The sequence below is a fragment of the Sinohyriopsis cumingii genome, chromosome 17 (assembly GCF_028554795.1).
Source record: "Sinohyriopsis cumingii isolate HCF-2022 chromosome 17, ASM2855479v2, whole genome shotgun sequence".
In the NCBI taxonomy this organism is placed as follows: domain Eukaryota; kingdom Metazoa; phylum Mollusca; class Bivalvia; order Unionida; family Unionidae; genus Sinohyriopsis; species Sinohyriopsis cumingii.
This window is the reverse complement of record NC_142977.1, coordinates 31,598,466-31,723,603: the sequence shown is the minus strand read 5'-3', so window position 1 is coordinate 31,723,603 and position 125,138 is coordinate 31,598,466. Positions and strand designations below refer to the sequence as shown.

The 125,138-nt window shown below is 35.0% G+C and overlaps 1 protein-coding gene across 2 annotated transcripts; it reads right to left on the bottom strand.

The window, feature by feature from the left end:
* Positions 1 to 26,610: 26,610 nt before the first annotated feature.
* Positions 26,611 to 105,340, bottom strand: LOC149778358 (uncharacterized). 2 transcript variants are annotated; one of them, XM_089939180.1, is made up of 7 exons: positions 105,123 to 105,340; positions 102,784 to 103,934; positions 79,469 to 79,549; positions 78,390 to 78,461; positions 50,590 to 50,624; positions 43,463 to 43,540; positions 26,611 to 30,249 (listed from the first exon to the last, which is right to left on the bottom strand). In XM_089939180.1, exons 2-7 carry the CDS (start codon positions 103,925 to 103,927, stop codon positions 29,821 to 29,823), a joined length of 1,839 nt encoding a protein of 612 aa, XP_089795306.1. In that variant the 5' UTR covers positions 103,928 to 103,934; positions 105,123 to 105,340; the 3' UTR covers positions 26,611 to 29,820. The 2 variants fall into 2 exon arrangements, with proteins under 2 accessions (XP_089795306.1, XP_089795307.1); XM_089939181.1 differs by lacking the exons at positions 43,463 to 43,540; positions 105,123 to 105,340 and having other exon boundaries at positions 102,784 to 104,159.
* Positions 105,341 to 125,138: the final 19,798 nt, after the last annotated feature.

The following is a 125,138-nucleotide window of genomic DNA, read 5'->3' as shown; positions in this document are numbered from 1 at the left end:
TTAAAATGTTTGATAAGTCTCGCATACAGATCTCAGAAGAAATGTCAAAATGTCAGATCCCTATAGCACTATACAAATTCACGCCTTTTTTTTTTATTTAATTCTGTACACATAATATGTGGAATAATAGCATTTACATCAGCGATCATAACATTCTCACCAGGAACCAAAGCAATTAAAGGCATTTTCTACCAGTAGTCAAAATCATTCCTAAGTTATTTTAAATTCTGTGTCCATGGTCAATCTAGGAACTTCACGAAGGGATTTTACTCTGTCATGTAGCGCCTACTAAAATGGGATATATAATATCACTCGAATATTTCCATCCGTGCTGTAAACCAGCCTCTAGATTCGTGCTTCACTACAATACAATAAAAGCCTGAGTCATATATATTTCGTTTCTTACACATCTGTACAAGTCACATTATCTCCATGTATATAATTTCACATTTCTTCAACTTTAGGTATTTCAATTTAGCAGCTTTATTCTTAAATCGTTGCTCACAAGACCAGTTTCCTATCTACGGTACCTAAACTCGTTTCTTTCAAGTGATACAGCTGCGATCAGAACCACGACCTTCTTACCACTACCTACCACAGCACAAGTTGATGCATAAATAAAAATCAGTATTAATTAATACATTTCTTTTACAACAGTTGAATCAGATACAGTTCCTCGCTGACATCAAAGTCATCACTGTATAATGTGTCATTGTATTAAATAAACAATGAGTCCAGGACTTGAAGAAAATATTCGATATATATTTTGATACTGATATGTCATACTATATCAATTAGATGGGGAAGTGAAGCAAATATAAAACATGGTTCTCACCACGGATGCTAAAATTCGTACTAACTTTCATTTTCATTACCACTAACAGTTTCTGACATAATGTTTCTTAATTGTCTTATGCGAGTATTGATTGTCTGTTTTGCTTCGTATTCACGATACAACTCTGATCTAATTATTTATATCGAGCGAGAGAGAGAGGGACGAATTCTCTCACTTCACTTTCTTTTACTGTAGCCAATGATTGAAACATGGAATTTTGAATTCGTTTTAAGAACATGTATTCCGATGGTAGTGTGTATCCGCCGTCATATTTACGTTCTTGTAATGTTTAAAAATCAGACATAATTTTTTCCTGATTTAGTTCATCAGATATTTTTATGCCGTCTTTTTCTAATTTTTCTATTGCAGAACTAATATCATTGATATTTTCAATGTTCATTATACAGTATGTGATATATCTTTAAATTCTCTTTCTCAACCGTGTGATATAATACAGTTGTGTAAAAGACAACCTCTAGATTATTGAAGGAAATATTTCACTTACCTCCGTAAACTTCAGTCCAGACTGACTAGAAAGTCGCCGATTCTCTATTTTTATAGTTATACATACAATGTAAGTGAAAACGATAACGGGAGATTTTATACGAATCAAAGAATAAATCGAGAGGAGCCCCAATTGAAATTATTGATCACATTGCGCACGCGTGGACTAGCGCAGTAATAGTATTTCCACGAGATCGGACTGTAAGATTTTACCCCCAAGACCCTGGGAAAAACATGTTTGATTTTATTCACGAAATAAGTAAGAACGATCCATTATCAGTATGGCTATTTAAGAGTTCAGATGATGAAAACTATGATCAACGTGTACGACCTAACGGCGAAATATATCGTAAGAATCTCCTCATGAAGAAATGAAAAATCTTGCGCAGAAATTTTCAACGGAGAATATTTATCAATTGTTGAATCATTGTTTTACAGTTCTATCTGTTGCAGCTCACTTTGCAAGAGAGAAAAATTCGTGGAAGCCAACACGATTTGAATTTCTCGAAGACGTGCAGCTTAGTTTCTGTGAATACGGACACGGTGGATTGTGGAATACTAAGTATAATTACAACGACGTTGTCTCGGTTGATATGGTCGCGTGTTATCCGGGAAGCACGAATGGCTAAAGAATTTTGTGGATTGTTATGAAGAAGTAACTGATGATCATAGATCTCTTGATGTAGAATTAAGGGAGTTTAAGAAATTAATCAGACTGCAACCGGATAAAATTGAATGTGAAATAATGCGTAAAATAATTTCAGAAACTTCTATGAACGACTTTCTGCAAGTGTGGAGACCAAATGATTTAATAGTGGCAAGTAGAAAGATAATTCGTGATACACTTCAACAGCGATTATTTCAGTTACATAAAGAAAAGTTTTTAGATCTACGTGTACCATTGTATTATAGACACCAAGACAGAATATCGACGTTGATATACCAGGACAGACTGAGAAATAGAATCTAACATTAAATGATGATGTTTTGGTTGATGTCAGTGTTGTTGAGGATGCGCTGAGTGCGGATAAGACTCCATGGACATTGGAATGCGTGATGACAATTTACTCATCTCATGGGTTTACCATCTCTTATTTATCGTAGCGCTAAAACAGCAGCAGAATAATCATTGTACAAGATGTAATTGTATAATATTGAGACGATATTCAAATAAGACGATATTTAAATAATGATCCAAGACAATTTACTGTCGATATAAAAGATAGTCTTGGTCATACACGCGAAAATGTGATGCTAACCTGTTTTGAATGTAATCGGTGCAGAGGTGCTAGTTAAGTGATCGAGGTGGTAATTGTGTGTCTTCAGGAATTACTTGTAATTGTTCACGTGTAAATCCACGTTGAGGAGCAGTTGAATCTAGTCTGTAGATTGCAGGTCTACCCGCGGATCTTACCACGCTGAAAATGTTATGTGTCGTAATACTCAAGATAGGATCAGTCGCTTTCTTTTAAAAACCACCTTCAAGTTCACCGGGTTCATATAAATATCTTACAGTCACATTACCTAATACTGGTTGTTTTGAAAAATCCCGTCGTTGTACGGGTATACGTTTTTTGTGTAATTGCTCTAATGGGTTTTATAGAAGTTGCACGAGTAATTTCATTATTTAATGCAGCTATCGCACTTGGTAAACTTGCAACCCATTCGCGAGATCTTTTTTCCTGAATTATTTCCTTCGCATACTGATATCCAAAATAAATGCTCAGCAAGTGTTCGATTAAATCATTCAACAATTGCCTGATCAAGATGAATAGCAGTATGTCCTCTTCGTATTTTGACGTTATATTGCTGCAACAGCTTTGATACTAAACCCTGAAATTCTTTGCCAGGATCAACCTGTAGTAGCTGTGGCCATCATAGACCACCACGTCGATAAATTCGTTCAAACGCAGAGGCTACTTCAGTTGCTGTCTTTGTTGATAACAGCTCTGCTTCTTTATATCTACTTGCAACGTCAACGACAGTCAACGCTTATTTATGTTACACGAACGACGTCTTCCAATCTTAGTAATACCGTTTGGTAAAAATAAAATATCAGCCTGATGAACTTCATTAGGAACGCTAAATCAAAATGTGCGTACTGAATTGTTTTAGGCGGTGGTATATAATTTTCCATATTGCCTGTCGTGCTAACCATTTTTCAGCAGTTGAACGTTCGACACCTGCTGCTTCTGCGAGTTTACTAATTGCTGCTCTACCCTTCCAATATTCCATTGGACTATAATAAATCGACTTCATTGTAATAATAATCTGTCGATTAATTACCAGCTCTTAATGCTAGTTTACCTTTCATCGCAGATCTTACCAACTAATTAGCTAATGATTCTTTGAAAGATTTAGTTTTTTATGGAATTTAACGCACGAAATAGTTTTACATCTGCAATATGTCTATCTTGCAGGTTTTTACTTTTATAAGCTACATCATGAGCGTGACACGCTTTATCAATAGCATTTACTGGATATTTACCTGGTTTTTGCTGATCTTAGTTATCAAGCCTGATGTCAGGTTGAGTTCCAGGAGCACAATAATTATATCCTGGAATATGGTTTTCTCCTGGATGTTTCGCCCATGGGGTTCCTGGTAACTTTTTTAACTGGGCGGCAATATCACCTCCTTTTTTATATAACTCCGCCTGTTGAAATAAACTTAAATTTTGTTGTACTACATCGTTCACATTTACCTATAACTGCTGATCTGTTATTTTTTGTTGTAATAGTTGTTAGTCCATTTGTGGAAGTACGCGTCCTGCATTTCACACAATATAAATCCACATTATTTACTATATTTCTACATCATGGATGTAGTTGATTTTTCGGCGACACGAAAGCAAGAGTCGGTCAAGCATCCTGCTGCACTACCAAATTCTGTCCGAATGATCATAATAGGTCCATCTGGGTCTGGTAAAACGCAACTACTGCTTAATTTGATAATGAGATGGCTCAGATGGGACAAGTTGTATTTAGTAGCTACGTCTGTAGATGATCAGTGATGCTATGAAGTACTTAAAGACTTTAATGAAAACGCAAAGTTGTTGGATGAAAACGGTGATGATGTTATTGAATGTATTACTGATATTAATGAAGCGCCATCTGTAGATGATATTGATGGATTTATTAATAATTTAGTTGTATACGACGATGGAATGCTGGATAAGCAATCAAATCCTGCTAGAATATTTTCACGCGGTAGACATAAAAACACAGATGTAATCTATGTAATCCAGCGATATAAACAAATACCAAAGTGATCAGAGATAACTGCAATATTTTAGCTGCATTTAACAGAGTTGATACACATACTCTGCGAAATATTCATCAGACTTGGTGCAACGGAGATATGGACAAAATTAAGTTTAGAAATTTATTTAGTCAGGCTCAGTTATATCGCATGGATTTATAATAATAAATTTACATGACCCAAGCTCGAGATACCGAATCGGTCTTGATGCAATTTTTGGATAGTAGCAGCAACGAGTGCTGTCTCGGCACCCCAGTCACCGCCGCGATTTTTTGCTGATGTTGCGATTTTCAGAAAGGCTTTTTGTTTTTGATTCCAGAGTAAGTCAGTTAGAGTTTTTGCGATTTTCAAAGGAAGGCTTATTTTGCGATTTGACGGATAAGTTAATTAGAGTCTGTTCACCCTCTCTGCTGGTAAGTAAATGTCCGTATTCTACATGTTATCAGCACATGATTGGGAAAAGGACGTGAATATATATATATATATATATATATATATATATATATATATATATATATATATATATATATATATGCGGTAATCAATATCTTATTCTTATTGTCACTTGTTCTGAGAGATGTTTGAGTATCGGAACTCTACTTTTTTGTAATTTTCTTTGAACAGGAAATCTTGGTTCTATGCACGGATGTTACAAGTGAACTTGTTGTAATGAACATACTTTGGTCGACTGTTACCAATATATATCCCGTGATACAATTTTGTCTAAAATAAGGAATAGTTCTTTGATTTAATGGTGATTATTAACAGCTAGTTATTGTAAGAAATAGTTATGCTCATGTTTATTTTGGCATCAACTTGTGCTGTGGCAGGTAGTAGTTGGTAAGAAGGTCATGGCGTTGAGCGCAGGTTTATCGCTTCAAAGAAGCGAGTTTAGGTACATTAGATAGGAAACTGGTCTTGTGAGCAAGGATTTAGGAAATAAAGCTGCTGAGCAGCAGAGAGGGTGAACGGACCACTTTTTAGAAAGGTACAAATGCCGAAATAAGCCTTCGTAAAAAAATCCTCTGAAATCACAATCAGCGCTTTGCACATATGATTATCGTGTTGATCTCACCAACGAGGTCACACCCTCTCTGCTGCAATTGCTTATCAATCGCCTCAAGCAAATAATTTATCAAGACCCACACGATATCTTGTTCTGGGATCATGTATATTTATCGCTATAAATCCGTACTGAGCTGATTGCGCTTTTGAATTTTTTTCTAAATTTATTATAATCCATATCTCCACTACACCAAGTCTGATGAATATTTCTCAGAGTATGTGTATCAGCGGAGTTAAATACAGCTAAAATATTAGTTATTTATGATCACTTTAGGTACTTGTGTATACCGCTGAGTGACTTAAATCACGTCTGTGTGTTTATGCCTGCCTCGACAAAATATCCGAGCAGGGTTTGCCTGTTTATCCAACATCACACCATCGTATACAACTAAATTGTTAATAAATCCGTCTAAATCATCCACTGACGGTGCTTCACTGATGTCAGTTATAAATTCAATGATGTTGCTATTTTCATTCATTTAATAATTGTGCATTTTCATTAAAATGTTTAAGTACTTCATAACACCGCTGATCATCAACTGACGGAGACACCAAATACAACTTATCCCACTTTAACCATCTCATTATCAAATTAAGCAATAGCTGTGTTTTACCAGACCCAGATGGACCTATGATAATCATTCTGACAGAATTTAGTAGTGCTGGATGATGCTTGATCGGTTCTTGTTTTCTTGTAGCTGAAAAATCAATTACATCCATATAATTATAATATGGATGTATCTTGTGTGAAATGTAAATCACGTACCCATACAGGTGATCTAACAATTATTACAACAAAAAATAACAGGTCAGCAGTTACAAGTAAGTGTGAACGAAGTTTATTCCCGTGCAGTTTTAAAAAGAGCGAGGAGGTGATATTCCCGCCAAGTTATCTAAATTACCAGGAACTCCATCAGCTAAATATCGAGGAGAAAAACACCTCCCAGGATATAATCACTCTGGTCCTGGTACCAGACTTGATATTATACTTGATGACCAGGACCAACCAAAACCCGGTGAGTATCCAATAAACACTATAGATCGAGCTTGTCATGCTCATGATGTAGCTTATAAAAGTTTAGATTTACAGCAGTGACACCTCGGAGATGTGAAATTAATTCACGCGTTAAATTCTATAAAAGATAAATATTTCAAAGAAAAAATAGCTAGTTGGTTAGTAAAATCCACGATGAAAGGTAAACTGCTGTTAGGTGCTGGTAATTAATTAATCATTTATTATAAATGGAGTAAATTTATTATTCCACGATCGGATATTGGAGAGGTAGAGCAGCAATTAGTAAACTCGCTGACGCAGCAAATGTCACACATTCCGTTACAGCAGCGTGGTTAGCCCGACAAGCAATATGGCAAATGTATCTACCATACCTAAAACAATCGAGTACGCGCATTTTGATATCAGCGTCCCTAATGAAGTTCATCAGGCTGATATTTTATTTTTACCACATGATACTGTCAAAATACGAAGACGTCAAATGACATACAAATACGCGTAATTAACTGTTGTTGACGTTGCAAGTAGATACAAAGATGCAGAACCATTATCAACTAAAACATCAACTAAAGTTGCTTCTGCGTTTAAACGAATTTATCAACGAGGTGGTCTAAGATGGCCACAGCTGCTACAGGTTGATCCTGGCAAGGAATTTCTGGGCGCAGTATCATCGCTGATGAAGCAAAGACGCGTTAAGATACGAGGAGGGCATATTGCAATTCATCGTGATCAGGCAATTGTTGAGCGATTTAATCAACGCTTGCTGAGCGGTTATTTGGATATAAATACGAGAAGGAAATAATTCAGGACAAGAGATCTCGTGAACGGGTTGCAAGATTACCAAGTATCATAACTGCGTTAAATAATGAGATTACTCGAACAATCAAAATGAAACCTATTGATGCAGTTACAAAACAAAATATATACCAGTACAACGACGTGATTATACACAACATTCATTATTAGGTAATGTGACTGTTAGGTATTTATATGAACCTGGTGAACCTGAAGGTGGTAAAAAAAGAGCTACTGGTCCTATTTGGAGTATTACAACACACAAGATATCTAGCATTAGGATTTACACGTGAACAATTACAGGGAATTCCCGAGGATACACAATTACCACCTCAATTACTTAACTAGCGCCGTTACGCCGATTACACTAAAGACAGGTCAACATCGTGTTTTCGCATGTATGACCGAGACTATTATCTTTTCTGTCTACGTTACTGCCACAGCATTATACAATTACAACTTGCGCAGTGATTCTTTTGTTGTTGCTTCAGCGTCATGATAAATTCAACATCTCTATTAAAATCTCGATTATTTTTTTATCACATTGTTTATAACTGGCTATTTTTTCTTTATTATGGTATCATCGGTAACATCATCGATAATTTCCGTGTCATCGATTACAACTCTTCGTAGTTGTTTTATTCTTCTGACCCTAGATACTGCGAGATAAACTTAATTTGACCACCCGATACGATTATCGATAATCCAAACACGAGTATCAGAAATAGTTAATTCCTAAGAATGAATAGTCATTGCGTATCCTAACGTCCATGGGAATTTATTCATGTTTAATGCATATTCGACAACATTAATATCAACCTCGACAATATCATTTAGTACTAGATTTTGCTTCACAGTTAGCCATGGTATATCAACGTCGATGTTTTGTTTTCGTGTATCAATTGGTCTATAACACAATGGTACTGGCAACGTCGAAAATCTTTCCTTGTGTAACTGAAATAACCGCCGCTGAAGTGTATCACGAACTATCTTTCTACTTGCTGCTTTTAAATCGTTTGGAGTCCGCATTTGTAACTAATAGTCCATTGAAGTTTCTTTTATTACTGTTCGTAATACCCTACACTGGTTTTTATTTGGCTCCAGTCTGATTAATTTCTTGAGTTGTTTTCAATAATCATCGAGCGATCCGTGATCAATATCAATCTCTCCATGGTAATCAACAAAATTTCTCAGCCAATCGTGGGATATTTACCAGTAAACGGTGGCTGTTGACCGTGATCTCCACACATAATCACAGCTGTGTTTTATGATAATAACCAATCAAGAAACATTTCCAATATATTTAGTGGCACCGTGCATATTTCATCCCAAATAATAACCCCGTCAATAAATTTATTAACCATTCTGTCTTGAGTCCACGTATCAGCGCTATATCTAAAATAGAACTGTGATAAGTGGAAGAATTAACTCCACGGTTTTTCATTTCTCTGGAAAGTCTATGTGTTGGTGTCAATAAAATCATATCCTAGCGGCGATTTTTAAATAATTCAATTACTCGAGTTGTTTTGCCACAACTACCAGGACCATTCAAATACACTTTAATATCTAGATACCGGATCATGCACGGATGCTGCTTGAGATATTTCTGATATTGTATCGTATTTATAACAATCTAATATTTTCACATCAGCAGAACTGCAATAATCGCGTAGATATTCTTGTTTTATTCTCCATGACCCCAATGATTCGTTCTCGTTAATAAACCGACTAACTATCGATTTGTATTTTCCATCGACGTAAAATGAATCTGTTGAAACTCTGACAGCGTACTCAGGAAATCTGTTTATCATTGACAATACATTTATAGACACATAGGCTAACATTGAAGATCTTAAATGAGTATACTGAGGCGATTCACCAATCATATAACTAACAAGTGTACCCAACTTTGTTCCATCAGATAAATAAGAGTCTTCTCGAATCACAAATATATTTCTTGTTGTTGCTTCAGCGATTATAAAATCGTATTCAGCATAATCTATAATTAATCGTGAATAATTTCGTTTATGATCATATGATCCACCTTGAGTGAATTTACCTATTATTCTTCTGCCAAGATCTTTTGCGGTACATTCTTCAATGATATTTTTGTTAAAACATCATATCGCGCATCTGCGTCAGGATAAATTTTTGGACGCGGTAACCAAATATTGGTTTGTTTTCGATATGATATAATTGCTTCGCTGATCGTCAACGATGTTAACATTTTACAATCAATCATATATCCTAATAATACTATCGGTACCCATTTTTTTCTGAATTTTTTTTACCAAACCAGCAATATCAGATCGGATGAAGATTCTCAACAAATTCAAATGATATCACACGAGCAAATCCGGTAAATAAAAGTCAGGCAGTGATCCATTAACGGCCGCTCGTGTCATCTCGTGTCCAAACGTTCCAAAATATTCAGCGCATTCACCCATTCCAAGAAAACTTCCAGGATAACATGCGGACATATCAAGTGATATCATATCGTCGCGGTTATACTTGGTATCCCACAATCCACTGTGTCCATATTCACAACAATTTGCTTGTATGTCCGGAAGAAACTCATTTCGTTTTGGTTTCCATGAATTCTTTTCTCGGGTAATATGAGCTGCAACTGGCGGAATAGTGAAACAGTTACGCAGCATCTCGTCGATATCTGTTGAAAATTTCTGCGCAAGATTTTTCATCGGTTCATGAAGAGATTCTTTAAGATATAATTCACCGTTAGGTCGTACAAATTGATCATATTTTCCATCATATGAACTCGAAAACAATCATACTGACAGAATCCGTTTTACCTTTTTTTTGTAAATAAAATCAAATATATTATTTCCAGAGCTCTCCGGATAAAATCTTACAATTCGATCTCGTGGAAATACCGTTACCGCGTCAGTTCACGCATGCGAATTATGATCGATTATATTTATTGGAGCTCTCTTATTTACACTGTAGTTTTTTTAATCATATAAAGCCTCTCCAGTTATCGCTGTTACCTTCTTCTCCAACCTAGAAACATCTTTTATTGCAGCTCCTCCATTGACAGATTCGGCCCATTTAGTTCCTATTTCACGTCGTTTATTTGTTAATTTATTACCACGTATCGCATTTGTGAAATGCTCAATTATTCGCTCAGCTACACAATATATTTTTTCGGATAATTTCATTGGTGTTAATTTATCAATATCAGTTTTGTTATTAGATAAATTCCATAAATGACAACACTTTCTTGATATCCACGATCATAAAAAATCTTGTCTATGCCGACCAATAATCCTGGTTTAGTTTTTGCGCTGATAATTACACGATCACCATGCTCGGTTTTTACAGGATCGCGTCTGTGAAATCTACCGCGGCGATAATTTCATTTGCTCGCTCATTATTCATTAACGCGTTCGTGTCTTTTACAATATATGTTGACAAAGTATACGCAGCGCCATCAAGATAAAACTCGTATTTTGCCTGTCTTATACTGTTTCGTATCCTTGATTTTTTCACCGCGCGAGATCAAGATCAAATGCTCTCCGCTGCCTCCGTGGAGTTATATCGGTAATTTTGGAAAATCTTCCATCTATATTTTAAACAAATTTATATTCAAATTAAATATATTCACATAATTAGTATAGTAACGACGCAACATTATTGTTCATGGAAGATTATCGTGTCAAATGAATTTTGCTCACGTAGAATTCAAGACAAATATTGTTCCTCTCATAAACAACATATCAAACAAGGATCTGAAGGTCCTGTTTCCTGCATCTGTTGCAATAAATGTGTTAGAGGAAAAACAAAATTGTGTAGTAATTGTGGCTAAGAGATACAGAGAATTGTCAAGATACTACACGAACAAACACAAATTTGTATTAACCGAGCAGGATTATATTGCTCGTAATTATCCAGACAAACAATTAGAAATAATTTGTTTGTATAATGGAGTGTGAATTTGTTTCACATCCTGTTTTCGTTAATTATGAAGCATCCATTGATGGATTTATTAGACACCGCAAGCGAAAGATACAAATTGACCGTATTTCTAATTCTGGTTATATGTTGGTTCATGTCAAAGGTAAAACGCATCTTACTCATCGGATTATTTATGAGTGTTTGAATGGTCCAATTGAGCCTAATCATGTTATTGATTATATTAATTAAGATCATCTAGACAGTCGTGTGTGTAATTTACGAGCAGTCACTCAGTGTGAAAATTGCCGTAACGGAGAAGTAAAACAACAACAACAACAACAACAACCAATTATTGTTTCATCGACGAAAATGATAATAAATTTCCTTCGATGTATTCCGCGGGTAAATATTTTGGCATTAAACGTGTATCGGTGAAACGTGTCGCTGATAATATAATTATCTCAACATATTCAGGTAAATATAATACAAGAATCTCATTCATATACAAATAATTCTCATTAGTTTTCTTGATATAATTGTATTTTTACAAAATTATTATTTTTGTTTCAATTTGACATTGATTTAAACAAATGATATCATTGTAGTATACCGAAGCACTAAATACTATAAAAAAAAATACAAGCAGTGGGTTCAACAAGAGAAGGGGGGGGGGGGTAAGAGGGTCAGTCTCAGCTAGAACTAGCACAATTTGGAATGTAAAATTAAACTACGAAAATCATAAGAAAAGAACATTTCGAGAAACTGAATCCCACAGAGAGAATGCCGAGTCAGTCAATGAGAAATACAACCATTACTAGTACTGCTGTTTATACTGATACTATTATTTGCTTTAGTTTCCTTCCAATATACAGCTTTTATTTATTCAACTTTTAAAACGTTCAGTACTCTTATCCCAAAAATGAATCCAATTAAAACCTTGAAGTAATTGTAGATTTTGAAAAATATCACTTTTCTCAGAGATATAAGTATAAACACTTTACTTATAACTATTTTTGTTAAACTGCAGTACGCATATAGAGATAAGAACTAGGAAAAGAAAGCATTAAAATATTGGATCAAATGAGACATAAATTATCTCATATAAATGCCAACCCAGTCACCAATCTTATGAAGGATTTATATGGAGATTAACAAATAAAATAAAATATACATGAAGACACAGCATGAAGTAATAAATTACTGCCATATTGGGTTTTGTTGTTGCTATTGTTGTTGTCGTTCCTGTCATTGTTGTTGTTGTTGTTGTTGTTGATGATGATGATGATGATGATGATGATGACATTCTGCTATATTGTGATAAGCGAGAAGATGAAAGACATTGTAACTTTAAAAGTAATTTGAAAAGAAAACATTATAAATCTTCAAGGTTGTCGTCAATTTCAATTAAATTATGTATTCACTTCTCATTGAGATAATTAGTAGATCTTCTGTTAGTTTTACCCAGATTTTGATCTAATTGCAGCTGAGCTGATGTAAGTTTATCAGACAATTTTCAATTCTGTTAAGGAAAGTCAGTAAAGAAGTAAAGGGTATTTTCTTAAATGTTAAATATGATATCTTTAAGTATGATTAAAGGGCCTACATCAATAACAAGCTCCCAATAGTTATGCTATATCAATAATTGGGCAATGATAATATTTTAAACTTTAATGTGGTAATGAACACCACCACCACCACCACCAGCAACAACAATAATAATATACTACTACTGCTACTGCTAATAATAATAATAATAATAAAAATGTAGGTTTAATCAGGAAAAATGCCATAAGTACCGGACTCAATATTGCTTCGAGGCGCGTTTTAGGTATGGCTGTTGGTTCCCACCGCATATGTTAAGTGGTGTGTGTGTGAGAGAGAGAGAGAGAGAGAGAGAGAGAGAGAGATATGTGGCGGATAAAATCAATACGCAATACGATACATTACAATTAATGACATTGCGAGAGAGAGCAAAATGATCTTTTGTCATTGTAAGAAAGAAAGTTTTATTTTGTTCAATGTCACCGTATAGAAATGGTGGTTGCTCCATCTGACTGTTCTCACTGACATAATGTTCTTCGACAGCAAGTAATTTCGTATTTGATGGTAGTTTTGACGACATTCTTCTTTTTATGACCTTTGCGCGCTGTTTGTAAATATCATTGGCAAGTCTAATGCTATAAAAAGTTTGCTTTCGGCAGAAAATCTCTACTATTGGATTTGACTTGGGTTCACATATCTACTTTTCATCATGAAAGATGCTGTTTTTATGATATTCAGCAAAATTAAAAGGTTTTTTCCTGACAAACATGTATTCGTACACGTTATCGTGTACATGTGCTAATAAGGACTAAACATACAAAGATGCCTGACGTTCTTCCGATTGTGCTGCATAACCTCCGCGGTTATGATTCACACGTGATCGTAAAACACTTTGGAAAATATAACCAGGACATCAGCTGCATTCCAAATAACATGGAGCGCAATATTTAATATGTACTTGGATATCTGATAGTTATAGATAGTTACTAGTTTATGCAGAATTAGCCAAATGATCTAGTCAAAAATACACAATCGTTTATAAATACCGCATAGCAATTTAGTACAAACATTGATTTGGTCACGAGAAATAGAAATCTATCCGTATGCTTGCATGTCATATTTGGACAAATTTGATGAAACCAGTTTAGCGCAGGGAAAAAAAAGATTTCTTTAACCAACCTTACAACTCTGATGTTTCCGATGTGTCTTTAACGTCTGGAACAAATTCAGCAAAAAGAATACTGCAGCGAATTATGACCTGTATCTGTAAACGGACGCGCTTATGACATGTCTTATTGTTGGTCATATCCTGCTTGTTACTACTCTGATCATGGTTTGTCTTGAGACGCCTCGCTCAAGTGTCTTTGGTGCAACTGGAACTGATTACGGACCTCGACATATATCTTTTCATCAAGAAGGGTCATCGTGGTAGAATTTCAATGATCTCCAACAGATATTGTGTGGCGATATAACAAATTTCTACCAGATTATGATATCATAAAGCCATTCGAGTACATTGCCTACTTAGATTACAAGAAATCTCTATGAATGGTCTCAATCACAGAAGTTGACCACTGTCTAATTTTCATGCATGTCACCAGAACGTATTACAGAAGAAATGCTGTGGTGCGATGATGATAATGGTTACAAAATCAATTGGGTGTTGGTAATCTTTAATGTTCCAAATCTGATTAAAGATTTTGTCGATAAGTCGTGGTATGCCATTCACTACAGAAGTCGAAGATTTCATTGGTTGTGGGTGGGATGACGGAATTGGCCAGTAAAATGACGCTATCTCTGACTCGACCATAACAAAGTGACTCATCGCGTATGCAACGAGTTTCTGCTTTCGTAAAATTGTTTCTATCCTATGCCGTATAACTCATTATTTGCTGCGGAAGCTGTGCTTACATATCTTACTTCACCAAGCAGACTGTGTATGAAATGATACGACTTTTGTGGCTTGTTTAGGTGTCATTGGTACGGACCAACTTGTACATGTACGCTCAGAGATTGTACTCTTGATAAACTCTAGTAAAACAAACTTCTGGGTTTTTGTCACAGACATCAACAGAAAGAGTGAGTGCTGCAAATGGGCACAAAAAAAAAAATAAGAGGGTTCTTGATTTTTTGACTCCCCATTCAAAGGCTAGAATATTGCCTTTGCTTGGCATCACATCCGATGTAGTATAAATACAATCTAGACCATGCTGCTCGAGCAGGTTTTCCCGTAAAAAAACCACGGAAGACATCTACGCAGTTATACATTTTGTCATTGTGCTTGGTGTATTGTACTTTCACCAGTCTGTTAAAATTCATTATCTAAAAACATTGGCGTCTATTATCTCGTGATGGATGTAAAGCAGGACCACAGTTTTGTCGCACCTTACGAACTACAACTGCAGCTGATAAACCATATCGTCATCCACATCAAAAATTTTCATATATATATTGTTTTTGACGGTCAGACTTTGGAACGTCACCGATCTGAGCAGGATAGCTAATGCCAGTAAAATTTGACTGGTTTTAGTATGCTGTGTAACTGCTCACTCGCTCAGAGTTTTATTTGGCGCATGAAACAATGCGGAAAATTCACCCCACACATGAAACGCTTGCTGTCGTTATTTTCGACGTTGACACCACAATACATCCAAGAGGTCCGTCGACGAAGCATATTATTCTTAGATGAGCTTATGACGCATCATAACCTTCTCTTGAAAATCTTTTCTAAGGCCTTCGAAAACGCTTCTGGTGCCTAACCCTTATTATACTCATGAATATTAGGACAACGTTTATTATACTAAAAACAGGCCAACCCCAGATGGCTGATGATATTCATATAACGGCCTTACGCTATCATATAACATATAACGTTGTCTGTAAACTCGACACAATCTTGTTAAAAACTCCTTAATTCTTGTATGCTATCCGTTAGGCAAATCATTAATATATTTTTGTTATCTCCGTACGTTGTCCCAGAAGATAATAAAATTACATCATCTAGAGATGAATCTATAGAAATACAATTTATTGTTTTCTTTTCATTAAGAATACCCGACCAAAATTTACCCCCTTTATTGTCTTGTCGCACATGAATGTGAGGTAAATTTACGAAAAGGGGCTGGGTGAGCATGTTGTACCATGAGTTTAATCTTCTAAACTTCGATTCTATAGTAAGTTTGGTATATAATTTAAAATAAAATCTTTTTTTTCCTACGTTACTACCAGATACATTTCATTCGCCACTTGTTAAAATGTTTTTATACCGCTAACTTTGTGCATTCTCATATCAGTGGCTTTAGTCACAATAGAGTGTAGCCATTTGGAGATATCCTTGGTGTATCGAAATGTTCGTTACCCGTTCGCGTATTTTGTACAACAATACAATATTTTGAAATTAAATTATCTGCACAAAGATTCTAAGATGACAATCATATATTCGGGATGGTTTGTCACAACTGATTATAGCTTCTAATATTATGTGAGTTTAGAGGAATTTAAGCTAGGACATCAGACTGAAACCGATATAATCAATATATTAAATGAGGGTCGAAACCTGTACTGATGAGGGCCATAAGCTAGTCCATCTCTTTATCTATCAACAAAATAACGTAGGGACTGTCCTACTGGGTGGGGTTTGGTGCATCTGGGATTTTATTTCCAGCCAGGGGGCCCCGAGTGGCCGAGTGGTCTAAAGCGCTCAACGTTCCGGATCACTGCCATCTCACCTCTGTCTGCGTGGGTTCGAGTCCAAGGCTCGGCTAGCGTGAGTACGTGGGAAAGCCTGCCAGTAGCTTCTCGTGGGTCGGTGGTTCTTCCTTTGGTTTTTCAGGATTCTTCCTCCACCAGTTATACTGGCCGCCATGTATAGCCTATCTTGTTCTGAAAATGGCGTTAAACCCTAGAACAACAACAACAACAAAAATTCCAGCCAGCTCCAACATTTGTTTTTTTAAACTAAAATTATGGGTAAAATTTAGCATTGCTGGGTATTCCCGGGATAGTGGTTTACCACGGTATGTTTTACCATGTGGTACGTATCACGGCACTTTTTCACTGTACCAGTCAGTAAGTAGTGTCCGTCGGTAAGAAATGTAAGGAAATTTACAAAGAAGCTTGTCATGACATTGATGATATCAACAGCATGATTCAGCTAATCAGAACAAAATAGTTTTAAAACGTATATATTTTATAATAAAACAAATTAATGGTGAGTGTTGCAAGTATAATTATATTTATGATCCCATAATCAAATGTTTGCCACGTGTCACGTATGTCAACGCGGTGACCAAATAAAATAGCATGAATCGTATTGGGGACAAATTCAACTTTCAGAAATATTTCAAATTAAAAAACAACAAAAGACACCCTATGTCATATTTCACTAGTGCACTTGTTTTTTTACATCAACTTTACGTAAATTCTTAAGTCAGCTAAAAAGTTTCATGTTAGTTAAGTGTTCGTTATGTTTACAGGCCGTGTCTCATACATATCTTGCCCGGGTATTGGCATCCCACTTAAAGCAAAGTTTGCCTGCCTGTTATATCAATAGTATAGGTAGTAAATTGTAGGCTTCAGTCTCAACACTTCATATTTTATCTATAGTTCTCTACTATAAGCACGATGTCTGTCAAGGTATCAGCTAGAGTGCAAGCTTAATCATCCCATCTTTGTTACAGTTTTTACATAACAAATTATAGAACAGTTAACACACACATAACACATTCGTCTGCTATAGGGTACTCTCCATTTAATTTTCGGGAGCGGGATGTGATTTTCTTTTGAGCTGAAATATTTTCTTTTCTTTTATCTCAAAATAAATAATATTTGTAAAATAATTTTTTCCGAAGTAGTAACATGGATATAATGTTATTTTGCTATAAATTAGAGGAAGGGTTTTTTTTTATAGCAGCTATTTATGGACGGAAATTATGCAGTGTAGTGTCAGGTCTCTGACCCAGAATATTACGTTTGTGGGTCCTTAGTATAACTGCGCTATATCGTACTAAGAATCGCGGTACGATCGAAAATACCTTGGTACAATATGTTTCGTGCTTCCTAGTTCAAGTTTTAAAAAGACACAATTGAAGAAAGGTTAAAATACTTTGCATGCTCGTCAGTAACATTGACAATGTAAGTAATGGTATATACTATGTATGAGATTAGTCTTACTAAGGGCACAGTTCGACTGTCATAACCAGAGACTGGAAACTCCCGCCAGATTTAGCCTCTGGTAGACGTGGTTATGCATAGAAAATCAGTACTTTATTACTGTAGTGAGCGTAATACAACACCTAAATGATACAGATAATGAAAGAGTGCGATGCATGGAGCGATTGGTCTGTTACAGCTACTTTATAGCAAATATACCAGTAAAAACCATTCACTAAATTTAGTGACCTAATAAAATGTAAATGGAAAATTTCTTTGCAGTCTTGAAATACAGGGATGCAAAATTTATTAAATCATTTTTATTTCTGTTTCTTACCTATATTCTGTGACACTTGTCTCTGAGTACACGTCCAACATTGTTTCCTGTCTTCCATCTGCAGATTTAAAGATACTTTTGTTCTCTGTTTGTTTGTTGCATTGTTTGTGTAAAAAGCAATGATTGTCCATTCTGAGCATAAATGAACCCGCATTGAAAAAATACTCGATGATACGCGCCCGAAAGTACAGCCTAAGAAATGTCAGAATCTGTTAAATTTCAGCTGGAACACTATCATCAGGATAACCAAACCGATCAACACTTTGGATGAAATAGGAAAATAATCATCTGGTTGCCGGTTAGTGGATCACGGACCATAAAGTAATACGGTTTATTCACGAGTGATTGGACTAGTCATTCAAGGAAGATGATCTGTGTTCCTGTATCAACATACTGATCTCTTTGCCACGGCATCCTGAAGCATGAAGCATACGCGTGAATAATTTCGATATTCTACTCTAAAATCACATTAGAGTTCGCGCTCAAGATATTGTTTACTATTTATTCTAACGGCAATACGAGTCAGCCCAAAGTCATAAAATATCTAGCTGCTTTGTTCCTAGTCTTCATGTTGTACTGCGCGTTGAAATAATGCAAATAGTTGCAAGGCAGTTCGCTGCCAAACTAGGTATGTAGTCTCCATGTCACTGACAAATGCGCTGCTAATTAAAAAAAAGTTGAAAACAAACAGTTTTGATAACATAGACTAAAGGCGATCCAGTTCTAGCAAATGAATATAGAGGGTGGTAATTGTGACATTTAAAGGGATAACTTCGTAACAATCAATTGGCTGTCATTAACAGCATCTTGCTGATGCATTATAGCATTAGGGTCAGCTCTTTCCAAAAGTAGTTTGCACTCGACTCCTCTAAAAACGATATAAAATTCACAGCGAGGACCATACAGAGAGATTAGTGGTAAAACATACATAATTCATGGTGAATTTAAGTGATCCGGCTCGTTACTGCAGAACCTAAATTATAATTTTTATTTTCTTGATTAGCAACGGCGTTTCCAATATGTCGTATATTCTGGGCTCCACCATAATAAGCAGCAAAAATGTTATCATCAGAAATCAGGTTATCTCCTTGATTATAGGTGTTGATAATTGCACGATTATTCGTGTCCATCAATCAAAATGTTTGTATTTATGAGCTTCCATTGTGATCCTCGACCACCAACATCAGGCTCATGATGGTGCTGTCAGCAGGCAGACAATTGTCGATGTCTTCCGCTTTCTGATTATTAAGTTGAAACTGAGCTCTCATAAATATGCTGAAACCATAGGCTGATACTGTGCACCAGCAGCATAGTTTCCAGGTGGTGCAGCATTCATCTGTAGAAATCCTGACTTCAAGAAAAGTGTTGTGTGTCAGCAGATAAACGTCCTCGTCACGCGTATACTTAATTGGTGTGCCAGGCTTCTTCATCTGATGCGAGACATTGACCAGGCGCTTAACATTCTCGTATTCCGTAGTGGACTCTTCGATAGGCTCCTCACCAAAACCTTGAATTATTCTGCTGTAAATCGTGACAACAAGTTTATACATCACTGCTAATCAACATTATTTTGAGACCGGATCCGGCCGCAATATTTGACACAGTGCTATTGTGTTGGCGTTCGTTGTACGCCCACCATTCACCGTGCTTAGACGATATGATGTGTGATACTTGTCATCATATGCTATAATTCTTTTGTTGATGCAATCGCTTGATAATTTCTTTGACAGCAGCACAGCAGGAGGGTCTAGTGTAGCTTGTTAATGTGCAGGTGTTCCCCAAATTTGTCAGCAACCTTTGTAATCAGTTGTTCCTTTGGCTAAAGCTTTATTTTCTGCGGTGTGAAGTACAAGTGGAGCAATTCGTTTCACTATGCCAGGTGCTGCCTGAGCAATGTTTGAGAACAGCATTTATAAAGATCCCCCAATATTCCTTATGCTCTTATCTACTGTTTTCCTCATTTATACAACCCTCTTACATCTTTTTTTCTTGCTCTCGCATATGCAGATAAAATATCATCCGCTCATTGTTAAGGTTGGTATTATTTTCAATTTGATAGACTAGACATCGTAACCTTTGCTATGCTAAATATATTGTTGATCGGACAATAAATCGACTGTGGTGGTTTTAATGTCATGAACGATCATGGTGGCACATTTGGAATAAATCTGTAGATCACATTGCTGTGATCACATTTTGCATTGTATGATCCTTGATCGATGGAACAGTTTATGAGCTGGCCACAAATATCGCTAAATTTACCGGAAAATTGCCATATGGACTCCATGGACCTCTACAAGTCATGATGTAAAAAAGCACAACGTGTACCTTAAGCTGTTGTTGAAGGTAAAGCCAACGATGTAGCCGCCTTTGAGCTTTACTCGGGTTTTGAATGTGGAAAAATTCAGCGCGTTTTCTGTTTTCGCTCGCATGAATGTTTCTTTACCAGCCATTTTATCTCATGGGCGATGTCAACGACATTATGTACAGCTGGACTTGTGGCTAGCACTGTTATAGCATTGTTGGCCGGATTGAAATACATGAACTCGTTAGTGCCAGCTGTTATATTGTAAAAGAATTTCATATTTTCGGCAGATTTCAAAGCAATTTCAAAACAAGTATCCTGCGATAATTCCATCAGCTAACAGGAAATATATGATGCTTCCTGGTGCTGACTGAGGGGTCAAAAAGACGCATTTAAGAAATTTTGGTTATATTAAATTTTGTGCAAAACCTCGTACTCCTTTTATTAAGCATCTTTTGTTTATGCAGATGACCTAGTATTTCTATGTTCTCTTTGTCAATTTGAGCGCCGGTATCGACAGTTTATTTGCTGCTTGCATGTAACTTTTATCGCCCGACATGCTCGGGCTGAAGTTGGGAAGTTTTGATTGATTACTTGGATTTACGTCGCGTGGCCCAAATATTTTATTCGTTTGTCTGTTGTCGATTTTTTCCTCCTTATGCCGAATTTGTTATTTGGTGTTACCTGAAGCGATACAGTAAGTGAAAACAACATTGGCAGCTGATATAATGTCACAGGTGGAGACTGTTCTGATGTTGCCTGCCTAGAATATGGCGATCTTTAAGAGGGTTAGTATGGTGTTGTTGGTAGAAACGACTCAGCATGCAGTGAAGATGCTCCTTCTTACATCTGCAATATATCTAGTTTTCTGGCGACTGTGTTGATATTTGTATTTACTGGTGGCTCACCTTCACATGACATTGATGCACAATAATCATTACCAAACAGTCAAGTTGTATCGTCTGCTTCTACTATCGTATGTCTGCGTATTTCAGGCCTGTTTGCATGTTCTCGCAGATGAAGGCCTATGTCCTTTTTTCTTTGCAAACAAATGTTTCGATAATGATACTGTCATTTATTCTCTTTCCCCGTATTCTATTCTTGCCAAGTCGACCTTTCTAAGCACTTTTCAATCAGTTGTATTCATCTTGTAGTTCCCTAGCGTTATTTCTTGCCTCTGAAAAAGTTAGTATTTCATGAGCTACTTTTTGAAAATCTAGAAAATGTCCGGTCTAAGCATTAAACAAGTTTACAAACTATAAGTTGTTGCACTGCTTGAGCATCGATCGACCCTGTTTGCTGCTCTTTCAGAGTTGTCAGGAGTTCATCGTGCTTAACATTGTGTTCTAGCGCAGCATGTTCCGTTTGTTTTCTTACAGAACAAAACAGCTTATGCTTCGTCGCGCTGAACTACCCACCTCCTTTAGTTGCGAAAACGCGACCATGCAAATTATATAGCTGCTTTACTTTCCGGTGCATGACCTCGGCTCCAGCCTTTTCATTATTATACTCGTACAAGTGACGTTGTGTACAAATTAGTTGTATAAATATTGATGATATGCTTCGATTGCGTGCAAAAATAAAATTTTTTTTTTTATCTCCCTTGCAACCACCGCGTGGTTCTGATATGGCGACAAAATTCGCCAAAACTGCTACGATACATTTCAGGAACAGTAACGCATCCAAAAGAAATATCATAAAAGCGCTCTTGTTGTCGCTTGTCGCCTCGTAACAGCATTCCTTGACCTTTGTAGCAGCTATGACACAACAGCGGTAACGGACAATATAATATCTATCGCAATAGCAAAATCCAGAAAACAACACAAACCAACACATATTGCGACAAAAAATATTTTGGCACGTCATAATAAGATTGCGAAAGGTAATCCGAATTTCAGCGCTTACTTCGCGTCACTAATAGTACTCCTCGATCTTTTTTTGTTACGATCGATTTTGATGTCATCAAATACAATGACAGAGTCCTGGTCGCCATCAAGTTATTATATGGAATTTATTGCGGCTGGCTCTAATATATTGTAAAGGTTTTCGTTTCACCACCAAGCGATTTGTCAACATGGTAATGGGTTCTGTACTTTTGACCCATAATTAATGTGTAAACAAACATATTATCGTAACTAGGTCCGTTATTAAGAAATATGTTCAAAATAGGCTTGTTTTGTCATTTTGTTGGACCAACACTCGAACAATAACAAAAGGGAAATGAAATATGTTTTCTGGACATTTTTATACGCGTTTTTATACAGCAGAGTTTATATAATGAATCACTTTACAGCTTTCAGCATGTTTATTGATTACTGTAGCACAAACAGTTCCGCATCAGATGGAATATGTTGAGCTTAATATTCGTGTGAGAAAAGAGGGTGACACCATGGAATGGTCGCTGAGCATGTCGATCAACAAGATTACAAATATGGTTTACCAGTGAATAACACATAAGTGGCGAGATGAGCTATACAGTTCTATATTATACAGCACGCGTTCTTGTGACGACTGCTCATGATGGTTGTCCCAATGCGCAGTTGCATAATGTAGTAGTAGGAATGACGTGGCCACTGGAAAGTACCTGGAGGACATCGCTAGTACCACGTTTGGTGAAGATATCGACCTGGTTCTTAATGCGCCAGTCACTGCTGGTTACAGAGACTTCGGAATGAATGACGATAATTCGGAAAGCAAATCGGTATGAAAATCGTTTGGTGCACAATCGGGGCCAATTTTGTTCAAAGGATATTGACAATGGCCTATTCCCCATCTATATTCAGAGGACATGGGCAGTGGCCTATTCCCGCATCTATATTCAGAGAACATTGACAGTGGCCTATTCACCAATCTATATTCAGCCACCATATGTAGCAGGACAATGCTTGATGTCATAGGCGCTTAAATCGACGATATTATTTGTCCATGTCCAAAATATAGGCATGTCCATGGATAGCTCAGGTAATGTACTCCGAGCAAATACAGTCATGATTGGAGACATTCCTCCTTTGGCGTCCTATTCTGGGAATCACAACGACTTTTCTGTTTTTGCATCATCAGAATATTCAGTCACCTACAAAGCGCGGTTGCTTCTGTGGACCGCATTGTTGCATTCTCACAAGGTAATGAAATAGTCACGTGGTCGTTTCCTCAGATATTTGGTTTCAGATTATTTTTCACGCGCCTGTTACTATTTGGCTCTTTCAAATACTAAGCAGATTTCTTATTACTGTACATATCAACAACTGGCATTTTGAAGCATCCAACGACAACTGGACTGCGCTTTATAAGAGTACATGCATAATAGGATCAGAGTTAGCCGTGTTGGACCTTCCAGACCAAGGTACAAAACAATATCGTCTCTATGGATTTGTTTGAGTTTCTGCCAATCCATCTAATCCCCGGTCTAAAATATTTTCAGATTTTTATGCTACATGATCTTATGTTTTATGTGTATATATGCACGATATTTTCACAATCGCTTGCTGCCTTTATACATTTCTAGTTTTAGTGAAGCACATTATGATCAGCCTTCAGACTATACCCAAAGACCATAAAACACTTGCTTCTACAACCTAAAACGATCCTGGATCGAGTACAAAGATAATAGATTCGACAATGCAATATTAATTGTCTGTTTCAGCAATGCGAGCAGAACCATTACAATTTGATATTGATAAGTATGAGGCAGTTACAAAATTTGCAGTGACATGTGCTCAGACGCACTTAAAAAGAACCTTGAGATGCTCATCAACGATATCATTGTCGAATTACACGATGATACTGTTGACGCTATTTGGAAGTCACAAAAGATGGAGCTCAGAAAATGTAATATATTTAAAGAAGAAAAAGCCGAAAACAAGTACAAAGACAGACAGGTGAAGAAACTAAATTTCAAAACGTGCGGTTGGCTTTCATTCTCACGATATGGACACGATCTTGCAAGTCATAAAAAACCTAACGAAAAGGATAACGAAGAACCGCAACCGGAGCCAGAGTTACAACAGCAGCGACCTAAACAATCAGAAGATAAAAATCCAGATTTTGCTGAAGAATATCTACAGCGACGACAATCATAATCTGAAAATTCAGAGGATAAAAATCCTGATTCTGCTGGGGAAGAGGTAGAGACGCTGAAAACAGAGGCAGATTAATAAAAGAAAAGATGTTGCTAATGCAGTCTACATTATAATCAGGTATGGGAGAGCAAAAATACAATGATGGTGTCTTGTTAGCTATATATGTGCCTTTCTAAACAGTCTTTTTCTGACACTGCGAATTAGATAGTCTGGCAAAGAATATCTCATGAAAACACAACTGGCTACTTTGATAGCATTCCACAGCTCAAAAAATATCAATGCAGATCTTGTAAAAGAAGAGCACAGACGGATATTTTTTTCTGATGGTGTTCCAGTTCTTTACAAATATAAAGCCTCGTTTGCAGAGGAAGCACCACTACAAAATGATGAAATACCTAACATAATCATGAAGACAGCTCATGCATACTATCACATCATGAAAACCATTATTTTCATGAATTTGAGATAAACTAACTTACTGCATCTCTTGAACACATTGGAAAGGAAACGTGTGTTGAAACGTTACACTTTACCACGTTTAGAGATCTGATCAATAAAGTACCCAGTGGGTATTTGGATAATTCACCAATCCCAGATGGTGATACAGCAAACATATTGCAAACATCCTGTTTGATAAAGCCCCGCATGTAGACCATGTAAGAAGAGCAAACAATGTTTTCAAAATGACAGAAAAGAGTTTTATGGACCGGAAGGAGACATGCAAAACAATTGATGCTTATTATCACATCATCCACTGCCAAAGAAGACATAGCTACAATATCAATGCTCTTGCTGCGGAAATACACTGTATTAGTGCGCGTAATAATTCAGGAATAAAAACGTTTGCAGCTTCTGTGACAACAGAAACACAGGTTATGTCATGATATTCCTTTATGGACGCACAAGAAACACCAGATTCAAAGGAACAACAAAACGCAAACAGGACCATTGGATAATATGCTGAAAACGTGTGCATCACTTGCACTTCAAGAGTCTTGAAACAATATAAAAACCTCGCAAAGAATGAATTAGGTCATATTATTTTCAAAAATGCGCGATATCATCGATTTCAATCATATTGGTGAAGACATACCGCTAAAGACCATGAGTAGCTCACTTTAACGCAGCAATGAAATTGTCCATGTTTATTTCTGCTAATATCCAAGCGGTGACAAGATCATCCTCTACGAAACCATATAAGTAGCTGACTTCCATTTTTTCCGAAGTCATACCAATTAAGCTCAGGTACACATTGGGTACTTGAAGCTTCATCGTAAAAGGTTATGATTGATTCTGCAGACATTTTATATTTCGCTTATATTAAAAATGAAGCCTACTGATAGCACTATTCCGGTTCTCTTATATCAACCTGTCATCAAAAGAAGTTTTGACTAAATCGTTGAGAAATTACTTTGGACCAAACATTTACTCTTCTCTTGAAATATGTAGGCTGTTCTTAAGTCATTGGCAATGTCTGCATAAAGCTCAAAGAGCTCCGGAGTTTCCTTGGACACATGATCAACCATATTGAAAACGCATATGAAAACCTTTCAGCGTCGTTGAACCTCGTGATGTTAGGTGCCATTTCGATTACGTCATTTGGGTCCTAACTCACTGGAAACCTGACTCAATAGTTTTCTGCGCTATTGCTTTCAGCTATTATTCATTATGAGTCAAAGTTGTACATGATTATCCTGCATTGTTTTGTTTAAATGCTGAAACAGTCTGCTTCATTTTCAGACGGCATTCTAAATTGTTTTGTCGCGTATGTTGTTCGACTCCACCAATTTACAGAAAGAAGCGAAACCAACAAGTTTAGTTAAATAAATAATTTACTTCTCTTAGTTACAAAGTGAATATGTAAGAGAAAGTATAGTGAAATAAATCCCAGATAATTCTAAATGTCTTAACATAGGTCCACAATTATAGAATGTTCCGAATGAATTCTAATATTCTTAAATATATAGATGAATCGCCGTGATATAATCCAGAATGTCCTTGAATGAGTCCCCAATAATCCGAAGAAAGTGTTTTAGTCCAAAACCGTCAATGAGCACTTTGTAATTCCAATCAATAGTTTAAATAATTCCACTAAAATTATATGTAAGCACACTTGTAAGTGATTCCACATATTGATCAGCACACAGTAATGAATAATCGTTTGCCAAAATTCTTTATATACAAATTTCGCTTGACACCGCGATGCAATAGATTGCTCTTGAAAATCCAAATTTTCGATGTAACGTTCGACAAATTCGCTTCTAGAACATTCAAAGTTCATAAATAAGGTCAGTCTTAAACTTATGTTCAAAGTAAACATCTTGTTTGTTTTTTAGATTAATGCCGAAAATGGCAAACGTCTGGTAGTCTGAACTCTCAATCACGGACTAAAATGAAACACATAATATAGATATGCATAACATGTATCTTAGCAGCCTATATTGACCTAACATAACCCATTTGGGGGAGGTTTCATTATATTAACTATAAATTGGTAATTATATATTAATATACAGGTATGCACATATATGCATGTTTTGTTTAAACTATGTATGTAATTGTATGTATTATATTTCTCTATGGGTTTATGTATAAAGGTATTTATACATGTATGGAAAGACGGGTAAATATTAAACCATAAATAAAAAATGTAAACATATGAAAATACACCCAGTAACCATTATTATAGACATTTTGTAATACAAGTGAATAGTGTATTTAGATAACCGCGTTTCCAATGTTAAAATATAGATGGTTAGTTATGCACTGGATGGATACGTATATAGATAGATACATGTAAATGCAAAAGAAAATTATTTTCATGCATTAATGACTGATCATTGAAATTTTTGTCAAGTATTTTTGGTTTTCTCGGTATTCCTCTTCTCTCTCTCTCTCTCTCTCTCTGTGACAGAGTTATGGAGAGATGATATATTAGCTGTACATTTGTATGGTAGTTTCGATGCACCGTTCTGAATATTACGTATTTGAGTTATATTTTATAGAAAGTGAGTACAAATTCATTACTTGGGCACAGTAATGTCCATTTGGTCTAACGGGTTAGAGAAGTGGGTACAAGTCCCCCAGTTGGCTACCGTAATTTGTCAGGGGTAATAAAAAAAGGGATGATGGAGGATTTATCCCCAAGTCAATGTATTCAATTATCAAGAAAACACACATGTGAATATATTCATAAATATATTTACATCTGTAATTTCCTACTGCAGATACGTTAGGATTTGTCATAGTAAGCGAAATGATTCTACTTTAGTTCGGAATAATGGTCATTTCCTAACAGTATCAAGCAACATTGTCAGATAACTATGGTTTGATCCTATACAAAATTGTTTTTAAATAAATAAATAAATAAATAAATAAATATATATATATATAAGTGTTGGTATAAAGCAATATATACGCATATATAAACATTCTAGAGACCGTGTGCTGTTGATTCTAGATCAGTGATAAATTTCCACACATTAATCATTAGTGACCTATCAAAATAACCATAACAAGTATTAATAATCCTCGTTTTCTAAATGAATTTAATATTGTACACATTTTCATTACAATCCTTTCTGATTTATGTTCCCCACCCCCTCCCAGCTCATGCATAACGGACAAACTACGCATAAATGTGGAGTGAGAGAGAAAAAGAATTTCGGCTTAATTAAACCTTGAAATAAAAATTACACCAAGTAACCTACAAGAATATGGTTCGCCGTAACGATGCGTGTGCACTTTCCTTGGGATTTATTTACAGTACTTATCAATGATAGAAAGTTGCAACCACGTCGACACTCTAAAAATCGATTCTTATTAATTTGGTATGAAAATGTCCAAAGGCCTCTCTCTCTCTCTCTCTCCCATGGTAGCAAGATACGGACTAAAATCTATGCATTGACGAACGTACATGATTTTCTTTTGTGTCATCCCATGATATCTCCGGACCTATGAATGATGGTCAAAATTAAGGCAAACCGGCCTAAGGATGAGAGAGAGAGAGAGAGAGAGAATGAGAGAGAGAGAGAAGGTCAAACCGACCAGAGACAGAGTCAGAGATAGGTTATAGTTGGTGGTACTGTTACTAAAGCAGAATAATTACTTAGATAAACTGTAAATATATTAAAAATATTTTAATTACCGCTTGTTGATTCTTCATTTCGCTTAGTTTCTATTCCATAATAAGTTCCACGAGCCAGTAGGTGAACGGGTTAGCGTTCAAATGAATGGTGCAGGTAACCAAGTGTTTGTAGTGCGCTACTTTTATTAGTAAAACCATCTTTCACGTTTAAATCATAAGTGTGAATTATATTGATTTAATCAATCTGAAGAACATATAAACTAAGAAAAGAAAATAATCAACTTATCAATATGCAAAGGTGATTGTGAATAGCCGCAAAAGGCATAGCACTACATTTTGTAGCGGACACACTCGGGATGTGAGGAGTTCATTCTCTTGGTCAATACACAGCTGCCTGTAGTAAATCTTAACTCCCTTCAAAGGGCAAATATATGTATTCGTATGTGATATAAATAAAATATAAAAATGCTAAAGAGCGCAGTCGGTTATACATTTTTCATTTAAAGGAATCTCGGCAAGCCTCGTTTCCTTTTAATGAAAAATGTATACATCTCGTGGTATATCATTGATACAGTGTATATATATATATATATATATATATATATATATATATATATATATATATATATATATATATATATATACAAAAATTTATACGTATACATATATTTATGCATAAACACGTATACATACATATATCGCGAACATAAATGTATCGTCGTCTCCTCAACTATGATTTACTTTTTGAGTCAGAAAATCCGGAACATTTTCTGTTTGTTGGGGTTGCACCATATATATATATGATGGACTTCATGTAGGGTACATAAATTTCAATTTCAACGTACGATTTTGCATGACGAAAGGTTGGAAATAAAAATCTACATTTTGAACGGGACGGGACGTTGTTTGTTACGTACTGGAAACTCTAAGTTTTCCTTCATGTCAATTTCGGAACCCAGTTCTTGTGAGCCATGTCACGGAACTTTCTTATCTGAAATTCTGTGAGACAGAATGGACTTTTTGCAAGTAGCTTCTCTTCCAGTCCATGTAAAAACTGTCCATCTATGTTATGATTCCTGCAGACGTCAACCATTTTTTCAAATCCACAAATTTTTAGACGCTCACACAGCTCATGAACTGTCAGATCTCTGAAGTTTTTATCTGATTGTTTCAGATCTGGACATGTCTTTGTCCGCGGGGTCACATGGGCAATCGGCTTTTTCTCATTTCGTAAATCCAATTTTGAAAGGTCTGGATAATCATAAATATCCTGTTCTGCCTCCTTAGCCTTATTTGACGACACTTTTGTTGAAATATCTACAGCAGGCTTCGTTTCCTTCATGACAAACATTTTATCCTTCGAATCCTACAAGTACAAAAAATAATGTATTTGAAATCTTGATTTATACAATGTAACTTGTTAAGTACAATCCATCAGAACATAAAATATACATCATTGAAACTTAGGCTGAAGACAATATAACCTGATTAGCTTACAGATGTAATAATATTATGCAGGTATGCGGAAAGTCATTTCTGACTGAATATTTTCAAACTTCAGATTTAGAATCTGGGATAGTTGTAGTCCTTGTTTAATTTAAGCAGCCTTATTTTTTGCAAAAGGTGCAGTTGTTAAAGGAAAGTATTGAACCTACAATTTATTACAAAAAACTAAAACGATTAAATCGAGACATTTTCACACATTTAATGACAAGTTTGAAATATAATTTGCACGTTAGCTTACATGAACACATCTCGACGAAGTCATATATACTTATTAACTATAAGCTTTCAACTAGTACAAGAGGAAGTAAAATTAAACAGTAAAGTATCAGTATTTGCCACTAAGTGGAAATCAGTCTATGGGATTAATGGTTCATGCAACGTTAAAATCAATTTGAACAATGGTTATAGTTGTTATAATACACGATCTCAGTGCAAAACGTTTAGTTTGCTAGAACTGAATTATGATGAATTAAATCACGTCACGTCGAACCGTTAAGAAAGGATATGACAAACGAATCATACCATACATAGAGGATCTCAAATGGTTGCTGATTTGGAAGCGAATTATTTAAACGAGTTGAACACTTTTCAGCTTTTGGGAACCTTTGTAAGAATCGATAGAAAGTATTCGAGACATTTTAGTTTTTAAGTAGCAACAGAGGAGGCGAACAGACCTTTTGCTGAAACGTAACTTTGAAAACTAAAACCTCATACGAAAATTTAAAAAACAAAAATAAGAAAAATAAGGCTAATAAAGTCAAACCAAAGCCTTTAACATATCGATAGTTTCTCTCCAAGAGTCTTTCTCACAGAGTCTCTCTTGGGGGTTATTTTTTTTTTTTTTGTTTTGTTGTTACTTTATTGTTTTCGTTTGTGTTTTTTAAACATTATATCTTTTTTCGTTTACCCACCTGACGTCTCACTGAGGTCGCGCCTCCTCTGCTGCTATAATTAGATCAACCAAATATTGTATCAAGACCTACACGATATCTTGTTCTGGGATCGTGTAAACAGATTGTTATCAATCCAAGTGGGGTTGTTTGTGCTTTTGAAAAGAAATTTCTAAATCTAATTATGTTACAGTTATCTCTAATCACTTTTGGTATTTATGTATATCGTTGAGTGACATAAATTATATCTGCATTTTATGCCTGCCTCTGGAAAATATTCTAGCTGGATTTGATGGTGTATCCAGCATCACATCATCGTGTACTACGAGATTATTAATAAATCCATCTAATTCATCTACGGACGGTGCTTCATCAATATCGGTTATAAAATTAATAATGTCGTCAGCATCTTCATTTAACAATCTTGCGTTCTCTTTAAAATCTTTAAGTACATCGTAGCATCTCTGATCGTCAAATGATGGTGCAACTAAATATAATTTATCCAACTATAGCCATCTCATTGTCAAATTAAGTAACAATTGTGTCTTTCAACTTCCAGATGGACCTATTATAATCATTCTGATAGAATTTGGTAATGATGATATATGTTTTACTGGCTCTTGCTTTCGTGTCGCTGAGAAATCAATTACAGCCATATTATGAATATACATGAATCTATATTATTTACGTTGTAGAGTTAAAACTCCAACTACTGATTTAGCCACTTTTACAAAAAAACAAATGAAAAAATTGCATAAGGTGGAAAATGTGCAATATGTAACATAATGTTTTTCATCGTTTTTACCTAAAATTCAAGGTAAGGATGGTGGTGATATTGCTACAATAATGTCAAAATTTCCAGAAACTCCATGGGCTAAATACCCAGGAGAATAACATCTTCCTGGATATAATTACTGTGGTCCTGGTACACGACTTGATATCCGACTTGATAACCAAGATTAACCAAGATTTGGAGAGTATCCTATAAATGATATTGATCGAACATGTCACGTTCATGATGTTGCTTATAAAAGTAAAAACCTACAAGATAGATATATTGCAGATGTGAAGTTGATTCATTCGTTAAATTCCTTGAAAAATAAAAATAACAGAGAATCACTGGCCAACTGGTTGGTAAGATCCGCAATGAAAGGTAAACTAGCATTATGGGCTGGTAATTAATTAACCAATTATTAAAATAATGGAATCAATTTTTTATAGCCCAAGGGGATATTGGAGAGGTACAGCAGCAATTAGTAAACTTGTTGATGCAGCAAATGTTACACGATTTACTGCTGAAAAATGGATAGCACGACAGGCAATATGGCAAATTTTATCTACCACCACATAAACGAATTCAGCATGCGCGTTTTGATATCAGCATTCCTAATGAAGTTCATCAGGCTGATATTCTATTTTTACCACACGATACTATCAAAGTGGGAAAACGTTAATTAACATGTAAATGGGCGTTACCAGTCGTTGATGTTGCAAGTTTTTAAAAAAAAGTAGAGCCACTATCAGCTAAAACAACAACTGACGTTGCATCTGCTTTTGGGCGAATTTATCAACGAGGACCTTACGATGTCCACAACTATCACAGGTTGATCCTGGCAAGGAATTTCTTGGTGTAGTATCATCTCTGATGAAAAAAACACAATAATGAAATTAGACGAGGACATACTGCAACACATCGTGATCAGGCAATTGTTGAACGAATTAATCGAACGCTTGCTGAGCGGTTAATTGGATATCAGTATGCGAAGGAAACAATTCAAGATATACGAGATCTCGTGAATGGGTTGCAAGATTACCAAAAGTGACAGCTGTATTAAATAATGAAATTACTCAAAGAACTTCTATGAAACCTATCAAAGCAATTACAAAAAAAACAACACAACATATACCAATACAACGACACGATTTTTCAAAACAACCATTATTAGGTAATGTTACTGTCTGATATTTATATGAACCTGGTGAACTTGAAGTTGGTAACAAAAGAGTCACCGATCCTATTTGGAGTATTACGACACGTAAAAGATCTAGCGTGGCAAGATCCACGGGTAGACCTGCAATCTACAGATTAGATTCAACTGCTCCTCAACGTGGATTCGTACGTGAACAATTACTTGTAATTCATGAAGACACACAATTACCACCGCATTTACTTAACTAGCCCCTCAACGTCGATTACATTCAAGACAGGTCAGCATTACATTTTCGCGTGTATGACCAAACTTACTATTAATTCTGTCTATGGTAAACTGTCTTGGAACATGTCGAGTATCGCCACAACATTACTGTATTACAGCTCGTACAATGATTATGTTGCTGTTGTTTCAGCATCATTTTAAATTCAAGGTCAAAGTCGCGCTTATTTTCTTTGTCACACTGTTTAAAACTAATGTTTTTCTTATTATATCATTGCCAATAACACTGCCAGTAATTTCTGTAACGTCTATAACTACCCTCCGCAATTGGGATATTTTTCTAACTCTAGACACTGCAAGATAAACTGAATTTGACCATTCGATACGATCATCAACAATCCAAACTTGAGTATCAAAAATAATTAACTCCTGAGATGAATGAATTGTCATCGCGTATCCAAGCGTCCATAGAGTTTTGTCAATTGATAACGCGCTCTCAACAACATTGACAGGAACTAAAACAATATCATTTAGCACAAAATTTTGTTTCTCTGACGATCCTGGCATATCAACGTCGATATTCTGCCGTCGCGTATCAAACGGTCGATAACATAATGGTACGGGTAGATTTGAAAACTTTTCTTTATGCAACATAAATAATTGTTGTTGAAGTGTATCAAGAACTGTCTTTCTACGTGCCACTGTCAAATCGTTTGGTCTCCATAAATTCAAAAATTTGCTCATAAGAGTTTCTGAAATTATATCACGCATTATTTCACACCGAACTTTGTTCGGTTGTAGTCTGATTAATTTCTTAAACTCTCTTAATTCTGGATCAAGAGATCTATGATCATCAGCTATTTCTTCATAATAATCAACACAATTCTTTAACCATTTATGTGGAGACAATCCAACAAAAGGTGGTGGATGACCATGATCGCCATACATTATTTTAGCAGTAATTTTTTGACAATAACCAATCAAGAAATAGTTTTAATGTTTCTAACGACACTGCATATTTCATCCCAAACAATTGTCTTTGGAATGTATTTTCGCCCATTCGATCAGGAGTCTATGCTTCTCCTTTCCTTCGAAAAAAGCTGTGATAAGTACATGATCTAGTATTTCTTCCTCTCATTTCTCTTGCAAGTCTGTGTGTAGGGGTTAAAACGATCATATCAAAATTCCGAAATAGTTCAATCACACGAGTTGCTTTACCAGAACTCCAGGTCCATTAAGATAAACTGTTTTATGTCTAGCTACGGGATTACACACTGACGGTGCAGATGATAGCTTTTATGTCTGATATTTTATGCAATAAATATCTTTAATCGAAACATTTGCGGATTCAGAATAATCAAGTATATTTTCTTGTTTTATTCTCCATTCGCCCCATCATGCATACGTGTCGATATTTAATTTTTCCAACAATCCTTAATATTTTTTATTGATACCAAACGAATAGGTAGCGAACTTAGAAACTCTATTTATCATCGATAATATATTTATCGAAACGTACGCAAGCATTCAAGATCTTAAATGAGTAAATTTCGGTGACTCACCGTCTATATAACTCACAATTGTACCTAATTTGGTTCCGTCTGATAAATTAACATTACTTTGACTTATAAATGTATTTTTCCCCGTTGTATCAGCAATTATAAAATCTAACTCAGCATCATCCATAATTAATCTTGTGCAATGTCGTTTATGATCATACAATCCTCCTTCGGTGAATTTACCGATTATTTTTCTGACGAGATCTTTTGCGATTTTATTTTCATAATCGGTTATATCAGAATTTTCATCATCAGAATATTTCTTTTGTTGTGGTAACCAAACTTCTTTCTGCGGACGATATGATATGATTTTTTCACCTACTTCAGAAATATCAGTATTTTTAAATCGAGCATGTATCGTAATAATGCTGTTGGTACCCAGAATTTTTCTGAAATCTGTTTGCCAAACCAAGCATAACCATTCGGATGAAGACCTTTAGCAAACTCGAATGACTCGATAAAAGCGAATCCAGTCAAGTCAAAATCCGGTATTGGTCCATTTATCGATACTCTGGTCATTTCGTGTGTGGGATAACCATATTGCTCAAAATACTCATAATACTCTCCCATGCCAAGAAAACTTCCGGGATAACATGCAACCATATCAACCGAGATAACATCTCTGTGATCGTATTTACTATTCCACAATCCACCCTGTCCGTATTCGACATAACACGATATTATATCATTGCGAAAATCAAACCGAGTTTGTTTCCACGAATTTTTCTCTCTAGCAAAACGAACCGCAACTGACGGAATAGTAAAACAATTACCGAGTAATTATTCAGCATCATTGGTATATTTTAACGCAAGATTTTTCCTTTCTTCGTGGAGAGATTCTGTGCAATGAATAACGTCATTAGGTCGTAAAAACTGATCATAGTTTCCATCATAAGAACTTTGATATAACATAATGATACAAGATCGTTTTTACTTATTTTGTTAATAAAATCGAATATATCTCTTTCGTAAAATTTAACAGTTCGATATCGTGGAAATATTGTTACTGCATTAGTCCACGCATGCACATTATGATCAATAATTTCGATCGAAGCTCCCTTTGCTTTATATTTTGATTCGTGCAAAATCTCTCCGGTCACCGTTTAAACTCTTATTGGGAATTTTAGTTTCTTTCCTAGCTCAGCAACATCTTTGACAGACGCTCCGGTATCCTTAACTATTTCTCCCCACTCATTTTGGATTTTACGTCTTTTATCCGTTAGACCGTTTCCACGAGTCAAAACGGTGAAATGTTCTGCTATTCGTTCGGCTACACAATTTAGTCTTGAAAATTTCATTGCTTTCATATTATTAATGCTGGGTTTATCATTTATCGGATATGACGCGTATATAACTGCTGTTATAGGATACGCTCTTTCATAATACAGTTTGTCCATACCAGTCAACATTCCTGGTTTGGAATTGTTACTCAGTATGGCAATTTTTTCATTATGAAGGACAAGGTCATATTTGTTACGGATAATCAAGGTATTATTGTCTTTTTCTGGTAATACAACAAATTTTACTTTGAAAAGATCTTTTCGATTGCCGAGATAATTAATGATAGTTGCCGCTCGTTTGTCGTTCACCGTAGTATCGACACCATCGGTGATTTTGAATGTTGGCCACACATAAGATGCGCCATTTTTTTAAGTTTAAACTTATTTTTAGAAGGCTTAATCGTAGATAATCTCTTGAATTCATACATTTATAATTAAGGCAAATATTTAAATTGAAAACAATGGACAAATGCAAGTGGTTAAGGAGAGGTTCTACGACTCCTTGTAACAACGCATGCGTAAACGAATTCTGCGGACATCATTTACAAAACGTTTGTAATGGAAGTCTAGGATCAAAACCGTGTTTGAAATTCGGTTTTGGAGTGAGAAGAGAAACGCGGTTGTGTTTGTAATGTGGTGGAAAATCATATAGAGAACTGAAAAGATATGATAAAAATATTAATGACAGTGTCAAAGTTATAAAAAGTGTCGAAGATTATCTGATAAGATTTTCAAAGCAATGATTTAGACAAATAATCAATTAAACAAATTATATTATATAATATATATGGAGCAAAATATGTTTATGAAGAAACAACTATTAAAAATTACGAAGCATCTCGTGATGGTGTCACTAGGCACTGTCGACTAAAAACACCAGTTGCTTCTGGCATTAATACTGGCTATTTAAATTCCGTTCTGGGAAAAATATATATTTGTCATACATTTATTTACGAATGTTTCAATGGAATGATCGAAGATGGTCTTGTGATTGATCTTATTAACCGTATAAAAATAGATAATAATTTATCTAATCTGAGAGATATCACGCAGAGTCAGAATTGTAAATTTGGAAATACTGGCAAACATTCAAAAATTGCAAGATCAGTTATATCCGTAAATGTAGAGACTGGCGAAGAAATAATGTTCCCGTTGATGTATGCATTTGGCAGATATTTTCATATTCGAAGGTTTTCAATACATTCTGTCGCAAATAATATTACTAAATCTACTTTCGCTAAAAATATAAACAAAAAATAACCTTTCAGTATTGTTGAGATAGATAATTGTCAAGTTAAGCTATCTCCGATAGAGTAATTAAGTAGTTATCCCGCTTATATTTACTAAACATTTTAATTTTTTTATCATTCAGTAATTAATTAACTATGATACAACTGTCAATTTATCATTTCAAACTGATTTATGTCGATCAGACACTAAAAAGTCACCGTGAGCGTTTGTAGATGGAAAGTATGAAAACCCCTTTTTCTACTACTCCAAGAGAGATAATTCTGTACCAAGAGAGATAATTCTGTACCAAGAGAGAGAATTCTGTATTATATATTTCTTCATAACCCTCCATTTTCTACAAATCCAAGAGAGATAATTCTGTACCAATAGAGATAACTCTGTAGTATATATTCTGCGTAGATCGTAACTCATTTTGTCATGGTAGGTAATTAATTAATCAACCATCTGTGTCAGAATTTATATCAGTGAAGTAACATAATTGTATAATAGTTCAAATTAGTAGAAGGATAATTAATGGTTTCTAACTTACAAACAAAATCACGCGGTACATGTACGATATAATAGATCTGTTACGTGATTTTGTCAAGGCAGAAATCTATCTATCTATCTGTAAATATGATTCTGTATGTATTTGTGCCGTCCTCAAAACAAAGATTATATGTTGTTTTGTCCTCAAAAACGGTCAGTGATGACCTAATACATTTTATTTTAAATATCTATTTTATTTTAAATATCAATTTTATATTATATATAATAAAATGAATTTTGAAAATACTACTGCAATTATTTCTGCAATTAAAAAAATTAAAAAATACTCTATAAAGATTGAACTTGATCCTGAAAAATTTGTCTGATTTTGAATCATTACAAAATTGTAAATTTGACAGTGGTTATGCACTATCAGCCGAATATCGATTGATTAAAACTATGCATGAAATTATGCTACAATCTTTATCAACATTGAAAGATATAGAAGTCGAGAAATTCGTCCCACTTTCTATCACAATTGAAAATATTATATCAAAATTATCTGATGAATATGAAACAAAAAAGATTATAAATTCACGCGTGAGACAACTGAAAAAAAATTGTATGAGATATTGAAAGCGAAAACACTGTCACTTATGAAAGCGAGAGTAAAAGTGAAAGTAGCGATTAAAACTAGTGAGAATCAGTATTAAAAAATATTCTGTTAGAATACATATTTTATTTATTATATTTTTATTTAAAGATACCAAATCAGATTTTTTATTCAGAATTAGAAATTTTATTCTTAACTTGATCAAATTTAATGCAAGACTGTGCATAATTCAGAATGTGATTTCTATCACACGTGATCACAGAAATATGTTCTGGCCGCAGTTGATGTAATTGTTCCTGCGTCAATAAAAAGTCTTCGTTACCGTATTCATCAATAACTATATTAACACCAAATTGTTCTGTGTTGACTGGAGACTGGGTCATTAGTGTTCTGATGGCGTTTTCAAGTACCTCGCCCTTGTCGTGTATGAAAACGCTCACATGTTGGTACATAAATTATTAAGATCTTGCGTATAAATTTATATTCAGATTTTCATTTCTTAAATCAATTAAGTGTCCGCTCTGGTTAGTAAGTTTGAAATGTATTCTTGATAATAACTGATTATGACATCGTAGGTAAACAGGATTAATAGGTTCTTGTACAATCAAATATCCAGGAGAACCTGCGGGGTAAAAGTATACAGAATATATCCTTGCTAAGCCTGATTTGATTTTTCAAGAACTATTTGAAAGCTGCCATCAGTTACGTCACATACAAGATTAACTACAATCGTTGATGTTATATTAACGATTCCTGGTGAAATATGACGACCTTCACAATACGGAATATTATTGTGTCTTAGAAGAGATGCTGGTGGCGATATTTTCTCCATGATTCAACGATTTTAGGAAAGTTGATAAGATCGTTAAGTTATCTTTTTAATTTGTCAGTTTCAAATCCGGGTAGTATAATTTTTTAGTAAATCTGCTTCAGTTAGTCTAAAGTGATTAATATATAGTTGTCTGATAATTGTTATCTTTTTACTTCCTATTTCATAAGTACTAGCATTTATTATTTCAATAATAACGCGATTAGCAAACTCAATATCTGATACAATTTGATTTAAATGTTTTATCGTTTCAGTAAATCTTTCTCAGATCGTTATTAGGATACTCCAGAATATAATTTTTAAATAATTGCACTAATGTCGTAAATGTAGTTGTATGTTCGATTTTAATTTCATCAGCCAATGATCTGAAATCTTTTGGAAGTTTTTCTATCAAAATAAATTATTGAAAACGGTGTTTTAGGAAATAATCTACCAACAGAAATTTAATACGATCATCTGCATAATGACGCCATGGATATCCATCTCGATATTGTGGTTCATTTATAAATTTTTGTTCGTTAATAGAGAAATCATCTCCTTTAGTTTCTGGCAGTCTTTCATACTCTGATGGAATTTCAGGCCAACATAAAACATATCTGATTGATTATTGATAAATATCTATCTCGTAATCTGGAGAATATATTTCAATCGCAGAGGATAACGTCGGTTCGAGAACTGAAGTAGCTATTTTCGCTTTTTTCAGGTTATAGCTTTTAGTCTGCGTTGAAATTCATCATTGATTTGTTCGATTTGATAATTTCCTGTAGTAACAGAAACAACATTCCAGTCTGGTTTTCCATCATCTTTATTTCTTTTTGCAAATACAAGCGAATTATTCGCCTGTAATCCACCAGATGATTTTGATCAGATATTTGGCCAGCTGAAATATACTCGCAACTGCGCTAGTGAGATTTCTTTCACTGAAATTGTAGTTCGAAAGTTAATACTAAATTCTGGATTAATTGAGCTTACCGATATCATTGTTGTTTTTGACGGAGTCGTATTCATTACGATTTGTTGTAGTAGCTCGCTTGGCGATGTCAGTGGATCTGACATTATTTAAATCCTGATTTTCTAAATCAATCGCTGTCATTGCTTCTTTGTAGATTTTGATCATCTCCGTGAACTCAAAATCTGATATTTTTCAATCATTAAGGCTCGTTGATAATAAAGAGGATAATCTGGAGTATGCTTGCGTTTGCTGTGTGTAATTTTATTATATAATCTTGCAATTTTGCATTTGTACACGTACATATTTTTTTGCAACGATGTTGAGAATATCGGCAATTGTTGTTGCAGTTGAAAAACAAATTGTTACAACTACTAGTGCCATCATTGTTATTGCTGATAATAACACGCCGGTTCTAGCAATAACAGCAGACGCTGAATAAACAATTATATCAACAATAACTACACGTCTACGATATTTTTTTAATTTTCACTACATTCTCGTCAACAATATTTTTCAATTTTGTTAGCCATTCACGTGCTTGATTATATCTATAATGTTGCGCTGTAACATCACGTTGAATAATCATTATATTTTAATTAGGTGGGAATTTAGCTACTAATTTAAGACACCAATAATAAATCAAGCCGAGTTTTTTCTTCTTCAGGTTCCACATTGAATGTTACCTCGTCGTTTTGATCTAACATCACTAACATGGATCCACCTGACGAATAACGCCGTGAAATCATGGTAGATATTATAAATAAATGTTACAGCACCGAGTACTGAGAGCCTGTATATACCGGTAACATCAGCGCGATGTTTAATGATTTTATTGACTGGTGTCCATAATGCTTGGTCAGATTCTACTATATATACCGTGTTGTTAATTTGCTTGTGGGGAATTTTAATCAGATTAATGTTTTTAACGATATCAGGAATTCCATTTATAACATGTTCTAGTCTTCTTCTAATCGTTTCAATATCTGATATAGCTGTTTTAATATCGCCAAGTTTTGTGTTAATATCAACGAGTTTTACGTTAACAGTCAACGGGGTGCCAAAGAAGTCATCTGCAATTTCATTAAGTTTTTGAAAGTTTCTATGAAGTCCTGTAAACGCGCTTACGTGAGAATCGTACTCAGCTATAGCATGGATAATTTAGTATCTACTGTGTCTACATATTATTTTGTTGCAACATCCGCATCAGACGTTGAATCTCTTAAAACAACTATCTTATTTACATTCATGCTGAGTTCACCTGTCATTGTATCACCGGTAGATCGTAAACGATTACAACACTTTTTGTAATTTAATTTCTAATAGTTGCGATTGATATACTTGAGTCTCTGATTTTACCGTCATTGGTAAATATTGGAATGTTATCCTCAGTAGCACCGAGAACTCTACAAATTACGTCATTCCATTTGATATTACTCGTCTTTAAAACACAGTATTTATCCTGAAAAATAACAACTTCATCTCGGTCAACTCCAGAGACGTTTATAATATCGACAAGTTAATCTTTAATCGCGTAATTTGACAAATCAGTCATTTTTTTTTCTTCTTGCCCTTAGTGATACCACTAAGAGAAGATCTTCCGTGAATATCAACCGTTATACTTTAAGATCTGTTTAAAACGACGCGGTTACTTGTATAATTATGCACGACCCTATGCGGTGCATTGGAAGATTTTGATATAGCGTCAAGTACATTAATTACTTCACGACCACATATCAGTGGATCAGTTAGTGTTTGTGGATCACGTGGATCCACGTGGATCAATTGCGTATGCCACCCAATGAGTACAAGGCCCTGAATTATCATCAAGATTCATAATACCTGTTTCAAAATTGTTTGGTTGTTTTGGTAAATGATCATGCATAAAAACACCTCTGAAATTTTTATATTTAATTTTATAGCAGCATCAAGTAATCAAAGTTAGACATTGGACTGATTAACGAAGTGTTCCTGGAAGTCTCAAACCTTTTCCGTACCGATAAGGGGTTCCCGGCAATATTGGACCCCTTCACTTTTTTGTTATATCCCTGTCCTGTTGCTTTTTGCAATGCCATTCCAGCGGCGGTTGCAACATCACCAAGTGCAGCTGGTTTTGCAACAGCTGGAGCTGCAGCTGCTATTAATGCTGGTATAGCTGCAAGAAGTGGAAATATACCACCTGTTTTAATTGAGTCTTTGATAGCGCTTTGAGAAAGAAGAAGTTGAACTCCGGTTTTTTATTGAAAAGCCTTATCAAAATGGTTAAGCTGAGTCTTGGTTAATGAAAATTTGTTTGGTCCTCCACTAGAAATTTGATCTTTTATTCCGCATTTACTTGCAAGTTTTGATTGGAAGTTTTTAACCAGACCGGAGGTTAGAGTGACATTAACGTGACTATACGACATTTGTATAATACGATAAGTGATTTAATTACATGTTTTCTACTGGTGCGTCAATAACTCGCATTCTTACACCAGCACCTTCAAGTACCATTGCTTTATCTGAAAGAATAACTGCAATTGCTCTGTAGTTATCACCAAGGGGGTTTACACGAGCTCGAACGTGAATATCAACAACAGATTATCTAGATAAATCAAGATGTTCCAATGAAAAGTAATAGATCGGATACAGAGTTGTAAAATTCCGCTGAGATATCTGCAAACCAGTATCTATATTTTGATCACGTCCCATAAATGTTATCAAACGATGATATGCACGTGCTACATGATTTCGGTCAAAATTTAATAATATATCTTCAGATAGTTCTTGATGTCCATTTATCCGTAAAGATACTTCACTAACCGCAGGTGTGTCAAAAACCATATGACTACGTTCATGTGAATCTCGTCGATTAGTATATTGTAAGGCGATAAATATATGCCTCGGCGCAGAAACTCCCTGTTGTGATGCTATTTGCCATGTAAATAACCCAGCAATATTACTTTGAACCCTATCTGTGGTCATTGTCAACCATGATAACAATGATTTACCACCTTGGTCCATAAAAGAAATTAATTTTTGTTCTTCAGCGAGCGATGGAGCCATTACTGGCATCCACAATGAAAGTTTTTTTAACCTTACCATACAGTTGTGAGCAACAGCAGGACGCCCGATTGCATCGTGATCAGTAGCCTTTCTTACAAGTACAACCGTATGTTTCTGCAAAATCCAAAAATATGTGATAGTGGAATTACACATGCAAAAGCTTCTTCATCATTTAACATTGTTCTGCGTATAGCATAGCCTAAGTTGTAATTTGCGTTGATTGATACAATTGATCGTCCATCAGCTGCACCTCCAGCGACTCTTACATTACCCTCAACTTCCTTGACATGTTCAGGATGATTAGATGTATCTTTAGAAAACATCACTGATGGACCGGCTGATCTTGTATAATCATAATGAATATCTTGCAAGACCAATTATTGTTGTAGCAACATCAACGTCTTTTTGAATTGTTTCAATATTTCTTCCATAAATCATGTGCGTAGCGCTGTCAACCAACAACATAATACCATTGTTAACAAAACCAACTATATCACCAATTGCAAATCCTGTACCATCACCCTGCAAAATTCTACCTTCTACTTCAATAAATGCTTCAGCAGGTAAGAAATATCTGCGTGTATCGTGAACTTGTACTTCGATTCTTCCACGCTGATTTGGTTGTATAGCGTCGTAAGAATACAACTGATAATCACGTATAGATTCATCTTTAAGAACTGGTGCATCTATATCGAACATTGGATTGGATACACGTTTGAACATTTTATTATAATTGTTATCGTCTAAAAGGAAGACCACTTCCTGCTATTAAATTCGCAGTTATATTTTTGTTAAGTTTTTCTTCTTCTTATATTGGAACACCAGCCAACTCTGACAGTTTTTTATTTGCGGCTTGATTTATTATTTTAATGACAGTTGCAATCATAACTATAGTTCTAGGTAATTTTATTGGTTGTGTGTTTTTTGGTACTAATCGAGCTAGTCTATCCTTGTTTGTCGTGAACGCTTTACCGGCAAGATTACTAATAGCGCCGATGTCTTTATCACGAACAGACACAATAGCCTTCATCCCTAATTGTTTTTCAATCGGTATTACTTTTGGAGCCATCCTTTTGAATAGACCTTGAGCAACATCACCAAGTCCATCTCCGTAAATCTCTTTGTAGGTTGGTAATCGTGAGTTTACTATCCTGACCATTACGGGTCCATGTTGTGCACTGTGTACAATCATTTTTCAAATTACATGTTCGTTAATTAGTTGTTTTTTAGTCGTTGTGATGATCATGGGCAATTTCATCAACGAGAGAACGAGAAATGTTTTGATGCCAATAAATAATCTTCGACAAATATCAGATATTTCATTAATAATTTCCGGCGAATTATTTCCAACACGTTTTCCTCCAATCAGAACTTCTAATCAATCTACGTCGGTAAGAACAGTCATGACAAGCAATAACACCACCTCCTCCTGGCGTAGTTGCGTAAAAGCCACTTCCAGTAGCGCCTGACATATGTTCGTAAATATCATCAGGGTCATTACGTTGCTGTTCAGCTTCTTCAACGGTCAGATCTTCAGATATTTTTTCATATATTTTATTTCTACGTTTCATTCCTTCTTGTTTAAAGTCAATAAAATCCTGACTAGTAGCATCTAAAGAATCTCGATTTTTATGGACGGCATATACTGTAGCAATCCATTTTTCAGGTTCTACACGTTCAGAAAAATCTTCATCCAAATAACCTCTTCTATTTCCCCCAAAAGCAGAAATACTTGCTGATGATACTCGATTATTAAGTAATGTACGACTTTTCTCATTAAATATATTTCTATAAGCACGGAGTTTTTGCTCAGGAGGTTGTAGTTTTGATTGTGACAGAGTAATTCGTGAAGGAGGTTGTGGTTTTTCTTGTTCTCGCTCTATTTGTTGCTTCGGTGGAGGAAGTCAAAAAAAGGTTCTTGCTAAAGAATTTGTTGTTTAAGTTGAGGAGGTCGTAGGCGAGAAAATTGAGCACCTAAAATATGTTTATTTATTTCATCTATATATGCTAGATATATAATATCAGCATTTGAGATTCGATCTTTTTTAAATTTTATGCGATATATCGATTTATAACAGGTATCTTTACTTACAGTCTTATCATACTCGGGTTTTAAATATCTTTCTCTACAATTATAACGTGAAACCGCACACGCAGCAAATTTATATAAATCCATTTTATTTTCTATTATATTAATAGACATATTAATTTATTCAAGTAACTTAACCTATTGTTCTTCTTGTTCCCCTTCTCTTAGCTTTGGCTTTGGTGGGAGAGCTTTCTTATTTCACCAATACCTTCAAGTATGTCTTAATCTGCGGGGGTTGGCTGAGCAGCAGCTATATCAGTTGGAAGTGTTTGTAAAAGTTTTTTGTTTTCTTAGTATATTTAGCAGTCTGTTCTAACGTTGGACGAAGACCTTCACTTGCTTCTGCAACTCTTTCAGTAACCTTTGCAATGGGTTTAAATAATTTTTCTGTACCTTCTGCATATTCAACTTGAGATTCTTGACGTTCTTGAAGTTTTTGTTTAAAAGAATCACGAACAGGCAAAAACTTTTTGATTGCTTCTAATCTTTCTCTTGCTAATCTAGCTGTATAAGATTCGGCACCAGGTGTCATTATTGATATATAAATAATGATCTAATTATAGCAACAGAGAGTGCGCGACCTCGATGAGACGTCATATGGGTAAACGACAACATATATACCTGTTTTATATATAAAAAAACCACAAAAATAAAGGAACACAAAAACTAACCCACAAGAGAGACTCTGGGAGACAGACTCTTGGAGAGAAACTCTCGGTAAGTTAGAGGCTTTGGTTTAGCGTTATTGACCTTATTTTTTTTTATTTTTTTCGTATGATGCTTTTAGTTTTCGGGCTCAGATACTGCATCTTTGAACTCTGCCGGAAAAAAGTGGTTTATAAACGCAAGCAATATTGCACCATTCGGTAACTAAAAAGTATATTTTCAGTTTCAAATTTCAAATTTAATGAACAAAAGTTCTTTCAGTAAATAGAAAAGTTGTGAAGGACATTTGTCAACGCTTGATCTCCGATAGAAATTTTATGTAATGTCGCAAAGTTCAGTTGATCAGGTCAGCTAGAGTAGTTCTGGCAATAATATACAAGGTTTTCAGTTGAAATGTTTACAAAGACATTCACCTCAACTACAGTATTGAATATTCCAGTTGTTAGATATTTTGTCTGAAGGGATGATAACTGGATTGTGTAACTTGTACTAAATTTAGAGGTGTTGATATTGTGGAAATACGTTGATGCCGAAGTGCATTCATATAACTCTCATGGAATTTGTATTCCCATAATGTTTTGCGACAGGACATTTGCATGATTTGATTTTGAAGAATGCTATGATTGAATATCTTCTCACTTGGGATACCAGAATTTGTCACGATTCTCCTCATATGAGAGATTAGTTTATTTCCTCCTATAGCTGACATTTTAACAACGCATTTCCTAGGAGTGGAATGCAAGATCCACAGCGCGTGGCAACAGTAATGTAAAGGGGACAGTCTACATTGTAAGAGGCTGGCAGGTGTTTTTCTGCATACTCTCTGGATATTCACGTTGAACAGCGTGTTGGAATTTCACATGTACTATGAACTATTTGAACCTTTACTTATGTTTGGAGAATTCTTTGTAGGATAAATTGGACCATATTACGACCTACGTTACAAATGCTGTGCATGTTTTGTGATATGTGCCTTTGTTCCCAAAGTGGCAGGGTACAGTTTCGTAAACTGGCACCTGGCAAATTTCTTAACTTAAGGCTATGGTGTGACTTTGTCAGCTATTATTGTTTACTATTTAAAGATATAGATATATTTGTGAACTGGGTGTTTTGGGCTTGTGTTGTTCTTGAAATTGGCGTCAGGCATGTACACCTTCCATAGTTACTCTGCAGTATGTTGATAGTGAAATACCAATAGTCGGCTAGGAAGAAGTGCTAGTCTGCCACAGCAGTAAATACGTGTGTTTGGGGCAAGAAGAATATCTCAAAAACGACTTGGATGACAACATTTTCAATTGCATCAGCCTGTTTAGTACACACTGTTTTGCAGAATTGTCATCTTGGTAAAGGGCTTGTGTTTGCACTGTGAGCATCACACGGTGTCAAAAATGACCTTCGGACATGAACATTGTAGGTAGACATTTTGAGTTGAGGTGCATAAACTTCTACTGCTATGAACGGCCATTGATTTCCTTGGTTAAGTGGATAATATTCTTATGCTTTTTTAATACAGGTATCCCAAATTATGGACCTTTTTGACCTCACTTGTGTATTTGATTTTTTTATGATTTTTTTTTATACAGGGTCGATTATTGCGGCATCACATTTGTACATCAAAACTGGCTCATGCCCCCCCCCCCATGTGTGTTCGATTACCGACGGAAATGACGTTTTTCATTGTGTTGATTGAAATAATAAAATTAATTGACTCCAGAAAGCGGATATGGATAACTCCTAATTTTGTGGCCAATCAATATTCGAGAGTAATGCACAAGTAATTCATGAGCGTATTGGGGACAGAAAAACTGACACATAGTGATGTATTGATGTCCCTTACACTCATTCAAATACTTGAGATAGGGGAGATTCAATCTTAAGGACGGGCGAATATAGCTCAAAAAACGCGCGCGTGTGTGTGTGATTATGATTTTTTACGTAGCTTTAACAATTTTTCAGTCATATCGCTACGATGTCTGCAGTGTGGCAGTTTATAGTGATGTCTAGCACTGGGGTATCATGCCGCAGACATGTAGCATGATGCCCCACCCAGTCACATTATCCTGACACCAGGCCGACCAGTCCTAACACTAACCTTTCAATGCCGAGCGCCTAGCGAGGCAACGGTTAGTACCATTTTTGTAAGTCTTTGTTATGACTCAGCCGGCGTTTGAACCCACGACCTACCTCTTCCGAGGCGGTCAAAGAACGCAGAAGAACAACGAAAACTACACATTTATTAACATCTAATCCTAATATTGCACACATGCAGACATTCTCACTAGCACTACACCAAATAATAACATTAATAAAAACTAGTTTCAGTCCTAGTATTCAGCTCTCTTTCCCTATTGATCAGTTCTGTTTTCTATGTAACTGGAACACAAAAATATCCAACTTCTCCACGTGAATCTTGATCCGTATATCACACAACAGATTTAGGCCACGACATTTACGCAGTTTATCATCAATATGTCATTGGAATATATACCTATTCAACACGAACTATGGTCCATACATGGTCACAATTCTTTTTTATTTTCTTGTTCCATAATTCAAACCAATACCTTTGCTTTACGTGCTCGTATTTCAAACGTTCATGTACACAGGCCAGCACACTCGGCAAAGCCTGTCCTGTGAATTCACTGGCATCTATCACTAACATGACCTCTTTCTCTGTTTTATGTTTCCTAAAATCATCAATATATCTACGAAACTTGCTTTTGCTCACACAGCAAGGGAATCATGTAGGAACACATGCTTTCCTTAAATTACGAGCGCCAGTATTATTAAATGAGCCCTATCTTTGTCCACTCTTGGCAATATGTTACAATAAAACTGTCAACTTGACCGGATTGAGAGAGATTCCTCCCCACTTCTTGACAATCAACGGATCCTTTCTGGTGTCATTTGGCTAGTTCACACAATACTCGCACTGGTACATCATGCCCCAGACATGGAGCATGACGTCCTACCCAGTCATACTTATCCTGATACCAAGCCGACCAGTTCCTACACTAAACGTCTTAATCCCGAGCGCCTTGCGAGGCAGTTGTTAGGACCATTTTAATAAGATTTGGTGTGATTCGGCCGGGCATCGAAACCCGCAACCTCCTCCATCAAAGCGGACGCTTTAACCACTTGGCCACCGGAGCGGTCAGCTAACTAGGTAAATAGGTTTAAACAATGACCGCTTTTCCTGGAATAGCTGCTTCGTTCAAATTAAATGTGAGATAAATTGATCACCCCCCCCCACACACACACACACACCACCACCACCACCACCTTTAAATTAGAGTCTCAACTTTTAATCAATATATTGTCATTTAACATTAGGAATTCCCTGATTTAGAAGCTTCAATAGACTTATAGGACAGGAAAAAGTTTCTGAAGGTTCATTGTTGAACGTACGAAGTAAAGGTTATTATTCTTAATTCGCGGAAAATAAAAGTGCTTCATGTTATGAATACTTATTTGAGATCAGAAAAGCTGGTTTTAAAAGATAAGCAAAATATGGACCTTACAGTAATATTGCAATCGGTTTGTCCGTCTGTCTGTCTGTTTTTGTTGTTGTTGGGTTTAACGCCATTTTTTCAGCACAAGATAGGCTATACATGGCGACCAGTATAAGTGGTGGAGGAAGAATCAGGGAAAACCCCGGAAAGAATCCCCGACCGACGAGAAGCTACTGGCAAGCTTACTCCCATATCCATACTGACCGAACACCGATCTGTTGGTCAAGTGGTTAGAGTGTCCGCCTTGGATACGGGAGGTCGTGGGTTCGATACCCGGTCGAGTCGTACCAAAGACTTACAAAAATGGTACTAACAGCTGCCTCGGTTGGCGCTCAGCATTAAGAGGTTAGTGTTAGGACTGGTCTGCCTGGTGTCAGGATAATGTGGCGGGGTATGTCATCATGCTACATGTCTACGGCATGATGCCCCAATGCTAGACATCACTATAAACTGTCATACTGCATACATCGTAGTAACATGACCGAATTTTTTTTTTAAGCTCGTTAAAAATCCAAATCTCTCTCTCTCTCTCTCTCTCTCTCTCTCTCTCTCACACACACACACACACACACATTAGCCGAATCGGAGACTTGAACCCAAGCAGACTGAGGTGAAATGGAAGTTATCCGTAACGGTGAACGTTTTAGACCACTCGGCCACTCGGGGCCCCCGTCTCTCTGTCTGTCAATCTGTATGCCTGTCTGTTTGTGTCTGTTTCTCTCTCTCTCTCAAATTGAAGCCACAGATAGAAACGTTAATTTGTCTGCCCTATGCACTTTCTGTGTAGTCCTATTAACACGGATACGTGGAAGACGTACAAAAGTATGGAAATACTATAACAAAACAATTATATTCCTTTTTGATACTGCAGTAAAGGAAACGTAAAACGAACTTACCAGTACTGGCGGCTTTCCAGATAAATTTTCGTAACCTGAAACATATAGGCATCAATGTTTGCAGCTCACTTTGGTAGGCGCAATAATAATAATAATAATAATAATGATATGATAATAATAATAATGATAATGCTGTTTTAATATGTATCATTATATTTAAGACAAACAATAAATGTATCTATCTTTTTTATTAAACAATATACAATATATTTATCAGTTACCTTTTGTTTCGTATACAATAACAATGTGCCGTTGCACATTGGACATGTATGCATAAATCCACTCATCCACCCACCCACCCATCCATCCATCCATCCATCCATCCATACATACATACATACATACATGCATGCATACATACATACATACATACATACATACATACATACATGCATACAATAAACGAAATATCTTATTTTTTTAGTATAGAGCATCATAAATTTAAGAAGAAAATCCATCTGCTTTAGTGCTAATGATCTTTTACAATCCAGGATATGACTTTCTCGATAAGAAAAAATGCATACTATTTTGGTGACTAACAAATAACACGAATTGCCGTGTTTTCTAAAATTCACAACATACGTCAATTATCCTTTAAAAATACAAGTCGATCAATTCATAATTATCTATGATACCAGTGGCTCACTGACCAATCATATCACTTGCATATCGCAGAACATTTTTCAATCACCTATGTTAGTCTTCCTTGTTTGAATAATTGCAAAGAGCACGGGCACCTGCACATTTTCAGGTGAAAATTTATAATGTGTGGTGCTATTTGTCTCCATATCTATGGGACATTTTCGGTAGACAGTAAGAACTGTTAACGCAATAGTATGCACAGACGTTCAAAAATACGAAAATAAATTATTTACTCCAAAACTTGATCGGCACATATATTATGAAGATAAGTATTATTATTAATGAACCAATTATACAATTACTTCTGAGTGGTGTATATATTTCCAGTAATAGAGTAGTATTTATTAACGTTATATTGAACAATGTATGCTTTACTACTCTCGTGTAGGTGTATAACAACACTAGAGACAAAAGGTAAAAGCTAAATAATTTCTAACATACTGGTGCCAAAAAGAAAATGTTTGCACCATTAAACTTATGTAGGGAGAAAATAGTAACAGACCTCTTTATATATATATATATATATATATATATATATATATATATATATATATATATATATATATACAAATCGTTCGAACATCCAGACTGGAGTACAGGTAATAATATGTCGTTGTAATTCGTCACAGATAGTATAGTCTCCTAGAACTTTACAAACACAAAAATGTTTCATGACCTATTTTTGTTCGGGGGGGGGGGGAGTGGGGACGTAGTTTAATGTATTAAACATAGGTTAACAATGAGAATGTCCGTGGTCCAGAACTCGCAGTGTTGCTGCATCTTGTTCTCGTTATAAAGGGTTTGAAATTTGCACAATAAAGAAAAAATGCGAACGGAATGCAGCAGTTTGGTTAAAATGCACACGGAACTATAACGTAGGTACACAACGAAGGATGACGTAAAGGTATAAACAACACGACGACGTATATGAACGTAATAGACAATGACATAATTACACAATGAACAATGATGTAGCACCAAAAAATATTTAAAGCAAAACATCTTCGTCATGAAACACGAGCCATGGCATAAAGTACATCGTATTGAATAGTGTAAAAGACATGAAAGAAATATTTGTTGTGTTTAACATGAAAACATGAATAAAGTATGTCTGCTCAAGGCCAGTTCTGTTGAAGAATATTTATGAGAATATAAGTTGTAGTTTCATGGTTACAAGGATAAAAAATCATTTATTCTAAGGACTAAACTGGTCGAAACTGTATGGATCAACATATTTTGTTTTTCGACAGTTTGCACATTTTAAACAATAAAATTTATAATTTCCAACCATTATAATTTCGAAGTACAAACCAAATTATTAAAATGAGCCAACTGTTTAACTTCACCAATAAATGCTTGAAATCCAAAAAGATTGTTTGCAAACTGGAAGACTGAAGAGAGGGAATACACAGAACGTTTTTGGTACGAGTAAGAGTTATCTCTCTGCGACAAACTAGACGATATGCATAAAGATGAAAAGTTATCATCCCCTTCGAAAACGAAATAGAAAATGACAGACATATAATGAAAGTATAAACCAGTTTAAGACTATTAGTATTGTTGAGTAGGAAACGAAAAGTTAGTAGACGGTAGTCCGCAAATATTTGCACATGAACGTTAGTAGATAGTAAATTTAGGCTCGGTACTTTAGGACAAGAAAAATGCAATTTCATATACGAAGCAAAGGTGAACATTACTCAGCGCTTTTAGATTTTGACTTGTGGCCAAAGCAGCCATGCTTTTAGCATAATTTAAGCAGTGGACGAAATATCTAAACTCAGATGTTATTCTATATTTCAAAATTGCATACAGTGGATGACTTATTTTGATGCAAGATTTCACAAACTAATCAGCAGTCCCACAATTTAGTTTGATGCCCAATATAAACTGAACTTATATCAAATATATTTAACAAGATGCGTGTTAACTACATCCAAAAGATATATTTGATATAAAAACTACTAAACAGTGTGGATAACTACACATCAAAATGAAACATAGATTATTCTCTGATCCGATACTATCACAATATAATATAAACGTTTGGCTAAATTAGCTAAGCTGGGAGATACGAATAGCACAAACTGATTGTGGAACACAATGATACCATCTTACTAAACAAGCCCCCTTCCCCCAAAAAATCAGTGTACATGTTTACTTCTAGATTAGAAGATCCTGAATGAGTGTGGAATACATTTACCCATTAAGCGTTTACAATCATGTCAGTAATACATTAAATATACAAAAATTCAATTCACTCTTTAACAAGTTTAGACTTTCTTCGTAAAGCGATTACAGATACATAAATGATTAAAATAACATGCAATCGTCTATTTCAATTGCACAAGATGCTATAAAATATTACTAGTACTATCTAATTTTAGGAAAAGGGGATTATGTAGATGACGAAAAGATTTTTTATCAGCATTTATATATTACATACCAGAGTGAAGAATAAAATTAGACTACGCTTTTGATGGCTGCAGTAATAATCGAGTGACATAGCTATGAAGATGGGTAGTATTGTTGGATATATTAGCAGCCTAAAGCAATACGAAATAGATTTAAATCCTACTGCAAAGACAGCATAAATATAATGATATCTGCCAACTTTCTGATGAAAGGAATATATAAGATGGGAATATATATTAGTTTCACTTGTAATGGATGTTGTTTTGCTTATTGATTACATGTTTAGTTTTCTTCAAATAATTAAATATTGTTGCATTTTGATACTATATCATCTTACGGCAAATATATAACTTATCGAAAACAGGGAAATATGGCACAAAGATTTAAATACCTTAGTCTTGTTCATTGTTGTATAACATACCTTGGAGCAACGTGAAACAAGAACAATCTTATCAGATAATTCTAAATATATTAAAGGCACTGGTTAATTTCTTCATCTCGTTGGCTTTAAAGATAAAAAGGTTACCCTCAGAACACGGCTTCAACAAGTTGTATAGAATGTTTGGCATTCGTAATCCTAAAGAAGTTATGATCTTTACAAGTTGACCAACAACAGCATCTTCATCACATACAAATTCAAGCAGTTACTGGAGTCGTTTAGGTCAAGTTTTTCATTTCGCACTCTGTGGTAAGCAGCTTAAAATTCATATATATAATCACATTCAAACAGTTCATTGTCAAAAGTATGATAGCGCTCTTCCGCGTGATTTCCCATTAAAAATAACAGATACAAAGTCTCTAAAGGGGTAGAAGTAGGAAACCAAGACTAAGATCAGGAAAGCGTATGCCTCCGGTACGATGTGTTACTAGTAAATAAATTGCACAACCAGTTAATGAAAAGTGCATGTAGAAAAAAAGAAAGCGAATTGTTGACACGCCAGAAAATAAAACCTAAGGAATTATGGTATTATGATATCTGATACTACGCAATATGTGTGGAGACAGTGATCCAGAAATTTTTATTGTTTTAAATCAGCAATGGAAAAAGTTTCACGTGTTATACTAGGTCTTCCAAATATGGTGTATTCCACAGGTTTCCAATTTACAGAAACCAAAGAGAAATTTTAAGAAACACAAAACCTTCACAAAACAAATAACGTACATGTTCAATATTGTATCGTGATCACAGTTGCATCTGTTGTAATTTGTGAAGTAAATATGATACTAGATCACGTGGTTGTGGTGTACATTAGCTAATGTTCAATAAGATATAATCTTTAAAATCAACAGAAACGAAATCGTGTGTACTCAGAATGTTTTATCTTTCGTAAACATTCACAGTAATTAACTAATATGATTAGGGTTAAGGTATTGTTAAATGTACAGCAAGGGGCCTTATAACATCATTTATTCGCTGAGTGACTATATAATAGAAAGGTTATATCTGTAGTAGATCAGATAGGGACTAAAGACAGAAAATGTTTCGATTAAAACTGTATGATCTGTCCATCTATATCAGTAGACATTAGAATTATCAGCACGGATGACTTGTAAAAGTGCAACATTATCAAAAAGATCCTGCGTGAGAACTGTATGTTTTAGCTGTCTTCTATAGCAAGGTAACAACATGAATATAAACTATATATTTAGATATTAATATTATCAAAGAAGATGCACAAATATGTATATTGTAAATCAGCTTGAGTTAAACAAACGAAGCAAACATTTTCTTCGTCTAGAGGTTCTCTTTGTCTATATAGTGCTTACATGTCTGTAATATGACATGGTGTCATTGTCCACCAGTAAACGATTGATGTCATTCGAACACGACGCCACCATTACATTTTGATGATTGCATGACCGGTAAGTCATTTCCTGGTAACTTCCTTCTTTGTGAATCTACAAACCTGATGCATGATAATTTTGTATTTATTTGTTATGGCACACTTACTAGTCGTGCAAGACGGCGTTTTAACCGTTATCACTCACGAATTAACAAATTTGTAACCATAACACGCAAAATCTTGGAACACGCTTGGATTCATCATTGCAAGCCCTGTTCTTATTTATAGATTGAATTCCCAATATGTTGTCTTTTTGGATATGTTATTATAATTTTTATCTTACCGAAGATGCATAATGAATTTGCGTCAATCATTAACATTACTTGGCCGAATTTGTTTTTGTGTATGCATGTTATAGTAAACTTAATACATCAATCATTGGATAATTCAAAGGTAAATTGGCATTGTTAGTTCGAATTCCTATCCTTTTTTTTTCTCAATCTCTAGAATTATGGACAGGCGAAATCATCACCATGTGGCTAATTATATCGAATTATGTGCAGTATCGTAACACTTAATTACACAATGCATTTAATCATGCCGCAAATTAAACGTCAGACCAGTCCGATCAAAACAAGAAGATTACTGTATATTATAAAACAATTTAAGCAAATCTTTCGAAACCACTGAATGAAATTTTAGTCACTGACCATTGCATGTTTTAATAGCAAACAATCATACTTCCCCAACTGATATTACATGCAGCACCTCAAATCCAACCCACACACCTGGAAGCGAGGGGTTAATGGGACTATAGCAAATTGTCCCATCTGCACGACTTGTTAATGAGTCGAGTGGCACATAGACAGTATTTTGTATAAACCTGTATCAGACCAATTATAGGTTTGTTGGAATATGAACTCATCACACATTTACAAAGAACACTATCAGACAATTTAGATATATTCGACTAAGATTACAACATATTAGGTAAAGTATTAAAACAGAAAAATCGCATGGTGCTATGAAATGCACCTATTTGACCAACCATTGTGATGATGACACGTTTTTGTACTTTAGCGGAGCTTTGGAAAAGCGGGCAAACAGGAGTAAAATAGGGAATCAAACAGACTACGGCAAATTTCACTGTGGTTCAGAACTGTCATAACGAAAGGTACTAAAAGTGTTTGTTTCGGCCCAGTTTTCACCGTGTCATTGCCCTCTTTAGCGGTTGGCGTGGATATTATTGCCTGGTACATTTTAGTAATAGTGAAGAGAAGGGGTGGTTTTTATGAAGTTTGTAATTATATTGAAACAGACAAAAAAATCTTCTTCCATAGACTGCAATAATATTGTTTGACCAAAGTGAACTACATCGGCCACAACAGGCAAAACATGACGAGTTCAAAATAAACTTTGAGGCGATGAAAATGATGTAATTTTTCTTGAGAAAATTCACTTATAGGTGTTTAATTTAAAATAAGGCCATATCACTGTATACATGTAGTACTATGCCAGCAGTTGTAGTGATAAGATAAAGATGGTTACACGTTCAAGAATACTATTGCTTAATAGTTTATCATGCATAGTCTTCTTCCGAAAGATTTTGAAATAAGTATTTCCCTACATATTTTCAACCATTAAGTGATTTTGTGAATTCCACGTCTTAATTCCCCACCTGTATTTCAAACTTATTCGTCCCATCTAATTTCTCCATTAGTGGCTCAGCTGAAGCTTTGCTTTCTTTCCAGGACATGTGCTGTTTCGTTACCCTCCAATATGGGTTGTTAGAAACCAGGTAAATATTGAACGATTCTGATCATGACTTACATAATCATCACCAAGCTTTGTCTCTCCTACGTGTCTGCTTTTGACTGAGAATAATTCGTGAATTTATTATGGCATATATATATATATATATATATATATATATATATATATATATATATTATACATACATGCATATTATTCGGCTGTTAGGAATGATAAGAAAAGTTTTCAATTATTGATATAACTGTTACGTTATTCCTTTCAAACCTATACATGCGATTAAATGGATAAATGATCTTCCTCACATTTTGGAGTGTTTTGTCTAACATCTCTATAAAATTCTGTTAAATTGACATTTTTTATATAGTTTGTATTCACTTGTTGTACCTTGCAAGATGCCACAGCAATTTGTCCTGCTCCGAAATATGACATGCATTTGTCCAGTTAAATTGTTGTCAATTTTTGCTGTGAACATCACTGGTTTTGCATTTTATGATCTTTATTCCTCTAGCACTAAGCTTTCTAGTTAGTTCCAACATATTTTATTTCACAGATTTGTATTTGGCGATTGCAAGATGTATGATGTAGAAGGTACAAGATTAGAACGAAAGACAGTGGTTATAATGTTGTTCTTCTTTGTTTTAGATTGCACCATGACATCATATAATACATTTATACAACCTGGTCCTTTGTATACTGTGGAATTATATAACTTGTCCTTTGATTTTTGATGCAAACAATATGCTGATGGTACATGTTTGACCGCTTTGTCCATGATTATACCGGAAATTCCGTGCTTCTGCATTGCTCAGACGACACTTTTGGTAAACATTTTCTTTGGCACTTTTCCGTTCATCAAAGCTGCAGTACTATTATACTATCGCAACCACTACATGTAAATACTGGACTGTTATTGATTATACTGGTTTTCTAATTTAGCTGTCGAAAATTCTTCATGCATTTTATCTATCTAATATATGAAGTGTAAACATATTTCTTATCCTAACAATATTTCAGGTGTGTTAGGAAAACAAACCCAAACATTTTCGCACTCATCTGTTTTCTTCTACCATTTCTGCTTAGGTGTGATGACACCAGTGTTGAAAAACTATTTCGTCCAACATAAACATACCATGTATTTTATAGGCATGTGTTTTACCATACTGAGATATAACTATGATGTCAAAATGTATATGTTTCTCCCGTTTATTGTTTTGAATTTGATTGATACAGTTTCATTCTGTATTTTCTGACATAGCTCTACTGGTATCCGACTCTAAGAAGGATGTATATTTATAGGCATATCTCAATAATGTTCAATTTTGTTGTGCTATATATATATATATATATATATATATATATATATATATATATATATATATAATGTTCCTCAAAGGAAACGCGCTTTTCAAAATTCACTTTGAGAGTGGTGTCTCTCTCCCAATAAGAAGAGAACGAAAACGCTATAATGCAGGATTACGATTACTGCTGCAGCTTTCACCAGAATAATTCTTCCAGAAGAGGAGGACTCCAATTTAGCGTTGGTTGAGTTCCTGTCGACTACGCCATATGTTTGGCCTGCGACAGTAGCATTACCTTCACCTCCTTTCCGTCATTGTCATTGGTAAATTATTTCAGAAAGATAAAGAAAGAATGGAGAATCTTCTGAAACGACTTCGTCCACAACCTTTTAACGTTAATGTTACATTAGAATATATGACAATGAATTGCACGAAGACTAAAAGGAATACCGGCACATAAACAAAACTAAACAATTGGATTTTATCCTTTTCGACTATGAATGTACACAAGGGACACCATTCACATCGCAGTGTATAGGCAACTGATCGTGGTTGTTAACCGTGCATGCAAGAACCAATGTTTTTTCACTTTCCTACTTGTGGTAAGATTCCTGTAGGATGTGAAAAAAAATCTTTCCTGGCTCTCGATCTGGTCCTTAATAATCCGAATCGATCTTAGACGATACGGACGACACTTAGAGCGAAGAGTACTTCCAGCGTTACGGTGACTGCTATCAATAAGCTATAGTCATGACACACAATTATCGGGATATAATGGGCTATATATTTTCAAATAATATTTAGAACAAGGCAGCAAATTGTCCAATAGTCACTATCAATGAGCCGAACACATCTACATGAAAGTTGGATAATTACAGTTTAAAGATGCCATGAGTTATTTAGCCATCCATTTGAGTAGAATGCTTAAAACGTTTGAAATGACAGAAACGCTCCATATCTTATTTTGCGCACTACTTTTTCATTGTCAAAGCTAACTAAGGTGTTTTGCTCTGAGACTCCCGCTTGCCTGGCGATCGATATTACATCTCCAACGCTATTTATGTACACATAACAAAGAGAAGCATTTTACGCTCGGTACCATGCACATTCTTCAAACCCGTTTCACTTTTAAAAAGTAATTCTGAAATACATCTAATCCGATTCAGACATTTTATGCCGTTACTGTAGAGTTTGTCTACAGAAAGAAGCTCATGCCCCAAAACAAAAACTATCCATTGTGTTCTCACAATCTTATCTCTCAATCAGCCGTCGACATTCCATCAGATCTTTGCGTTGGCTCCATTACTTGAGAGAAAGTGAAGACAAAGAAATATAACATGCTAGAGAGAGAGAGAGAGAGAGAGAGAGAGTGGAGAAAAATGTTTGGGAGTTTTACTGTGGATGTGTGGACTTTAGAAAAACAACGATATCGTCTTTGAATTCAATAGATTTTTCACGTATGTCTCACCTCTTCTCACCAAAACCTGAAATGTCATTTGTTAGAGTTTACTATGGAAGAATTATACTAGCAAACGTACCAACGATGTCTTTGGTTACAAAGACAAATATATCGACTGATAGAAATGCGGAAACACGATTACTACCAACGTGTCAAAAAGGATGCATAACATAGACGCATTACAAAATTTTTCGAAGTGGTGGAGATATAACCTTTGAGTCCATGCGACATTTCGTTTGAGAAACGATCCTATGCAATACATTTGCTGCACGACGTGGATGAGTCTCAGGAAGAAGAAATTAAGAACATTGACGTGTGTTCTTTGTATCTTTGGGTGTGGAAATATGCACGACTTCCTACCTAACACCCTGAAATGCTGACAGACAAGATCAACCCGAAACATATTCGCCAATATGAAGGGTTGACCAAATGCAAAATCTTACGATCATGTTTTAGCACACGATTGGCAAGTAAAATTAATATTTACCTAATATCGCACGTGTGCTAAAACATACAACCTAGACCAATCATATTACGATAAAGACGAAGAACTGCTTGCCACCTTCATACCTTAGAGCGATGCCGATAGAACGACGACGTCAATGAATGTTTTAAAACCGAAACAAGAAGCCTGTTGTTATTTGTGCCTGACTCCAGTTGACAAAACGGCATTCAAAACATGATACAGATCCATAGGCGGCATTACTTTGGAACAGTGGAAAAGAACGATGGAAGACGATCGTTTTATAGAGTCATGTCAAATTGTTGTGTGGTTAAATTGTCTCTACGTCCGATACTGAACAAAACGGAATACTTGGGAGACCCAAGTAAATAATTTTCAGTCGGTGACAATAAAGGAAAACCTCACCAAACATTGGGGGATCGTCCGAGAAGAATTGATCTTCATACGTTATGAAAACGCTACAGAGTTTGCAGTCCCCGACGTGTTTATCACTGCATCGTACATGACAGCTAATGCACGTTTAAAAGTATATTCCGACCTTTGAATATTCAGGAGATTGAGTCCTTTAGTTTGAAACCGATATTTGCATTTAAAAAACATACAAGATAGTCATCGTCCAAACATCGAAGGGAGGGACAGTAGAGGCACATGGTCTATTGTAAGGTTTGCTAGTGGTGGCCCCAAAAATTCTGAACACCTTTACCGTGACCGTCAGGGAAAAATTCATACCAAATGCAAAGCCAAAGAATGACACTGAACTATCTTTCGAGTCGTCTTGTCAACTTTGTTGTCTTCAAGAAAGCTTTACAGTCATGGCAAGGTGAAGACTTTCGCATAATAGTACGGGATATTCATAAACTTATACCTTTGTAAAACGAGCAATATGTCAACCAATCTGTTGCATAGACGTCAAAGTGTGTACCAGAAATGAGTGTTTCGTCCCGACCATAACACTATTCTGTACTATATCGCTGGGAAACAGTAAAAAAACAAGGAAAGTTCCAAGATAAAGACTTCATTGCGAATCCCCGATCGACCGAGTGAGGGACCCAATGCAGACTGCAAACTCGAGTGTGATGTTCGAACTTGCACCGAGAGTAATGCTTTACCCTGCGACATCAGCAATGCAGCATACCATTGCCGCCTTGTACCACCATCAAAAGCAATGCCATTCGCATGCCTTGCCATCTACTAGCGTTACTGGTAAAATGGTGTCGCGCGTATAGATCTCTATGGATATCATACATGCACTCGCTTACCACTTTGGATAAGTCTAGCTCATCGAGATGTACAAACACAAGTAGAATTCATGTTTTCTGCGGCTTCGCATGGCTATTCTTACTTTGAATATCGACTCAGGTCATTCAAGCAATGACCTAAGGATCTCACATCGTTCTCTGGAGCCGGAATGAGGAGGCCAAGTACAGTGCTTCAGTTGTGGGGCTGAAATTCACGAATAGGGGTATGCAGACTCGACTTTCCAGGAAAATGTCAGATGGTATCAGTGCTGTCAACATATTATTTTGATGTGTCATGATTACATCCATTGATACTTTAGAATGGAACATTGTTAGTTTGCCTCTTGAGATAAGAAATGAAACTGATAAAAAGCACAAACAATTTCAAGTAAAACACTAATTAAAATTGCATCTTTTCTAACACTTCAGTGATACTTGAATGCTATAAGAGGGTTTATTACTTTAAAAGTGTTAAAATGGTCATACTTTAATCAAGTACCCACGACTCACAAGAAGTTCGATTCCACGACTTCTACCTGCATGGATGGAACATACTTCATATTTTCCTCCACGGTTCTAGACTTACATGATTACAAAACTCGTTTTCATGGATTGCCAACACAAAACGAGATTTATTCCAACTTGTAGTTTGTGTCTACGTGACTAAATCATTTCTTTGACACTATGTACCAGAATAGATTCCTAATTCCTGTGAATATAATATATCTTTGAAGCATCGAAAACACATGTACATAGAGTTGTGTCATCATACAAGTGAAACACAAGCTCAAAGGCATTCCTCCGTTTTAAACTATGGCTATTTTCTTAGTAAAAAGACTACTGATTCTTAGGAGAGACTGTAGAAAACGCTACGTGAATATAATGCTGAAAATACCAAGAACTTGTTCCTCAGCATTGCAATAAAAAACTTCGTCGAGAGAAATCAATAACATTGTTGAGGAATTAGAAATAACTGTTTCCATCTAACATTTCACTGAATTTTGGACGACACATGTGGCCGTTAGTGTCTATATTGCGCCAATTTCGTTTACCTGCAAATTCATTGTGGACTAAATATGAAACAATACGTGCCCTAAAGGCACGACCACATAAAGCGATCATGTGCTCAAAAGGCGAATTGTGCTAGAAGTGTTGAGAATATTGTTGAAGACAAATTATGTACCCCGTATGAGGGACACACTTGGTGTCATTTATTTACAAATCATACTTACCAGGTAGTGTCTATAGCTAGTTGATTTACGAATGGGAAGATGTACCTGACTGGAACAGTCGTGGCCTCGATGCTTAAATATAAGTAGTGGCATACTATTCTAGAAAATATACGTGTCACTAATCCAAGTAAAACATTAACTTAGAACTAGTGCAAGAAGTAACAATGCAATTAGAAACAAGTTTAGAAACAGTGGAAAAAGAACCAGACAAAGAGGACGAAAAATTCAAAGTCCACGACATTACTGTTGTACACATGGAAACGAATCAGGTAGAAATGACATACTTGGATAAATTAAAGGGAATTAAATTCAGAGAGGAGAGACGAACACCACATGTGTACATAAAATTTATGGGACCCACATTAACTGAGATAGCGTTTACTTACTTGCTTATATGAAATACGATGATTTTAGTTCTTGTTTTATTGATGTACAGAGCCATTGATACGTTGTGTGATTTCGTGTCTAGATACTTGAACTGTAAATGTTTTTCTTTGTGGTCGTGTTTGCACCATTTGAAAATTATTAGACGTGTGTCAGATTCATAAATTATCGTGCTTCGTTGATACTAATCTTCGAATTCTGATCATCATCATCATCATCATCATCATCATGGCTAAATCCTAATCCACCTCCTTCTCATCATTTGTCCAGAAAGAGATAGACAGAAAGTTATATCATCAAAGTTGGGAGGTCATATATCTTCTCCTTTCCTTTGAGAAAGTCCATTGATCTTTTTCTGCCAGATCTTTGTGGTGTATTTTGTTAACGAAGCTGCCGTTTTCAATTTAAGTTTCCAACAAGGAGACAAAGAATTGCGGACACTATTTGCTCAGTACTTATATTGGTTATCCTCTGTCGAGTCCTTCCGTAGATATATATTATCTATGCTGGGGTTTGGACCGAGACAAGGAAATCCCAGTCAAGGGTTTATATTATTTGTCTCCCCACAAAGCTTGCCCGATAGGGGAGACATAAAATATAAACCTGCGACTGGGATTTCCTTGTCTCGGTCCAAACCCCAACGTAGATCTTTTTTTTTTCTCACCCAATAGTTTCCTTTAAAGTAAAAAGAATTCTTCTCTAGTGTTCACGTCCAAAAAGGTACACGTGGCGCATGATTATAAATATGTTATTAAAGGCTGTGGTGTGACCGTTGCGTCCGAAGTACACATTTTATAGGCGTGAGCAAAGAAAAATAACAACATAAAACGTCGCATATTAATGATGTATTATCATATTTAATATATGGACGTTATATGAAATTGACAATAAATAATTAATATTTATTTCAAGAAACTGTTTTATTTTCATCAGTTCCAATTTTGAAAAGTTATACTGTAAATAATAAAACGATAATGGCTACTCAGCTCTACTGTAGTTATACTTAGTGCAAGCGGTAACGAAGAGTAACATCTTTCTTTAGATTATTCACGGGTAATTAGAGATCTGTGTCACTATCGTATATAACTATTCTTTTCTTTGGAGGAAGTGAAACTATGTGTGACATACTTGTGTTGTCCTTAATAATGATTATAAAATTACCCCCGTGTACAATAGACCCTCCAAAAACGGACTCAAGCGGATAACCTTGTGCTAAACTTTCAAGTTCACGGATTCTTTGAAAATTTATTTTTCTGTTCTGGAAATATGGCAAGTGCTACAGTGAAATTTGCTGATGGATTAATGTGTTGACGGATAAATGATTCCTTCTGGCTGGTAAGTGCATTATGTATCATTAAATAGTGTAGGTATATTTTTTATTCAACCTTGGCACAATGGTGATGATTAACAAAATTAGAATAAAGCATGTTTGATATAACACTTGTATGGCTGTTACTAAGTTTTCCGTAGTTGTTAAGAAAGTTGGGAGGTTTTGAAATGTATCGGTATATAGTCTATGTGCATGGATCCGTGTTTTCTGTTATTGTTCATTTCACACAGCATTGTGAATTTTATCCTATCTGTAGCACAGTCATTTTTCAGGTCAGCGTCATTAAATGTAGCTAACAGTATACAGTTTGTGTCACACAAAGTAATTAAAACTAGTCAGGTAGCATTAGCTACATTTAATGACGCTGACCTGAAAAATTGACTGAGCTAGGCCTGTATATAGATGAAATTGACCATGTGGTGTTGAACGAAATAGCATAATACCAAAAAGTTCGACATCGTATGCATCTTTTGTGTCTTTTTCTCTCTCGAAATGTTTTTATGGTGTGTTCTCAAAGATGGATTTACTTTAAGTTGCTATGTTTTTGTTATAGATTTGTTGCTGTTGTTGTTGTTATTGTTTGATTTTAGTACAACTACGTCAGGCAGAGCAGAAGACAACAAGGTTTCTTTTTTTAAAGTAGTTCTTAGCGCGTGGACACCTTGACTGAGACGACTAGTCTGAGATGACTAGACTGAGATTAGAAAAGTAAGGTTAGCAAAACAGCTAGATTTCTCTGTCGCATGGGTGATAAATAATACTGACAGTAACAACAACATCGGTAGCCATGCAGTCAACGTCTGTCACAGCACCGATAATTCTTCCAGTCACAACAGCTGAATGAATGACTTGGAACATTTGCAAAATCTCCTTTGTCATCGAGGGACTCGTCCGAAACTAAAACCAATGAACTACGATTAACCAACTTTATTCAACTTTCATGAATAAAAGTTCTACTTAATTCTCTTCCAGCAATACTTAATACTGGTTCACAGCCAAATCACATCAATCCGTACAATTAGATCACAAAGCTCACTGAGATGTGGCTTTGGTAAAAATCATTCATCCAAGCCGTGAAGGTCAGAACACTTTTATCCTGAACGACCATGATCGTCGTATTTAAGAATGTAAAATACCATTACCAGTCAAACATCATGTAACTACCTATAACGTGAGAATTCTTGTTGGTTATCATTTGCATGCCCAACATCTGTTCGAACTATTTTCAGTTGGTCAAAGACAAGGAGAAACCTCTCAAAAGTGTAGTAGTCGAACACCATAAAATGGCTCATCGGTTTTAAATGCAATTTGTCTGACGGAAGAAAATATCCATTACTTTTCGTCCTGGTTTGTTTACTCTTTTGGGCGGAAACATTGTTCTCATTCCTTTAAAAAACGTTTACAATAACAATCGATTCTACGGCTAATTTCCTTACCCAGTGGAAGGAATGAAGGATTAAATTTATTATTTGTGTGCTCGGATTTGGTCGAGAACAATGTAACAGGAAGGACAGCCACTCCGTTACGCAGGTTAATTCCTTTTTAAGTGAACTCTTGCATCGCTGCATACCCTAAGAAGGTGGAAACTTATTACGTTCAACGTGAATTTGTACATCGTCATTATTTTCCTGGCAGCAAAATGTCTTTCGACAGTGTCAACATTTGTATAGATGGAGATCTTAGACAAAATATTATATTCGTCAATGAAAAGTCAAAGTGAAACTACATTTCGAAAACGATTGTCCAGTGAATTGAAGATGTACGCTGTGTATACAGGAATCATTCGACAACGAGGATATAGTTTAAGAGATATGTTAAAATCAGCTTTTCGTACGGTAGCACTCATCTTAGAACCAATGATGACTCGGGCGTTGCGTGCTGTAAATGAAGCTGCTTAAGTTCAAGGAAGAAATTTTTCTCGAAAAGTACTCATTGAAGAAACGAAATCGAAAACAGGCTATCATGACAGATGTGAAAAAAGATCCTGCTTTATACGGGAAACGACATTTTGGGTAGCCAACGTACCGATATAAATTCGTTTTACACTTCTGGCCTAAGGTTTAGTTCTCTCCATACTCCACAACATGGGCTAGGCAGAAAAACACGTCAAGGCCACTTTAGATCTCATAAGCACCTTCAGAATATTAATACTAAACGAAGAACAGGAGCGGCCCAAAAGTGAATGAGTTTTTTTATTCGTAAATGTAAAAGGGAAAACAAATGATGCACCGGGGTTCTTATGAATGATCTTTGTTAGAACGTCATCCGTTTGTCTTGCCATCCACGATAATAGTTAAACAAGTATTACAATGGGTAGATTTCATTATGTGTCGTCATTGACTATCTAAGTTCCTGGCGAATTTGTATTCAAACGACAGCTCGAACCCCAATCTTAACAGCAGTCACATGTACCTGAAAGTCAATGTTTTTAAAGTGGACAACACCAATCTCGGAGACGATGGCAGAGTAGTTCCTGTTAACCATTTCAAGAATTCATTGTTCAGCTTGGTGGATTTACTTGAATGAGGAACTAATCAGCAGCAGCGTGGATACTTACCCTAAATAAAATTCAATTTTAATATTGTCACCTTTTTTGTTTGTATTCCTGTTTGAATTAGGGGCGCGTCTTCTTGCTATTAAACATGTTAATTTTGATGTGAAAATGGTATTGTCTTAAATTCTTTTGATCGAAGATAAAATCGTATTCTTACTCTCTTTCACATTTCCCTATATTGGTCTTGGAAATGTTTAATTTTACATCCATGTACATAACTGGAGCAACGTTTACCATCACGTTCTTGGTTTTTGTTTCCATATAAAGCGATCTATTCACCAGTCTGGCCATCTTTATCGATTTGACTAAGAAGACGAGAATGAACAGAAATACGAACAGAAAACTTATTCAAACTTTATTACACTTATAGCATGTTCGTCGCCTCCTGTATCAAGTCAAAAATGTCCATCCTGACAAGCGATTGTTGAAGCAGACAATGATGCGTTTAAGATTATCGAATCAACTGGTCCTCGTGACTCTGGAGGAATAAATTGTGGAATACATCAAGTGGGAGAAACAAAAGGTATCGGGACGTATCCTGCTTTTCTGTGAAACAAATGTTGAGGACTCCAAACATATCCTGAAGCGGAGGAGAAGGATCCATCGGAGTGTCAATTGGGACATAGAGCTGCAGAAACAGCAGCAAGAATAACAGCAACAGTAGCAGCAGTAACAGCAACCACGACAACGATAGAGGAAGTCATTCACAGTCACTCAAACAGAGCTTTATGAATGTAAACAAAGAATAAGAAAAGAAATGACAACCCCAAGAACAAAAGGTAACTATTCGTAGTCACTCCAGCAGAGGTTTGGGAAAGTGAGGCAAGTAATTATTTCTTGATCCTACCTACCTCTAACGATCATTGGCGTCGAGATAGACGGACTTATAGATGTGCCGACTGGAGAAAAACACCCGGGAGGTGTGGACATTAGGTGTACGAAAACTAAAAACGTCTATTTTCTGTGTCACCCAAGTCGTTAGAAAGAGAGATACTGCACATAAGTATTGCCAAAAAGATATGTTATATGTTTAGCTATATTCAAAACATAAACTAAGCCCCTACCCCAGTGAGACCAAGTGTGCTTATATGTATTTTAATTGTATGAATAATTATTTTCTGCTGTTTTGTTTTACAAGTCTTATTATTCATGATAATATTAATATGTGTGTGAGCATGAAGAGAATAGTTTCGTTTAGGTCCTCGGATTTTCATTTTTATTTGGTGTGATTGTTATGTACTGTGTGACTGATGTTTTCCTTCACGTACGTTATTATTGCTATATAAAGCGATGCATTCGCTAATCGTGCTGGTCGCTGTGAATCGAGCAAGATGCAAGAACACCAGCGATGGAAAGAAACACGACACATAGCGAGGAACCCTGCATAATTCCATCCAATGTCGTAATACCAACACCAGCTTTAAGGTCCCTACGGGCTCCAGGAAAGGCTATATATTAGAGTTAGAGCCTTCAAGCTGGAATTATTGGTGCGAGACAACGATGAAGACTCCACAGATTTAGCTACGGGGACGTGGGAGGAAAAAACAGCGAGGGTAAATAAGAAGAGGACGCAGAGTTGGCGAGAGGCTCATCGTACGTCTAGCGACCATTCAGCCTCTCTACGAGTACAACTAGCTTACAATTCTCAGCCCACATTCAAGTACCACTCTGCAATCTTGATTAATACATCACCCCAACCATATCATCACGAGCCGGCCAGTCACAAACTCTCTACAGGGACACTCAAGCTGACAGCCCTGAGACCCAGCCCATTACTTTACCAGAACCTGACCAATGAGGTAACTCTGCTAGTGAACAGGAAGATATACAGAAGAAGGGGACGTGGTCGAAGAGAACGAAACCGACCGAGATAAACAGTGTTTAATCGATATGGACCTTCAAGAGGCATTGCGTGACCAGAACTAAAGTTTCTCATTTCATCAATGTCATTAAATATGTAGCATGGCGGTCCATTAAAGTCAGGAAGCTACAAAAATTCAATGGAATTTTGGAATAAGGATAATGAGCATTTAGTGCCCAGACATCTACCAATGCTACCCTATTGCAACCTTGGTAGAGATCATTGAGCAGATCTCGGAGATGTACGAGCTAGAACCCTTCTCTGAGCCGATAAACGATGGGTCCCGCAGTGTGGCGTGAGGCAATGGAGGAAGATGTGACCTGTGGCCGTTTTGACTTTTCGAAGTGAAAAGAAATCCATTTTTAAGGCTATTACAAATGGCCTATGGATTCTAATTTGTCTTTAAAACCACCTTTAATAATACCAGAAACCTACCTAGATCTTTTATTTGCCGTTCAATTATTTTTCCGTTAAGACCTAATAAGATGGAACAAAAATCCTTATGGTCAATATGAGCTACAAATGTTTTTCGGTCAGCCATTCGGTAGCATATGTACACCCCTACCGAATTTTCTAATTCGTCTATAGGTTTTTTATTTTTACTTGTATCTAGCGTGACTCTAATTACAATTGTGGCTTACAAAAAATTGGTTGTTGTTGTTGTTGTAGGGTTTAACGCCATTTTTCAGCACACGATAGGCTATACATGGCGGCCAGTATTAATGGTGGAGGAAGAACTCGGGAAAACCCCAGAAAGAACCACCGACCCACGAGAAGCTACTGGCAGGCTCTCTCACATACCCACATTAGCCGAATCCGAGACTCGAATTTACGCAGACAGAAGTGAGATGGCAGTGATCCGTAACGAAGAGCGCTTTAGACCACTCGGCCACTCGGGGCCCCTACAAAGAATTGGTAATAGGGAATGCCCTTTAGTATGACTGGGAAGAATTGACCTATGTGCAACTGTGGCGTTTTAGAAACGTTCAGGTCTACGTTAGAACCACCAGCCGAGCGTTTTTCACCTTCCCACTCTCGGACATGCAAAGACGAGTGTGTGGGGCGATTCCCACTCCTCTAATAATCATATGCCCCGATCAGCTTGTATGTTCTGAACTGGGGTGAAGTCATAAAGGTTGGTTCCACTCACAGCTAACATAGCATAGGGCTTTGTTGCCTCTCGAATGGCAAACTAAGTAACATACTATGTAAACACTAACGCGTGTGGGTGTGTCTCTGATCCCCCCACACGATAAATTAAATAGTACACCTTGTGGACTTTAACTAGTAGTATTTGCCATAGTTAGTGAATACGATTCTATTCCAAATTCAGTTAGTTAATCAGTTGTGGCAAGCCTGAAAGCGATAAGGATGTTAGGCGTCAGTGTCACAACAGGATGGAGCCTATTAGCCTATGCTGGCGGACCACCCTCTGTATTAATCACTAGGAGGCATATCGAGGGGGCAAGTGGGTTACTAAGATCTCATAGCAAGAAGGAACGGTGAAGGTGGTTACACGTGTTTCCAAGATACAAGGAACAACCGAGGGGACTACATTAATCCAAGACGTTGGACAGCAGTGCCAATAACAGCAACATTGGCACAAACAACATCAACATCATCAACAGTCGTAAAGGAGAAAGAACCTCAGAAATGGAAAACATCTGCAACTTCTAGAGCAGCAACACCGGATGCATCACTCACACCAACAACCAAAAGAGCAACATCAGAAACAAAACAAAGCCAGCAAATAAAACGTGGAATAACAACATTAACAAGTTCCCCAAATTCAGCAAATACGTCTACAACAAAATCAACAAAAACTACTACTTCCATAACCACGGAAACATTAACAACCAACTTAAAACAAACAATTGCCCACTACTGTTGAAACAGAACAAGAATTGAAAAATAAACAAGGAGAGGACATGATCACAAGCCGCGTATGAATGCACAACCAAACAGAGAATGGGGATTGGCCTACCTTCTTGACAACTACGAGGCATCCCCGCAGTTCACCGACATCATCAAAACAGTACTATACACATTACTAAACATTAATTACGATGGTAATTTAAATATCAAAATCCAAAATATCTTCGTACAGGCCAAACGTCAAGCCGGTGACATCAGAATGCTGGGAACGTCAGTTTTTCGACAGCCCTATGCTTCTCCTGGAACTGTTGCTACACAAGCTGGAAAGGTCCACATCCAGACACAACCCATACGACACCATTACCAGTGGGAGAACATGGTAGTGGGAGATCGAGTCGCTATAAATGACCACGGGAGAAAGCAAAGTTCATACCACCGGAACACCTACACCCGTTCCTGTCCCAGACAACTGAGATATAACCTCAGCCCTTTACAGGACTAATAAAAATTGCCTCTTATTAAGGGGTTTGAATTTCGCTTGAATTCGCATTTTGATAATAACTTTTAAAACAACCGTGATCTTTTATTGGCTGTTCCAAATTCAAACGATACAAATCCATGCAACGTGGCTCTAAAAAATTCAGATGGTCTATCCGACCTATTTTAAATACGTTCTAATCCGGAAGTACACTCCGTACTCAAAATTCCAAACTGTGATTTGTAGAAAACGTTACAACTTATATGCATTGTTCTAAATACAAAAGTAGCTCTCACTAAATCGGCAATAGGGAAAACCCGTATTTTACTTCAATGAGCATGATTTGACTTCTGGCGTCTCAGGATGCAATCCGGTTAACGTGGGAAATCCACGGATGCACTCATGGCCTTCCCTTCCCTACACTCAGTCTTGACAAGTAACATGTGTGTTCTGCACACATAAACGCGTATGACATTGAGGTTACATTACACCCACGATCAGCTGATAATCCAAACCGGCGAATACGTCTCTAATCTAAGCTACCGGTAAGTAAGTATCAGTCGTTCCAGCTTGTCATCAACTAACAGAGCATTGAGTAACACAGTATCAGTAAGAAAAGTCAGAGTTGCAAGCGTTGATTCTCGATAAGGTCCTAAAGGCTATAATGGGACTAGGCCTGAGTGTCAAAGAACTCAAGCAAAGCGGATCACCCTTGTGTTAATATGGGAAGAAAATACCTGCAACGATAATGATTAAAGAAGACTACGCAGACCCATCTGGTAGCAGCCTCCGTTACTATAACATACCCGAGACCTACTTCTCCACCTCCAAAGGGTACCAACAAACCTCACAGCAAAAGTTACTTAAGCTGGAAGACAATCCTCATTGCCAATAAAAAAAGTACTAGTCAACAAGGGGATCGGAGAGTGGTGGAGGTGAAGAATAAACCGAAAAATCAAAAGAAGCACAATAGATGATTAAGTTGCAAGAGGAACACAAAATCCCAACCTGCAGAAGTGAAACACCATCAACAAGAGCAGAACCTCCACCAACATCATCTGCGGGAGAAACAATCAAAGGGTCCACCACCAGCACAAGCTGGAAAACAACAAACTCACAGAAACAGAATATCAACCGACTGTGATACAAAGAACGCATGTGAAAGACTAAATTTGTCACCAAACTGTCGAATGGGGAATTGGTTTACTCTTTAAAGACGACGTAGCAGTTCAGCAGCATAAAGACGATTTGAGGACTGTTATGGATGCAGCAAAATGACTTTACATCAATAGACTACTGAACAGAACAACAAAGGCGAAATGTACATATGCAGTTTGAAATATCAATTAAGCGCACCGATCCTGTTCGAGTAAAAATGAAAGAAAATTAGCAGCCGCCCAACATTGTCAAGCAGAGAAATTGCGGGCAGCCATCAGTTGCATGGAGAGGGTGGATTACCTCGTAGACTAGACATAAAAAATCGGATGCTATCCCATCCATAGTTATGTCCACAGGGAGATGACCTCACCTGCAACAACCAAGATGTTTGTAAGATAAGAAATGGAGAATGAAGTGGCAAATATTGAGGCATCTTACGGGTATCAGAGGATTGAAAAGAGACTTCATAATAGAGAACGGGACTTCCAACGTCTCAATACCAACGGGATAATGCTACAGAGAAATGTCGCCTGCGATTTCAAACAGATTGAATCCCTGATGAAGAGAACGATAGTAAAGAACCTACTTCTAAGTTGGTTGATCCACAAAAGTATGTTGGTGTAAACAATGTGCAGCCTGCGGTCCCAGACCTGGAAGGTGTAACTACCAAGGAATGGAGTGGAAGAAAATAAATGTGCCTTTGTCAGGACCACCCATGTCCTAGAAAAGAGAAATATTAATCATATTTGCTAAATATATTTGAATATGTCTATTGCTATGTTAGTCTTTGTCTTTCCCAAAACTAAAACTTAAAACCTTTATTGCTTCTCTTGTGATTGCATGTTTGTGTGTGACGACATTTTAGTTTGTCTATAAACACATCATGCCTTTGTGTGTGATAGTATATTTGTATGAATTTATGTAGAGGATATGTAAACAAATATTTAAAACCCATTTTCGTGCGTGTAGTATGTGTATCTGGATAGTAATCAAACGAAGATGCTAGATTGTTTATGTGGCATATTGGATTGTATATTTGTGTTTATGTGGCATATTGGATTGTATATTTGTGTTTATGTGGCATATTGGATTGTATATTTGTGAACAGTACCTATCCACTTGTGCTCCCCCACCATACACACATCAACTGGCCCCCACATTATAACCTATGGGTTCATGTTAATTCTAATAATACTCCCAAGAGTTGAAAAATGTATGAGACACAAAGGGAATCTAGCACTGGGAAGGATTTGCAATTGTGCTTCTACATGACTGCCCTTGTTAATCTACGGCAAATGTTAAAACAGAATTTGCAGTTGCGCTCCGAAATGGCTCCCGCATGTTAACCTACGGACAGGTTTAACATGCGATTTTCCAATCTGCCCACAAATGTCGTCTGCATGTGAAACTACGGGGTTATGTTAATTCCCACTGTGCTCTTACGAGGTGTGTACAACTATTGTCGTATTCGCACCGGAGCAGACTATTATACTGCGCCAGTGGAATATTATATATTTGATTGTTTCTGTCATGCTTTTGTATCTTTGCTCAAACTGTGTTAAACTTGAAATGTAGTTAATTAATAGTGTTATCTAATTATTTAATTGCTGCTGTTATAAGAACAAAATATGTGCTACTCCAGAGAATATTAATGAGGCTATTTTGCATATACTTAGTGAAGTTTAAAAAAGTAAACATTATGAGATAGACATAATATGTCTTCCTATTATTATTTTCATGATCGGTTGAATTCTGTTCAGCATACGATTTGGATTTTTACCGTAGCTTGAACTAACAATCTTTCAGTCATATCGCTACGATGTCTGCATTGTGGCTGTTTATAGTGATGTTTTGCACTGGGACACCATGCTGCAGACATGTATCGTCATGTCCTACCCAGTCACCAAGCACATTATCCTGACACCAGGCCGACCAGTCCTAACATTAATCTCTTAATGCTGAGCGTCAAGTGAGGGAGCTGCTAGTACCATTTGTATAAGTCATTGGCATGACTCGGTCGGGGTACAAACCCGCGACCTCCAACATTCGAGGCGGACGTTCTAACCCCTTAGGTCACCGGAGCAGTCTGTTACTGTTATATAATCTCTTACATAAGCATATATTTTAGAATTGATCATGTATATATTTGTATTCGAATATGACCTATCTACTTTAAGTAAGTAGACACTCAGTAATTAATTTTCCCTGTAACTGGGAGACAGTTTTCAACAAACTGCCAGCTTTCTACTGAATTTCCAGACACTGTATTGCAATATATCATACATTAAGACGTTCTCCTTAATAAATATTGATCCACAAGAAACCAAATAACAAGGAAACTGTCAACTTTGAGTTGCAGATTTTAACTTTCTTGTGAGGTAATTAGTGTTATGGCCCCTTGTAGAGGAGCGCGATGGGACACATTCAAAATAACATCTATAAACGATGAATCGTCTAGCATAAGTGTATATTTATATGCAAAGCCACATCAATTTCAGACATATCAATTGACGATCTTTACAAGTGCTTTCTTTACATTATATCATACATTAAACTTGCACAAAAAACTCTGTTATTGTCAAAACGGACATGTTTGCACAAATGCCTTGAGCAATTGCTTTCAAATTTAGCCTACCTGAGTACCCGACATTCTTGTTATTGTACTGTACCAGAATACGCAGAAGGGAGTTTACAAACAGTTTATGAAAATAATTTATGAAAATAATTTAGGCACACTTCCTTTCGAAAGGAAGTCAGTAACTTGGCTTGGTATTGCTTTGTGAGATTTAACTTAATATTTCAGTCCTATATAGACTATATCTAGCGACCAGTATACCTGGCAGGATTCTAGAAGACCCACCGACACAAGGAAAACTACTGGCAAACTTTCCCACAAACCCATAAACCCATGTTGATCGAGCAGAGACTCGAACTCACGCAGACCTGTGTGAGATGTGTGAGTGATTTAATTAAGACAGGTAAGAATTCTTTATTTCAGACTACAAAGTCCATTACCTCTAAATTAAAATATAATTATAAAGTAAAAACATTGTAAACATAAAATAACATATATGTCTTACATACAAGTATACATATACATCTACAACAATTAATTGTGCCATGCATTGTTAAGAATGAAATTAAATGGCATATTTAAAGAGTAATGTGTTCCATCTACTAATAATAGGAGAATTTAAATGAATCTCATAGGTGGAAAGAGATTTCAATATACAATTCTTACTACTAGATATTTTTGTCATCATTGAGAAAACATACTTTCTCATTGCTTCATGAAAACTGAATACATTATAATTTACAAACATGTTGGAGGCACTGTTCCACCTAGGAAGGCCTAATAGAAAACGAAGACTATTATTATGACCAATATCTAGTTTTCTTTTCATACATTTACAAAAGTTAGTCCATAGAGGAGCACAATACATAGTGCAGCAATAAGATTCGAATAATCTAATTTTGATATTCAATGAACAATTCTTAAATTTATGTGGAAGCATGTTTGTTCGAGTACACACAAATCGGTAATGTCTCATCATATCTTCATTATCAGACCGATTGGATTTCAAATATGACCCAAATAGATATAACTGTTGACATATGTAAGAGCATTGCCGTTAAGATGTAAAAGGGGAAGAGATGGTAATTTGAAAGAAGTTGGCTGAAAGACCATGCATACATATTTTTTGTATTATAGATGATATCATTCTCAAATGCGTATTGTTCACATATCTTTAATAATTTCCTTAAACCTGTGATAGAAGGACTTATCAATGACGTATCATCAGCAAAACTAAAATTGTTAAGGAACAATTGTTTATAAAGGCGAGCGTCTTAAACCATTCGGTCACCCAGGGTCCCTTAATAAGTTTTGACCTGTAGTGAGTGAATGAGAGCCTACGCTGTATATATGTTGCCATCCGCTGCAACTATGCCCAGCCTAGCAATGTACGACTTGGAGAGGGAAAGTTTAGTATTTAGATAATAAAAAACATGGCATTATTTCCGTCATTAATTACATATAAAAGATCACAAATATTGTTCTTAACATATTTTACAACTAACAATAGCAACGTAATTCTAGATTTAGTTCCGTACGTAACCATATCCCTTCAATATTGAGATTTTAGAACAACTACATATTTATAATTCTCCAAAATAAATAAATTCAGAAATTGTGAAAGGTTAACATATTAGAACGATGTTATCAAAATCGAACTGAAAGATACACAATAGGCTAAATCTATATAAAATATTTTCGTATCCCCTGTATATTTACATACGTCTTGGAAAAATTTCCAAGTTTCTGGGAAATTTCCGTTTTCCTGGAGTAAAAGATTGAATATTGTAACTGTACTAGCTTTGAAAACCAATTAGATTTACAGCTCTTGCCACTGGTTTCTTTAGTTGTGTTAGCGAAACAGTAGTACAAATTCAATATGCATATCCCCACTACAACATATAGGTATAACGGAAGTTTGAAACTCATGCTCAGAACGTTTAAATAATAAAGAACGAGAACAGTTTGAAGTTAAGGACTAAGACTACAATGTGGTGGCTCAGTGGAGCATCCATCTCAATTGTAAAAGAGCTGTAAGGACGGTTGAATTCAATCCACACATATTCAAAGGAGACAGTTTGCATATGTACTCAGACAGAAAATTACAAGTAACATTTGAAGAAAAAAAAAACAGCGAATGTCTAACGGAACATGGACAGCCGCTTTTACAAGTGTAATTAATGTTTCTCTGGAAAGATTCAGTGTATTTGTAGCTAAGTCCCTTGGGAAAGGTATAAGGAGATCGACCATCGCGAAATGATTATGCAAAGTTAAGTGGCGGGAGGACTTAAAAATGAAGGCACTGATTTAGTATGTTGTGCAGCAAGCTATACAGTATTATTGAAAACATATTACTGATGGTCGATCTGGTGGTAGTAAACTAAAGCCATTAAACTACAAGACCAAACTGGGAATAATCAAATAGTAACTGTTAAAATTATACAAAGACCGTCACATAAAGTTTCAGCACAGTGCGACAAACACCGGAGTAATCGAATACTCAGACCGAATTCGAAATTTATGGTTGTAATAAAAATTGTAGTATTTATAAATATTTTCTATTGCATTTTACACTGATTATCTCTGGTGTGACACTTATAAAGTCAGAATTTCATTTAGATAATTGAATGCTAGGTAATGTATATCTGCATACAAAGGACAAAAGGTATCAATCGGCGCTATTTCTATGTTTGTATCAGTTTGTATCAATTACGTTGCATTAGTTTCTTTCATTGACAAACTCGGACATATGCGTAGAATGAGAAGATGGACATGTAAATAGGTTTAAATTTCAGTCATATTGGTTTCATAATGTTATACCACGACAAAGGGAAATATCTTATAATAACACAATACAATACAATAAATATCGAATTTACGAAAGTTATTGCAAGAAGAAAGCATACATGGGGAAAAAGATATACGAGTAGCATAGCATATACAACCTTATAGACTGCGCTGTGAATCAACGAAAAAGTCAACATACCTTTTAAGTTATTGTAGGCATACGCATGCTATGATTGTGGAACAAATCAAATGGGAATTACAAGTAGAATGTGCTCCACCATTAGAGCCATACCTAGGCATTCAGATGCAGAATCCCTTTTCTATTCTACATAGTAGATATCATAATTTTCATTGTTTTTATCTGGAACTGTAGTGTTTAAATTCGGCGACAAAAAATTATTTCTTCAAATATGCTTTAGCAATGCTAACATTCATCATGACATGCATGTGCAGGCAAATAAGAAGGCAGATGTTTGAAAGAATATTAGTTAGCATACCTGTACTATTCGATCCTTTCTCATGAGGCAGTCCCATCCCGTTTGGTTTAATATTGCTCATGTCTTCATAATCTGTGTAAATATGCTTTACATAGAATTCTTATTGATTGGTCAGGAAAATCAAATTGACATTAATCGTATATGAAGAATGAATTAATTACTAAATTTGACCAATTCAAAAGGTATATTGCTAGTAATTCGAAATGATATAATCTTTAAAAGAATCTATTTCACTCTTTGATCGAATTTAATCGAACATTCACATATGTAACTCTGTTCAACCTTTAATTGCAAGTAATATTCACTAATAAATTCAAACGTGATGCAAGACTTGTAAATATTTATCTAACATGTTTAGATTCCTTATACCGCAATATTCGCATTGTAAAGGAAGTGTCCATTTAGTTCATATGTTCATTATGGTTAGAATAACGCCCAATACCCTAAAGTGCGGTTTCAATTTCTCATACAAGACATTACCGCATTATGATGGAAAATTTAAATTTCGTTTTGGTTTAAGCATTGCGGTCAGAATAAAATACAAAAGGCATTAACTTTGCTAAAGAATCTGTATATTCAAAAATAAATAAATAAATAAATAAATAAATAAATAAAATAAAATATGGATTGTGTTTAACATTAGTAACTATAGTGCAGTTTTGATTTCTCGTGCCGGAAATTACCACATTTAGAAGGAAGGTGTTACATTTCTGTGTTTATTTAATTATTTATGTCAGACTGAAATACAAAAGGCAGGAAATTTGCTGATGAACTCGTGTCTTCAAAAACAAATAAATTATAAATTGGCTTTGATCCTTCATTTGCACCTAGGTAATTTCAAATGAAATATTTGGGAACACCGCTTGGTGATATGATTGTTGCAAAATGCTACTTAACAACTGCTCGGTGAATGATTAATGTATAATATTACAATGACATGCTATGGTCAGTAAATTTGAAGCTTATGAAAAAATATCCGTAATTTTTCCGGCATTAATCTTCCTGTGGAAGTTCTTTATTTTAAGGAAGCTAAGAAAATTGCAAAAATTAATACTTCCAATCACCTTATGGTTACTTACCTTCAGGTGTGGTATCAGTTGTCGTTTTAACAGCTTTTAGATAGCCATCTGCATCGTAGATGCAATCGCTGGTGCATGTAGCTGGAAAACCAATATCATCAGGAAAATAAAATAATTCCCAACCAGTTAATCAATTCATCATAAGATCATCGCACCCTATTTTACAAAGTTGGCATGATCCAAAGAAGCTACAACTGAATAACAAAACGTTTGATTTTTTTACAAATGAAAACATTAGAAAAGTTATTATCCTTTAACACATTTTCTGTTGTTGATAACTGTCCTTTTTAAAATATGCGTTATTTACGTAAAAAAGAAATTATCAGCAGAGAGGTAAACAGACCACTTGCTGGAAGGTCCAAATATGAAAAATAAAACTTCCTACGAAAAATGAAAAATATAAGGTCAATAACACAAAACCGAAGCCTCTAACTAAAATCGAGAGTTTCTCTAATTGGGTTAGTTTATTTTGTTACTATATCTTTGTCGTTTGTGATTGGGTTGTTTTTAAATACAAATTTGTATATGTTTTGTTTACCGGTCGGGAAATTTATTTGAGGTCGCATCCTCTCTGCTGCTGTAATGTGTGAGTAATTAAAACATCATTATATCAGTCTCTCAACCAAGAATTTTATCAAGATCTGTACGATATCGTGATCGAGGATCATGTAAATTTATCATTATAAATCCGTGTGGGGCATAGATTGTGCATGTCCATGTCCCCACTAAACAAAGTCTTATGAATATTTCGCAGAGAAAGTGTATCGACTCAATTAAACACAACTAAAATATTGCACTTATTTCTGTTCACTTTAGGTATTTGTGAATATCGCTGAGTAACATATATAACATCGGTGTTTTATGACTGCCTCGAGAAAATATCCGAGCTGGATTGGATTGTTTGTCCAGCATTACATCATCGTATACAACAAGATTAATAATGAATCCATCGAGGTCATCTACAGATGGGGATTCATCAATATCGGTGATAAAATCAATAATATCATTACCTTCCTCGTCCAACACTTGTGCATTTTCATTAAATTGTTTAAGCACATCGTAGCATCTCTGATCATCTACGGATGGTGCCACTAAATATAACTTATCCCACTTGAGCCATCTCGTTATCCAGTTAAACAGTAATTGTGTTTTACACGGTCCTGATGGACCTATTATTATCATTCTGATTGAATTCGGTAAAGCTGAAATATGTTTTACTGGCTGTTGCTTTCGTGTCGCGGAGAAATCAATGACATCCATTTTTTAGAAATATAATAATACTATGGATCTATATTGTGTTCGATGCAGAGCATTTACCTCTTCCAGTGGATTAATAACAATAATAAAAAAAAATAAAAAGCGTGTAACTACAGATAAATATGTAAAATGTTGTAGAAAAAATATCAGTTTATTTCGTCTCGTATGAAAACAGGTGGTGATATCGCCGCTTCATTAGGAAAATTACCAGGAGTTCCATGGGATAAATACCCAGGAGAAAAACATCTTTCTGGATATAAATATTGTGGTCCTGGAACTCGACCTGATATCCGACCTGACGAGAGAGATCAATTAAGACCTAGAGAATATCCAATAAATGCAATTGATCAAGCATGCCACGTTCATGATTTAGCGTATCAAAATAAGGATCTATAACGACGACATATTGCAGATGTGAAGTTGATTCATTCGTTACATTCCATTACCAAAAACTCTTTCAGAGAATCATTAGCTGATTGGCTGGTAAGATCTGCAATAAAAGGCAAACTAGTATTAGGGGCCGTTAATTAATCAACCGATTATTATTATTACAATGGAATCGATGTAATATAGCACAAGAAGATATTGGAGGAATAGAGCAGCGGTTATTAAACTCGCTGATGCAGCAAATGTTACACGTTATGTTGCTGAAAATTGGTTAGTACGACAGGCAATCAGGCAAATTTTCTACCACCATTTAAAACAATTCAACATGCACATTTTGATGTCAGCACTCCAAATGAAGTTCATCAGGCAGACATTTTATTTTTACCGCACGATACTATTTAAATAGGCAGACGTCAATTGCGTATACGTAAATACGCATTAACTGTCGTTGATGTTGCAACTAGGTATAAAGAAGCAGAACAACTGTCAACTAAAACAGCAGCTGAAGTTGTATCTGCTTTTGAACGAATTTATCAGCGATGATCCTTGCGATGGCCACAGTTGCTACTGGTTGATCCTGGCAAGAACTTTCTAGATGCAGTATCATCTCTGATGAAGAAAAAAACTGTCAAAATTAGACGAGGACATAACGCAGTTCATCGTGATCAAGAAATTGTTGAACGATTTAATCGAACGCTTGCTGAGAGATTGTTTGGATATCAATATGTGAAAGAAATAATTCAGAAAGATATGAGATCTCACGAATGGATTACAAGATTACCAAGTGTGATAGCTGCATTAAATAATGAAATTACTCGAGCGATTTCTATGACGCCCGTCAATGCGATCACAAAAAAGCATATTTCAATACAACAAGATGACTCCATTTCAAAACAGTCAGTACTAGTTAATGTGATTGTGAGGTATTTATATGAACCCGGTGACCTTCAAGGTGGTAAAAAAGCGAATGATCCTATTTGGAGTATTAAGACACATACAATTTCCAGCTTGGTAAGATCCACGGGTAGAGCCGCAATCTACAGATTATATTTAACTGCTCCTCAGCGTGGATTTGTACGCGAGCAATTACAAGTAATTCCTGAAGACAAACAATTATAACCGCATTAACTTTTGTAAACTAGCACCTCGACGTCGATTACATTCAAGATAGCTCTGCATCACATTTTCACGTGTATGACCAAAATTGCTATCAATTCTATGTACGGTAAATTGTCTTGGATTATTATTTGGATACTGCCACAACATTACTGTGTTACAGCTTGCACACTGATTATTATGCTGCTGTTTCAGTGTCATGACAAATTCAACATCGATATTAAACCCACGTTAATTTTTGTCACATTGTTTATAACCAACTCATTTTTTCTTGCTACATCATCGCTATTGTTAGAGCAGTTTGATTATTATTGTCTTAAAGTCTATAATAACCCTTCGCATCTGATATAATCTTCTGCCTCTAGACACTGCAAGATAAACTATATTTGACCGTTCGATACGATCAGCAACAGTCCAAATGTTAATATCAAAAAAAGTTAATCCTTATTGCATTTCCTAGAGTCCACCGAGTTTTGTTTCTGACTCTGTTAGGCGTTAACGCGCTCTGAACAACACTAACAAGAACTAAAACAATATCATGTAGCACACGATTTTGTTTCTCTGATGAGTCTGGTATATCATCTTCAAAAGTTTGTCGTCGCGTATCTGCTGCTCGATAACACAATGGTACTGGTAGATTTAATACAATTCTTTAAGTAACATAAATAATTGTTGTTGAAGTGTATCACGAACTATCTTTCTACTCGCATCTATCAAATCATCAGGTTTCCATTAATTCCAAAAGTTGTTAATAGGAGTTTCTGAAATTATTTCACGCATTATTTCACACTGAATTTTATTTGGTTGTAGTCTTATTAATTTCTCAAACTATCTTTGTTCTGGATCAAGTGTTCTATGATCATCATTTTTTCCTCATAATAATTAATAAAATTCTTTGACCATTCGTGTGGAGACAATCCAACAAAAGGTGGCAGTTGACCATGATCGCCGCACATTATTACAGCAGTAGTTTTTGTCGACAACCAATCATGAAATATTTTAGCGTTTCAAGCGGCACTGTACGAATTTCATCCCATATAATAATCCGTGGAATATATCTTTCACCCATTCGTTCAGGAGTCCATGTATCTCCCTTCCATCGAAAGAAGATGTGATAAGTGTGAGATTTAACTCCTCGTTTGTTCATTTATCTGGCGAGTCTATATGTAGCAGTCAAAACAACCACATCAACATAGCTTAAAGAACTCTGACGAAATAACTCAATCACACGTGCTGTTTTACCAGAACATCCCGGTCCAACGATATAGTATTATGTCTAGCTAAAAGATTATTTACCGATGGTGATGATGATAATTTTGATATTTGATTTTATTAGGTAATAAATATTTTTGATTTCAACGTCGGTAGATTCAGAATAACTAAGTATCTTTTCTTGTTTACTTCTCCATTCGACCCATGATGCATAAGCGTCTATATGTAATTGTTCTAACAATCCTGCATATTTTTTATTGATATAAAATGAATCCGTAGCGACTCGAATCGCGGTATCAGAATTTGTTTATCATTGATAATAAATTTATCGAAACATATGCAAGCATAGAAGATCTTGAATGAGTAAACTGCGGTGACTCACCTTCAATATAACTCACAGTTGTATCTAATTTAGTTCATTTCGACAAGAAAACTGTTTATCGACTTATAAATATATTTCTCTTCGTCGTATCAGCAATTATAAAGTCTAATGCGGCATCATCTATAATTGATCTTGTACAATGACGTTTATGATCATATGATCCTCCTTGGGTAAATTTACCAATTATTTTTCTGCCAAGATCTTTTCCGATGTTATTTTATAAATCGGTTATATCAGGAGTTTCATCATCAGAATATTTATTTTGCTGTGGTAAACTAATTGTTTTTCGGACTATATTATATAATTGCTTCACTTATTGTTAACAATAAAAGTACTTTTTCGTCAAGCATATATCGTAATAACACTGTTGGTGCCCAAATGTTTCTGAGAAATATTTGCCAAACCAGACATAACAAATCCGATGAAGATCTTCAGCAAACTTAAAGGACTCGATACACGCCAACCCAGTCAGATCAAAATCTAGTAAGGGTCCATTTATCTATACTCTGGTCATCTTGTGTGTTGGATGTCCAAATCGCTCAAAATACTTAAAACACTCTCCTATTACAATAAAACGTCCCGGATAACATGCAACCATATCAACCGAGATAAAAGTTGTATAATAGTAACTGTTACTCCATAATCCACCATGTTCATATTTGACAACTCGATATTATATAATTGAGAAAATCAAACCTAGTAGGCTTCCACGAAATTTGCTCTCTAGAAAATTGTTCTGTGACTAATGGAATCGTAAAACAATTACTGAGCAACATTTCATGCATGACATCGACAGGGGTATATTTCAGCGAAAACTTTTTCATTTTTATATAAAGAAATTCTGTTCGATAAATCTCACCATTAGCTCTTACAAACTGATCAAATTTTATTTTTTCTTCGATACAAAGACTTCCATCAGGCCTTATCAGATCACGATCATCTTCTTCAGAACTCTGAAATAACTATGCTAATACAGGATCACATTTATTTATTTCGTTAATAAAATTCAATATATCAGCTTGGTAAAATTTAACAGTTCGATTTCGTTGAATGATTGTTATAGCCGATGTCCACGCATGCTCATTATGATCAATAATATTTATCGGAGCACCTTTCGATTTATATTTCGATTCGTACAAAATCTCTACTATTATTGTTTTTATTATTATTGGGAATTTTAATTTCCTTCCTAATTCAGCAACATCATTTACTGTAGCACCTTTATCCTTGACTGATTCTGCCCATTTATATATTTTTTTCACGTCGCAGATCCGTTAGTGTATTTCCACGCATCGCGTTTGTAAAATGTTCTATTCCTTGTTCGGCTACACAACTTATTTTCGAAAACTATGATTCAACGGATATATTGCATAAATAACTGCGATCACAGAAGACGCTGTTTCGTAATAGGGTTTGTCAATACCAGTCAGGATTCCTGGTCTGGAATGTTTGTTTAATGTAACAATATTTCCAGTGTCAAGACGGACAGGGTCATGCTGTCACGGATAATTCAAGTATCGTCTAATCCCATATAAGTTTTTACTCTGAAAAAATATCTTTGAGTATCGAGATAATTAATAATCGTCGCAGCTCGTTGGTCGTTCATTGTAGCATCAACAACATTTTATCGTTAATAATTTTGAATGTTGACCACATATGAGATGGGCTATCTCTTCTAAATTCTTTCTTGGCGTTACGAATACTTTTAATCAGAGTTTCCTTCGGATCAACCGGAGCTCGCATCCGCAAGTCAGGGGTTCTTCTGTCAAAATCGAGTATAGATTTAAAAGGCTTGATTGTAGATAATCTCCCGAATTCTTCCATATTTTAATTAAGGCAAACATACTAACAAAAAGAATAATTGCAAAAGAAAACTTGCGTAAACGGATTATGTGAACTTCACTTATAAAGTGTGTAAAGAGGGAGTTTATGACCAAACGCGTATTTGATTTGTGGTGTTGGGGTAGAGAATTAAAACGCAGTTGTGTGTACAATGTGGTGGTAAAACTACAGAGAGCTGGACGATATTATGATACAGAAAGAACACCGACAATAATGAAAAAAATATAAGAAACGCTGAATATTATTTCGCCAGTTTTTCAAAAGAATCATTTATATAAATACTAATATTATTATATATAATGGAGGAAAAAGAATTTGTAAAACGTCCTATCATCAATAATTATGAGGCATCTCGTGAAAGTGTGATCAGGCCCTGTCCACTATAAAAAAACAGTTGGTAATATCACTAATGCTGGTTATCTCATTTTCAATACTAAGGGGAATAAACATTATTCCTGTCATAAATTCGTATACGAGTGTTTCAACAGGTTTATCGAGATGGGTCTTGTGATCGGCTATATTGATTCGGATAAGAAAACTAACTCTTTAAATTATTTAAAAGCCATTAGATAAAGTCAGAACATCAAATTTGGATAAACAGGAAAACATGCAAAATTTCCAAAAATTATTAAGTCTGTAAATACAGAAACTGGCGAAGAACAGGTATTTTCATTGATAATTACTCCTGGAAAATATTTCGATATATATTCTCGTTTGGTAAAACGTGTCGCAGATAATATATCCAGAATGGCTTTTAGAAAGAAATATAAACAAAAGATAATATTTCATTATTGTTGAAAGGAGAAAACTCTGTCAAGCTAAGCTCTTTCTGGTAGAGTAACTAAGTAGTTACCTCAGTTCTTACTGCCTAATATTTAACCGACTAATTAAGATTTTATTTTTTGTGCGATCGTAACTAATTATATACAAAAATTTAAATGTCTGCGTGGTACACAGCACAGTTCAAAAAAATATTTAACTTACCTATTTTCACTCCCCAATTCACTTGGGAGAGATAAATTATGGCAGTCTTTTATATCACGATAACGCCCACGCAGAATATTCTAGAAATGACGGGAATTTGCAAAATAACACATTACTATGTATTTCTGTTCAGGAATTTCCAAACGTATTTTCTGACATGGTTCGGGAATTTCCAAAATAACTCATTTCTACGTATTTTTGTTCGGGAATTTCCAAACGTATTTTCTAGAACGGCTTTGGAATTTCTAAAAGTATTTTCTAGAACGGCTTGGGACACTATAAAAGGAGCCAGAACTTGCTGTGGTCCTTTCATCAAGTGTACTCGTGGAAGTAAATAGGAAAGTAAAACATTCTTTTGTTGTGTCTATACAAATACAATTGTTCTGCCGTCTTTAGAACTAAGATGATATAAAATGCTGTAAATATGTTACCTTATGTTATGTAATAATTTTTATTTTTATTTTAAGTATATATTTATAATATAATGAGCTATGAAAATAGTAGTTCTATTTTTTCTGCAATTAAAAAATTGAAACATGAAAATATAAAAATATATGATGAATTGAAACGTCAAAAAATTATTTTTGATTTTGAATCATTAGGACAACGAAAATTTTAAGATAGATATACACTACTAGCAGAAAATAGATTCATAAAGCTGATCCAAAAGTCTATATTCCAATCCTTGGCAATATTGAAAGATACAAAAGTTGAAAAATTCGTATCTCTCTCACGCGCACTTGAAAAAAATTAGATCAGAAGTAGGTCATGAATACGAAACAAAATAATTATTAACACACGCTTGAGGCAATTGAGAAAAAGTATGTCCGATCGTGAAAATGAAAGATGTGTCAGCGATTGTGAAAGTGAAAATTGTTGGATGTGGGAGCGAGCGTTTCAATTTTTCTGTAACGGATTGTGAAAATGAAAACAACGACAAAGTAACTAGTGATTATAAAAGTGTTGATAGAATATAATATTTATTCTGATTCAGGTTTATTTTTATTCAGAATCTGATCTAGATTATAACATTTATTCTGATTTAGATTATAACATTTCTTCTGATCTGAATTATAACATTTATTCTGATTTAGATTTTATTTATTCTGATTTAGATTATAATATTTATTCTGATTTAGATTATAACATTCATTCTGATTTAGATTATAACATTTATTCTGATTTGAATTATAACATTTATTCTGATTTAGATTATATTTATTCTGATTTAGATTATAATATTCATTCTGATTTAGATTATAACATTTATTCTGATTTAGATTATAACATTTATTCTGATTTAGATTATGATATTTATTCTGATTTAGATTATGATATTTATTCTGATTTAGATTATAACATTTATTATGATTTAGATTATAACATTTATTCTGATTTAGATTATAACATTTATTATGATTTAGATTATAACATTTATTATGATTTAGATTATAACATTTATTCTGATTTAGATTATAACATTTATTCTGATTTAAATTATAACATTTATTCTGATTTAGATTATATTTATTCTGATTTAGATTATAACATTTATTATGATTTAAATTATAACATTTATTATGATTTAGATTACAAAATTTATTCTGATTTAAATTATAACATTTATTATGATTTAGATTATAACATTTATTCTGATTTAGATTATAACATTTATTATGATTTAGATTATAACATTTATTCTGATTTAGATTATAACGTTTATTCTGATTTAGATTATAACATTTATTCTGATTTAGATTATAACATTTATTCTGATTTAGATTATAACATTTATTCTGATTTAGATTATAACATTTATTCTGATTAAGATTATAACATTTCTTCTGATTTAGACTATAACATTTATTATGATTTAGATTATAACATTTATTATAATTTAGATCATAAAATTTATTCTAATTTAGATTATAACATTTATTATGATTTAGATTATAACATTTATTCTGATTTAGATTATAACATTTATTATGATTTAGATTATAACATTTATTATGATTTAGATCATAAAATTTATTCTAATTTAGATTATAACATTTATTCTGATTTAGATTATGACATTTATTATTATTTAGATTATAACATTTATTATCATTTAGATTATAACATTTATTCTGATTTAGATTATAACATTTATTCTGATTTAGATTATAACATTTATTATGATTTAGATTATAACATTTATTCTGATTTAGATTATAACATTTATTCTGATTTAGATTGTAACATTTATTATGATTTAGATTATAACATTTATTATGATTTAGATCATAAAATTTATTCTAATTTAGATTATAACATTTATTATGATTTAGATTATAACATTTATTCTGATTTAGATTATAACATTTATTCTGATTTAGATTATGATATTTATTCTGATTTAAATTATAACATTTATTCTGATTTAGATTATAAAATTTATTATGATTTAGATTATAAAATTTATTCTGATTTAGATTATAACATTTATTATGATTTAGATTATAACATTTATTATGATTTAGATCATAACATTTATTCTGATTTAGATTATAACATTTATTATGATTTAGATTATAACATTTATTGATTTAGATTATAACATTTATTATGATTTAGATCATAACATTTATTCTAATTTAGATTATAACATTTATTATGATTTAGATCATAAAATTTATTCTGATTTAGATTATGATATTTATTCTGATTTAAATTATAACATTTATTATGATTTAGATTATAACATTTATTATGATTTGGATTATAACATTTCTTCTGATTTAGATTATAACATTTATTCTGATTTAGATTATAACATTTATTATGATTTAGATCATAAAATTTATTCTGATTTAGATTATGATATTTATTCTGATTTAAATTATAACATTTATTATGATTTAGATTATAACATTTATTATGATTTAGATTATAACATTTATTCTGATTTAGATTATAACATTTATTCTGATTTAGATTATAACATTTATTATGATTTAGATCATAAAATTTATTCTAATTTAGATTATAACATTTATTATGATTTAGATCATAAAATTTATTCTGATTTAGATTATGATATTTATTCTGATTTAAACTATATCATTTATTATGATTTAGATTATAACATTTCTTCTGATTTAGATTATAACATTTATTCTGATTTAGATTATAACATTTATTCTGATTTAGATTATAACATTTATTCTGATTTAGATTATGATATTTATTCTGATTTAAATTATAACATTTATTCTGATTTAGATTATAACATTTATTATGATTTAGATTATAAAATTTATTCTGATTTAGATTATAACATTTATTATGATTTAGATTATAACATTTATTGATTTAGATTATAACATTTATTCTGATTTAGATCATAAAATTTTTTCTGATTTAGATTATGATATTTATTCTGATTTAAATTATAACATTTATTATGATTTAGATTATAACATTTATTATGATTTGGATTATAACATTTCTTCTGATTTAGATTATAACATTTATTCTGATTTAGATTATAACATTTATTATGATTTAGATCATAAAATTTATTCTAATTTAGATTATAACATTTATTATGATTTAGATCATAAAATTTATTCTGATTTAGATTATGATATTTATTCTGATTTAAACTATATCATTTATTATGATTTAGATTATAACATTTCTTCTGATTTAGATTATAACATTTATTATGATTTAGATTATAACATTTATTCTGATTTAGATTATAACATTTATTCTGATTTAGATTATGATATTTATTCTGATTTAAATTATAACATTTATTCTGATTTAGATTATAACATTTATTATGATTTAGATTATAAAATTTATTCTGATTTAGATTATAACATTTATTCTGATTTAGATTATAACATTTATTGATTTAGATTATCACATTTATTCTGATTTAGATCATAAAATTTTTTCTGATTTAGATTATGATATTTATTCTGATTTAAATTATAACATTTATTCTGATTTAGATTATAACATTTATTATGATTTAGATCATAAAATTTATTCTGATTTAGATTATAACATTTATTATGATTTAGATTATAAAATTTATTATGATTTAGATTATAAAATTTATTATGATTTAGATTATAACATTTATTATGATTTAGATTATAACATTTATTCTGATTTAGATTATAACATTTATTATGATTTAGATTATAACATTTATTATGATTTAGATTATAAAATTTATTATGATTTAGATTATAACATTTATTCTGATTTAGATTATAACATTTATTATGATTTAGATTATAACATTTATTCTGATTTAAATTATAACATTTATTCTGATTTAGATTATAAAATTTATTATGATTTAGAGTATAACATTTATTCTGATTTAGATTATAACATTTATTATGATTTAGATTATAACATTTATTGATTTAGATTATAACATTTATTATGATTTAGATCATAAAATTTATTCTGATTTGGATTATGATATTTATTCTGATTTAGATTATAACATTTATTATGATTTCGATTATAACATTTATTCTGATTTAAATTATAATATTTATTCTGATTTAGATTATAAAATTTATTATGATTTAGAGTGTAACATTTATTCTGATTTAGATTATAACATTTATTATGATTTAGATTATAACATTTATTCTGATTTAGATTATATTGATTCTGATTTAAATTATAACATTTATTCTGATTTAGATTATGATATTTATTCTGATTTAAATTATAACATTTCTTCTGATTTGGATTATAACATTTATTATGATTTAGAATATAATATTTATTCTGATTTAGATTATAACATTTATTATGATTTAGATCATAAAATTTATTCTGATTTAGATTATGATATTTATTCTGATTTAAATTATAACATTTATTCTGATTTAGATTATAACATTTATTCTGATTTAAATTATAACATTTATTCTGATTTAGATTATAACATTTATTCTGATTTGAATTATAACATTTATTCTGATTTAGATTATAACATTTATTCTGATTTAAATTATAACATTTATTCTGATTTAGATTATAACATTTATTATGATTTAGATTATAATATTTATTCTGATTTAGATTATATTTATTTTGATTTGAATTATAACATTTATTCTGATTTAGATTATGATATTTATTCTGATTTAAATTATAACATTTCTTCTGATTTTGATTATAACATTTATTATGATTTAGATTATAATATTTATTCTGATTTAGATTATAATATTTATTATGATTTAGATTATAACATTTATTATGATTTAGATTATAACATTTATTATGATTTAGATTATAACATTTATTCTGATTTAGATTATAATGTTTATTATGAATTAGATTATAACATTTATTATGATTTAGATTATAACATGTATTCTGATTCAGTCAAATAATTATTATTTTAGTATTATAATCCCCAACTAATTATGAAATCAGTCCTATAATTATTGTTTTAAGTATTATAGAAACAAACAAATTATGAAATCAGTGAAGTATGGTATTTTTTATTCTAAAATTGTTCATTATATAGTCTGCTTTAGTAGGATTTTTATTATTTTAAGTATCATATACCCCATCAAATTATAAAATCTGACTGATTTTCACAATTACGAGTACCATATACCCTATCAAATCTGAGAATCAGTGAAGTACAAAATTATAATATTTATCCTGATAATAATATTTATTTTGATATTAATATTTATTCTGATAATACCTATTTCTAAAAAAATTTCTGTTCTCGATGAGATTGTTTATTATTTGAAGTATCATTCACCCCATCAAATTATAAAATCTGAATGAATTTCACAATTTCGGGTACCATATACCGCATCAAATTCAATAATCAGTTTAGAATAGGATTTGTTATTTTTATTCTGATAACAATATTTATTCTGATAATGTTTATTATGTTATCTGTTTTTAGCAGTATTTTAACAAGCTTTAGTACCATATACCCCATTAAATTTTAAATCTGACTGATTTTCGTGATTTTAATTATCATTCTCCCCATCAAATTATAAAATCTGACTGATTTGTATTATTTTAAGTACCATTCACCCCATTGAATTATAAAATCTGACTGATTTTCACAATTACGAGTATCATATACAATATCAAATTTAAGAATCAGTATAGAACAAGATTATAAAATTTATTCTGATATTAATTTTTATTCTGAGAATATTTATTCTAATAATATTTTTTGTGTAATTTTCTGTTTTTGATGATATTTTTATTATTTTAAATGCCATTCACCCCATCAAATTATAAAATCTTACTGATTTTCATGATTTAAAATATCACATACACCACCAAATTATAGAATCTGATTGGTTTTCACGATTACAAGTGCCATATACCGCATCAAATTCAATCAACAGTTAAGAATAAGATTTGTTTTTCATTATGATCATAATATTTATTCTGATAATAATATTTATTATGTTTTCTGTTTTTAGCAGGATTTTAATCATTTATAGTACGATATACCCCATCAAATTATAAAATATGACTGAATTTTATGATTTAATTACCATCCACCCCATCAAATTATAAAATCTGACCAATTTTTATTATTTTAAGTACCAGTCACTCCATCAAATTATAAAATTTGACTGATATTCATGAATTTATCTACCATGTACCTAAAATATTGATGAAAATCAGTTATATGTATTTAATTGTTCCTTAACAAATTCAAGGATGAAATTCTTGTTTTTCTTCTTCTTCTTCTTATTATTATTATTATTATTATTATTATTATGTAAAAATGTTTTTGTTTTTTTTAATCTGTTTTCGATGAGATTTGTTAGTATCTTTGAGTATTATTTATCCAACCATTGTGATGAAATTGTTTCATAATCTGATTTGATTTGGGTAATATAAACATCAATTTGATGAAACTGTTTGAAAATGTGATTTAATTTGGGTAATCTGATTTAATTTGGGTAATATATCCATTAATTTTATGAACTTGTTCGATAATTAGAAATATTATTAGAAACGATAAAATCAATACAAACATTATTGAGCATAAAATTGTTAATGAAATTGACTAATGTTCTGAACAAAAATGGATAATATACCCATCAAATTGGTGAAATTGTTTGATAATCTGATTAAATTTGGGTAATAAACTGACTGATTTTATTATTTCAAGTACCATTCACCCAATCAAATTATAAAATCTGACTGATTTTCATGATTTTATGTACCATTTACCTAAAATCTGGACGAAATTCAGTTATATTTGTTTATTTGTTCCTTTACAAATTCAAGGATGAAAATATTATTATTATTATTATTATTATTATTGTTATTATTATTATTTTGTAATTTCTTTCATTTTCCTGTTTTTGATGAGATTTTGTTGATTTTTGAGTATTATTTACCCCATCAATTTTATGAAACTGTTTCATAATCTAATTTAATTTGGGTAATATTCCCATCAATTTGATACAATTGTTTGATAATCTGAAAATATTTTGGATAATATACCCAATAATTTGATGAAATCTAAATGATGATCGTTAACAAAAATAACTTCTGTTATAATATATTTAATTGTTTATGACAAATTTAAGGATGAAATTATTATGTAATTGTGTAATTTTTTGTTTTCGATGAGATTTTTGTTATATTGAGTATTATTTTACCCCATCAATTATAAAATCTAACTAAGTTTTGTTATTTTGAATATTATTTCACCCCATCTATTATAAAATCTTACTGATTTTCGTTATTTCAAGTATCATTTTACCCAATCAATTAAAATCTAACCGATTTTTGTTATTTTGAATATCATATACCTGAACGTGAGCGAGAATCGGTAACATTTTTTGTTTTGTTATATATATTTTATTTCCCCTGATTAGGAACTAGGATTGAAAATCAATCACGAACGTGAAGATCTATGATCTTACATACAGATTGATATTCATTAAATGTCGGGATTGGTCAGTAAGTTTGAAATGTATCATTGATAATAGCGGATTATGACATAGCAAATATACCGGATTAATGCGTTCATGTACGATCAGATATCCAGGAGGTACTTGAGGTGTAAATGTGTATAAAATATATCCTTGCTGAGCCTGATTTGATGTTTCAAGATCGATTTGATAGTTGGCGTCACTTGCTTCACATACAAGTTAGAATTCGATTCTTGATGTAATATTTTTACTTCCTGGTGTAATATGTCTGCCGCCGCCGTATGGATCATTGTTATATTTGAGAATACCTGCTGGTGGGGCTATTTTCTACGTGACTCAACAATGTGTGGAAAGTTTTCATTAATAAGATCGTTGACTGATTTTTTTAGTTCGTCATTGGAATGTACTGCTATAACAAAATTTAGCAACTCTGCTTCGGTTATTTTATAATGATTGAGAAATAATTATATTTAGTGTAGTATTAAATATAATACCTTTCGGGGTTTCTCCGCTTAATTTTTCATCGAACATCGCCTCTTAAAAAATAAGCCAGCTGACATATTCAAGATCTGATACAAACTGATTTAGATGTTGTACTGTTTCGATGATTTGTTGTTTTACATCGTTATTATAGTATTGCATAATATCAGAAAATAAATTTCGTAGGTCATCAAGTACAAGTGTTTATTCAGGTTTAATATCGTTAGCAAAAGTCAGACAAATCTATCCTCATTCATAACTGGAAGAAAGGTTTCGTCTTCATAATCATATATTGTCATGCTAATTTAGGACGTTCTTTCCCATAAGATGTAGCATGATAATTTTCAGGCCGAGAAGGATCTCCTCTTATTCGATCTATGGTAATCCGTGGGTATTCTTTTCAATACTCTGGAAGTTTTATAAATATATTCTTATCCGTGAGGAAATCAGCTTTGGTTCTGGCGGTCATTCAAATTCAGGAAGAATTTCAGGCAATCCTAACACCGATCGGATTGATGATTGATAAATATCTACAACATAATCTAGAGAGTATATTTCTATCGAGGCTGATAATGAACCGTAGTAGCGATTTTGGATTCTTTTAGATTAAATTCTGCGTTGAAATTCATCATTGATTTGTTCAATCTGATAAATACCTTTAAGCATACTCACAACTTGCCAATCGTTGTTAAATTGGTTTTTTTTTTTTAATTTGCAAATACCAGTGAATTATTTGCTGGCAATCCACCAAATGAATTTGATCTAATGTTTGGCCAGCTGTAATATACTCGTGATTGTGCTAGTGCTATTTCTTTCTCTGGAATTGTAGTTGGAAAGTTAATATTAAATTTAGGATTGGTTGAGCTTGCTGATATCATTTTTGTTTTCAACAGAGTTGTATTAACGACAATCTGATGTAGTAACTCGTTCGGCGTTGACAATATTATTATTAGAATTTTTATCAATATTTAAATTGGGCGTGGATTCTATCAAAATCATTACTTCTGTTTAAATCTTAATCATCTCCATGAACTCAGTATCTGATATTTCTCCATCACTAAGGCTTGATGATATTAACGAAGATAATTTGGAATATGATAACGTCGCTGTATGTAATTTCATTATATAGTCATGTAATTTTGTGTTTGTGCACGTACATATTTTGTTTTGCGATGATATTAAGATGGGCAGCAATTGTTGTTGCAGCTGAAACATAAATTGCTTGTAATGGCATTGCTATTGTTGATAACAATACGCCAGTTCCAATTATAACAGCAGACGCCTAATACACAATTATGTCAACAACAACCATACGTCTGCGATATTTGTTTGCTTTTGCTATGTACTCGTCAACGATATTTTTTAGTTTTGTTTGCCACTCACGTGCTTGATTGTTTCTGTAATGTTGAATGTTGATTGGGGAGCTGATTATAATTTAAGTAGGTGGTAGTTTAGCATTTAATTCAAGACACCAATAGTACAACACGTGGTTGCCTTTCTCTTCGGGTTCCACCACGAATGTTCCCTCGTCGTTTCGATCCAACAATAACTAAAATATATCGAGTAAACTCGTTACGTGGACAACGCCGTGCTATTGTGGTTGATATCGTACATGTCGTAGCATAAAGCACTGATAAGCTGTATACCCCGGTAACCTCAGCGCGATTTTTAATGGATTTATTAAGTGGTGACCATAATGTTGATCTAGATGCTACAGTATATACTACACTTTCGGTAATTGTTTTTTCTTCAACGAGCTTAATGTCGATGACTGGTTGACTTCCAGAAATGTCATTAATGGCTCTATTTATGTTTCTACGAAACTTTAGAAACGTTTGTACATGATTAGAATATTCAGACCTAAGTGTATTATTCCATTGATTGTCATTAACGAGTTCATCATCGGAATGTTGGTATCATCGACGTATTTCATCGTTGCAGCGTCATCACTTGATTATGGTTCTTCAAGACCAGTAATGTTGTTATTAGTCATATTGACAGAACCAGTCATTGTATCACCTGCGGTTAATAAACGATCATAGTTTTGATCATAATCGTGTTACTATCTATATATCTTCTTGTTACCACATCATCATCTGATTTTGGTTCTCTCACATTAATAATTGTATTTTTACTTATATTGAGATCGCCGTACATAATATCCGCAATTCTTTTGATACGTCCAGCAGTTTCTCCCATGATTGATAAAAGTGATTCCTCTGTTGTTTTAATTTTACTACTTTTAGTAAACATCAGTAAGTTATCTTCTGCTGCATATGGAACTCGCCGATTAATGTCGATCACCGGGATATTACTCGTCTTTAATCGTCCTTGTTTATCTTGAAAAACAACGACTTAATATTGGTCCACATTTGCAAGACCCAAAAGAGAAGATCTTCCGTAAATATCTACAATTATACCTTAGGATCTGTTCAAAATGTTGAACCATCTGCTCGTATACTCGTGCACGACTTTATGAGGTGGCATTGTTGATGATAACACAGCGTCGAGTACAGAAATTACTTCACGCCCGCATGTTGGCGGATCTGTTATTGTCTGTGCTCGGAATGTTGAATGCAAGACTGGAATGTTATTGATTTTACGTAATTTAAAAATTCTTTTGCTGTAGTGGAGCCAACCCATATGAATCAAAGTAAACAATTCCTCGTGGATCAATTGCGTATGCCACCCAATGAGTACCTGAGTTGGAACTTTTATCGAGATTAATAATGCCTGTTTCAATATTGTTTGGTTGTTTTGATATTTGATCAAGCATAAAAAACCTCTGAAGCTTTTCATATTTAATTTTTAGCAGGATTAAATAAATCGAAATTTGACATAGGAAGAATCAGCGAAGTGTTCCTGGAAGTCCAGACCTTTACCGTACCAAAGAGGGGTTCCTGGCAATCTTAGACCCTTTCTCTTGTTTAGAAGTCATTATTCTTTTTCTTGTTGCTTTCTTTCATGAAATTGCAGCAGCAGCTCCAACAGGAACACGTGCAGCTACTTTTGCAACAGCTGGAGCCGCAGCGGCTATTAAAGCTAGCATAGCTGCAATGAATAGAAATATACCACCTGTTTTACCTACGTCTTCAATGGCATCCACAGAAGCTCAGATTCAATACCGGTGTCTGATCTTTGGCATTATTGAAGTGCTTGAGTTGACGTTCAGTCAGTGATAGTTAATTCTTACCACCTCTGATCTGATCTTTTTTAGTGTTATTTTTGTTCCAGGATTCTTTTCCTAAACTGGTTGTAGTTTCTTTAATCTGACCGGGAGTCAGACTGAAACTAGCATGATGATATGATACTATAATATCATGAGCGATTTAATTACATGTTTTCTACTGGAACATTAATGATTCTCATTCGTCCACCAACGCCTTCAAGCAACATTGTTGTATAGGTGAGCATAACAGCGATTGCTCTATAACCACCAGCGGGCAGTCGAGCTACACGAGCTAGGAAGTGTATATCAAAGACAGATTGCCTGAAGAAATTTAAATGTTCCAACGAAAAGTAATAGATTGGATATAAAGTAGTGCAAACCAGAATCGACATTCTGATAACAACCCATTAAATGTTATCAACCGATGATAAACACGTGCAACATGATTTTGATCAAAATTTAACAAAACTTCTTCAGAAGGTTCTTGATGTCCGTTTATCCTCAAGCAACTTCACTAACCCCAAGCGAGTCAAACACCATTGAATTTCTTTCCTGTGAATCTACTCCAGCATTTTTCTAAAATGCGAAGAATATATGACGTGGTGCTGACATTCCCTGCTGTGACACTATCTGCCATGTGAATAACCCAGCAGCATTACTTTGAACGCTATTTGTAGTCATTGCCAACCATGGCAATGTTGACTTATCGCCTTGACTCATGAAAGATAACAATCGTTGTTCTTCGTCGATCGATGGAGTCATTACTGGCATCCACAGTGACAGTTTTGTTAGTATTACTTTACCTACATCAACTGCATTGAGTAGCCAGATTATTATCTGACATTTCTACAGAATCTAAATATATGTGATAGTGGAATCGCACATGAAATTTTTTTTCTCCATTTAACACGTGTCTACGTGAAGCAAATCCTAAATAGAAAACATCATTCATCGATGCAACTGCGTCCACAGTTGTATTTAGTCTCACGTAGCTACTCTTGGGGTGATAAGTGGTATCCTTTGTAAACATCATTGACGGTTCAGCTGACCTCGAGTAATCATCGGAATATCTTGCCAGAACCAATATCCTCGTAGCAGTATCAATAGTTTCGAGACATGATTCAATATGTTTGCGTCAATTATGTGTCAATTATGTGTATGGACTTTTAACAAATGCCATGACACCATTGTTAACAACACCAGGTCGAGCAAACAGTACTATGGTGTATCATCTGCTTTCAAAAGTATACCTTCTACTTCAATAAACGCTTCAGCAGGTAAAAAGTATCTACTTATATCTTGAACTTGTAATTCGATTCGTTCATTTGTGTTAGGTACACGTGCGTCATAAGAATACTACTGATAATCACATACAGATTCATCGTTGAGAACTGGTACGTCCATGTCAAACGCAGGATCAGATACACGTTTAAACATTTTATTATAAATACTATCGTCTAACAGGAAGACCACTTCCTGTTATTAAACTTGCAGTTATAATTTTTCTTTTTCTGACATGGGTACACAAACCAACTCTGCTAATTGTTTATTTGCAGCTTGATTTATTATCTTACTAACATTTGCAGGCGTAACTTCAGTAATGGGTCACTTTACTGGCTTAGGTTTTCTTCGTATTAATTGTGCTTGTGTATCCTTGATTGCCAAGAATGCTTTACTAGCAACGTGACCAGCGGCACCACTAACTTTATCACGAACAACGTCAATAGCTTTTCCTTGATAATTGTTTTGCAATCGATATTGCTTTTGGGGATATCCTTCTAAATAGACCGTGAACAACATTATCGGGTCCATCTCCGTAGGTAATTTTATATGTTGGCAATCGCGAATTTATCACGCTGACCATTACAGGTCCACGTTGAGCATTATGTATAATCATCTTATTTACTTGTCACTGATCTAATTGTATACCTTCAATCACTGTGATGATCATCAACGATTTCATCGATGAGAGACCGATACAAATTATGTCCATGATATCGCCTGTAAATAATCGTTGACAAATATTGAGTAACAAGACCACTTCCAGTTGCTTCTTCTGCCTCACTTATGTTAATATCTGATTCCTTCTCCCATTTCCATTATGCTTCTTTCTTACTTGGTGAGCTTAATTCCTTCCTTTACCTAATTTCTTCAAATTCCAAATATTCTTCTTGTTTTCCTTGCTCGTTCAACCTTTCTAAGTTTAAACTTCATTTCATTTTCTCTTTGTTTCCTTTCTGCTTTTGCTTTTTCAAGTTGCAGCTTCATTTCTTCTTCTTTTTGTCTCTTTTCTTGATCTACTCGTTCAATATGCTCATGTACTTTCTGGCTAAATATGCCAAAATTATAAATATCTTCCCTAAATTTGATTTGCGATTTATTAGCAGCGATGCGATATACATCCTTAATCCAATCAGCAGCTTTTAAAGTTTTAACATACTTGGGTTTTACATATTTATCTCTATCACGAAATCCAGATGCGAAAATATTAATTATTTGATCTGGGTCAGGATATTGGCAATACCTTCCGGCGTAAAATTTAACCATAATGTTAGTTTTAACTCTTGGTAGTGGTTGTGATTGAGGAGGTTGCTTGGATGGTGATTGAACTGCTTGTAAACGGCCAACAATACCAACAGGCAATGTTTCAAGTGCATTTTGAACCGCCTCATTTGCTGTAACAATTTTCTTTGTTGGTTCGACAATTGCTTTAAATAACTGTTCTGTACCTTCTGTAAATTCCACTTGAAACTCCTAACGCATTTGTAGTTGCTGCTTGACAGCATATCGAACAGGGATATATTTTTTTAATTGACGCTAGTCGCTCTCGAGTTAATCTAGCTGTGGGAGATTCCATTATGGATATAATAATGATTTAATTACTCGCACATTACAGCAGCAGAGAGGATGCGAAAAAAAATAAGTGTCACGACGGGTAAACATAACATATCCAAATTTTTGAAAAACAAGAACGACAAAGATAGAGTAAGAAAATAAACTAGCCCAGTTAGAGAAACTCGCGGTTTTAGTTAGAGGATTCGGTTTTGTGTTACTTACCTTGTATTTTTATTTTTCATATGAAGTTTTAATGTTTAATAAATGGACCTTCCAGCAAGTGGCCTGTTCACCCTCTCTGCTGCTAAATTTATGGTTTAAAATATTTGCTTGTCGATCATTACGCTTGGAAAGAAAACGCATACTATCACATTTGCAAAGGCTGAAAACTGAAGAATGCTTTGTGATTAATCTCCAGATAGATGTCATCGGCCAAATTAGTGTGCATGCATTGCGAAACATTTCTTATACAAAACCTGTGGAAATTGTTATTGTTTGATTTAAGGTTACTATGTTTGATCCAAATTTTCTACCTTATGCAGACGGTGTATTCCTTATTTTTTTACCATGTTCTTGTTTCTAACATAAAATGCTGGGGATCTTGGCTCCATTTAAAACATGCTCACAAAGGTAGGATAATAGTCAGTGATTGGAAAGTATACTGGTTATAGAGTGCTTTCAAACTGAAATGAATCTAGGAAGGTGTATTTGCACAATTACACCAGTACAATTTTAATCTTTTCAAAGACAAATAGATCCAAACATATTTGTCCCTGATACAAATATACAAATGGTGAGGTCGTAATCTCGTACAGTAGCTGCCAGATTGATGTCAAAACACACGCTTTATGATGTCAATGGCAGGAAATTGAAAAGGTCGAGACAAATTACAAAATACATTTGTTTCACAGCGAAACTTCTCGAGACCGAAATCTTTCGTGACTGTAATAAAGGTTTGGAGAGATTTTGGTGTGCTAAGATTACATGTTGTCACCTAGCAATGGAATGCGATCTGATATCCTTACAATTTATGTATGTTCTTCTAGAGTTTGAAAATGAGACACCAATAACAAGACCAAAATTAAAGTATCAATACATAGTATGCGATAGTTAGAATCTCATTGACATGTGTGCGTTTTTGTACGGTATGGAACTGTTCAAAGATCATGTACTGGCCAAGCACTGTCATTTAGTCTCCGTTTTATGGAGTTTATTATAATAATAGTGCCTTGAGACCAGAAGCGTCTTTCAGTTTTTATTGTATTGTAGTACCCGTTTACTTTGTTGCAGTTATTGTACATAATTAACGAAATGACCAATGCAATAATTGATTTCAAGGAGATTTTGGTTAACTGAAATTTCGGTGCTGAATGGTTTTATTCACTATACTTTCAAATTGTTGGGTCTTTGGTACTGTTAAACTTATGAAATGAAGCCAGCTATGTAGGCATACTTTCGCACGTCCCCCACCCCCAAATGGCTAAATTTAAACTAACTTTTCGACCACTTTACCCTGTTATACCTTTAAGCAAGAACATTCGATGAACATTTTCATGTCTTCCAAGAAAAGGATTGAGTTTGCTTTAAAAGTAAATATCAACATTGTATGAATGGCTGTCTTTTTATTTACTATATTACGTTGTTTAAAATAGTATGTGCTAATAATACTGAAAAAGTGAATACATACGGTTTTCTCCTTTTGCTGCTGAGACTTGAGTTAATTTGCGAGGCCTGGGTGGAACTGGTGGAGGAAGCTCGCATGGTGCACCCGGTTTAGGATAAAGAGGTGGGAAGACGTCATTCAGGATGTGCACTTTGGGACACTTAGCAAATTCAGCGTACAAGTTCCCATCAACACTTGTCAAATCACAAGTCCTGTCTGATAAAAAGTTGTTGGCCATAACAAATTCGTAAATGTCCTTATCCTCAGGAAGCATCTGAGGCACTGAGACTTCTATTCCTTGTACATCAAAGCTGTCTAATGGAAGAACAACGATGGGTCGCCGGAAAAACTGAGTCTGCTCTGCGGATCTAGCATCCAATCTTTTATAGTAACCAATCAGCACCTTTTGCTTGATAAGTCGGTTCAGGCTTAGCATTCCTGAGAAATGTACCATATTTTCCACACCACCAACAATATCTCTACAGTACATCTCTTGTATATCACTGTCAACAAATTTCACTGCTTGTGGAAGTTTAAAATTGTCAATGACTTCTTGTAAAGTGTATGTTGTCTCGTCATTTAGGGACTTGAACTTCCCTTTGATGGTCAACGGTAATTCTACTTTACACGGTATTTTGTTTAGGTCATATTTACACACAATGATTTTGTTTCCACCTTTTACACACGGAACAGGGAACGAACGGTCAATCTCGAGTACTGAGCCTGCTTGAAGGGTGATAGAACCATTTGACTGGGGAATCACAAGATTCTTCAACACCATAAAATACTTTGCATTGGTCCTTGAAAGCTCGAAAACACTTTCACAAGTACTCTCTGCACCGACAATGTGAAGTTGTCCCTTGTAATGCAGGGGTATCAGAATTTCAGAGCTCTCCTGCAGCGACACATACTGGTCATAACTACATCCTAATTTTGATCTCCATTCGTTTAAATCAAAGATAAAATGTGCTGCAACCTTGGATAAAGTCACTTCTTTCTCTAGTTTTATTACATCATTTGCTGAAAATGTCTCCGATTCGTGGGATCCATAGATTCCCTCACTTACGCGCACCATAATTGGAAGGTTAAAGTGAGTCGAAACTTCATCTAACCGATACGTTTTCGCAGACCATTTTATCGAGTCCAAACTTGCATTTGCGGTCGCCATGTTTAACCTGTTGGACAACAACTATATAAATATTAGCGTGGCACATGCGTAGGTGAACTTACCTCATACAATGTCTAGTATCAACTACCTAACGCGAATGTACAGTGTGTTGCCTACTCTATCAGACTACAATATCAGCTAATAAACTACCTAACGCGAATGTACATAGTGTGTTGACTACACTATCATATTTTCTTCCGTGTAGAATGCTTTATATACATTTACAGACTGATATCGTCGTTATGGAAGGTCGAGCATACTTAAGTATTACTAGCACGTAAAAAGGTAATAACTTAAAACATTAGGTGCATATGATAAACGTGCTCGAAACGTACAGAAAATAAAGATAATCAGCTAAAATGACTTTAAAAATATCATGGACGAATAAGAATTAGAATTACAATATTAGTAACATCGGTACAAATTAGTAGGTGCTTTGGCCGTGGAGTTGAACATTTGCATTTGATTTTTAAATATAGATGCTTGGTGGTGACACATTGTTGTAGAATATAAAACACGCATGTTAGTTTGGGTTAGGGGTCTCTTGCATTATAGTCTACCGTACATCTCTCTCCCTCTCTCATACACACAAACGCACATACATATACATCCTATTGGAAAGAAAATCATCTCATTTTAACATTACCACTCAGTGCATAAAGGGAGGATTTGGTCCCTCATGGTAAGATAGGGATTTTTTTATGAATGAAAAAACTACTCTCTAACTGTATTTGTTTTGGCTGGTCTATTGTTTTATTTATTTTGACTGGTCTTTTGTTGTATTTCTTTTGAGTCATCACACATTTTGCATACACAAAGTCTGCATCAGGTAGTTAATCTATAAATATATCTATATATTTTTCTATTCGTGAGGACGTTTTCCTTATTGAATAGCACATTAAATGCATGATTAAAGACGAAGTCATACTACATACAACGTGTGGTTAGCATGCTTCTATAGCAGCGAATAGGTTATTAAGTTTGTAAAGCTAGGAAAGGTATAAGACACAAAGCTTCATAGTCGACTCTTCTATTTACCTTGTCCTTTTGAGACCGAATATAAATTTATACAAAAAGATTTGTACAAGGAAGAATATTAAATATGAACTCTGTGCATTTGAGCGATCAATAAATATTACTGTGCATTGCATACTTGTTTATGTACCAGCCTGTCCTACATGTATTCTTATCGTACCTTTGTATAAGTACGCCCGATCCATTCCAGCGTTGTAACTGATCCAAATATGTGCCAAATTGATTAGTCAAGGTAACATGGCGAGTTCATGGCGAATTCGATTCCAGCGGTACAGATCGATGAATATAACCAAGTAAATGTATAGAGAGGGTTGATCGGAATACGAAAAATATGAGCTTACATGTATGACAGGCATGTAATGCAAACGAATATGCGTCAGAGGTAGCACACATGTATGATTATCGAAATGTCGTGTTTCTATTTGCATTGAATAATTTATTATCAGTTACAAAACGATAAGGAAGTAAAAGGACAAATCGATGAACAATGGAATGATGATCCACCGTTATCAGATGTGTGTCAGCTACAAGAGGCCCCACTCGTTTACTTAATATAAAATCAAGTTTTGATACCGATGACAACCCTTATTAAAACCAACTACCGCTCCGGTGGCCTAGTGGTTAGAGCGTCCGCCGCGGATGCGGGAGGTCGTGCGTTCGATCTCCGGCCGAGTCATACCAAAGACTTACAAAAATGGTACTAACAGCTGCCTCGCTTGGCGCTCAGCATTAAGAGGTTAGTGTTAAGACTGGTCTGCCTGGTGTCAGGATAATGTGACTGGGTGGGACATCATGCTACATGCCTGCGGCATGATGCCCCAGTGCAAGACATCACTATAAACTGCCACACACCAGACATTGTAGTCAATATGACTGAAAAATTGTTAACGCTACGTTAAAAATCCAAATCATACTCATACACACACACTTAAAACCAACGAAAGATGGCTAACTGGCGTGGTTCGAAACCTGACACCATTAGAGTGTCGGTGCGCTAAGTTATGAATACCGTATATCAATGTAAAGAGATATTTCGTTATCTTTTCTATTATAAAATAATGCTAATAATCCTTATTTAATGTGGCGTTTTATTTTCAACAGTTAGCAGTTAGCATTATCTGTTATCAGTTATGTTTGCAATGAAAATGAGTTTCAACAAGTTGAGCTTCCCCCAAGTTCCTTGCTCAAGGATACACGAGAAAGACAATTGGGCACTAGGGTTCCGAAGTTTGAGCTTAAGTACTTTATTCTCAGTTTAAAGGCCACTTTTGCGATACGTTTCTCATTGGTTGTCAGTGTTGATACTAATTTTACGGTCTAAGTTGTACAAGTATTACAGAACTCAAATTAGTTAGCATCCTGCTCAGCATATTAGTTGATTAAGACACATGGCAACTGGAGTATATATCATACTCCACAACAAATGCCTCATTACATGAATACTCTGCTCACATGCAGAAACTGCAACAAAATTTTTAGACAGCAACATAGGTGCACATAGCGTCTGGAACTGTCAGCGCAATATACGGAGAACGATCCCTGGTTTAAAAAAAGCTCAGCAAGCTGAGTTGTCACTATCCCTGATTTCAAAGAGCTCGGCAGGCTAATTGGTCACTATCCGTGATTTAAAAAATCTCATCAGGCAGAGGTCAATCTCCCTGATTTAAAAAATCTCAGCAGGATGATTGGTCACTATCCGTGATTTAAAGAATCTCAGCAGGCTGATTGGTAACTATCCGTGATTTAAAAAATCTCAGCAGGCTGAGGTCAATATCCCTGATTCTAAAAGCTCAGCAGGTTGATTGGTCACTATCCCTGATTCTAAAAGCTCAGCAGGCTGATTGGTCATACCCATATTTAAGATGTTCATTATGGCATTCTGTATAACATTCAGCGACAATTCAGCTATAATAATTGAACGCATATTTCAGTAATTACTTTTGTTTAAAAAGTTTTGATAATTTGTTCAAGCTAGAGTTGTATCGCTTAGTGCTTTCGTTTCCTGATATCTTAAATAATAAATATGACCTTTGTGCATGCTTTAACAATAAAAAAGAAAAACAAAACTTGTCATATTTCGTACCTAAACTTTCAACCGTTTCTCTTTATGTGATGTGTTCATACGTTTAAAACAAATGCATATTTGCATGATATATACTGTTATCGTGTCTTTTAATCTGATGCTGTTGTTGGCATTGTATTTTGTCGGATGTGTTTTTGTTACCAAGTAAATGTGTACTATCTGTGTAACTGTCTGTTTGAAAAAATGAAATCTTTGTGTTATCTCATATTGGTAAAATAGCTAGCTCAGAGCCGGTATTTTTTATGTTACGCATGCGTTAAAGAAAATGTATCCTGTAACGTGTAGCATATTCGTTGTGTATGTACCTGAGGTATATATACACATCAAAACTGGATCCACGTGAACAAAACAAGAAGCATCAGTCAATCTTCGCAAAGAAGTTCCCATGAAATTATCAGTAACGTACTTAAATCGGTCACGAGGGAAAGCTCGAAATGACTACTTTATGTTGATATAAGGTATGAGTGACTGAACGCGCCGAATTTGTAAATATATTAGCACAGATCGACTCGGTATCAAAGTTCGAACATCGTAAATTTGTCACATTATGTCGATTTTATGAAGCGGACTGGATGCTTATCGACTGTTTTCATTTATTTTATTGACAGACACGAATGACTGTAGTCAGATATTGTTTGCTTTTACTTTTGTACAATATGTATAGGTCGACAAAGGTTGTCTGGCCTACGTGTGTAAACCACAGACGAATTCATGTCAAATCTGACAAGGGCTGCTGCTTGGATCTCTTAGAAACCTATCGAATCAGTGAGTACACACCTACAATTTACGAGAACATCAGCTCACATACAATAATACTGCAGTGACTAATCTACTATACTAAGCAAAACAGGGAAACACAATGTGCATATAATGTACAACGAGGACCATTAAACACTAATTTAAAGTATGATAGACCAATCAAATGCATATAATGTACAACGAGGACCATTAAACACTAATTTAAAGTATGATAGACCAATCAAATGCATATAATGTACAACGAGGACCATTAAACATTAATTTAAAGTATGACAGACCAATCAAATGCATATAATGTACAACGAGGACCATTAAACACTAATTTAAAGTATGACAGACCTATCAAATACATATAATGTACAACGAGGACCATTAAACACTAATTTAAAGTATGGTAGACCAATCAAAATTTGACTTTCCTCATTCTTTGTCATTTAATGTAAAGCATTTAGCAATAGATAATTAACTTCTCGTGTTCAATGGCAACAACGACTTTCTCTTAATTATAGTCTGGATAAGTTAAAACAATATAAACATGGATTTACTAACATTTGCATAAGGCTAATGTATCGATCATACACACAAATTCAGTCCAAGTATATATTCTTTTAATCACAAAACACAAAACGTCCGTATTCACGAAGCTTTTCAGATCGAAATAGATGACACATTTTAACAGCCTGTGCACGTATAGACATGTACTTTAGATATAATATTGCAAATATTTACGGTATAAGACAAACGTTTATTCCACTGAGTAGGATATTACTTTCCATGGGTACGTTATTTGGTAAGAAGAGTTCACTATTGTACTTTTGGAATGTTGCAAGAATAAATTCTTGGTTACCTCTGCATTGTTTTCAGCCTGAATATCCTGCTGAGATAAACACTCACTTGATCATTTTTGAAAGCAGTGGATCATCAGGTTTTCGAAAGCTAGTAGGCACATAATTATTCGTGAAATATGCGTCGTAAAAAATTCATACTTACTCTCACACGCGAAGATATGAACCATGTTTTGATTTGATATCTGTTCGTGTTTTGGAAAGAAGTTGATAGCTTCATCATAATATATATATATATATATATATATATATATATATATATATATATATATATATATATATATCGAAACTCATTACCTCTGATAGCCATGATGAAAATGTTGATGATGGCAATTACTCCATGTAATTTTAATCTTACTGTTATTCTAGTTAGTTTCCCTTCTTCACGAATTGCATGAATATAATTCACAACTTGCAAGTTTAGTACTGTTGCATTGCACGTGTATTTATAAGCATATTAGAAGCCAGTTACTAACTTAACTGGTTAGAGCGTTCACTTCGGATGCGGGAGGTCGCGGGTTCTAGCCTCGGCTGAGTCACAAAAAATGGTACTAGCAGCTGCCTCGCTTGGCGCTCATCATAAAGAAGTTAGTGTTAGAACTGGTCGGTCTGGTGCGACTGGGCCGAACATGATGATACATGTCTGCGGCATGATGCCGCAGTGCTAAACATCATCATAAACAGCCACGCTGCAGACATAGTAGCAATATGACTGTAAAATTGCTAAAACTTCGTTACAAATGCAAGTCACACATATATTACCAGCATGCCTCACCCCCCCCCCCCCCGCCTTTCTGTCTCTCTCCCTCTCTCTCTCTCTTTGTTTGATCCAGGCTCTCAAGATTAAAAAAGAAATAGATAAAGCCCTATTAGGCAGAAAGCAGACAATGCTGGATTCGTTTTCTTTTTAACTCATTCGTTTATATTTATTATATTTTACTCGTGGTTATTATTTACGTAAGGAAATGACAAATTCAGTTCCAGTGGAGAGATGATACTCTGGCTGTAAATAAATGACTAAAATTATGGTATTAGTGATGTACCGTTTCTCTCAGCTAAGTATCCAGTAACAAGTATAAAGAGAATTACTTTTAAAAATAAAAAAATCCATACCTTTTTGTCCACAAACTTTCATTCAGGGTACTGCAATATAGAGCCTGTATACTGTAAAAGAAATGTCATTGGCACGTATGAATAGTGGCAAAGAGATGTTGATTTTGTATAAAACATGGATAAATTAAACATAAGCTGTTTTTCTCTGCACATACTGTTTGCAAATAAAATGTATTTTTCAGCCCTGAAGAACCTTGACATTATTGCATAAAAAAACGTAGAGTGGCCTGTACTGACCATAAACACCATTTTATTAAGAAGACAATGACACAAATCTGCATGTATAATAATAATAATAATAATAATAATAAATAATACACAAATTTTCAGTTTGCAATATTTTCATATTCTCTTTGCATATGTCTTTCTGTGCTTGTTGTACATATATCTATCTATCTATCTATCTATCTATTTACCTTATGGACCACAATTATTAATTAAGTTTACTGTGTTTGACTAATTAATGATTTTAATTTCAACCTATAATTTTATACTAGGTATCATTGTAATTTTTCCATGCATTGTAGGTAGATGATACTTAACCAAATTAAAGCCAAGTGTTGATAACACGAGTCGGTGATATTAATGTATGTGAATATATTGTCAGGTCTGAATGTTAAAGCGATAACACAACGAATTCATATTTGTGTGTTCAAATGCTCAACTCCAGGCTCCAGAGAGAGAGAGAGAGAGAGAGAGATCAGGGGTGACCCATGTTAATTGCTGCTGTTACATAGTATGGATCACATTATGAAAGCTTTATGCTGTTGAAGGTAATCCCAACCAGTCTGGAGCCTTATAAATCATTGTCGGACACGTGACATTTTAAGTAACATATAAACACAAACAACCTACTAGGATCTATTTTGCGCATCACGTATACCATGGTAGTTGGTCAATATTTGAATTGGCAGCCAGTGTAAACGACCACCTACATTAAATGTCCTCCTTATATCATATTTTCTAAAGCACCCCATTGGATTGTACAATAATAAAAGCTAAATTGATCAGTATTTAAATGTTGCACAGAAACCAATATCAATAGCTAAGAATCACAGATACCAAATATGTCACACAATCATCACTACTATGTATATTAGTTATTGCACAAAATGTTTAACTCTTGCCCATCTTGTGGCCTATTCGACGCGCCGTAGATTCCACTGTCGACCGGAGCATATACATGAATACGTGTCATACCTATCGACCACAAGTGTGTTGAGTTATACTTACTTGAATATACAGGATTAGTGACAATCGTAACATCTAACAGACCTGAACCAAATACCTTCCTCCAAAGCATGCGGCTGCTCATATATCTTACCTAATCAGTCTTTAAAAAATGTTTATTTTCCTACAGATGAACCACGCTCATAAATAGGGAAACAGTAAAGCTTGTTAATAAATAATTAAAATCTGTCGCATTTCAGGTATCTTTCTACGCATAAAATGCATGGTCAAATAGCCTGTTTTAACTCGTATAAATACGTTTACTGCAAACCAGATTGTGGTTGCATATTTAAATGATTTTATTACATTTTAAGTTTTCACCTATTACGTAATATGCGTGATATTTAGTGTACTTATTCAGTGGCACGCCATGGGGCAGGCAAATGGATTCAATAAGTATGGGGAGTTCAGTTATCTCCCTCTAATGACGTCAAAAGCGGGTAAGGGTAAAATCTAATCATGCACATACATGCGTGTTGCTACTTGGACTTTCTGTATTTAAGTGACTGAAAAGTTTTGATTCTCTTTTGTTCTTGTTGCATAAACATCGCACTGGTTATTACAACCTAATAGTTGATTAAAAAAGACAAGGAATCAACAAACAAGGCCCGTACTAACGCATACATCAGAGTCGTGTGTGTGTGTGTGTGAGAGAGATTTGGATTTTTAACGTAGTTTTAAAAGTTCTGCAGTCATATCGCTACGATGTCTGCAGTGTGGCAGTTTATAGTGATGTCTAGCACTGGGGCATCATGCCGCAGACATGTAGCATCGTTACCCACCCAGTCACATTATCCTGACACCAGGCCGACCAATCCTAAGACTAACCCCTTGAAGCTGAGGGCCAAGCGAGGCAGATGTTATGCCATTTTTATAAGTCTTTGGTATTACTCTGCCGAATTTCGAACACGGGACCTCTTGCATCCGAAGCGGACGCTCTAACCACTAGACCATCGGAACGGTCTACGTCAGAATGCAACGAGTAAGGAATGTGCGTTCACTTTAAAAGAAATAAAGATAGATTTACCGGCTTTATTTGATAAAGATATTAACATAAATCAATACTAAAGTACATTTTGACTTGAAATTATAAAAATTAAAGAATTCCGGTATGAAAAAAGCCTTTTATGAAATAAGCAATGCATAAGTTCGCTTTTCGCATTAGTTTATTCGGTAGGACGTTTATTCGGCAAGACGTTTATTCGGAGGACTTTATAAATGCTAAAGTAAATCGCTAAATTAAATGCAAAATGAGGCTTGTTGAAAGCGTCTATAGTATAATAAGCTGAGTTCCAGTTCCAGGAAATAAAACATAGTCATAAGAGTTATTTCCCTATTCCAAACGTATCGAGTATCCCAAATGTGTTCCAGTGGTGTTCCGAATGAATTTCATTCTATTGTGCGGATGTGCCAATAGTCTGAAATAGTTTGATGTGCTAACAGTCTTGCTGCATCACAATGGTATAATCCAAAATGACTTTAAATGAATTAACCGTAATTCTAAAACAGTTAATACATCCAAAGTTTATGCACCATGTACTTTCAACGAATAATTGAAATACATAAATTAAATTCTCTCAACTGAACACAACTAAATGACTCCACTAATACTGATGTTTAAGATGGGAATAAGGAATTCTCAGATAAACATCCCTTGTATGAAATCTAAGGCGACATTCCAGAACCAGAAGCAGGGTCGAATAATTATTTCTAGATCATTGTGTATGGTCAGTAGTAAATGGGGGCACCCTAGCGTCAAGGGGAATTAGCATTACAAGACCCCTTGGGCAACTCTAGCGTCAAGGGAAAATTAACATGGAGAAAAATCGTGGGTCAGATTAGCGTCAAGGGAAATTAACATGGAGAAAAATCGTGGGACAATCTAGCGTCAAGGGGAATTTAACATGGGAATAAATCGTGGGACTGTCTAGCGTCAAGGGGAATTGAACATGGAGAAAAATCGTGGGACTGTCTAGCGTCAAGGGGAATTTAACATATGGAAATTGAACATGGTGGGTCTGTATAGCGTCAAGGGGAATTGAAGATGGTGGGATTGTCTAGGGACAATGATGGTAGAGGGTCAAACACAACAGAGACAGAAACATACATACACTAGTACAAGCGTGAGATTTATATATAAAGCATTACCAAGACCTGAAATCTTGCTGGGGTGTTCAAAAATTTGCATAATTGTAATGATGCTATAAATAGCTATAATCAAGGAAATGCTCAACGACAAAATGGATGTGACTAAAAGTAACGCTAAAATGACGAAATTGTCCCAGAATTTAAAGGAAAATAAACATATCCCCGAAAATTAAGTTACAATGGTTTAGACTAAAATGGATAAAATTAGTAACTACTTACAATATCAACTTCTGTGACGATCGTGGATAAATACGTATGTATCTATAATCAGCTGAAATTCCTATGAAATCCCACTATCTATTTATAGCTCCAACTTGTGGGTTTTTCCTTTGGAAAATCCCACTATCTTTTTATAGCCTCAGCTTGAGTGACGTTCCTGTTTATGAATTCTAGTATATATGTATAGCTACAAAATGTGGAAATCCCCAAGTCGATATTTATAGTCTCAAAATTACCAGCGTCAGTGACGTCACTGTACTGAACACTAGGGGATAAATGGCAACAGTGTTGCAAGTGGCTGACCTGAATACGCGCTACTGTAGGTAGGTAGGTAGAGTGTATCATATAGGGATAAAGTGAGTTTTATAGGGACAAACAGAGACCAATACACACATACATAACATACGCGCGCAGATTCACACACACACACATACACACACACACACACACACACACACACACACACACATAGAGGGAAGAGGAAAAAACAAACCCCAAAATATACTATCCACACTCGGGAGGAAGAAAAAAAAAACAACCAAATATACGATCTACACAACGTACGCGAACAAACACACACACACACACACACACACACACACAACATACGCGCGCAGACTCACACACACACACACACACACACACACACACAGAGGGAAGAGGAAAAAACAAACCCCAAAATATACTATCCACACTCGGGAGGAAGAAAAAAAAACAACCAAATATACGATCTACACAACGTACGCGAACAAACACACACACACACACACACACAACATACGCGCGCAGACTCACACACACACACACACACACACACACACACAGAGGGAAGAGGAAAAAACAAACCCCAAATATACTATCCACACTCGGGAGGAAGAAAAAAAAAACAACCAAATATACGATCTACACAACGTACGCGAACACACACACATACACACACACACACACACACACACAGAGGGAAGAGGAAAAAACAAACCCCAAATATACTATCAACACAGAAGGGAGATAATACAAACCCCAAATAAACTATCCACACAAACGTACGCGAACGCATACAAACCCCAAATATACTATCAACACAGAAGGGAGATAATACAAACCCCAAAAAACTATCCACACAAACGTACGCGAACGCATACAAACCCGAAATATACTATCAACACAGAAGGGAGATAATACAAACCCCAAATAAACTATCCACACAAACGTACGCGAACGCATACAAACCCCAAATATACTATCAACACAGAAGGAGATAATACAAACCCCAAATAAACTATCCACACAAACGTACGCGAACGCATACAAACCCAAAATATACTATCCACACAACGTCGCTAACGCATACAAACTCCAAATATGCTATCCACACTCGGGAGGAAGAAGAAAAAACAACCAAATATACGATCTACACAACGTACGCGAACACACACACACACACACACACACACACACACACAGAGAGGGAAGAGGAAAAAACAAACCCCAAATATACTATCAACACAGAAGGGAGATAATACAAACCCCAAATAAACTATCCACACAAACGTACGCGAACGCATACAAACCCCAAATACACTATCAACACAGAAGGGAGATAATACAATCCCCAAATAAACTATCCACACAAACGTACGCGAACGCATACAAACCCCAAATACACTATGAACACAGAAGGGAGATAATACAAACCCCAAATAAACTATCCACACAACGTCGCTAACGCATACAAACCGCAAATATACTATCCACACTCGGGAGGAAGAAGAAGAAAAACAACCAAATATGCGATCTACACAACGTACGCGAACACACACACACACACACACACACACACACACACACACACACACACCACAGAGGGAAGAAGAAGAAAACCATTATACACTATCCACACGCAGTGAAGAAATAACCCTTTATATATACTATCAACAGAGAGTGAAGAAAATAGCCCATTAGATTCCATCAACACAGAGTGAAGAAGAAAAAGTTTTTTGAAAGCACCTAAGCCCTCACCTGCAATGACCAACTCTGCCAAACACCTACACCCCACCCACCCCCACTCCCAACACTACAAAACCCATTTAAGCCGTTATTTTATGGCCTCAGTGTGTGATTTAGGAAACATCAAGACACAAAATGATGGACGAATAGACTGACTATTGTTTACGGACTTGCATGCCTAAAGAGCGTGCGTGAAGGAAAACATCCTTCCATTTCAATTCTAACTAAAACATGATCCAGAGGGATAGAGAGAGGTGAAAGAGCACAATTTCATAAAGTGTGAGTAAAAACAAAACACGCCATCCTTATTATACAATGTCAAGACCAAGAGACACTTACGTTTTCTTTCTGGTCTATTCTCTTTTAGAAGGTAGTATGAAATTTCACATCAGGGCCAACGCATCGGCTCACATTGTCAATTTTTCCATTTCCATGTTTTTACTGGCACAAGTTCTTCATCATCTTCAATTTCTTCTTCTTCTGAATCCCTCTTCTCTGTTTCGTCTTGTTTTTGTTTCTTCTCTTTTCTCGTAGGGCACTCTGAATTCCAGTGTCCTTTCTCCTGACAACGATATTAGGTATCTTGACTTTTGTCTCTCTTTCTTAGACGAAGCAGGTATTCTGGAGACAAATACCCATTTACCTTTGCAGATATAGCAAACTTCATTAGCACTTACACACTTTCGTATGACTCATCAAATCAACGACCAAAAGAGTAAGTTTTGTTGCCACTTTCGCATGTGAATTATGCTTTCGTATGACTTTTAGCAAATATTTGACCAGCAGGTCGATCTGTGCTGACTCTTCCATCTTCTTGATCGTTTGAGAGCGGAATGAATACTCTGACGCTAAGATACTCTCCTTATATACATGGACCTGCTGCGTATGAAACCTAGTCAAATGTAATTTTGCAATAAGATGAAACGATTTCATTGAGGAAGTAAAAAGCAATGATGTACCGTATCGCCTCACACAAAACCTGAAGTTTTAGTTCAAATCCGTGTCAGCGATTTCGAAGACGACATAACTGAGCTTTAATCAATGCTCTCCAATTATGACACAAAACCACGAGTCCTGATTCACGCCAAAAGAAATTTCGTTCGGTCCATAAAAAATAGTATCACATCTGAGAAACGCAAAAACGAACTTCCAGAAAACTGAGAACGACGGCTGACACCTACAACGTAAATGTGTGAGTTCAAGTAGTGCGTAAAACTTAGTCAAATAAGATTTTTATAGTCAAGACGAAGCGATCTCTTTTCGCACAAGAAAGCAGACACCAAGCGACAATGACGATCCGTGTCACACAACACTTTTCAAAATGTATATTATCAGAGGTTTGTTCTAGCGATCTGCACGGTTAAATTAAATGTTGATGTATTTTGCAATAAGACGGACACAATTTCCATGGGATCGCCCATGGTACGATTGTTCGTGCATTAGTTTAATTTTTAAAAATATTTTTTTATATAAATCGCCTATAGGATAGACCCAGTAAAGCATGGCCATTCTCGTCACTGTCTGAATAGCTACTTAAGTCAATTCGAAGCGAACGCGGTAAGAAAATAAGTATAGCCAATGAAATGGCTTACAACGGGTGATGCATTGTTTTGTTCTAGGGCTGTGTGGCATAATAATCCCTATGTTCTTGCGTTGTTACCATTACAGTGCAGACAGACTGAAATGTGAACTTACAAGCCCTCTTTGTGTGTGTTGTACCATTTCCTCTTACCACATCAAAATACTGAGCGTCACAGTATTGGTTCGCGTTTTCAAGCTGACCATTTTTTTATATCTCACTTAAACATTTCGACATAAACACTCACATCGGTAGAGTCAGAACAGACGTGTTACAGTATTGAGGGGCATGTTATCTTTTCTTTTTCAAACTAATAAATTTGGGGTTTGTATGAAGTAAAGAACCGAAAGTACAGTGAAACTCAAGGATGATGACCCAATCTGTCTGTCTATTGATGCGTGTATTTACTTAAGAAGAAATATGACCTCTAAAACACAAAGAGATACGGCAAGCATGATTAGATTAAACACAACGATGTTTTCCTTCACGCCCGTGTAATTTAGAGTTTCAATCGTCTTTGAAGACAAACTTGGTCTCCTTTTGTAGGGCTTGAAATAATAAAAAAACTGAAAAATCTTAAGCACTTTGCTATAGATAATTTCATCAACAGACCAAACAACATAAATACCGTTACAACAATAGAAAGCCTTAAATCTTCTATCAAAAAGAAATGCATGAAAAAAATTAAAGATTAACGATAACTAACCAATGAAACCGAATTTAACAAAGGCAATAACATGTGAAGAAATGCCTCTCACTTTGGAAAGGTAGGCGAATGTACTCTGTCATGCACCTTCAACTTGAAAAAAATTATAAACAGAGAGAAACCTGAATTCAAAATTCAGTTGTTTCTTTTTCTTCAAAATTATTTCGTTTCCTCCTTTTTTTTTTTTTTTTTGGAACAAATCTAAGCACTAATATAGAGTGGAAAAGGGAAAATGCACATACAAGCTTTGATATTTCTGAAAAAAGGAGGGGATATTCCTAACGTTCATAACCACCTATATATGCTTGGACTTGTCTGTGACTTATCCACAAAACAAGATATACATATTTCTGGTCAAGCTGCAAGTGTGTGCGTGTTTTTGAAAATGGTAAAAATTGGATATACAATTTTCTCGTGACACTTATAAAGTGAAGAGTCTGTGCAAGTGTCAAAAGCCAAAGTCATATAAGTTTTGTATTTTGTACGGCTTGTAAAGATTTCTACTTTAGAAAATGTGAAGTATCACAAGTTATTATCACAAACAGAAGTGGAACATAGGGGCTTGCAAGAAAGAAAATAACCCAGACAGTTGGTGTCATCAAGAGTGCTAGAGACGGTACCCAAACTTGCTTGTCTGCTTACTTGAATTAAAGTGATTTTCGCTCTAATGGAGCATGTATCACTGGTTTAATAACGCACCGCGTGATTTTTAATTACTCCTGGGGAAGGAAAGAGAGCCTCATCCCCCAGGCTTTTATGTACTCACAGACTATTTTTAAATTTAGCCACTCAGGTGTAGGACTAACTAGTCCTTAACAACCTGACTGAAAGACTTTAAACATGAGTGGGAATTGTCTCACCACACACTCATTTTTCTGTCCGAGTGTGGTAAAGGAGGAAAAAGGTGCTCAGCAAGACAGCCATGGATGTTAAGTACTCACCAAAACGCTAGCCCGTACTTATTTCAAATCAAGTCCCGTTTTTGCTAATGGACAATAAAAGGTACCAATAATGTGTTAACCACCTGTGCAATTAGTTCAAATGTAACGAGTCTGTTAAATTTCCTACTTACTAACATATCTGTCTAATATTAGTACTTAGTGTACATAAAATTAGCCATACTGATCTTATTTTAAATTATTATGTCTAAGCGACATATACCAGTTTGGTCACTGTTAGGTTTAAAAAATTAAGTTTGTTGTGGTGTTCCAATGGGTCAAGTTTGTTTCGAGAATAGTTTAGTCAAGGAGGGATACCAAGCCAAATATGGTTCCCTATTTAATAAAAAGCAATCTTTTGGAGCCCTAAAAAACAGTCTGTTTTTTCTGTTACAAGGTAACACGTCTCTCTTTTGCTTTCACGTTCTTTCCCGCACTCCTAGTCTCATGATTCTTGATATCAGGAAATGCGTAGCCATGATGGGCGGTAATGTAAGCAGCGGTTTCTACCAGTTGACTGAGGGGGTATCCAGTGTAGGCTTGTCTGTAGAATTGGGGAAGAACTCTGTCCCCTAATCCCCATTGAGAAGGTCTTGGTTTAAAGGTGTGTAGAGATTTGTAGGCAACGTATTGTATGGCTGTAATAAACTGCCCTGCTATGTTGACGTCATGCAATGCTTGATCTAGCCCCATTTCGGTGTACTTCTCAACTAGGGTCAGCGTCCCCCTCCTCCTCAACCGCCTCAATTTTCTCTTCTGAAAAATGAGTGTGTGGTGAGACAATTCCCACTCATGTTTAAAGTCTTTCAGTCAGGTTGTTAAGGACTAGTTAGTCCTACACCTGAGTGGCTAAATTTAAAAATAGTCTGTGAGTACATAAAAGCCTGGGGGATGAGGCTCTCTTTCCTTCCCCAGGAGTAATTAAAAATCACGCGGTGCGTTATTAAACCAGTGATACATGCTCCATTAGAGCGAAAATCACTTTAATTCAAGTAAGCAGACAAGCAAGTTTGGGTACCGTCTCTAGCACTCTTGATGACACCAACTGTCTGGGTTATTTTCTTTCTTGCAAGCCCCTATGTTCCACTTCTGTTTGTGATAATAACTTGTGATACTTCACATTTTCTAAAGTAGAAATCTTTACAAGCCGTACAAAATACAAAACTTATATGACTTTGGCTTTTGACACTTGCACAGACTCTTCACTTTATAAGTGTCACGAGAAAATTGTATATCCAATTTTTACCATTTTCAAAAACACGCACACACTTGCAGCTTGACCAGAAATATGTATATCTTGTTTTGTGGATAAGTCACAGACAAGTCCAAGCATATATAGGTGGTTATGAACGTTAGGAATATCCCCTCCTTTTTTCAGAAATATCAAAGCTTGTATGTGCATTTTCCCTTTTCCACTCTATATTAGTGCTTAGATTTGTTCCAAAAAAAAAAAAAGAAAGAAACGAAATAATTTTGAAGAAAAAGAAACAACTGAATTTTGAATTCAGGTTTCTCTCTGTTTATAATTTTTTTCAAGTTGACGGTGCATGACAGAGTACATTCGCCTACCTTTCCAAAGTGAGAGGCATTTCTTCACATGTTATTGCCTTTGTTAAATTCGGTTTCATTGGTTAGTTATCGTTAATCTTTAATTTTTTTCATGCATTTCTTTTTGATAGAAGATTTAAGGCTTTCTATTGTTGTAACGGTATTTATGTTGTTTGGTCTGTTGATGAAATTATCTATAGCAAAGTGCTTAAGATTTTTCAGTTTTTTTATTATTTCAAGCCCTACAAAAGGAGACCAAGTTTGTCTTCAAAGACGATTGAAACTCTAAATTACACGGGCGTGAAGGAAAACATCGTTGTGTTTAATCTAATCATGCTTGCCGTATCTCTTTGTGTTTTAGAGGTCATATTTCTTCTTAAGTAAATACACGCATCAATAGACAGACAGATTGGGTCATCATCCTTGAGTTTCACTGTACTTTCGGTTCTTTACTTCATACAAACCCCAAATTTATTAGTTTGAAAAAGAAAAGATAACATGCCCCTCAATACTGTAACACGTCTGTTCTGACTCTACCGATGTGAGTGTTTATGTCGAAATGTTTAAGTGAGATATAAAAAAATGGTCAGCTTGAAAACGCGAACCAATACTGTGACGCTCAGTATTTTGATGTGGTAAGAGGAAATGGTACAACACACACAAAGAGGGCTTGTAAGTTCACATTTCAGTCTGTCTGCACTGTAATGGTAACAACGCAAGAACATAGGGATTATTATGCCACACAGCCCTAGAACAAAACAATGCATCACCCGTTGTAAGCCATTTCATTGGCTATACTTATTTTCTTACCGCGTTCGCTTCGAATTGACTTAAGTAGCTATTCAGACAGTGACGAGAATGGCCATGCTTTACTGGGTCTATCCTATAGGCGATTTATATAAAAAAAATATTTTTAAAAATTAAACTAATGCACGAACAATCGTACCATGGGCGATCCCATGGAAATTGTGTCCGTCTTATTGCAAAATACATCAACATTTAATTTAACCGTGCAGATCGCTAGAACAAACCTCTGATAATATACATTTTGAAAAGTGTTGTGTGACACGGATCGTCATTGTCGCTTGGTGTCTGCTTTCTTGTGCGAAAAGAGATCGCTTCGTCTTGACTATAAAAATCTTATTTGACTAAGTTTTACGCACTACTTGAACTCACACATTTACGTTGTAGGTGTCAGCCGTCGTTCTCAGTTTTCTGGAAGTTCGTTTTTGCGTTTCTCAGATGTGATACTATTTTTTATGGACCGAACGAAATTTCTTTTGGCGTGAATCAGGACTCGTGGTTTTGTGTCATAATTGGAGAGCATTGATTAAAGCTCAGTTATGTCGTCTTCGAAATCGCTGACACGGATTTGAACTAAAACTTCAGGTTTTGTGTGAGGCGATACGGTACATCATTGCTTTTTACTTCCTCAATGAAATCGTTTCATCTTATTGCAAAATTACATTTGACTAGGTTTCATACGCAGCAGGTCCATGTATATAAGGAGAGTATCTTAGCGTCAGAGTATTCATTCCGCTCTCAAACGATCAAGAAGATGGAAGAGTCAGCACAGATCGACCTGCTGGTCAAATATTTGCTAAAAGTCATACGAAAGCATAATTCACATGCGAAAGTGGCAACAAAACTTACTCTTTTGGTCGTTGATTTGATGAGAGTCATACGAAAGTGTGTAAGTGCTAATGAAGTTTTCTATATCTGCAAAGGTAAATGGGTATTTGTCTCCAGAATACCTGCTTCGTCTAAGAAAGAGAGACAAAAGTCAAGATACCTAATATCGTTGTCAGGAGAAAGGACACTGGAATTCAGAGTGCCCTACGAGAAAAGAGAAGAAACAAAAACAAGACGAAACAGAGAAGAGGGATTCAGAAGAAGAAGAAATTGAAGATGATGAAGAACTTGTGCCAGTAAAAACATGGAAATGGAAAAATTGACAATGTGAGCCGATGCGTTGGCCCTGATGTGAAATTTCATACTACCTTCTAAAAGAGAATAGACCAGAAAGAAAACGTAAGTGTCTCTTGGTCTTGACATTGTATAATAAGGATGGCGTGTTTTGTTTTTACTCACACTTTATGAAATTGTGCTCTTTCACCTCTCTCTATCCCTCTGGATCATGTTTTAGTTAGAATTGAAATGGAAGGATGTTTTCCTTCACGCACGCTCTTTAGGCATGCAAGTCCGTAAACAATAGTCAGTCTATTCGTCCATCATTTTGTGTCTTGATGTTTCCTAAATCACACACTGAGGCCATAAAATAACGGCTTAAATGGGTTTTGTAGTGTTGGGAGTGGGGGTGGGTGGGGTGTAGGTGTTTGGCAGAGTTGGTCATTGCAGGTGAATGCTTAGGTGCTTTCAAAAATCTTTTTCTTCTTCACTCTGTGTTGATGGAATATAATGGGTTATTTTCTTCACTCTCTGTTGATAGTATATATAAAGGGTTATTTCTTCACTGCGTGTGGATAGTGTATAATGGTTTTCTTCTTCTTCCCTCTGTGGTGTGCGTGTGTGTGTGTGTGTGTGTGTGTGTGTGTGTGTGTGTGTGTGTGTGTGTGTGTGTGTGTTCGCGTACGTTGTGTAGATCGCATATTTGGTTGTTTTTCTTCTTCTTCCTCCCGAGTGTGGATAGTATATTTGCGGTTTGTATGCGTTAGCGACGTTGTGTGGATAGTATATTTGGGGTTTGTATGCGTTCGCGTACGTTTGTGTGGATAGTTTATTTGGGGTTTGTATTATCTCCTTCTGTGTTGATAGTGTATTTGGGGTTTGTATGCGTTCGCGTACGTTTGTGTGGATAGTTTATTTGGGGATTGTATTATCTCCCTTCTGTGTTGATAGTGTATTTGGGGTTTGTATGCGTTCGCGTACGTTTGTGTGGATAGTTTATTTGGGGTTTGTATTATCTCCCTTCTGTGTTGATAGTATATTTGGGGTTTGTTTTTTCCTCTTCCCTCTGTGTGTGTGTGTGTGTGTGTGTGTGTGTGTGTGTGTGTGTGTGTGTGTGTGTGTTCGCGTACGTTGTGTAGATCGAATATTTGGTTGTTTTTTCTTCTTCCTCCCGAGTGTGGATAGCAGATTTGGAGTTTGTATGCGTTAGCGACGTTGTGTGGATAGTATATTTGGGGTTTGTATGCGTTCGCGTACGTTTGTGTGGATAGTTTATTTGGGGTTTGTATTATCTCCTTCTGTGCTGATAGTATATTTGGGGTTTGTATGCGTTCGCGTACGTTTGTGTGGATAGTTTATTTGGGGTTTGTATTATCTCCCTTCAGTGTTGATAGTATATTTCGGGTTTGTATGCGTTCGCGTACGTTTGTGTGGATAGTTTATTTGGGGTTTGTATTATCTCCCTTCTGTGTTGATAGTATATTTGGGGTTTGTATGCGTTCGCGTACGTTTGTGTGGATAGTTTATTTGGGGTTTGTATCATCTCCCTTCTGTGTTGATAGTATATTTGGGGTTTGTTTTTTCCTCTTCCCTCTGTGTGTGTGTGTGTGTGTATGTGTGTGTGTTCGCGTACGTTGTGTAGATCGTATATTTGGTTGTTTTTTTTTCTTCCTCCCGAGTGTGGATAGTATATTTGGGGTTTGTTTTTTCCTCTTCCCTCTGTGTGTGTGTGTGTTTGTGTGTGTGTGTGTGTGTGTGAGTCTGCGCGCGTATGTTGTGTGTGTGTGTGTGTGTGTGTGTGTGTGTTTGTTCGCGTACGTTGTGTAGATCGTATATTTGGTTGTTTTTTTTTTCTTCCTCCCGAGTGTGGATAGTATATTTTGGGGTTTGTTTTTTCCTCTTCCCTCTGTGTGTGTGTGTGTGTGTGTGTGTGTGTGTGTGTATGTGTGTGTGTGTGAATCTGCGCGCGTATGTTATGTATGTGTGTATTGGTCTCTGTTTGTCCCTATAAAACTCACTTTATCCCTATATGATACACTCTACCTACCTACCTACAGTAGCGCGTATTCAGGTCAGCCACTTGCAACACTGTTGCCATTTATCCCCTAGTGTTCAGTACAGTGACGTCACTGACGCTGGTAATTTTGAGACTATAAATATCGACTTGGGGATTTCCACATTTTGTAGCTATACATATATACTAGAATTCATAAACAGGAACGTCACTCAAGCTGAGGCTATAAAAAGATAGTGGGATTTTCCAAAGGAAAAACCCACAAGTTGGAGCTATAAATAGATAGTGGGATTTCATAGGAATTTCAGCTGATTATAGATACATACGTATTTATCCACGATCGTCACAGAAGTTGATATTGTAAGTAGTTACTAATTTTATCCATTTTAGTCTAAACCATTGTAACTTAATTTTCGGGGATATGTTTATTTTCCTTTAAATTCTGGGACAATTTCGTCATTTTAGCGTTACTTTTAGTCACATCCATTTTGTCGTTGAGCATTTCCTTGATTATAGCTATTTATAGCATCATTACAATTATGCAAATTTTTGAACACCCCAGCAAGATTTCAGGTCTTGGTAATGCTTTATATATAAATCTCACGCTTGTACTAGTGTATGTATGTTTCTGTCTCTGTTGTGTTTGACCCTCTACCATCATTGTCCCTAGACAATCCCACCATCTTCAATTCCCCTTGACGCTATACAGACCCACCATGTTCAATTTCCATATGTTAAATTCCCCTTGACGCTAGACAGTCCCACGATTTTTCTCCATGTTCAATTCCCCTTGACGCTAGACAGTCCCACGATTTATTCCCATGTTAAATTCCCCTTGACGCTAGATTGTCCCACGATTTTTCTCCATGTTAATTTCCCTTGACGCTAATCTGACCCACGATTTTTCTCCATGTTAATTTTCCCTTGACGCTAGAGTTGCCCAAGGGGTCTTGTAATGCTAATTCCCCTTGACGCTAGGGGGCCCCCATTTACTACTATGGTCAGGCCCTTTAGCCGCTAATCAGTCTGTTATAAATTTTTCTGGTTTTCTAGGAAAATGAAACCGATGACCTGGACTC

Excerpts from the sequence above, each read along its gene's own strand:
- LOC149778358 (XM_089939180.1), bottom strand. The coding sequence starts at position 103,927 with ATGGCGACCGCAAATGCAAGTTTGGACTCGATAAAATGGTCTGCGAAA. Across the intron at positions 79,550-102,783 it reads AGCAGCAAAAGGAGAAAACC|CTACATGCACCAGCGATTGC; the intron begins GTATGTATTCAC and ends TTGGTTTTCCAG. Across the intron at positions 78,462-79,468 it reads AACTGATACCACACCTGAAG|ATTATGAAGACATGAGCAAT; the intron begins GTAAGTAACCAT and ends ATATTTACACAG.